At 36.9% G+C, this 144,179-nt stretch overlaps 1 protein-coding gene across 2 annotated transcripts; it reads left to right on the top strand.

Moving 5' to 3' along the window:
• Positions 1 to 66,186: 66,186 nt before the first annotated feature.
• On the top strand, positions 66,187 to 110,276 carry VGLL3 (vestigial like family member 3). Of its 2 annotated transcripts, none has more exons than XM_080818936.1 (4): positions 66,187 to 66,657; positions 80,362 to 80,479; positions 88,284 to 88,811; positions 107,030 to 110,276. In XM_080818936.1, the coding sequence occupies exons 1-4, from the start codon at positions 66,532 to 66,534 to the stop codon at positions 107,071 to 107,073; spliced, it is 816 nt and encodes a 271-aa protein (XP_080675062.1). In that variant the 5' UTR covers positions 66,187 to 66,531; the 3' UTR covers positions 107,074 to 110,276. The 2 variants fall into 2 exon arrangements, with proteins under 2 accessions (XP_080675062.1, XP_080675061.1); XM_080818935.1 differs by having other exon boundaries at positions 66,199 to 66,657; positions 80,194 to 80,479.
• Positions 110,277 to 144,179: the final 33,903 nt, after the last annotated feature.

The following is a 144,179-nucleotide window of genomic DNA, read 5'->3' as shown; positions in this document are numbered from 1 at the left end:
GATGCCTTTTACTTATTTTTCTTGTCTGATTGCTTTAGCTAGGATTTCTAGTATTATGTTAAATAACAGTGGTAAGAATGGACATACAAACTGCCAAAACTCAAACAGGAAGAAATAGAAAACCTGAACAGACTGACAACCAACAAAGAAATGAAATCAGTAATAAAAAACAAAACAAAACAAAAACAACCTTCCAACATACAAAAGTCCTGGACCAGATGGCTTCACAGGTGAATTTTACCAAACATTTAAAGAAGAGTTAATGCCTATTCTTCTCAAACTATTCAAAAAAAAGAAAAAGAAAGAAAAAGAAAAAAAGGAAAACTACCAGATTCATTCTATGAGGTCAGCATTACCGTAATCCCAATACAGACTCCCTTAAAAAAGAGAACTATAGGCCAATATCCCTGATGAACATGGTTGCAGAAATTCTCAATGAAATGCTAGCAAACTGAATCCAACAATACATTAAAAAAATAATTCACCACAATCAAGTGGCATTTATACCTGGGTTGCAAGGGTAGTTCAGTATTCACAAATCAATGTGATACACCACATTAATAAAGGAAAGATAAGAACCATGTGATTATTTCAATAGATACAGAAAAAGCTTTTGACAAGTACAACATCCATTCATGATAAAAACTGTCAACTATGGAGATTTAAAGGGAACATATCTCAACATTATAAAGGCCCTAAATGAAAAACCCACAGCTAATATCATCCTCAATGGGGAATAACCGAGAGTTTTTCTCTATGGTCAGGAATAAGACAGGGATGTCCACTTTTATCTTATTTTTTAGCCTTATTATTAAGAGACAAGAGGTTATTTTAGGTCAAACATTGGAACACTTCAGTTCTCTGCTTATAACTTGAAGAGAAAACGTAAAGGCCTAAACTCATCATTTTCATTATGTTTCCTTCCAATGTAGCCAGAAGTAACTAGCACGCAGAGCACTTGCAGTCATCATGTATATTCTTTGTCTTATACTTTATCTAAGTGATGTGTATGACCAACATCTCATTTTCTCTTAAGAAGTCATCACTACCTTCAAACCCAGTAAGACAGATAATTACTCCCAGACTTCCATCTTTGAAGAACTGGTTCTTGGAACTACTCTTGGGCAAAGAGAAATGCTACCTAAGTCAGAGCTCAATCAGGGAAATAGGCATTGATTTATGTATTTTAAGCAGAAAGATTTAATACAAGGTCAGCAGCTTTCAGTGTTGTTGGAAAGGGTAGAGGAATAAATGTAAGCATTGGGGAGGCTGTCTAGAAATCATAGAACTACAAGAAGCTAATGTTGAAACTCTTCATTTGAAGCAGGACACTGACAGTGGACTTTGGATATTAAGAAGCTTCATGAAACCACTATAATTAATCCAACAGTCCAGGCTGCCAACACCATTCTGGAGGAAGAATGAATTTTAACCCTTTCCCTTATGCTTTTTTGTGAGTGTCTATAACAGGTGGACTTTGAAACAGAAACTTATTGATGAGAGGCCTAGGAAAATTCAGTTCCCAGCATGCAGCACCCATAGTACAGGGGGAATGATAAAAGGTGGTGGAGTTTACACCGAATGTCAAAAGAAATAACCAACACACACCCTTTCCAAGTCTGCCCAAGTCCAATCGCTGTCACCTCATTCATATACTTTTCATTGTAGCTTCTCAGCAGAATGTTCTCATGACTACCCACAACTTATCTTCACAAAGCAGGCAGAGTAATACTTTTAAAATAAAAGCCAGAACCCCCATCTTTTCTCCTTACTTGGAACGCTCCAAATACCTTTTACTGCAGTTGGAATAAAATTTAAATTCTTACCTTGGTCTACAATGCCTTATTTTTCTGACCCTTGCTTGTGTCTCTCATCTTGAAAACTAACCATCTTCCTCCTCACCAACTATACTTCTCAGTCACCAGGGGTAGCTTCCTGGTCTTTTTCTAACACACTGATCTTGTTTCTGCCTATTGCTTTGCACTGCTATTCCTTCAGGTTGGAATCACCTTTTCTCAGATCTTCTTTTATTTGACTTTTGTTCATAATTTGTATTTTTGATAGAAGATTGGAGGAGAAAAAGAATGATGAGGAAGAGGAGGAAGGAGGGAAGTTGGAAAGATAAATTTTAAAACTATGAAATGAACAAAGAACATTATTAGACAATACAACAGAATATATCGTTTGCTTTCGGTGGCAAAGATGCTTAAACTCCAGAACTTGTAGATTGTTTGAGGGGTCTATAATCTAGCCCAGTGTTTCTCAAAACTGATTCCTCCATCCTTTTTCTAGAAAAATAGATTTTTGCTCCTTTATCCCTACAGTTGAGACCCTAGCATTTGGAGCTTTAATAAGCCACTGAGATGATTCTTATGTAGGTAGCTGGCTATGTATTTTTTATATTTTCCTTATTTGGGGGTTTTTATCTATTTTTGGAAGCACTGGACTAGATATTGCACCACTTTTTCTTTTTTTTTTTTTTAAAGATTTTATTTATTTATTTTTTATTGGAGAGGGTGAGACAGAGAGCACAAGCTGGGGGAATGGCAGAGGGAGAGAGAGAAGCAGGTTCCCCACTGAGCAGGGAGCCCAATTCGGGGCTTGATCCCAGGACCCCAGATCATGACCTGAGCTGAAGGCAGATGCTTAACGACTGAGCCACCCAGGTGCCCCAAGACCGCTTTTTCTAAGGAAAAGATAACGCTAAGAAAAAAAAAAAAATGTCAACCGATCACCAGGAATATCCCATGAGCATAATAAAATTGAACATTACTAAGAAATTAAGCATATCTTATTTTAAGGCCCTTAATGGGAAAAAATATCATCTAGATACAAATTCAATAAAGTATACACTAAAGACTTGGAAACTATTTAATATCCTGTAATTGCTTTAATGTTGGACAGTTTATGGCTTATTTTCATCTTTTCATAGTGTTTTCCATCTCACCTACAAAAACAACAAGAAACAACCACAACTTTAAATAAAAAGACATTGCAACTCCAACAAGACTTTTTACAAGGCTCAAAGAAGTTGTAACTATAACCCAGTAATCAAGTCTCTTCAAGATCTTAACCCTTCTGTAAAGAGTAGCTGTTAAGCTCTTATTCTCTGCTATAGGATAAAAGCTCTAATGATCTTTTCTGAATTTTGTGATATACTCAGCCCTGAAAGGATGATGAGACTGACAAAGAAGGAAAAATAATAGTCTGGGTACTAGGAATTCTATTCCCTTCCCTAAATATACCACTATATAACTCATTTTGTACCCCCTGGCCTTCAGTGGGGCAAATTTTTCTTTAATTTCTAAATGAAATAATTTAAATTCCAATCACACTTTAGACTCCAGGAGATTCATATTCCTTTCAAATATTTCTGAGAATTCCCGGAGATTGTGCTTACATGTCTTGGTGGTTATTTCTTGTCTTTTGTGCCAAATTCCTGGTTTTGGCTGGCTTCTCTCTGATCATTCTGGCCATCTCTCTCCACCTCCACATATTCCTTTATCCTTTGTGGTTGGCTTCACCTAAAATGTAAGTGTAGAGTTTATTCCCCAAATAGGGGGAAGAGACACTAAGTTAGTAGTTAACAAAGCTGTATTAAAGATTTGGGGAGGCTTGGGGTTAAGAAAATTATAGCACAGAATAGAAAACTGCTCTTTCTAAATTTATTAATCGCACATTGTCTCAGGGAGTGTTTTATTAATAGCCATGTTTTTCATTTGGGCTTGATCTATGCCTGTGTTGTTGGGACCTATTCTCTCTTTACAGTGGTTTTTTTTTTTTTTTTTCCTGTTTATTCCTCTGTACTCTCTATCCCTGACTGCTCCTTCTCTTCTCCATCTTCTATAGTTCCCATCCCCAGCAAAACTGTAAAATAAAAACAAAACAGCAAGCCCCCCCCCAACACATACAAAATTCCTGCTTGTTATCTGTTCAAAGCGATATTTTATCTTAAAATAATTTATCTACAGCAGCTATGTTTTCTCATTTAAACTCTGCCCTATGTCTTGCTTTTCACAATGAAACAAATATGTATCTTTTTTTCAAAGGGGAGAAGTCATTTTCTACCTAAGAGAATTTATGCAGGCTCCCACATATAGAAAAGTCTGCAATCTTTTTCATTTAAAATAGCAATATTTCCTTATATCCACAGATCAATGGTATATGATATAACTCATCGTGTGTCAGGAGTTAGATAGAGACTGTTAAAGAAATGTGAGCACAGCATTTTCAATGATCCAGAGTTTGGATTCCTTCAACACATTTTCAGGACTCAGAAAAATTCTCACGATTGGTTACTCATTAGAATCACCTGGGGAGCTTTTAAGAAATCACAATTTTCAGACTTCATGCCAGACTTATTAAATCAGAATCTCTGGGGGTGGGACCCAGACATTAGTAGTTTTAAAAGCTTCCCCAGATGATTTCAGAGTACAGGGCAAGTTGAGAATGACTAGTCTAGAAAAACTGGGATACTTAAAAGGATGGCTAGTTAGTGGCCAAGTGCCATTTTATCAACAATGTGTTAAAAACTGTAACAGTAATTGGGCAAGATGAGGAAGTTAGATGAGATTTGCCCATCCATATTCTTTAGAAAGAGAAGACATTATTTCTGAAAGAATATCTACTTATCTGTATATTTTATAATATAAAAGGATAAGAATGAAGCAAGGCCTTACTGTCAAAGATGGGTGCTGGAAATTTGCTGGGAGTCAGGTGGATAGCTGAACCATATCATCATTATCAAAGCATTTGAATAAATATCCTATTTATAGTATAATATAATATAATATAATATATATTATATATATAATTTATAATATAAATATCTTCCTTCCTTCCTTTTTTTTTTTGGTTGTTGTTGAAGGGTAAGTCAAAATTGTTTGATTTTGGATAATTCTGGAAAAGGCTGTCTCTATTAACTTGCCATTTCCTTTGTTTTGTAATAGCATGGAAACAGAATTTTAGCATAGAAATGAACCTCTGTGACAATATAATTCAACATTCCCACTTAATAGATGAACAAAGTAAATAATTTTGCCCATGTTAATACAAGTTAGAAATAGAGCTGGGATTAGAAAAACTTGTTGGCTTAACTATAATGTTCTATAACATGTTCCTTCACTTTAAAATAACTTTTTCCCTTTCTCAGACTTGGACAGTCAGTATAAATATCTGGTGAGTTTATATTGAAGTCCTCTAAAATTATCTCTTTCAGCCCTGGCTTAATAATTTCCTATTATGATTATTATGTAGAATTAGAAATAAGAGGCTGTATGACATGCTCTTTACCTCGGTATCTGGCTGAGCAAATACTAAGCAAATTTTTGGAAAGCAGAGTTATTTTTTGATTTTACTATGAATAAGGAATGATAAATAATGTTAAAAAGGAAAAGGATATGTTGAGTCAATTATTATTGTATGCAGTTTTCTTGTTGGTCAATGTTTATTTCACTATTAATATGGTATCCATAGAAGCTTATGCTTAATATCCACAGGTGGTAGAATCATTGATATCTAGGGGGATAGGCTTAGGACAAAAGGACAAGGTTTGTGTTGAGGGCTTTCTTACGACAGATGGAGAGTTGAATCACGAAAATTGTTTTTCAGCTGGCTTGACTGATAAGAGAAAAAAATAGGATGGTGAGAGACACTAGAGAGAAGAGTGAGGGGAAGATTGTGACAGTACAGTATAAAGATCAAAGTTCCATAATATGATTCTGGCTTAAAAGTATTTGGGTTTGAATAAAGTGTTTGCCACTTACTAGCTCTGTAACTTTGGGTAAATCGCTTACCCTCTCCATATCTTAGTTTCCTTCTCCTCTGCAAAATGGGGGTAAAATAATCCTTACTTTACAAGAGTTGATGTGATGTTTAAATGAGTTTAAATATAAAAATCCCTATCATCTATCTATCAGTCATAATCATCATACTTACAACAGTTTAATAAATTCTAAACTGACATTAACTATCTCTATAGGGCAATGGATTTATATTTGGATAGAATGATGCAGGGTAGTTAATAATAGGAGAAATGACCATGTACATCTAACTAAAATTTCATAATATAGGAAATAGAATATGATATGTATTGTATATTAAAGTTAAGATTTAGATGTGATGACGTGCTGCTGTTGATCATTTTGTGGAAGCCTGGTGTTCACGTTGTGGCTGACATTTAAAATGGTACTTGGGTTTCTAAATTCTTCCTGTGTCTTTCGTTTTCTCCATTTCAAGATCTTTAGTTTGGGAGTGAAGAATATGTATGTGGAAATAAACCTTGTTTTCTGCATATTATGTATCCAAATAATCATATAGAATTAGATGCCAGGATCACTGAGGTTTGTAGGAAATAACAGAAAAGAAAGATGACTGGTAGAACTATGTTTCTCAGTTTTGAATCACCCTAAGTTATAAATCCCCAAGGGAATGATTCCTTGGAAACCCTTATTAGCATGCTTCTTTGGGGTCACCTCTCTCTATATGATTAAAAGAAAAAGACAAAACTATCATTCCACTCAATGAATAACTGAGGGTGTGAGTACTACTGGCAAAGAATTTAGCTGTGATTCTATTACAACAGTTATCTCAAAGCTTCTTTTTCTATAACAGTGGATGTGTGGCCCAATATGAATCCTATATTATTCCTAACAGGCTTGAAAGACCACAATGTGGAAGCTGGGGATAAAGGAAAATAACTAAAAAATGCTGACTATAGTAATGATAAGAACTGAATCTATGCCGAGAAAAACACAATGAATATTATGGAAAATATTTCCCATAATTGCAAAGTAGGAAAATATTTTTCTCATTTTATGACTGTCCTCCCACTGAAAGTTAATATTTATTCTGATAAATGATGTGTGTGTGTGAGAGAGAGACAGAGATTAAAGAACAACGCAATATCTTCATGGCTTGATTTTAAATTTCATCCCAATTTCTGCTAAAATGTGAACTTAACATAAAATTCTTCCCTGTCTTTCCTCTTTAAAAGATCCTTCCTATTGCTCCCTATTCTTCCTTCTCTTCTTTACTTTTCATAATATTTTTTAGCACTACCTGAAATATATGTGCATTTATTTTTAATATCCTTAAAATTATTCCTGGAGCCATATAACTTCATAAAATTGTCAGAAAAAAATTAGTTCATTTATTTTGTAACTGAATCAACTAGCAGTTTTTTTCTAAGTTTGAAGTGGCTGAACAGATCTAGCATAATATGAATATATAGTACTTTGGAATAGTTTCATAATTTTGCATACCAGTTAAAAGTATTATAGGCCGTAGTCATGTACTGAGGATTTTCATGATGTTTATCTCAGTTCTCTTATTCCTTGGATTCATTCATTCGTTTAAAAAATAAGTAATTGTGTATTTATCATGTACTAGAAAATATGCCAAGCACTGCATTAGAACTGAAAACAAGACAATCATGGACTGCTCTCAAGTTGCTTACAACCTAGGATGGCAGAAAGAGGTTAAATGTGATTATCCAAATAAGTTTAATTGCAATTGCAATCAGTATTCAGAAGAGGTAGAGAATTTTGGTAAGTGTATGTAGGGAGATAAAATTTGTTTTGTGAGATCAGGGAGGTTTCTCTAAGAAAAATGGGGGAAGAAAAACTTGCAGTAGAGACAGGAACTGAGCAGATGTTTATCATCGAGTTTCCTAGTGTCTTAAGAATCTCTCTATCCAGTTCTCATAGAGTAAGGGCAAAGAATGAGGGGATAAATTCAGGTGACTGGGTTGGAAGCTATTTACTGTTATATCTCCATATTGCTTCCCATAAGAACATGAGAATAGAAGTGAGTAGTTTCTGGAGAAGTAGACATCAGATCTCTATACTGGGAGATACAATGTAAAGTTGCAAAGTTGGGATGGAGAGGATAGGAGTCTGTACTAAAAAAAAAAAAAAAAGAAAAGGTAATAAAATAAAAAAAAAAAAACTTAAAAAAGTAGATATTGAAACCCTCAGTTCTTCAAATTGGGTTTAAGAAATCTGTTAGCCAGACTTCTACTAGCAAAACACTGAACAAGGGAAGGTGTCCCTGAACATTCTGACATGACCCATAGGAAAGACCTAAAAATAATGACTGGGAGGTTCCCAAAGGTATGGCATGTTCAGATGTGTCTCTACTGAGCCCACATTGACAAGGTCCTATCCACACCTTCAAATACAATACCATTGAGTTTTAATTTCCCACTATTAAATATGAGCTATCAGTTAAGGATTACCAGACAGGTTACCAGAAAAGAAAAACCTCTTCACTTGAAAAAGAAACTAAAATAAACAATAATTAAAAGAATAACTTGGAGAAAAAATTATGTAGAGAAAATTAAACTAAATAAAAGCTATAATTACTCTACCAAAAAACTTCTAGAACTAATAAATGAATTTCATAAAGTCATAGGATATAAAATAAATATACAGGAATCTGTTGCATTTCTATACACTAATGATGAAGTAGCAGAAAGGGAAATTAAAAAAAATCCCATTTACATTTTCACCAAAATAATATACTAAGGTATGTTAAGGTATAAACGTAAACAAGGAGGTTAAAGACTTGTATTCTGAAAACTATAAAACACTGATGAAAGAGATTGAAGATGACACAAACAAATGGAAATATATTCCATATTTATGGATTAGAAGACAAATATTGTTAAGATGTCCATACTACCAAATCTACAGTTTTAATGCAATCCCTAATAGAATACCAAAAGCATTTTTCACAGAACTAGAACAAATGATCCTAAAATCTGTATGGAACCACAAAAGACCCCAAATAGGAAAACTGGAGGTATCACAATCCCAGATTTTGAAGGATATACATAGCTATAGTAGTCAAGACAGTATGGTAATGGCACAAAAACAGACACATTGATCAATGGAACAGAATAGAGTCCAAAAATAAATGCACAATTATATGGTCAGTTAATCTTTGACAAAGCAGGAAAGAATAGCTGGTGGGAAAAGGACAGTCTCTTCACCAAATGCTATTGAGAAAACAGACCATCAACATGTAAAAGAATGAAACTAGGCCACTTTCTTACACCATACACAAAAATAACTCAAAATGGATTAAAAACCTAAATGTGAGACCTGAAGCCATCAAAATCCTAGAGGAGAGCACAGATAGTAATTTCTCTGATATCAGCTTTGTCTCCAAAGGCAATGGAAACAACAGCAAAAATGAACTATTGGGACTACATCAAAATAAAAAGCTTCTTCAGAGTGAAGGAAACAGACAACATAACTAAAAGGCTGAATGGAAAAAAATATTTGCAAATGACATATTTTATAAAGGGTTAATATCCAAAATATATAAAGGACTGATACATATAGCTCAAGACCCAAAAAGCAAATAATCCAATTAAAAATAGGCAGAGGATCTGCCTATTTTTCCAAAGGAGACATACGGATGGCTAGCAGACATGTGAAAAGATGCTCAACATCACTCATCATCAGAGAAATGCAAATCAAAACCACAATCATTACCTCATACCTGTCAAAATAGCTAAAATAAAAAATGCAATAAACAATGTATTGGCAAAGATGTGAAGAAAAAAGAACTCTCATGCACTGTTGTTAGGAATGCAAACTGGTGTAGCCATGACAGAAAACAGTATGAAAGTTACTCAAAAAAACAGAAATAGAATTGCCATATGATCCAGTAATTCCACCATTGGGTATTTACCCAAACAATATGATAACACTAATTCAAAAGATATATGCATCCACATATTTATTGCAGCATTATTTATAGTAGCCAAGATATAAAAGCAAATTGTGTCCATCAGTAGATAAATGGATAAGGAAGATGTGGTATATATGTACCATGGAATATGACTCATCCATAAAAAAGAAAGAAATGTTGCTATTTGCAACAGCATGGATGGGTCTAGAGGATATAATGCTAAGTGAAGTAAATCATTCACGAAAAGACAAATACCGTATGATTTCACTCATAAATGGAATTTAAGAATAAAAACGAACAGAGAAAAAAGAAATAAAACAACAGACTCTTAAATATAGAGAACAAACTGGTGATTGCCAGAGGGGAGGAAGAAAGATGGGTGAAATATGTGAAGGGGATTAAGAATACACTTATGATGAGCACTGAGTAATGTATAGAATTGTTGAATCACTATATTATACACCTGAAACTATCATAACATTGTGTGTTAATTATACTGGAATGAAAATAAAAATAAAAAGAGAAGAATTATTTAAAAATAAATAAATTTGAAAAATAAAAACGAGTTCTAAAAAATAAAAAATAGAAGATAATTTAAACATTATTACTTTACATAATTTAAACTTGAGAAATGAGGAATGTACATAAACATGAAACAAGAACAGGGTATTATTAAAGAATAACACAAATATTCAGAATACAGAAAACAAAAGAACTTGTGATAGTAAAAGCGTAGCAGAAACAAAAAACTCAACATCATATTTGGAAGATGATTTAGGGTATGTATTGCAGATAGTAAAGCAAAAATACAAAATGAGTTATATTTCACAAAGTGAAGCAAAAAAAAGAATAATGTAATAAAATTAGAAGATAAATTCATGAAGGCCAGTATCTGAATTATTGGCATTCCAGACAGAAAGAAGAGGGAAAATAAAGGAAGAAAATCATAAATGGAAAAATTTAAGAGTTCCCAAAGGCAGAAGAACATAAATTTTTTACTGCAAATCCCACTAGTTGCTTCCAAAGTATCCCATCATGAAATTTCAGAAGGACAAGATGAAGAACCTACAAACTTCCACAGAGAATAGAAAACAACAACTAAACAACAAAAGAAACCAAAACAGTGAAAAAAGTTACATGTATATAATACTGGCATCAAAATAGAGTTCTCACAACAACCCTGAGTGGACAATGGTACAGTGCTTTCAATTCTGAAGGACAACCATTTTGATCTATGATACTATTGTCTGACAAATCCCTAGAGTAAAACAAAAACGTATTGAGACATGAAAGATGCAGAAACTTACTTTCTAGTCAGGATTTCTAAGGAGGCTAATACAGATGGTGCTCTACTAAAACAAGGGAATGAACCAAGACATAGAAAACCATGGAATAGAAAAAATAGAAGACACAGAAGGAAGGTGAAAGGAATCCCCAGGGGGATTTTGAAAGGAGATGAAAACCAGACATGGAAGCCCACAAATCAGTCCAGAGCAAGTCAACAGGCTGTGAGAAATGCTCCTAAAAACAGAAATGGAAAGAATATCTGATAATTGAACAACTTCTTATACAGACAACAACTGGCAAAGAGTTTAAAATAAATAGAAAAGTAAGCAAATATTGATAAAAACCCACCTAGACAATTATAAATTCCAGGAAATGTAAAATGTTATGCAAGAAATTAATGTTTCACTTTGAATCATGAAGTGACAACATATGTTTATTTTGTAAAGTTCTAGACATAAACGCCAAAAGAATTAGCTAATAGAATTAAAAATGATTGGAGATGGGAAATGAGGAGGAAGATGTGAGGATCCCATGTGTGTTTGTGTGTGTGTGTATGCTGAAAGCCTTATATGTAGAACTCTGGCTATTTGATTCATGTAGAATTTATGCATACATATATAACTTTGGGGGAAATAAAAACAGCAACAATAGTTTGTTGCTATTGAAATACCAACTGTTTGGCTTTTGAAATAACCCAAGAAGGAGATCCTGGTGGCTTGGACTAGGATAGTGATAGCGGAGATGGAAGAGAATGGATGGATTTGATAAGAAGAATGAGGAATATTGAATTGTCAAGTTTAGCTTTTATGTTTTTTCATGAGCAACAGTGTGATAAACATCACCAGGAGAAAAAGAGCTAAAGAAGCATACATTTTTTCCTAAAACTCTAGCTGGAGGTGACATGAACATCTTGAGTAATAACTCAGTATAAGGTTCAGAAACTCAAAGGAAAAATCTAGGCTGGAGATAACCAGGAGTCCTGGGCACCGATGTAACTCATTAATTATGCCTTTAACATCTGGAATGGTGCACATGTAGTCAATTACCAGGAAAAAACAGCAAATAAAGAACAGCCTTTCCATTAGCTATTCATGAACACATATGGTCTCTCTCCATTTTCTCCTCTCCCTCACATTTCACCTGGTCTTTCTAAATCTCTGGCCTCTTCTCCAGGGTCCAGTTGTCTGTGGTCCTTGAAGTAAAAAAAAATAAAAAATAAAAAATAAAGAATGAATCCTGGCAACAATATCATAATGGCATAATCTTTCTGTCTATCTATAAGAGAACATTTAGATCTTTATGTTTCTTCAGCCCCATGCCATTATGGATCTAATAAGTTCTCTTGTCTCTTTTACTCAATTTTACTATACTCTATTCCCACCAAAGTGTTTGCAGGAAGGGATGGTAGGGACTATCCTTCCATGTTAAAATGGAACTGAAGGCTGAAAGTTAACTGGAGATAAGAATTTACAGTGAGAACAAAAGAGGGCATAAAAACGAGTCCTGGGTAACTCCAACATTTAAACGTTGCATAGAGGAGAAACAGAAAAATTGTGATACAATGGCCAAAGGAAGAAAAGGGAAAAGCCAGGAGGATTTAGTGTCACTTAAGCCAAGGTAAGAGAGTTTCAAGGAAGGAGAACCAACTATATGGGTAGTTCATGGATGTTACTTTTAAAGTGAGTCACTAGGAAGGTCCATTAGAATTGCCAAATTGTAGTTAACTGGTGATTTTTTAGCATAAATTCAGTGGAGTGATAGAAGCATTGGTGAAACTGAAAAGTTGTTTAGAAGGGAACTGTGACTTCAATTCCTCTTTAGACATTTTAAAGTCTTGAAAAATATTTAGTCGAAACTTAGTATATCCAGGGGTCATGGTGAAGATTTGGTTTAAAATAAGAAGTGATAATACTTTCATCTGAATTTTTTCCCTTTTGAAATTAAAGATATCTAGTTTTTACTGTGCCTTCATTTTAAATATACAAATATTCACATATGGAAATATGATGGCTAATAACCCAAAAGATTTGCTTATAAAAACAAACAAAAAGCTGTATTTAAAAAGTATCTAACAAAAAAGTTTGCTTCATTTGCATTTTGCTAGTGAAATGTCTGCCTTGCTGGATGCCACTGAATGTACCACAGTAAATACAAATTTAACCTAATACAAATTTAACCTAAAAGTATATAATAAAAAAAAATATATATATAAAGTATATAATATAGTAGAAAATATTACTATTAATTAATTAACTATTTATGCAAGACTCTTTGCCTTTAATTATCTAACTTTATATAATAATCCAATAAATGGAAAATTATATGTATTTACAAGTGGAATTAGAAGAAAAATAAGTGAAATTGTTTTTGCATCTGGAAAGACCATTGCATAACACTTTGATTTGTAAGCCAACAATGGCAGAACCCATCCCTATTAGGGTCTGGAAGCATTCAGGTCACGTTGCTTTCAGGATCATTTGAGATCCTTCTATTTGAATAGTCTTGGCTTGTGTTAAAAGTCTTTATTCTTGCTTTGTGTACATTAGAGGGATGCTTAGCAACCTTGTGGTTGTAATATTTCTGAAACTCTTGGGTCACTTTCAGTGAATATCAATTCAAACAACATTGGTCTTGAAAAGGTTGATTTACAGCTTTGCATTTAGAACAAGAACAACACATGTCTTCCTGGGCTCAGGGAAGTCAGCTTAATCTCTTCTGTTTCTGTTTTTCCTACCATATCTCCTCCTGCACTACCTACCTAGAAACCTGGAGCAAAGGTAAGCAGTCCTAGAGTCCTTGAATATTGTACCCTTCTCAATGGTGGGAAAGAGCTCTGCACCCTATTCTATTTGGAGCATCCCTGGAGACATTTTATCTAGTCCTTTCAGCTGACTCAGAGAGGTCAAAGAGCCAATCTTTTATTCAGGGTCCTCACTTCACCACTGCCAACTCAGGCTTTACTGCGACAGCATATGCATATAACAATCAGAAAGACTTGGAAAAAAGAGAGAGATACTGCCAAAATTATGTTTGACTCACTCAGAAACTGGAGTGTAAGTAATTTCAGCATGGTTGGAAAAAAAAAAAAAGTGCTAACAGTATTAGACCAGCTAAAACCATCATCCAGAAACCTCTAGATCTCTATTTAAACCCAGGCTAAGGGGAAGGAATGGGGTGGTAGAGTAGAAGAAGCAGCAATGAGATAATGAAAGACCAGATTTGTCATGACTTTTGTGTGATCTTGGACAAATCACCTCTCTGTTACAAGGTTCCCTAATCAATAAAATGAGAATTTTCTATTAAATGACTCCAAAAGATCCATTTAACTCTTACATTCAGATATTCATTTCTACTCTCTGGACAAGCCTTAAGAGTTGAACTCTGAATATCTACTTGGTGAGAATATTACTCATAGTAATTTTAATGACTCATTGATACAGGCCTAAAGAATAGATTTTCAAAAACAGCTCTCCATGGTATTTCAATACAGCACCATGCTCATGACTCAATATTTCTTTATTGAATATTTGCACAGATAGGCAGAAAGATAGAATAATTTGTTTTACCCTCTGGAATGTAGTAGTTTCAATTACTTACCTCATATCTCATGCTTTTAAGAGATGAATGACATTTACTTCCCTTCCCCAAATGCCATTTACTTTTCTGTCAAATATCATTGAATTTTAATAGTAGAAAGTAAAGAAAGATCCCTCCTTTTTTTTTTTAATGTTAAGGTTTTAGGATTAAACAACAAATAAATGATTAAGTAAAAAATGTTTTAAAAATCTTTTTAAAGTACCTATATGAAACAAAAGAAAATTTTTTATAAAACACAAGATGGTTGGATTTCTTATTTGCAGTATGCTGCTGTGTAAAACAGAGTAACTTCTACGAGTCTTCTCAATGGGGCTATAGTAAAAATGTGTACAATGTGATTTTTTTAAAAGAAAAGTCTAAATGCATGTAATTAGTTCATGAAATTTACTCAGATATGTATTTGTACAGCCTACACATTAGTGAAATATTCTTATTTTAGACATTTTAAAAGACGATAGGCTGATAATTTCCCACTTGCAGCAACATGGATGAACCTTGAGCACATCATGCTGAAAGATAAGTTAGAGGAAAACAGGCACTGTATGACAGCACATATATGTGGAATCTAAAAGAATTAAAACTGTGAAAAGCACAGTAAAGCTGTGGCTACCAGGGGTTGTGAGAGGGGCATAAGAGTGATGGTGTTTAAGGGTACAAACTTGTAACAAGTAGTAAATAAGCCATAGAAAGCTAACACACAGTATAATAAATATAGACAAGAATATTGTCCTATAATTATATGTTATAGACATTGCCACATCAGCAATCATATTACAATATATAAATGCATCAAATCAACATGTACATCTTAAATTCACCCAATGTTAAATGTCAGATCTGTTCAATGAAAAACAATGATGGGCTGTAGCTATTGAAATATGTTAGTTTCTTCATTACATTCTCTGGTGAAAAGCTGTTGTCTTGAGCTCTCCTGCTGTGTTGTTAATAATAGTAGGATCCTAAATGAAACTATTACCTCTACTCTATAAATCACAGTTGTTTTTAATCAAAGAACACTAAAATGAGCTAGTTGCCACTGAGGGATTATTCAGGTTAAAAGGATCTACTTCAAGCAGTCAGATTTAGGTAGACACACACACTTTTTTTTTTTTTTTTTTAGGCAAAGATTTGATTCGTAAATCATATTGGCGAAAAGTAGTTCCATTAGCAAAGATAAAAGAGAATGGTTCTGCTTGTATAGAAGGAGAAGACAATCTTGAGTGAAATATAGGTCCTATCACTGGACTTGTACTAAGGGCATCTCTTTTATGAAGTTCAATTCTGTTGCCCAGAGCCCTGGGAACATGCAAAAGGAAAAGAGTTCTGGGGAGGGAGATATTATGGCCTAATTATCAATTCTACCTTTGAAGATTTCCAGTACTTTCAACTACTTGGCTTTTTTTTTTTTATCATAAAATATTTCACAAACTTTTGTGGCTAGTAATTGTGTATTTAGTAAACACATAAGGCCAAAAATCTATCATGACTTCAGAAACCTTGAAGAAGCCGTCTTAAATCAAAACATTATTTACATATTGAGATATTATAAATATTTGTGAGATATATATGTGAGACATAGTTTATTTCATCTGTAAGCAATTCCTGGTACATTTATGGATTTGTACATATTAGTGAGGCATAGGCCTCAGATTTCCAAAGCCTATAGTTCTCATACTTTCTGCAGTATAATAGACATAATGGATAAGATTCCTATTTGATATATGGCATGGAGTATTGGACATATGAAATTGTGCCAGAGTTGTTTTAGGTGAGTCATTCTAAGAGCAGTTACTGATTATGTCAATAATTAACACAGCTATTTAAAATTTCACCAATACTGTGGGTTATGTTTCTGGCTTAGTAACTATAACACCACCTCTTTCCTCTGGCTAAAGAAAGCCTTTAATAATGCAGCCTATGAAACTGATGCATTTTGTAGCCACTCTTGAATTTGCTATAATTTTTAAGTTTAATCATAAATTTTGTAATTTTCTATTTTGAGTAGTGACTCAAAATCTATCTCACAACTGTAGCTATGTCACACTTGACAACCACTAATAGCTAATAGCTTTGCTTTTGAATCATACATTTGCATGCATGGGGCCTGGGTTGGGCTGAACCAAAAATTTCCTATGACTTCTGTGAATCTCATGAAATTCTGTTAAGCAAAATATAAATCTCTTCTCTATATGACTACGTAGATAAAATTACAGTATTCAGCCAAAGACTTAAAAGATAGAGTTACATCTGAGTGACCTAACTAAAAAATGCTGGCTTGAACTGCAAAGATATGCTCATCGATCAGCTCTTGCTTTAGGAAAAGACATATGCTTATGTAGCAGCAGGTCAATTCTCAGCATGCTGCTATAATTACATGCTTTGGTGTGTGTGCTTAATGACAAGTGGCGTGAAACCCAGACTGCCTTACAGAACTCAAGGCTACTGGGTTAAAGATCTACACTTTCCTAGGTTCTAAAGCCTCAATCATTTTTAGAAGATGATATCTTTCTACAAGATGTTCTCATGAACCAAATCACTATTTCCTCTCTTAAAATAGTCTTTATTTATTGAAAATCTACGTTCATTTTCAAGACCTATTTCATTGGGTTATTTTTTGCCTGCTTAGTTGTTGGGACTAGAGATGCTAAGTTGACACGCAACTGGGTAACACCATTTTCTTCATGGCACCAAGAATGAAAAGGCCCTAAAAGGAAGGGGGTAAATATAAACTCTGAGTTAGGTGAAGTTTGTCATTGATAACACTGCTCCCTCCTCAGTTGCCAGTGTTTTCTGCTTAGTGTCTTATGCCAAAAATCTCATTACTCACAGAAACTCAATTGTTCTGAACCTTGGAGTCTTCTGTCTTTTGTTTCAGAAATGCTCTTTATAAAGAATCTGAGACTCATCCTTTTTTTATTACTGAGGTGAATTTACTTATTAAGCTCAGGAAGTTTAAGCTTCAGGTCCTTTCTGTTGCACAGCAACCCCAAATCTTGTACGTAATTTTTATTCATAATTGTGCATTATTTTTTTAAGAAGAGAATTTTAGGTCTCAGAAAACCTGAGTCAGCCCCTACTCACGCAGTTTATTCTGGAGACCCTTCCAAAGGCTGGGCATTTATACAGAGCCCGAAACCTCCAAACAGAGCCAAAGTTGTCACCAGTGAATTTCAGGTATATGCCAATGAGGAGAAAAAACCTTCCTAGAATTAAAAATCAAGTATTTCTGCATTGATAAAATGATACCTCCGTAGAGTGAATTTACATGGGTGTCCTCTGAATTGTCCTCTCTTTTTCCCTGTGGCATGGCAAGGTGTTCTTTTTTTGTGAAAAAATTGAAAATAATAATAACAATAACAGCAATAATAGTTACCTGTTATTGAACACTTAGCAAATCCTTTGCAAAACTGTGGCTTCCACTATTAAATTTAAGTAAATTTACTAAAGAAGTTTCCAGAATATTAGATATGAATCAGAAAGTAAAGATAATTCAGGCTTTGGAGGTAGCTTTTGGGTTAGGAAATGTAAGAGCAATGTATTTGTTTGTTTAAACTCCTGGAAAATAGTCAATATTTTGTGCTAAATTAAAAAAATATATATCCTTTTAAATATGTAATATTTATCACCTTGAATTACCTACCATATTTCAGGATACAACAAGACAAAAAATCACAGGCTCTTCCAACTGGAAGTCATCTTGGATTACAAATTTCAATCTTGCATCTATTTTGTAAAGATTCTCTCTGTTAACTGAGAGCATTTAGCTTCAGTTCTGTTGTTTATACACATCTCCAGTTTTCAGCCATATCTGTTTCTCTATAGCAAGAGTCAGCAAACTATAGTCTTTGGGCCAAATTCTGCTCTGTGGCTTGTTTTCCTGTAACACACAAGCTAAGAATAGATACTAGTTTTAACTAATTATTTTTTTTTTAATTTTAAGCTTTTTATTGGTAATGGCAGTGAGTTTTGTATTTAATGATTTTTAATTTAGGATAACTGTCTTTCTAGGTTTTTTTCTCTTTTTTTCAGAGTAACTAGATTAGAATTGAATAAAGATTTTTAAAACTTTACTCTTAAACGTAGAAAGGATTATTTCATTTAAATAGAATTTACCACATATAATTTTGTTTTCAATGAATGTGATTATTTCTTTGATGTTGATGAATTATATTTACATACTAAGCACTCATTTCCCACCTTCAACCTCACCTTCCTTCTAGCATAATTTAAAAATTTTTTTAGATTAAAAGTATAGTTGACACTCAGCATTATATTAGTTTCAGGTGTACAACATAGTGATTCAGCAATTATAAATATTTCAAAATGCTTACCATGGTAAATGTAATTACCCTCTGTCACCATACAATGGCATTATAGTTTTATTAACTATAGTCTATACATTTTCATCTCCGTGACTTATTTATTTTATAGCTGGAAGTTTGTATCTCTCAGTTCCCTTCACCTGTTTTGCCAACCCTGTCTGCACCCTCCTCACCCCTTCCATCTGACAACAACCGGTTTCTTCTTTGTATTTATGACTCTGTTTCTGTTTTGTTGTTGTTATTTATTTATTTATTTATTATTTATTTATTTTTGATTCCACACGTAAATGAAATTATATGTTATTTGTTTTTCTCTGACCTATTTCACTTGGCATGATACTTTCTACTTCATCCATGTTGTCACAAAAGGCAAGATTTTATTCTTTTTTATGGCTGAGTAATATTCCGTTGTTTATATATACCATGTAATCTTTATCCGTTTATCTACTGATGGACACAATTTGCTTTTATATCTTGGCTATTGTAAATAATGCTGCAATAAACATAGGGGAACATATGTCTCTCCAAATTAGTGTTTTCGATTTCTCTTTGTAAATACTTAGAAGTGGAATTGCTAGGTCATATGGTATTTCTATTTTTAATTTTTGAGGAATCTACATACTGTTTTCTATAATGACTATACCAATTTACATTCCCATCAACAATGCATAAGAGTTCTCTTCTCCACATTCTTGCTAATAATTGTTATTTTTTATCTCTTTTCTTTTTGATACTAGCCATTCTGATTGTTGTGAAGTGGTTTTGATTTGCATTTCCCTTATGATTAGTGATGTGAACATCTTTTCATGTGCCTGTTAGCCTTCTGTATATCTTCTTTAGAAAAATGTCTATTCAGGTCCTCTGCCCATTTTTAAATCAAATTATTTGTGTTTTTGGTGTTAAGTTGTATGAGTTACTTTTCTTGTTTAGATAGTTAGCCCTTTATTGAATATGTCATTTGCAAATATCTTTTACCATTCAGTAGGTTTTCTTTTTATTTTGTTGATGGTTCCTTTCTTTATGCAGAAAGCATTTTATTTTGATGTAGTCCCAATTGTTTATTTTTGCTTTTGTTTTCCTTACCTGAGGAGACATATCCGGAAAAAATGTTGCAATGGCTATTGATGTCCATGAGTTTATTGCTTATGTTTTCTTTTAAGAATTTCATGGCTTAAGGGCATGCTTTTAGGTTTTTAACACATTGTCAGTTCATCTATCTATTTATTTACTTATTTGTATGGTGTAAGAATGTGGGGTAGTTTTGTTCCTTTGCAAGTAGGTGTCCAGTGTTCCTAGCACCATTTATTGAAGATACTGTCTCTTCCCCATTGTATATTCTTGCCTCCTTTGTTGTAGATTACTTGACCTTGTAAGTGTGGCTTTATTTCTGAACTTTCTTTTTTGGTTCCAGTAATTAGGTCTATTTTTGTGCCAGTGCCATATTGTTTTGATTGCTATAGCTTTTTAGTGTAGTTTGAAATTATGGTACTGTGATACCTCTGCTTTGTTATTCTTTCTCAAGATTGCTTTGGCTATATAGGGTCTTTGGTGGTCCCACACAAATTCTGGGATTTTTTTGTTCTGGCTCTATGAAAAAATACTATCAATATTTTGATAGGGCTTGTGCTGAATCTGTAGATTGTGTTGGGTAATATGAACAATTTAATAATATTCATTCTTACAATCCATGAACATGATATATCTTTCTGTTTTTTTATGTCATCTTTAATTTCTTTCATCACCTTCTTATATTTTTAAGAGTACCAATTATCTTTTTAAATGATTGAGAAAAATCAAAGGACGTGGCAATTAGACAAAATTCAGATTTATGTGTCTATAAATAAAGTTTTATTGGGACACAGCCATGTTCATTATATTTATTTACTATGGCTGCTTTCATGAAACAAGGCAGGGATGAGTAGTTGCAACAGATAACTTATGGATCACAAAGCCTAAAATATTTATATATTAAAAAAAAGCCCTGATTTTTTAGGAACCACAAAAAATAAACTTATTTTCTTTTAATTTCAGACTCTTTGCCCTGGCTCTCTCTTTCTTTAAAAATTGGGGGATATCTTTCTTTTGCTTTCACATTTTTTAAAGTGAGGTAATTATAGATTCACATGAAATTATATGAAATATTATTATATCCTTTTTACATTTTTCCCAATGGTAATGTTTTGCAAAACTATAGTATAATATTACAGTCAAAATATTGGCAGTTGTAACCATCTCTTGATTTTATTTAGATTTCCTCAATTTTATTTGTACTCATTATGCATGTGTAAGTTCTACACAGTTTTTCTCACCCATGTATGTTGCAACGTAGGATACTGAAGAGATTCTTATCTTTTATTCTTAATCTTTCATATTTTTATTCATTTTTCTGTGGCATAGTGTGAAACTTCTGTCTATCTTTGCTAATTTCTGGTAGCTTTGGAGTTTATCAATATCTCCTTTAAAGTATCATAAAGTTACATACAAAGAGTTGCAATTTTCAAAAGAATTGAAAAAATATTACCGATGAAGATGAAATTTAAAGCAAGATAGGAAATACATACGTTTGACAGAAACTATTATGATATTCCTTAGGGAAAACCAATTGTGATGTGCCCAACCACAGCTGAAAAGTAACACAGTAGTCAAAATGTAATAGCCAAATTTAAATACACATTGAATGCAGTCAAAGAATCTAAACAATCCAAAGCAACAATAAGGAGAGAAAAATTATGAAAGTATCCAAAATTTAGAAAGAATAGCAAATGGGGGAGGGAGGGAGGGAGAGAAGGAAGTAAGGAAGGAAGGGAGGGAGGGAAGAAAAGGAAAAAAGGAAAGGGTCATGTATTAACTAGATATGAAGGATAGAGAACATGGTCCAACATATAATTGTTCTTAAGGAATAAGCCAGGGCAAATAAAACATAAGCAACCAAATATTATATGGAATGAAACTTCTCTATGATGAATAAAAGCACATATCTGGAGGGGCACCTGGGTGGCTCAGTCGTAAGCGCCCAACTTTTGGTTTCCGCTTAGGTCATGATCTTATGCATAGTGGGACAGAACCCTGTGTTGGGCCCCGTATTCAGTGGGGGGGTCTGCATGAAGATTCTCTCCCTCTGCCTCTCCTTCCACTCTTGCGTGAGCATGTGCATGTGCTCATTCTGTGTCTCTCTTTCAAATAAATAAATAAATAAATAAATAAATTTTTAAAAAACATATATCTAGAGATTAAAAGTATCAATTATTAATATGTCTCAAGTAATGTTAGTAATAACAGTAATGAAAATAGTAAGAAGAGTCCTATACTTAGGTATATACTAGTAACACTTTAAATCTCCATGGCATACGAAGAATTCCAAAAGTTTCTTGGCACCAAAAATAAAACAACTAACTAAAAAGGAACCTCAGAAATTTGAGGGAAATGTGGTTTTACTTGAAAATTATAAATTGATATAGCCATTTACTTACAAATGCAAGAATAACTAAATCTTCAGATAATCACAAATTCAGATTATTTCATGTATTCATTCACATGTATTTTCTTTTTTTTTTTTTTAAGATTTTATTTATTTATTTGACAGACAGAGATCACAAGTAGGCAGAGAGGCAGCCAGAGAGAGAGGAAGGGAAGCAGGCTCCCTGCTGAGCAGAGAGCCCAATGTGGGGCTGGATCCCAGGACCCTGGGATCATGACCTGAGCCGAAGGCAGAGGCTCTAATCCACTGAGCCACCCAGGCACCCCTCACATGTATTTTCTGATAGAAAAAATTATGTATCTGCACTAACTGAGCAATAATTCAAAATATAGAGAAAAACTACAGTACTATAAAATTATGTGATGAAAGGGCTGTGTGAAGCAAACCCATGTAACTTTGGTGTCCTTGTTTAATTATTTTTGTTTCAGTGGACCAAACCAACAGTTGTTATGTTTACTAGAGCTACATCTTAAATTAATAAACAAATGATCATGCTCTACAGGATTTAAAAAATATACCCTAAACATTTTCTAACATCTCATTTCTTGAGCCTTTTTTTACTTGATATATATTTTTTCTAATTTATCATTCACTTCAACTCTATAACATTGATTCTTCAAAACTTTTTAAGTAGTTGTAGTTGTACAAAAACTTGCAAAAATAGTAGAGTTCCTTCATATTCCTCATCTCCCTTCCATTTATAATCACACCTCACATAACCATGGTACAATGATCAAATTCAGGAAATTGGTATCCCTATGATACTATTAACTGAAGTACAGACATTTAGTTTCAGTAGTTGTTCCACTGTCTTTTTGTCTTTTCTAAGATTGGATCCAGGCTTTCACATTGTATTTAATTGTTATTTAATTTATTCTTAGTTACAGTTAGTACAGTTCCTCAGGTTTTTTTTTTTTTCTTTTTCTTTTCTTTCTTTTTTTTTTAATCATTCAGGATCTTGGCACTTTTGAAGAGTACTGGTTAGGTATTGTTTTTAATTCCAACAGGCAGTTCTCTGAGGGGTCAACTGGAATGAATACAGAAAAATAGGTGTCTTATTTTGAAAAATATGAAAGTGAGACCCATCTAGTGGACAAAATTTTGTATCACACAAAAACCAAATGCTCCTTTATCTTTCTGTATGGATATAGGCATAGACACATATATAGATACAGATATAGATATAGGTCTAGGTGTAAAGGCATATACATATGTAATGTAAAGTGTAAGCCAATTGAATATTTTCTTCTTGAATTATTTGCCAAAATAAAAATTGCAATAACCAATTTTATAATCCAATATTAGCTATCTTATGAAACCAAGAACACATGTAGAAAACTCTAAATTGTTTTGAAAAAACTAATCTCAACCCCTAAGAAAATTTGGATCTAGTATTTACTTATCTATGTGTATTCCTAATGTTTTCCAGATAATGGACTTTCACAATTTTGGAAATTACACTGAGTAAGAGCCTAGTACTTACGTGTATTTTGGTAACTTTGCATCACTCTGTGGCAATTATAATCTCTGCCTGCTGGTCATTGTCAAACAATGAAGGGAGACTACCAAGAATAAATCAAACTTTTTATTTCAGGTAACTAGACTTTTGAATGAATAGAACTTACTTGTAATTTATTTGGTAAAAGGATTTGAATTTCTCTTAAAGGTAGCAAACAGAGCAATTTAATACTTTTCTTAAGTGTGGAAGCTCCGTGAGAGCTATAATATGTTTCTTTCTTTTGGATTGAGAATATCTTGGTAGACAAGTGATGGGTTGAAGGAAGAGAATATTTAATTGTCTTAAGCCGTGGAGTTCTGAAAATTTTCAGTAGACATACTACCTTAACCATAAGTTAAGTTAAGGGAAGGAAATCATAAAGCCTAGACAAAGTAAGCAAATGGAATTGGGAGCCATTCAAGTCAAAATCAGATAAGAGTAAAAAAGAATTTTATAACTAGATAAAATATCCCCTTTAGCTAAACACTGAAGTGTACCTTCTGCTGGTTTCCTTTCCTTTTATATTTACCAAAAGTAGTTTTCTGTCATGAAAAACAGTTTTTTCCCTTTCAGTGAAATCTGTAAAATGTAAACTGTTAGTTATCTGTAGACTCCTTTAGAATGCACAGCTGGAAAAACAAGGATATTTAAACCCTCAAAAGGTTTGGGTCTATTTCAAGGTTTTGTTCTTGGCCTTATGCAGAAACCAAAAAGTTGCCCTTGGCTTCTAAATTTGGGAATGACAATTTAAAACTTTCAAATATGTGTTTCATTGGTGCATATTATGTATAGAAATTGTCCATTTAAAAATATTTAATATTTACAGACTTTAATAAAAGACTAGAAATATATTTATACATATATATTTAATAATAATATTTGGTTTCTTTTCTGTGAAAGTGACAGTTTTCCCCTAAACACTATTTTTATGAAAGTTGGTAATTTTTTTGTTTAATATTCCCAATATAGTTAAAAATTAATGTTTTGATGTATTTAACATGAAGTTAATAAGATAATATTAAAAACCCCTTATGCATAAACACTCATATAGGGATAATAATAAAAGAAGATATTATCCTTTGTAACCATGTAAATCAAACCAGGCAGCTGGTGCTTGGCAGTTAGAAAAGACCTACAAAATTATTCTTCCAAATTATGATGAGTAAGTGAACCCAAAGTGACCCCTGGCACAACTAGATAACAAGTTAGTCAAAGAAAGAATTGCTAGCAATTATGTTTTCTGGTTGCCTACAAGCAGACAACAAAATTTGTGGTTGTTGTAATCTGATGTATGTCTGTTTTCTTCCTGGTCTGGCCTCTTGAGCATCATGGACAAAATAAATGTGTTCTATTTTTTCCTTCAGGATCAGAGTATATATTCACTAACTATCTCCCTTGCCATGTTAGCTTCTGGATGTAACTTTTGTAATGTGTATGAGATTAACATGCAAAAATCAACTGTTGTGAATTTCCTATTACAGCGTTTATACTTAGTAGTAAATAACTGCTGATGAGCCACTCCTGGGAGCATATTTTGGTGGATTTGGGAGGAAACAAGCAAACCAAAATGAGAGAAGATTTGATGGGATGGTGGAGGAGATGTGATGTCCTGAGACCAACTTCTACTCCACAATTTGGCCTGAAACAGCCTTGATAGAAATAAGTGGATTTGGACACTGTCACTTGTCATTGCTTCGTATTTTTTTTCTTTTTTTTTATTGTGTTATATTAGTCACCATACAATACATCATTAGATTTTGATGTAGTGTTCCAAGATGCTTCATATTTTAGTTGTGATGTGAGGTAGAACAATATTTTAAAGGCATTAATTATATTTCCTTTTGTGGTTCCCACCTGCTATTCTCTCCCTTCCCGTGATTGTCAACAGAAAGACTTCTCTGTCTTCATCATTTCCATGAGGGGAGTGTCAGAGTAGAAACACAGTGATCAGAACAGGCATATCAACCAAAACAATAACAATTTTAAAAAGAGAAAGTATTTGAGCTGCTTCCCAGATTTGGTGTTCAGATGCTTAAGGCCTTGAGGGCATGGAGAAGATTTGAAATATAGATAAAGATATTTGAAGGGAAAATTATTCCCTTTTCCATGATTTCTCCCAATGGGAGAGAAGAGAGATAGAAAAGATGTTATAAGAACAAGATTGGAAGGGATGTGGAAATGGAGAAAAAGATTGATCATGTACCTCTTGTCTATGGTTAGAGTCTTGAGAAGTTGCCCTCTAGCCCAGAAACCATAGAAGTTGTAGGGGCAATTTCTATGATCCTAACATGTCATGGAAGCATGATACTAATAGAAAATAACAGACTTACTTGCAGGGGCCACAGGAGTAGGAATTTCAGTGCTGAGCTGAATGGTCTGATGACTAAGGATTATACACAGCAATGCATGAATGGGAGAATTAAAAATGTGACTCGCTGCCCCCCAAGTACTTGGAATTACTTGAGTCTTTCAAAACTTGCCCTAGCCCCAGGGAAAGAGACAGGAGCCTAAACTGACTAAAAAAAAAATTTCTCCTGCATTGATAAAATGAGTGCTGAAAATAAAATTAATTTGTGTTAACAAAAAGTAAGATATGTTTCTAGCACACTGATTTCTTGCATACTTACTAAGATTTATACCAAGTATTAACACACATACACATGTAGCAAACATCTTGTAATAAGGGAAGACTTCATACTATTTGCAAAGGTGGCAACATTTAGCCAAGTTTGAAAGATGAATAAGAATGTGTCAGATATATAATGGATGAGGAGCATTTAGGTAAGGGGAGAGTAAATACAATCCTGTAAAAGGATGAGAGAGAATTGTATGTTTGAGTAAGACCAAGAGATAACTTAGAATATAGTCACCTAGGAATTATCAGACAGAGAGCCATGAGGATGCAAAAGTAGACACAGCTGGAATATTAAAGTCCTTGCTAAGAAGTGTTGGTTTAGTCCTACAGTTGTAAAGATCTATTAAAATATTTTAAGCAGAAAGGCAATATGAATAAATTTGATTTTTATGAAGATAACTCAGGTAGAGTGTGTAGGATTCTTTGAAAGGTGTTGAGAATATAGGTAGAGAGACCAGTGGGAAGCTGATGAGAAACTGTGGTTTAAACTATGGGAGTGGAGATAGAAGGCAGTTGAGATTTACTTGGCATGTGGATTGATGAGACTTGGCAGGTTAGGCATTTGTTATGAGGGAGAGGTTGATGATATCTCCCAGGTTCTGAATGGAATGTTAGTGTAATTAATCAAGCAAGATAAGGAATACAGGGAGGAGATATGTAAAGATGACCAGTTGACTATTGGAAAGAGAGTCTTGGATTACTGGAAGATTTCTGGACTAAAAGCAGATTAGGGAAATTCCATAACCACAAAACATGGTTTGGATAAATTTGTATAGATTTTCCAATATTTGCAGTCTTTACTGTGCCTTCCCTACTTCTCTGTCACTTTCCTTCTTCAACCTTAGTTCAAGCAACAAAAATCTATTTTCTTTTCTTTTCTTTTTTTTTAATATATAAGCATTTTCCTTTATTTTTTAAAGATTTTTTGATCCCATTTCTATTTTTCTTTTTTTTATTACTATGTTCAATTAGCCATCATATAGTACATCATTAGTTTTTGATGTGTAGTGTTCAGTGATTCATTAGGTGCATATAACACCCAGTCCTCATCACCACACATGCCCTCCGTAATACCCATCACCCAGTTATCCCATCTCCCTTCCCCATCCCTTCTTTAAACCCTCAGTTTGGTTCCCGGGGTCCAGAGTCTCTCATGGTTTGTCTCCCTCTCTGATTTCTTCCCATTCAGTTTTCCCAACTGAAAGAGAAAATCTGATATTTTCAATGCTGCTCAAATTTGACATCTCCTGTGTCTCTGACTTTATATTTGATTTCAGTTTGCCTTTTATTGCACTTTTTCTCTATTGATTTAATTTTCAAGTCTTGAATATACTACTCTTGCCTCAGGACGATTTGAAAAACTTTGCCCTGCTTTGTGGCAGGAAATAGGTCATGAACCATTCCAACAAAACAGAAAGATAGTATACTGGGAGACAATGCATTTCCATACACTATAAACAGGAAATCACCTTGCTGATGGACCAAGTTGGAATTCATTCACCAACTGAACAGGTGGCAGCTACATATTACCAGTTTGCTGCCAGATATACCAATTGCTCCAATTCTTATAATAGTTTATATGCATTTACAGTGATTTTCTCATTCTAGGCTCATATTTTAAGTGTTTTACATGTATTAGTTCATTTAGTCCCTGCCTTAACCCTATGAAGTAGTTACTATCATCATTCCCATTCCACAAAGAAACTGAGACACAGAACAGTTAAAGTTAAATTAATCAATGTCACACAGTTATGTGGGTTCAAATCAGTATAACTCCAGAAACTGCTGTTATTCAATATTCAATGCTCATAGTTTCCTATGATGCTGTAACAAATTAACTACAAACCTAATAGCTTAAAAAAAAAACACAAATTTACTCTCTTCCAGTTCTGGAGTCCAGAAGTTCAAAAAGGTCTTAGTGGATTAAAATCAAGGACTGTGCTCCTTCTGGAGGCTCTAGGGAAGAATCTATTTCTTACCTTTTCCAGCTTCTAGAGACAACCTGAATTCCTTGACTTGTAGATCTTTCTTTCATCTTTGAAGTCAGCAGTATAGCATATTCAAATCTCTTTCTAACTCTGCTATCATTGTCACTTCTCCTTCTTTGACACTGACCCTCCTGAATCCTCCTTACAAGACTTGTGATCAAACTGGGCTCACCCAATAATCCAGAATAATCTTTCTTCCTTGAATTCTTATCTCAGTCATGTCTGCACAAAGTTCCCTTTTGCCACATGAAGTGACCTATTCACAGGTTTCAGGGATTAGAGTGTGGATATCTTTGGAGGAACACTATTCGCTCTATCACACTATTCTATCACACGATTCTTCATAGAAAGAGGATATCTTCTCCCTGGTAGACCTCAGTATTAGCCTTCTATGTTTCTAAATTTCTGTAATTATTTTAAATGAAATCAACAGAGTGCACACACACATACACGGGTGCATGTGCACGCACACGCGTGCACACACGCGCACACACTTCACCACGCCTGATTTTCCAATACGGAAAAGGAAGGTTGCATTAAACACATGAAATGACATGGATGAGATCTGGTACTATGATGGTTCAGATCTATACTCTTGCCTAGACACTCAAGGAGCACCAACTTCTTCAGCTGTGTATCTGCATATATTCCTTGCACATGTTTTGGCTTATTTATTGATTTTTCACCACTCTGCTTCCCAAAGATTTTAAAATAATGAAACCCCATGGAATCTGGGTCAGGATTTTAATTTTCAGTTATTTTGATGGCAATGTATTCTCACCAAACATGCAGGAAGATACCAAATGTGTAATGTTTTGGAGTGGTCTATGCTTCATTCCAGAATTCCTACACTTGAGTCAAGAGTAGGTTTAAAAAAAAAAAAAGTCAGAAATTACTCCATGATCCTTTAAGGTGGCATCAGATTATATTCTCTGGAGGGAGAATTGTTGACAAGAGATCAAGGTCAAGGATTCCTTGGCTGTTGTTTTATAATAGATTAGGCATTTAGCTGCCATTCGCTTTAATAAATCTTTCATAGTTTAATTACATTCCCAGATGAACCACAACATAGAATTATATATTTAAATAACATGAGTAAAACAAAGATGTTTCAGTAGCATTGTTTTAAACTTTGTCTCTATTTTGGGAATATTTATAGAAGATTCACATGCTAAATCTTTTTATCTTTTTCACATAAAGTGGATGAATCTACCTTTGAGACCTTGTTCTATTTGGAGACACTCTGGGGTTATGACTGGCTTTCAATGGCCTTTAGTCCTGAGCTTTCTATTTATCAGTCTGTAGGATTTTTATTCCTCCCAAATACATATTACCTGTAGTCTACAGAAACAAGTAGAAACCATCTCTTTCCTTTCTTTTTATTCCTTGTGTTGTTAGAATAATAATAGCAAGTTTTTGTAAATGAGTTGTGTCTTGTTATGTCTATTAAACTGGCAAACTGGTACAATTCCACATTATTTTTAACCTCTCTTCCTAGAATCTACTTATCTAGTTTGAAATATTTAGAAAATTATTCTTTTTATGGATTGATAATTCTCATACATATTCATTTGCTAAAAACAAAAGGTCAGATTTGAAACTTTTGTATTTTTATGGTGCAGCCAGTTTTCCATGTTCATGAGAATAACAGGTAACACATGTAAAATGAAAGACCAACTTCCCAAACTTCCATTTGATATAAAACAGTTGGTAAATAAGCAAAACATCTTTCCTCTTTTTTCCCAAACTGCTTAAATTTAAAGGTATATCTTAGATACTGCTAAAAATAATCATTTATGTTATTTTCTTTTAGTAGAAGAATGTACTGTATTGATGTTTGAAGTCTGGATTTACAGCATAAGGCAAATTGACTATTAAGATTGGCAGAAATGACTCTCAAATTCTTGCTCCTCTTCCAAGAGGTAACAAAACCTAATCCTAGAAATACAACATATTTGTTTTAGTTGAAAGCATGGCTTAGAGTTTCCTGGCCTTTTATAAACTTCCTCATTCAGTTTGCCCAAACTCAAATGTGTGAACAGGAAGGGTTGTGAGCACTGCAAATTAGTGCACATGTGACCAGATGCTCATTAAATGTTTGTTGACTGAGTTGCTAGCTGGAGTAAGAACTGGCACTGAAAATGTGGCCTGGGAAAGGACCGGGGTGGGGGGAGGGTGGCTAAGGGGGAAACACAGAGAACTATTGGAAAGTATGCTGCTTAGAGCAGAAGGAAACCTCAGATTGGTTCTGGATTTGTGGTCTAAGTTCAAAGATCAGGAGAGAATTGTGAGATATGATAGTCCCCCCTTATCCATGGTTTCCATGATTTCAGTTACTCAAGGTCAACCACAGTCTAGAAGCAGATGATTCTCCTTCTGACTTATTGTTGGAATGTCAGTAGTAGCCTAATGCTATGTCACAACGCTTATGTCATTCACCTTGTTTCACGTCATCATGCAGGCATTTTATCGTCACATATCACTGCAAGAAAAAAGGTGAATGTAGTATAATAAGGTATTCTGGGAGAGAGAGAGAGAGAAACCACATTTTTATAACTTGTATTAGTTAGTGTTTAATTACTCTGTTTCATTATTGGTTATTGTTGTTAATCTTTCACTGTGCCTAATTTATAAATTAAATTTTATCATAGATATGTATTTATAGGAAAGAACATAGATATACAGTGTAGTCCTATCTACTGTCTCAGGTATTCACTGGGAGTCTTAGAATGTGTCCCCCACAGATAAGGGGGGAATACTGGGTGTTTTTTTGTTTTGTTTTGTTTTTTTTTACATGAAGTACTTCTTTTTGCAAAACTGGACCACAGTTGGCAATAAAAGAATAACTGGACCTGAGTATCAAGAGAACTGAATTTTAACAACTCAAACTTATGATGTGGGCTGGAGTAAAATTCCTCACCAGTGTTTTGTCTTGCTCTTACTTTGTACAATTCTGCATGTAGGTCAGTTTCTCTGGAAGAACATCCCCAAATCCCTCGGGACCATGTCGATGCCAGGCCCTTTGAGGATAGGTAGCTGACACTGCAATTCTCTGCACATCATATTCTCCATAATTAAAATAAAAAGGGTAAAGCTGATGTGTTCTAAACTTGTTCACAAACTGTTTGTTAGAAAATTGAATAACTATAAATTAATCCTAATATCCTGTTTCATCAACTTACCAGATAATAATTTACTTCATAAATATTCATGAAGCAACTCTTATGCACCAGACAGTTCAGCAGGCAGTGGAAAATATCTATGGGCCAAAAACAAAGAGATTTTCTCATTTGTTATAAAAATCAAAATGTTACATGAACATGTTTTGGTACGACTCTGAGAGAATTTTAGCAAACATGTGTGTAACATCTCTGCTTTCCCGCTTCAGGCAGCCAGACTCCAGACACTGTCCTATCCTGAAGAGCAGCTTTATTACTTTTGGGCCAGGTAACCAAGAACAATAAAGTTTGTAATAATTTGGAAGTATGGACCTGTTAAAACAATTTATACACTTTTCCCTAAAGAAAATTCTGGACTAGAATGAACTGAGATCCTTTATTCTTCTTACCTGTAATTCTTCAGTATGTTGCTGTGGATTTTTGCTAATTAATTTACAAGGGGTGAATGTGTTTCTTCACAGAACTTGTAAAAATCCTTTATAGGTCTAATTTCAAAGTAACTGTTGCATCCCAGCTGGGCCTTAGCTCTATTTTAAAAGAAGATGAGAGTTTCTCTCTTTAGTAGTGAAACAAAGATACCTAGGTACTGCCACACTGGCAAATACTCTTGGAATAGCATAAAATGACAAAATAATAGTGTACAAATGTAGACTATTTGAGGAAATATCTATGTGACAATATGTATGTTGTCTGATTCCTTTCTCCTTTCCTTCAAGATCTATGAGCATAGTTTTAGTAATCATTTGGATTTAGGAGGGATTTTACCATAGCCATGGGTTTCTGGATCTGCCTTGCATCCCAAAGAGTTGCCTTTACTCTGCTAGCCTCATTTAGCATGATCCAGGAGGGGTGTCGAGGTTCTGCTCCTTACTTGTTTGGCCCATCACAGAGCTCCATAGGGATAGCAAAATTCCTGAGCCAGGAAGCCCAGCCTACTGAAGAGCTCAGCTCCAGGAAGAGTGTGGTGTTCAGTAGTGTTAAGTCTTTACAGTCCACAAGTGAAATGGTCAACACCGTGAGGCAAAGTACTATGTGGTTATATGCTGATGCATTTTCCATAGTGCAATCTTGTCAAACTCTTCCCTAGTCTCTAGAAAGATGGTTTTAAGAAGAGAAAGAGAGACTATGTGTGTGTTCATGTGCTGAGTGTTTGGAGATGTATTTGGGGAGCATTTAGTAAAGTGTTAGGAAAGTGAAAGAAGAAAAGAAATCTGGATAATATGTGTCTTAAAACATCTTACACAATATAAATTCTGATTACCAGACTTTATGTTTTCATTAAAGACAGTAGAATGGAGAAGACACTTCCCCAAAGAAGACATACAAATGGCTAATGGACACGTGAAAAAATGTTTAACATCACTAACCATCAGGGAAATACAGATCATCAGTATTTACATCAGTTAGAATGGCAAAAATTAACAAGACAGGAAACAACAATTGTTGGTGAGGATAAGGAGAAAGGGGAACCCTCTTACACTGCTGATGGGAATACAAGCTGGTACAACCACTCTGGAAAACAATATGGAAGTTCCTTAAGACATTAAAAATAGAGCTACCCTACAAGCCAGCAATTGCATTACTAGGTATTTGCCCCAAAGATACAGATGTAGTGAAAAGAAGGGGCACACGCAGCACCCCAGTGTTCATACCAGCAATGCTCACAGACGAGATTGGGCACGTTCAGGGTGGTATGGCCGTAGACATACCAGCAATGCTCACAATAGCCAAACTATGGAGGGAGACAAGATGTCCTTTAATGGATGAGTGGATAAAGAAGATGTGGTTCATATATACAATGGAATATTATTCAGCCATCAGAAAGGATGAATACCTGCCATTTGCATTGAGATGGACTTAACTGGAAGGGATTATGCTAAGTGGAATACGTCAAGCAGAGAAAAACAATTATCATATAGTTTCACTCCTATGTGAAACATAAGGAATAGTATGGAGAACCACAGTGGAAGGGAGGGAAAACTGAATGGGAAGAAAGCAGAGAGGGAGAAAAACCATGAGAGACTCTGGACTCCAGAAAACAAACTGAGGGTTATAGAAGGGAGGGAAACGTGGGGATGGGGTAACCAGGTGATGGGTATTAAGGAGGGCACATGTTGTGATGAGGACTGGGTGTTATATGCACTAATGAATCATTGAACACTACATCAAAAACTAATGGTGTACTATATGTTGGCTAATTGAAAGAAAAAAAAAAGCCAAGGGTATTGGAAAAAGAAAAAAGGCAATAGAAAGAACATATCTTAAGTGAATTAAATCCTGAGAGTAAAAATGATTATAATCTTTGTGGACTAACATCAGATATTGAAAAGGAAAAAATGAATGACTATTCAGCAGAACTATGTAAGGATTTTCTTTATACTGGTCCAGGATCTTAGGCCATAACATTTGGTTTATCAAAATTATGAAAATTGGTAAAAATATTTTCATAAGAGAACCAAACCACAAAATCTTGGGTGAGTATAAAGGTAAAAGTAGATAGCATTTCATGCAATAGTAATAATCTATAAGTGGTAGGTATCACTTATTGAACTTATCCAGTATACTGTGTATTATGTAGAGTTCTATATTCAGTCATTGATCCATCATATTCATGAAGTATTTATTCAGCCATGGACTCCACAAACATTATACAAGCCTCCTCTGTGTAAGACATGGTGGGCACTGGAACTACAGAATGAGCAACACAAAATGGCTTTATGAAAATTGTAGTTCTGGAATTAAATGTCACATCCCATTTACCTTTCCTAACAAATGTGTGAAGGAAATAATCATCAGTACCCACATTTGTAAATATGGAATCAGAGGCTTCTAGGAGGTAAGAAATTCTTCAAGGATATCAGTTGGTAGGCTGATCACTAGGAGTTTGAATTCAGTTTGTCAAATCACAAATCTGTTCTTAATTGTCTCATGGTCTTTAAAATCCAGGTGTATCATTAAGGAATATGATTCAGATTTCAGTATGAAAATAGGACTGCTTCATTATTAGTTAGCATGAAGAAAAGTGGAGATCTGAAGTGTTTTGGATAAGTATTATAAATCAAAAACTAATAGTCACTTCCTTCTCGGCCAACACAGAATCTAGTTAGAAAAAGCAAAAGCTTTACAACCAATGGTGAGTGAAGATGTGACTTACTGATAAACAACTAAAGGATTTTCCCATAGAAAAATGTATTTTTTCAAATAAAATTTGAAATAAATTTTAAATCAGTTTGTTATTTTTTTTTTTTTTTTTTTTTTAAAGATTTTATTTCTTTATTTGACAGACATAGATCACAAGTAGGCAGAGAGGCAGGCAGAGAGAGAGAGGGGAGGAAGCAGGCTCCCTGCTGAGCAGAGAGCCCGATGCGGGGCTCGATCCCAGGACCCTGGGATCATGACCTGAGCCGAAGGCAGAGGCTTTAACCCACCGAGCCACCCAGGCGCCCCATAAATCAGTTTGTTATTTTAAAACTTTCTGAATAAAATTGAAAAATATCAGCCATCTTTTGATTGTTCGGTCTATTCAAATGACTGGTCTCTCTAATTAGAAACATATGGTTGCTTGAAGTTTTAAAATATTTATTTGCATTGTTTTGACATTGGTCTAACTTTCTGGTGATAACTTTAATGTTAGAAAAATATATTTAAAATTTTTCTCTAATATTAAAAAACTTTACCATGTAACTCATGAAATTGTGAAAATGTATTATAGCAGAAAGGGAGAAATTAGCCACATTTCATGGAAAGAGGAATGACTTGGAAAATGATATATACAAACACTGCATTTTTAGTAAAATTAAGTCCATGTGCAACACTGTTTTCCAAAATATAGAAACTAGACCATCTTTTCTGAATATAAATTAAATGCAGAAGAGGAAAATAGTTCCAATTTTATCCCATTTCTCTTTATGGTTTATATAAAACTAATTTTGAAGTCTTTTTATTTTATTGTAATTGCTTACTGACATGAAATAGAAGCACATTTTAATGCTTCAAGTATTGTTGATAGTTTTAAAATAACCCTTATTTAGTACATATTAATGTAATAGATTTTTGGAAAACATAACTTTTATGACCTGAGATTAAACTTGTATTCAAAGTGTGTACCATCTCTTAAATAAAATAGAATCGTGAAATGTAAGGGTTGAACTTAGGAAGGTCTATATTATACTGTGGTACAACTCTGAAATCTGAGAAGGAAGTTTTTCTCACTCATGTTATTTATCCAACACAGGCCATCATAGTGCACAGTCTTATTTCAAGCCCTGCTTCCAGTTATTATAAGGAAGGGAGGGAGAAGAAAGAAGTGGGCGGCACAGTGTCTCACATTGGCAAGGAGCATGTGTCATTTCCACTAAAGTCACCCAACCATGCTATACTTCAGCCTAACACAGGCCTGATGAGTGAAGGATGAGAATATTCATGAACATCCCTAATGACTCTAATGACTACTGTAGAAGGAATCTTTGAGATCATCTAGGTTTTACCCATTTTACAGATGTAGAAACTTACTCCTAGCAAAAGAATGAAATGTGTTCAAAACCACAACCTAATTAATTAAAAACAGTAGTTATAATCAAAGATCTCTTATATTCATTCCAAAGATAATTATGAAATAGTTTCTGTGTGCAGCTCTGAGCAAGAATATTGGAATTAAAAGAGAATAAGGATGAGTTACTGAAACAATTTTCTCAGAAGAAATTTCAGAAGAACATCTTGGAGAAAAAGTGAAGATTCAGAAGATAAACAGGAGATAAAAAGACCCTTTAGGTGGACAGAAGAGAAGCATGAAATAGTATTGTGTTTTCATTGATCCACAGATAGGTTAGTATGGATAGATTGTAAGGCACAAATGAAGATCTGGTCCACTAGAAAATAAGAATGAACCTGACAAGAGAGAAATACAGAGTTTGAATGTATTCAGTAATCTACTAGGAGGGAGGATGGTCTTTTGACTTCCAATCCAACATTTTTTCAAAAAGAAAATATGATATACTGAGTATATCATATAAGTTAATGACCCCATTCTTCCCAGAGGAGAAGTCTGTCTCAGGGGCTGTGTTCTGGGGTCATCCGCATCTGTTTGAGACAAGAGAGGTGGAGCTAAATCACCATCTTCCACAATTATATTTTCTGATGTTTCACAGCCTCGAAGAATTAATAAGTGATTCAGGTCAACAAGGATAAACCCAAATACCCAGTCCCCAAGTAGGATTTAACAACATAGGAATAAACATCCGTGAGATTATTCTACAGGCTTTGCAGGCTCTACTGCATTCCAGAGCCAGAGGAATCCATGCATGCACTTAATGTGTGCTTAGGAGGTTTCTACCTCCCAATGGCAGCCAGTGCTTGATGACAGAAGAATGGGTCTTGATTTTCCTCAGCTGGGACTGACCCAGCTATATGAAAGAATTTGGTAGCACACTAAATGGAGACCCTCTTCATTTTACCTTGTATTCCACCCAACTTCCATGCCTGGAAAGATTATCATTGATTTACTTGACAAACAAGGGAAATTAGCACACAGAAAAATGTTAAAGTCAGAGAAGCAGGAAAATTGGTTCAAAGGATAGCATGAGTGAAAAAGTCCTTGCTCATGTCTTTGTTTTCTTTCAGACCTGTACCTTTTTCTTATGGTAGGCAATTTTATGCATTTGATGTTAAAATATCAATAGGCGTGATTGAAAACTTAAAAAAAAAAAAAAAAAAAAGAAGCCTTTCTGCAGCAGCCAAAACACCCTGGACTACAACAAACTTTAACTCTGACCACATGCAGAGTATGTTGCTTAGAAACCCAAAGCAGAGAGTTTGCCCAGCAACTGTTGATTCCACCAGCTGCCCCTCTGAAGAAACTGACATTGGTGACTACAGCTTAAAGAAATATGGAAATACAAGTCATCTGTAAAGGATAAGAACAGGAATATAAATAGGCCTACACATTCTAGCTTTCGTTTGATGTCTGAGAAACTATGTAAAATCTAAAGCCTGATTTACTTTGTGGATGTCAGATCAAAATTCATACTGGTTATGAGGGTTGTGTCCCATGAGCTAGGGTTCCCTGTTTCTCTGGTCAGAAACTGTTCACCCATGATGTTAACCTATAGTAATCAGGTTGGTACTATGCTTAGTATTATTGGTATGAAACAATCTGACAATCCTATATGTAATAAACTTCCCTGTTATTTCCCATTAGGAATAACTATCACAGATATAATAATTCCAGATTATGGATAGTGTCTAGTATCATCTCTCAGCTAGATTATTGCTCTGGTCATCTGTCTGTTTCACTGTGGTCTGCCCATTCTTCATATCGTAGGTCACACTGACAACAAAGAAGACTTTCTGAAAAGTAAATCTGATCTTGTCATTCTGTTGCTTGAAAAGCACTGCTGGTTCACCACTGAAAACAATAAAATCCAAACTCTTTAGTATGGTGTACAAAAATGCAACTATTGTTTCCTAATAATCTATTCTATTTTTTCCTATACTCTGAACATGCAATGCCCTTTAAAACCTCTATGGGTTTATCCCATTTGTTCCATAGTCCTGGAACATTCATTTTCCTCCTCTTAATCTGATGAATATCTATTCACACTTAAAAAGCCAGTAAAGAAACATTATTTTGGGGAAGTCTTCCCTATTTCCGCCAGGCGAAGATAGTTACTATTATGACAAACCCAAAGTCCTAGATCTGGACAAAATGAAGAACTTAAAAACAATTTGTTGAGTTATGAATTAGAGTTATTTTCCATATATCATTTGGCTTTCTGATACAACTAGTCTTCTGGTCATAATTTCAACTTCATTACACCTGAATTATAGTCCTAAAACAGTGGTATTCAAAGAAACGATATGGTATCACTATATAAAAATTATATCTGTTCACTAATGCACATTTAAATTTTGGAGCTCTGAACCTTCTAAAGTTATATCCTACCCCTCAATTGATGAAAAGAGTAGATTTCAGAATACAGACTTTTCCTTCAAGGAGAATTCTGGTTTAATCCAGGCACAATATAGATGACTACAAACCTCCATAATTATATATGAAAGGTTAATCTAGTAAACATACATGGGAAATCCACTTTAAGTTAAAAAAAATAGCAGACCAAATGATTATTAGTAATTTTTACTTTATTTGAAGTGATCATTCTAGGTCTTCAGATTTTTTAAAAAATTTATCCTCATTTCCCATTCAGTCTAATGAACACTTTCACAGAACCAGCTAAATCTTCACAGAATTGTATAAATGAAAGTATTAGTTATTTTCTTGATGTGTGTCTTCTTTAGAATGCAAACTACATGAAAGTAAGAATCTGGATATGACATCTTGTTCACCCCTCTATCCTTAGTGTTTTGACCAAAGTTTGAAATAGAGTAGTTTCTTAATGAATATTTATCAAGGGAATGAAATTAAGAATTGAATGCTTAATGTACACATTAATCTTTTCCATTTTTTCAAGTACTCAACACAGAGTTTTTGCATAAGAGGACATATGGATATTTATTTTAATGAAAAAAAGATTTAACAGTAACCTGTGCCAACCTCTCAAGCACTATTTTCCTAAAAAAGAGGGTTCAAACACTTATTTTTTAAAATATATTTTTAAATTCTTTTATTATTTTGTTCAATTAGCCAACATATAGTACATCATTAGTTTTTGATGTAGTGTTCAACAATTCATTAGTTGTGTATAACACTTATTATTTGTTAAGAACAGCACTTAGTAAGGAATGTACTAACATGGAGATGTTATTGCAGTCACCATAAGCCCCTACTTGTGGATCTATAATCAGTTTTTTGCAGACCATAAAGATTCCCAAAGTTTATTTTGTGGCAAAATATCTGCTACTCTAAGCACTGACAAATTTTTAAGATACAGATATATGAAACTCTACCTAATGAGTATGCAGATATGAACTTTTGCAAGTCTCCTTGGTATGGAGGAACATGAATATCTACCATGTCTACACACACACACACACACACACACACGCACATACACACTACTAGGAATGGAAAGTTAGGTTTTTGTGTCCTAAGAGAATGACACATTACATAAAATGAAGTCTGAAGATAGACTAAGAGAGAAAAAGAGAGAGGGATTCTTTTGATTTGAATAAGTAATTATACCCCTGATTTGATGGAATTTCTTTCTTTCTTTCTTTTTTTTTTTTTGATAGAATATCTACTGAGGTATGAATGAATGGACAATATTTCCAACAGGTTGAAAAAAATATGGCTGGAATAGTAAGAGTGGCATTCAACATGGAAGAAAGAGAATTAATATATTTCTTACTGCAGGGTACTGAAGTCCTACCATATTTTGCAAAACCCAAGGAAAATGTTTTGAACAAAATGAGAAATATTTGCTCCAAAGCTCTCTTCTACATCAGGAGGGAATTTCATTCTGGAAGAATATACTTCTGATAATTTATGCAAATGAATCCATGTATTTTAATTTTTGGAGGCTGTGCTCAAGTTACAAGTCCAGTCTAGTGGTTAAGAGTACTTATATGTGGGGAATGGGTAGAAGTGAGCAAAGTCAGCAATATGTCCTGCTCTGTATTTTTCACGGATATTATCAAATTTAATAGCTTTCCTGTGGTGCATTTTGAAATCCAAAATAAAAAGTACCTGCATTAGAGGCAGCTTATTAATAGGAAAATTGAGAGGAGAGATTAGAGTATAGTCTAACAGACAAGTAAAAACTGGGACTTTTTTCTTGTTTACAAAGGTATGTTATTCACATTTTGCTGCCATGAAATGACAATAATAATGATTGGTTAACATTCTGACTGCTTACTCTTTATCTGTGATTTGCATGCATTATCCACTTAATATTTATAACAACCCTAAGAAGTTGGTGCTACTATTATTGTGATTTTTCAAGTGAATAAATTGAGGGAGAGAATGATTAAATACTTAGCTCTAGTCACACAGCTAATAAGTAGATCCTGGGAATTAAACTCAAGTCTGTCTGACTCAAGAGCCTGTACTGTTGTCTTTGTATTATTGTTACCACCTCAGAGAAGGGGGCAGTTTATCCCTGGGTGTGCTGAGTGACAAGATCTCATGTAAGCAGTGTGAAGAGGGTGAGAAATAATGAGGCAGCGATGTTAAATGAACCAGGGAGAGAACATGTATGGGCTCAGTGTGGGACATAACCATTTTAAATCTGTGTCTAAGACCCACCGCTTAGTGAAAGTTACCTTGTGATGAAGGAGCAGAAGTTTACTTGGTATGAAACCTAAGAAGTCTCATTTTCCTTGAAAGAAGATTGTAAAAGGATGATTGAATGCACAACACCTTGAGAGCCAACATTCTTGATATATGATATACCTTAAAATTTCTTCCTTACCATCTTTGAACCTGATATTTAAACTCTGCACAAGAATCACTTAATCCATCAATTTGCTCAGGCTGCCTTTTGGATGGAACTCAGGAGTTCCTGTCTATTTTAAGTCACCCAACAATTCAATTTAAAGAGAGGGAAATTGGAACTAATACTTACAAAAGAGATACAAAAGTAATAAGATTCAAAAAAAACCTGGCCCGTTCACATAGTATTTACACAATTATACTGGAAAGTACTGAGTGGTGGTCTGTTAATATTGAAAGTTACCACCAAAAAAAAAAAAAAAGGCAAGTATAGTGCACATCTTTATAATGGCTCAGAGAAGACTTGATCTTGGAGATGCTTTTGTTACCAGGAGAGGTATACATTATATTGACCTTAGGACATGAAAACTATATCTAGGTTTTTCTCTATGTCATAGAAAGCTCTTTAACAGTTAACTCATGGGCAGTAATAGACCTAACATAATAAGTTACAGAGACAGTGATACTGTAGCACATTCATGCAATTCATAAACTATGTAGTGGCTAAAGACCTGAAATTCCTTTCGGGACTGTCAGAAATTCATTTGCTGTTTCACAAATCCAATGCTGTGTCTTACGTTGGGATCTTTGGATTACCATAGTTACCAAATACTCTGAGCACTCAATGGCAAAAGTCTCTCTGTTGGCCCTGAAGCTGCCTGGTGTGTGTTCAGTGGTTTAGATAGTGTAAGATGAGGTGGTATATTCCAGTGGTTTTAAGTGTTGGCTTTGAGATTTTAAATACCTCGAAACATACATAAAACTTGCCACTTAATAGTTGTGTAAGTCTGAGCAAGTTCTTTATTCGGTACCTTAGTTTCTCCATGTGGTCAAAGTAGCTGCTCATAGGACCTACTCATTTGGTTGTTAAGATGACATAAAATCATCAATAGATAGCAATTGATGCTCTCTGTGATTAATGATCAGCACTCAGGGAGAGCAGCCATTATCATTTCAAGGAATATCATTATTAGAGTTGCCATACTAAGCAAATAAAAATAAGGGATTCCTCACCAAAATTGAGTTTCAGATAAACCACAGGCAAATTTTAAAATAATTCTGCTGTATGCAATATTGGGAACATACATACACTAAAAAAAATTATTCATGGTTGAAATTTTATCTGGCAACCTTAATCGTAGTGCTGATGATATTAGGCATTCAGTGGTTTTATATAAACAGTTTTGTTTGAATATGTAAATGAAACTCTAGACTATAATTTTTGGAAATGGCTAGATATTGATGTCAATTTTGTTCCATCGACTGACCTTCAGTCTAATAGTATTCATATTTGAGAATAAGTAGAAATTATTCATTTATTCAACTAATAACATACTTATTACGTCCCTGTGTTTATTGGTACAGTGATGAGACATGCAAACAAGAAAAAGATGCCAGTACAGAGTGATGCAGATCTAAATTACAAATCAGTGTAAGACTACAAATCAGTAGGGTACAGATAAGGACTGAGTGGAGGCTCCACATATCATGTGCTTTCAGTCTTTGAGAAACATCCAGCAAATAATGTCCCAGATATTGTTCCATGGATGATATGGGTCTACAATGCTGAAGCCCAAACAGGTAGATGATATAATAATCCCACAAATAAATGTACAGTTATAACTGTGGTAAGTACCTTGAGAAGGGGTAGGTAAATGGTACTATAATTAAAGCATATATTAGGAAGTTCGGACCTCTTGGAGAAGTCAGGGAAAGCTTCTCTGAAAAAGTAACAACAGAGTTGAGATCCAAAGGACAGGAAGGAGTTAACTAGAGGAGAGAGAGAGAGAGAGAGAGAGAGAGAGAGAGAAAAGAGTAACATTCTAGGCAGAGAGAATAGTAAGCACAAAGATCCCACAGTGAGAGGGAGCAGGATGTTCAATGGAACAAAAAGAGAACCAGTGCAGTCAGAATGCTAGAGAGGGAAGGGAAGAGACTAAAAAAGTAGGGAGGGGCCAACCCATCTAGTCCTCAAGATTTCAGTATTTAATGAAACAGTGAAACAATTTAAGTAGGATAGAGAGAAAGGATTGATGATGTTTTTCATTTTTTTTTTAGAGATTTTATTTATTTATTTGACAGACGGAGATCACAAGCAGACAGAGAGAGGAGGAAGCAGACTTCCCGCTGAGCAGAGAGTCTGATATGGGGCTCAATCCCAGGACCCTGAGATCATGACCTGAGCCAAAGGCAGAGGCTTTAACCCACTGAGCCACCCAGGCACCCCAGATGATGTGTTTTTATTTTTTTATTTTATTTATTTATTTATTTATTTATTTTAAAGATTTTATTCATTTATTTGACAGACAGAGGTCACAAGTAGGCAGAGAGGCAGGCACAGGGTGGGGGGAGGAAGCAGGCTCCCTGCTGAGCAGAGAACCCAATGCGGGGCTTGATCCCAGGACCCTGGGATCATGATCTGAGCTAAATGCAGAGGCTTTAACCCACTGAGCCACCCAGGCGCCCCGATGATGTGTTTTTAAAGATCATTTTGGCTGCTTTGTGGAGCATGGCTTGGAGGACCTAATGGTAACTCTGAGTGGAATCAGTAGAAAGTTTTCCCTACAGTAATGGAATTAAAGACATCTTGGAGAATTTTAAATGCTAAGAAAGAATACGACACAAAGGGGATAGAAATACCTGCTGCAAATCCTGAACCAAGGGGTATACCTGTGTGATTGGAAGAGAGGTTCATTCAATGGAGTATCAGAAGATGTTTGTAATGGTGGAAGTGACAGAGGAGGGAATTCAAGAACCAACAAAAAGTACCTTGTAAATAAAGGTGAGATGGTCAGATTAACTCTGTAATTAATGAGTTGTTACTGAAGATTGTTAGTAGAAACAGAATATTAGGAGAGTCCTGGGTTTTGTTTTTTTTTTTCAGGGTTCATATAATACCATGAATATATCATCTAGGCTAGGAGATTACAGATTCAAAGCTGTGAGACCAGTTAAACATCTATAGCACATTAGTATGAAGATGTAAAGGTGTGATTTTTTTTTAAAGATTTTATTTATTTATTTGACAGAAGTAGACAGAGAGGCAGGCAGAGAGAGAGGGGGAAGCAGGCTCCCTGCTGAGCAGAGAGCCCGATGTGGGGCTCAATGTGGGGCTCGATCCCAGGACCCTGGGATCATGACCTGAGCCGAAGGCAGAGGCTTTAACCCACTGAGCCACCCAGGCACCCCGTAAAGGTGTGATTTAAAGACAGTTTTGGAGAGACTGGCAGCAGAAAGACAACCCAGTGAAAATAATAATGAAGTAAAGAGGGAAGTTGGAAATGAAAGGCATATCAAGCTCAAGGGAATGAAGAAAGAAGTTCAAGGAAGTGGACTTCAAATACTATAGGAAGTTAAAGGTAGAAAGAAGCAATTTCTAAGGTTTGTGAATTAGTTTCTCTCAGGTTATGCTGAGGTAACAAACTCAAAGCCTCTGTTGCATACAATAGCAAATGTTCATCTCTCAGATTACAGGTAGGCGATGGGTTGACTGTGGTCCTCTACTGCATGTGTCTTCTCTCTAGGCCTGGGCCAAAGAGCAGCCCTGTTCAGGACATGCAGTTTACATGGCAGAGGGAGAAACATGAAGAAGAATCGTGAATTGATCCTTAAAGCTTTAACTCAGAAACTGACAAGCGTGTTTGCTTATATTTTGGAGAACCCTGGTATCAAAAGGAGAAGAATATAATCATCTTATAGGGAAGAGCAGTAAATAAATATTTATTCACAATGATTGTTAAGTATGGAAACAATCCAAATGAGTATCAACTAGTGAATGGAAAAACATATTGTGGTACATCCCTACTATAGAATAAAAATACTCAGGAATAAAAGAAGATCAGCAAACTACTTACTAATGATACATGCAGCAACATGGATGAATATCAAAGACATTACACTAGGTGAAAGAAACCAGACTTAATGGTTACAGACCACATTATTTCACTTATATGACATTTGGAAAAAGACAAATCTTAGTAAGCAGAGACTGGGGGAGGAAACGTTAACTACAAGTAGAAACAAGGGAATTTTGGAAGGAAAACAGGAATATTCTGTATTTTAACTGTGATGGTGGTTACACAACTGTACATGTTTGTCAAATATATCCCTAAAAAGAAAATTTTGTTTTACATTAATTAGGCCTTAATATACATGAGTTAATAGGGAACCATAAATTATAACTTATAAATTATAACTTCATACTTAAATTGCTTAATACACACTTAAAAAACTAATCCATACCTAAAAATATGTGACCAAATTAATAGAGACTAAGCAACTTAACTATTCATTTGTACATAGTCTTTGGGAGGGCAGTAATTCATAAATTTAGATACAGCTTCTGAGAGTTACAACTAAATATTAACTTTTACAAATAACAAACATAATTTTTATTGTTATTTTGAGGGAATAACCCTCAATATATAATGCCTGTCTTGGAATTTATGGCTCATATGTTTTACAAGAGAAGTAGGCCTCAATAAAGAATTATAAAATGCTTTTGAGTCATTCTCATTCCCTAAGAAATACTGCATAATCTAAATAAGGAACATAGTTTTAATGGGGATAATATTTTAATTTGTTAGTTGCACAAAACTGTGTTCTGGCAGTTTATAAATTATGTAAACATGTGCAAATTCAACTGAAATGCATTATTCAAGAATGAATAAGTGTCCAGAAAGATGAGTGGAGAAAAGAGAATGAACTATTGTCTCTCTCTCCTCTCTTTCTCTCTTTGCTTCTCACTTCAATATAGCATAGTAAATACAGAAAAAGAAGGAAAATATTATTTTGTTATTTCCACTAATGACCCAGTACATAGTAAAAAACAAACTATAATATCATGGGGGGAAATAATTCAAATTTTTGTTTCTGTTCAGAATAGTTTTGCATGACTAAAGTAATTCAGTTGAAGAACTAGTGAATTAAGATAAATAGCCAGATTAATTTTTGACTAAATATTTTAAAACAAAACCAAATCACATTGTTTGCTTATGGGTATTTTCCTGGAGGGTGATGACAGGTTAAATTTATCAAGGACTGTTATGTGTTAGACACTTGTACTGTGAAGTATTAGACATTCTCATGCGGTCTGATCTACTAAGGATCTTTTTACATAAAGAGCTTATTGCTAATCACATTTCTTTTCTTTTTTTTTTTTTTAAGATTTTATTTATTTATTTGAGAGAGAATGAGTGAGAGAGAGCATGAGAGAGGAGAAGGTCAGAGGGAGAAGCAGACTCCCCAAGGAGCTGGGAGCCCGATGCGGGACTTGATTCTGGAAGTCCAGGATCATGACCTGAGCCGAAGGCAGTTGTTCAACCAACTGAACCACCCAGGCGCCCGCTAATCACATTTCTTAATCTCTCCTTGTGAACCCCAAGATAGCAGAGTATCATTTCTCTACTATCATTGAGAGCAATGATGCACACATCACTCCCATCTTCCCAGGTAACCCTATTTGATTGCTCTGTGAGGTTGACATCATCGGCTCTACTCTCTTGATTGCTAAAGACAGTAGACAGTCAGAGGGGATACATTTTATGCTCTGGCTTTCTTATCTTGTGTAAGATTTTGGTGGGAAGAATCTTGTTCTGTTTGAGAACTGAACTAAACTGGATTTGATATTGCTGCAGCATCATGACACTTCTGCCTATTAAGCATTACCGAGGCAGCTTTAATAAAAAACATTGCCAGCCACTTCTTACCTAATATTGTGTACATTACGAAGGCACTGTAACCTTTTATTTCTCACTTCCTAAATCACAAACCCTTTGAGGACCAAAGGAGTTGGTAAGAAAGACATATAGAGTCATCAAAAATATACTTTTATCCAAGTATTCATCTATCCTCTCAGAAAAATCAATAGCAAAAAAAAAAAAATCAACTTTCACAAAAAGTGAGTAATGAGTTATATTTAAGAGCCTCTAGTTCTGTTTGGTATGTTCCATTCTGTCCCCAAATACAGACTCACATTTCTTCTCAGTAATAAGTGATTTATAATCCATCAGCATACAGATATCCTGGGAATTTGTGGGTAGTCAACCTCATGGAGTAATCAAATAAGGTTACCTAGGAAGACTGGAGTGATGTGTGCATCATTGCTCTCAATCACTCCAAGCTTAAGTTGACAGCAGGCAAGGGAGGAATTTCCATCATGTAATGATGACAGATGGCTGAAGATGGGGTTCTTGTCTAGCACAGCTCCTGAGTATTAGACTAGCCTTCTTGTCAGGTCTTTGTGTCCCTACCTCCTTGCCCCAGGAATTTCTGAAAGCAGATCCTTTTAGAGGACCAGCCTTAGAGGCATTTGACCTCTGGTTTCTGCACTCCTCTAAGGAGTCGTCCCAACTTCCCAGTATCTCCAAGAATTTTTACCCACACTCTTTCACTCCCTCATAAATAAATACACAAATTTTTTTTTCTGCTCCTTTTTCTCTCATAATAAGACTATCAGACTCTTGGAGAAGGACATAATCATCTGTTAGAACAGATACTAAATCCATTACATTAAAAACAATTATTTAGCTTGCCTTAAGAACAGAGCTTTGCCTGAAGAAACCCAAAGTTCATCCCTGGCCTAATTCCTAACCAGGAAAGGGAGATGCTCCACTTTTCCAGGGACGCAGGACCCCCAGATGAGAGATTAAATGGCTTCTGTCAATGTAATGCAATGTTCTCAATTTTCATATCAAAAACTGCAAGTTGAAGATTTATATAGTGTTACAAACTAGAGAAGAACAACTCAATTCACATTCCTTTAAAATTTGTTTCATTCTGCTATTTTCCTTTATTCTTCCTCTTTTCCCATCTTGTTGCATATTTATATGTTCATGAAGCAGTTTAGGAAAAGATATTAAAATCCCTGGTCAAAGGGAAAAAAATAAAATTAAAGAAAAGCACTTACTGGTTTCTTCTTTCCTCCAAAAAAGATGGAAGACTGTATAATTTTTGAACAACCACTATGAAATGTCCAAATGCTCACTCTGGTACGAAGGCAGCAAGCTAGAGCTGAAGGGATACTAGATCAGAAATATTGTACTATTTTTATGACTTGACTGAGGTTCTCAGTTTCTTTGTCTTCAGCTCCTTCATCTGAAGATGAAAATGAAATAGCTATACTAATGTTACGGTTATAATAATCTATGAACCCACCCCTTCCCCAGCTTTTTTTTCCCCCTTAAGCATTATAACAGTCTGACAATATTTAAAAATCACTCCTATTTATTGACTTCAGACAACAAAAATGTTGTGCTAATGAGAGTCACACCTGTTCCCTTTACCCAGCCAACTATTCATGTGCTTACATTTGGACAGAATTCTCTAATGTCAGATAATCCCATGCTAGGTACTTCACAGTAATGATGAAATAAGCAGTAACACACACACACACACACACACACACACACACAGAAAGAAATTTACTTGCCTGCCTTTTATGCATAGGGTATACGGTTTGCCATTGGCCTCCTGCATCTTCTTCTACCTATCAAGGCTACCTTCTTCTTATCTGTTCTTAAAAAGGTGTGGATGATATGCAAGATATTAGTATTATAGTGGTATGTGTATTTTAAAAGAGAACAAAGATGGAACCTTAACCTTGAAATGTCAGCTATCAGCTATGGATGAAGGAGATTTCAGAAGCATCACTCTTTGCTACCTCTGAAGTCATTCAATGACAATTCTGTTGGTAGAAATGTCAATGTGTTAAATATGACTCTTGCACAAAATGAGAACAGAACAGCGTCCAAAGGCAGCATGCACAAGTTGGGGGGAAATATGTGCTGAAAGAATATATATCCTTTTACAAATATAGAGGAAACATTGATCTGTCAAGATGTTAATTATGGAGTTATTTGCTAAAAAAAAAAATAACGGAAACCAGGAAAATATAACAACTTCATAAAAATAGTTTTTCATTAGCTATTCAGGGAAGATAATTCAGTCCTTAAAGATTATGGTTATAAAAACCAGAGAGGAACATTTAAACATTTGCTCATATGTTTAAAAAGTAATTTTCAAAATTTGATGTATACCATCTAAAAAATCCCTCATTCTAGAGACTGTACAGAAGGAATATTTGTTCCATTTTGTGTACCCATATATCCCTGGCATCTTAAACTGTGTATGGCACATAGTGGGTGCTCAATAAATATTGTTTGAATTTACTGATGAATTACTTAAAACAAATAATGGAAGAAAAATATACAAATTAATGTGACAATGATTCTATGTTGTGGTGTTGAATTATGAGTACATTTTCCCCAACTTTCTGAACTTTTCCCTCTCTTCTCCCGTCTTGCTGTCCACATATATATCCTATTGATATGAAGGAATACATATTTTCCATCTCCTTCTACCCAGGACATGTCAGTTTATGTTTACAACTGGACAAAAGAAAGAATTCTATAAAGAAGGAGATTAGAAATAAACAGATTGTATTTTTTGAAAAACAAAAATCAAGATATAGTGTGGTATGTACTTTGTGTAGCTACAGTCTTGTCTACATCCAGGGATAGCGACAGAGCACAAAAATGACTTTTCTGTGTTTCAGTCATGAGCTAGTTTTTCCATTGTACATTTATTCCACAGCTAATAAAACAGAGCAATTCTACTTGTTTTTAATGTTCTGCCAATGAACATACTGCTAAGAACAATAAGTATGAAATAAATTCTCTTTTTTTTTTTCAGAGAGAATTAGTCTTTTACCATGAAGTTTGGCCAAGTCAGGCAAATGAAGCCTAGACCATAAAGCTTCAATTAGACATGCTGCAGTACAGACTTATATGTAGAGTTTCTGAGCAGACTGCTGTTACATAAATCAGCAGATACTGTAACAATATGCATTAACCCCTGATTTTTGTCTGGTTTTAGTAGTATGTGAGGTCTGGAATGGAACTGCCTTGGGTTCAAACTCAAAAATGGAACCTGGTGCATAGTTTGATGCATATACTTGCAGACGCTTTTCTGTTCCAGACTTCTTTATCCATCCATTCATTCAATCCACTGCTTTAAGACATGCTTATTTAAGTTCCATCTCTTATCAGTTGAGCTGCTTATTAGGTGAGTTTATTATTATTATTAGAATATCTTAAAAATGAGTTGCTAAATATTTTTGGCATCAGCTTCCTCATATGTAAAGTACAGATACTATTCGTAACTATTGTATGGTGGTTGCTGGGATTAAGTTAACACATGCAATATTTGAAAAGTCCTGGCATATGATAAGACTTCAGTAAGACATAGCTCCTTTTACTGAGTCCCATGCGCTGTGTTAGAAATTGAAGGTGTGGTAATGAAAAATTATGTTTAGTTCTAGTTCATGGCAGCTTATAATCCAGTGGGTATCATTACAAGACAATTCGATATGGACCTCTAATATTTCTGCATGTCTTGTGAGCTAAAGCACTGACAGCCTTTTGTTCTGATTATATTTTCAAAGATGTTTATGTACAGAACAACCTTGGAAGACAGAGATATGTCCCCATCCAGAGCAGAGGGAGACATTGTTGTCCATTATAAAAGAATTAATGCCTCTCTCTGGGACAAAGTGTGGGCAGGCTTGCTAGCAGCCAATTCTGAAAGACTGACATTTTCTAAATTTGGGATTCCTTTTCTGTAATGTAACCCACTGCATGCGCATATGTCACCTGGACCTCATCATTCCTCCTTGTAGGAATTGAAACTCAGGCAAATGCTGATATTTTGGCTGCAACTATTGCTGTGAATAATAAACTGTCCTTTGTTTCTGATCCAGGAGTCTTTTGCCTTCTGCTGGCATCCAGGCTAACTTGTTAACTTGCAAGTTGGATAAAATCTCAAATTCTTCACAATTCCTGACAGTCATTAGATGAATTATCAGAAATGTAAAGTGTATCTGTCTAAACACAAAAATGGTCATATACATATACAAACATATTCTTCTCATGTATATAGAAAAAAATGAGGATAGCTAGATATTATAACAAAAGGAACATTATACCATAGGATGTGGTGGTAGCTATATTCTATTAATTTATTAAATTGACATTAAAAACCTTTGAATGGGAAGCAAACATGAGAATCACCTAATCAAAACTACTAGCCAATACTGAAAGGTCATGCTGATCTTGCCTACCAATTTTTCTCCAGTGCATGATAGAAGAAATGGGGCAGTGTATGCCCTCACAGACTATAAAGCTTAATAAATGCATAAATAATTTATGAATACATTTGTTAATATATGTATACTCTTTACTGCTTGTAAAGAAGTATTTCAATACTGTATTTCCATATACATATACTACCGTATTTCCAAAATATGGTAGTACTTCTGCATTGGAAATTCAGAAGTTCTTTGGAAGTTCGTCCTTTCTTTGGAAGTTCTTCCTTACTGTATTAATCAAGCTAGGTAGGAGAGAGTAGGCTGTGATAACATAAAAACTACAAGATACTAGTGAATGACATTACTTAATAAAAAGTTTATTTCTTTCTCATGTTATCATTCAATATGAGTCAGGAAGCTTGTCTTCCTGGTGGCTTTCTCTTCTAAGTAATATCTCAGGAATTGGGGCTCTTCTATACTGTTACTCTATGTAAGAGTAAAATGAAAATGGCAGAATTGCCTCTGGTGTACTTAATTTTAACTAAAATTTAATTTTTTAAACTTAATTCATTGATTCTAAGTCTTCCCTTAGAGCAAAACACAGCAATAAGTGTGTACTCTATTCCATATGATATGATAGACATTCAAATGTTTATTTCCCTTTAGTCTTTAATTTTCCTAGGCTAAATGGCCATAATTCCTATAATTACGACACACATGAAATCATTCTCAGATACCTTACCGCGCTGATTATTTTCCCATGGTCATCCCTTACATTGTCAATAAAATTTAAGGAGAACCACTAAGAACTGAATATAGTACCTTAGATGTTGTCAGACAAACATAGATGGAGTGAACCTAATTTCATGTGATTTAAATTCTAGATATCTGGCCTTACATAATCTCTCATGAGAATTATAGAACACCAGGAAGAACAATAATTTTAAGTATTAACTGATGCTCGGGGCCCCTGGGTGGCTTAGCCGGTTAACTGTCTGCCTTGAGCTCTGGTCATGATCCCTGGGTCCTGAGATTGAGTTCCACATTGAGCTCCCTGCTCCTCGGGGAGCTTGCTTCTCCCTCTTCCTCTACGTGCCGCTCCCCCTGCTTGTGCTCTCTCTCTCTCTCTCTCTCTCTCTGTGTCAAATAAATAAATAGATACAATCTTAAAAAAGAAAAAGTATTAACTGATGCTCACCATACCTCATTCCATTTTAACCTGTGACCTCTCCTCCATTTAGGCCACTAGACTTTACGCAGGTATTGCCTCAAGGGGGAGTGGCAACTATGGAAACTAGAGAACAAATTCCTGGCTTTTAAGCTTTAAAAAAAAAAAAAAAGGCCACACAAGAATACCTGAAGATCTAGTTTTTCCTGCCTTTGAGGAGATAATAATTCTCTGGGCTGAAAGAAATAGGGAAGAGTTACAGAGGAAGCTAGAGAGTTAGACACTGGGGAAGGCATAGGAGAGCAGGTTCCCGTGCCCTGTCCTCTCCCCTTCCACCTTCATCTTTCCAGTTGGTCCTGAAAAGGGAGGAGGAACAATAAAAGTCAGTCATAAATGAAATTTGAAAGGATACAATACCTGAGTCTCTGCCCTTTGACATGCTGAGGGGCAGCAGCCTCCCAAGAATGTCACCATATCATGGGAAGTGAGGAGAGACATCTTTGTGGAAGGAAGATCAAGACTAAGAACTGAAGCAACCATGGGCTCCCCTTCACAACAGAGCCACCCCCCACCCCAAATAACCAAATACTATTTCAGGAGAAGGGGAAAATCTGAAATGTCCACTTTAACCTGAAATCATGAGTGTGCCCAGAAAAAGTTGAGAAAACCTGTCAGTGTCTGAATTTGCTGTATTTGACTGAGATTACTTTTTCTGCCTTTAGGAGGACTGAATGCTGTAACAGGGAATAAGTGGTGTCTTAGAAAAACACTACCAACTTTTTAGCATTTCCAAGGACAGAACCTAAAAATATTCTAACAACTGCAGATGGTTTGCTTGTGAATGGGAAAGGTACTGGATTTGGATTTAGAAGATCTAAATCACCTCTATGTGTTTGGCCCCTTTATATAAAGCTTTTCTCTTAACAACAGTTTCATCATGAAAAACATATATTCTGATTTTCTCATAACAGAATGGGATATTAAGTGAGCTAAACACCTGCAAAATGGTTTTGTAATATTTAAATTTTCAAAAATATATCACCATTAGTCTATTTCTACCAGCTGGTTGTGGGTCTTAAAATTATGCTAAGTTAAATATAAGTGGTTTGACATTACATGTTGCTATTCATTATAGAGAGATACTGTAGTTCAGTGCTTCTCAAATTTTAATGTGCGTGGGAATCACCTGGCAGATCTTATCAAAAATGCAGACTCAGGTTCAGACCCAGGTTTGGGCTGGGGCCTGAGATTTTCTACTTCTAACAAGCTTGTAGACATTATTCTGCTGAACTATAGACCACACTTCGAGGAACAATGCTTTAGTTAACGACCAGTTTTTGCACATTTCCTGAGCTCAAAGCAACAATTAATACTCAATAGTATACCTCACATTGCCTCAGAATAGCTCCCAGATTTCTTTATCTCTCCCATCTGTTCATATCAAGTTCCTCATATTCTCAGCATATCTGAAATTGATGATGTCATGACCTGATTATCAAATACTCTGAAATTTCTTTTAGGGTTTTTTTTTTAATATTTGTTATTATCCATAAAGAACATGATGTGCTTCCAGGGGATGTCTAAACAAATAGTTCAGTCCTTGAGAATTTACGATATTTAATCTCACAAAGTTGGCAGCAAACATACCATTATTTCAGTTATTCACTTTTAAGAAATGAACAAAATTTATGTTTGAATATTGTAAGTAAGAAAATGAAACAAGTGTTAAGGCAATAGAGATACTATTTTATTTTGTTTGGTTTTACTGTCTCTATCTTTTTGAGATTCCAGGAAGGTGTTATGTGTGGGGACAGGTTGTTTTCACCTATGTTTCTGTCCCTCTGGTGAACACCACTGCCGTCTAGAGTACAGAACATCATTGTAAACATTAGGAATGATGTCATTTGTTCAACTACAAAGAAAAAGTTGGAGACAAGAGACTGTGGCTTCCTAGGATAGAATTGGTAAAATCAACCAGAACTGCCAAAATTCCACTTTTTTTCAACATCCCTTTTGAGATACGGTATGCACACTTGTGAAGAGCTGGACTGTAGAACCAGATTACCTGGGTGAATAATGTTGAGCAAATCACGTAACCACCTGATGCCTTGATTTCCTAATCTGTATAATGGAGATAATTATTGTATTTACCTCGTGAAGTTTTTATGAGACTTAAATGAGTTGATATATATGAAGTGCCAGGCACATAGCAGGTACTGTATAAAGGTTAACTATTATTGTTATTATTATTACCATCGCTATTATTACTGTTACTTTATTTCCTTATCCTGATCAAATTTCTGTTATGGTTAGATAACTTTAGGGAATCTGTCTCTACCTACTACCAGGGTAGACTTTTTTTGTAATCTTTTTGGACACTAACATATGAAGGATAAATGGCTATAATATATTGTCATTGGAGATGAAGTGAATCTCCTGAAATCTCAATGGGTTTTGTATTTTTCAGTTGTACTACAGTTATACTGTATTAAAGAAACTGCTCACATTAAAATCCTTAGAAAATGAAAAAAAAGTGTTTTTAAAAGTGTTGAAAATATTCATCGCATCCAACAATTTGTATTCTATTGACAATACAAAAAGAGACATGCATTTAAAGATATTATTGTCAAAGAAGGGACTGAAAATTAGGGTAAATGGTAATTAAAGGTATATTTTCTGGGTAGAGTTCACATAAAATATTCTTAGTGTCCGTGTTCTTCCTCTTTGGCATTGAAAGAGATGAAAACATTGTAGATTAACAATTCCACAACATTCATAGATCACAGAGTGAGTCGTTCAATTCAAATCAACTACAGCAGGCTTACGCTGTACTTACTTTTGGTGCTGTGTGAGTCAACAAAGAAACATCTAACTCTGCCATTTCCCCCATGGAATTTATTATTTTATCTTTTCATAAGGGAGGCAATTATGGTAATTGAAATGATCAGGGTGAAATAAAGAATAACAATAATAATAATTGCATAAAATCAAACCACAAAATATAAGGTGCAGGCAGTACAAATTATAATGTCAATTTTAAAATGTTAAGATATGCTTCCTAGAATAGGTGCTACTTATAATGGGCATTGGAAGTAAGTGGGATTTTGAATATACCCCAGGAATCTAAAGCCACTGGAATAATAATGTTGAGATATCTTCTCCAGTGGTTTATTTATATAATAAGAATGAAATACGCAGTTGAGAGCCAAATAAATCACTTTCAGGATTTGAGGTACCATGCGTACCTCATTTTTGGATCAAACACCATGCAGGAAAATTTGGCAAAACCAAACAAACAATGAACAGTGGAGTAATTTTGTTTGTTTGTTTCCCAAAAGTTATGGGCCTTCAAAATGATCCAAAAAGGTTTCCTTAAATGCAAAACCTCTTTTGTTTATTAAATATAAATTACTTATAAAACTTGTGATTTACTCTCAATGTGGCAGGTTGACACCTGTTGTATAAAGTGACAATACAGCCCTTAGTGCCAGTTTGTGCCTGGTGATCATGGGAAGTTGTATGGTATAGCATTTCCTCTCTGCTTTCTCTCTTCTGAATGACAGCAACATGGGACTTTGACTTCATTAATCCTAAAATATTTAAATCAAATTATAAAACCAGTGTATTAAAAATGAGAAATAAATTCAAACCACATTGTTCTGGCTGCTGTGACTTATTAGTCCAATTGGTCTTTGTCTGTGGCTAGTTCGTCCAAGGGGTTAGAACAGAGTGTTAATGATGCCAAGATCAAGGGTTTAATCCTCCCTTGCTTGCTTGCTTCCATTCCATGGATAGAACCATACCCACACCCAGGCCAGACGCCATGTGGTTGTATTCTACTTGTCAGAGGCTGACAGAGACAATGTAGTTAAATTAACCCAGATCTACCATGACTACCAGGAAAACCAGCAAAGAAATAGACAAGGAACTCAAGGTACACAATGAACTAATGGTCTGTCATTATCTTCCATGAGGACAAATGATTCTATTTTATGATGAAGTATGTACTCTTTGCTGATTTTTTTTAATACAGGCTAAAAAGTGTCTTGATATCTCTTCATCTATTCTGTTTCCTGACTTAGATTTCTCTATTATTAAATCTCTGTAAAACACACTAGATCTGGAGTACCATTTAATACCACAATTCCAGCCAAAATTAATTAAAAACAAAACAAAAAAACTTAGCAAAGAGAACATGTTGACTGTTTACAGAATACATTCTAGGTGGTATGTGGAGGTACTAAGAGAGGGTCATGGCAAACCTCCCATGTCGGAACTTGGGAAGCAGGTGATGCCATTTGCTATGTGTCTCTGCCGGATCAACCAGAGATATTTAAAATACCACTTTTTGTTAAGCAAACCAAACTATAAAGATTAGAAATAGCCTCATTATTAATTGCAAATACATGGAACTTTATCCTCAGAATCCTTAGGTGAGGTCTTCAACCTGTAACTAGCACTGCATGCTCTAACCTAAAGACATTATAAGACAAGTAAATATGTCAGAGAAGGGACCACTTTACTAGATGTTGAAAACCATCAGGAAAAAAAAGTGCCACCTTGACTCAGATACAAATAATATCTGTAAGAAGCACTAAGAAATTCTTACATGGATGTTTTTAAAATACTCAACAGAGAGAACATGCTATTACAAGCTCACCAGGCAAATCTTACCAGGCTGAAAGTGAATAAAGTAGTGCAAAACATAAAAGGTATGTGCTGTGCGTAACTCTCATGTGTCTTCCACTCTAGATTGTCCTTGAATTTACAGGACTGAATTGTTGGCTTGTGCGTGTTTAGATCAGAACTCTCAAAAAGACCACCACATTATGTTTTTTTTTTTTAAGTTTTTAATTGTTCTATGATAGGTCTTGTTCTTGATTTTTGTCTGTTCTACTACTTGCCAAGGTAGGTTTGTGACAGGGAAAGTCATTAATATTTTGAAGTTCAGCATGGGTCAGGTTGTACCTTACGAGCTCTATTTTTTTTTATGATTTTATTTGTTTACTTGTGTGTGCTCAAGCAGGCGGAGCAGCACAGGGAGAGGAAGAAGCAGGCTTTTTGCCCAGGGATAGGGAGTCAGCCAGACACGGGACTTGATCCTAAGACCGTGGGATCATGGCCTGAGCCAAAGGCAGATGCTTAAACCGACTGAGCCACACAGATGCCCCCCTTATGAACCTTATATACATTATTTACTCATCCTCAGAGAAGTCCTATGAATGTGGCTGTCTTTGCTTGACATGAGAAAACTGAAGTTCAGCGTTTTTTCTGAAGGCGACATTTACGCTCTTTTCAGTCTTCATGGAGGTATCTGAGGGCCCAGTTGTGATCCTGAATTTTCTAGTCATTTCACAGCACGGCCAGCCTCTTCCCTCCTGATAAGGAGGTCCTCTGCCTGTGACTTCTCTAATCACCCTCTCCTGCACAGCTTCTTGTCTTGTCCACCTGCCTACTCTGGTCAGTCTTCTTTGCTCCATTGAAAGTCCTTGCCATGTTTCTGGTAATATCAAAAGCTATTCAATTTTTAATACATTATGAAGGAACCAAAAAGAAGAAAAACAGCAGAAAAGTACTTTTGAGATAAAAGTTATCAATTTGGAAATTGCTCCTATAAGAGAAAATTTGGAAGTTGCTCCTATAAGCCCTTAACAATTAATTCTTCCATTGAACTTGGGAATTTTCTGGAGCTCCTTATACACTTCTTTCCAAACCAGTTCTTAAAGCTGGAAACCCAGGATCAGCAGAAATTTTAATTAAACTGACCCATTAGACAAATAATTGATCTAGAGAGTCTACTCTGAGGCTTGTTAATTCTTTGGTGAATCTATCTTCTTACCTCCTTCACACACATATGTGGAATTTGATTAGTGCCCATTCATTATTAGGCAGTGCGTTTTTGTTTGTTTGTTTGTTTGTTTGTTTTGTTTTTGTTTATTTGTTTTTGGAGTGTTCTGGAATCAAACACTGCAGTCAAATCCTGGCTCAGCAACTCACGAACTAGGTGATATTTAAAATATTTAATTTTTCTTCTTTTCAGCTCTTCCATATCTAAAATGATAACAACTACTGCATAGGATCATTGTGAGAATTAAACGAGTGAGTTAAAAACAATTTTAACATAAATGCCCGACCAACTGCAGAGCCTCATAAGTGTGAGTTCCTTCTGTCACTGTTTTCTCCATGGAAGTCCTAAATACCTGATCTATATAAACTGCTTCCATTATCGTTCACCCTCTTGTAAAAGCACATGCTTTAAATCATCTAACTAGTCTATAACCTACATCTCAAGTGATGAAAATTGACTTTAAAGCTAAGCCTAGGGCGCCTGCGTGGCTCAGTGGGTTAAGCCTCTGCCTTTGGCTCAGGTCATGATCTCAGGGTCCTGGGATCAAGTCCCGCATTGGGCTCTCTGCTCAGTAGGGAGCCTGCCTCCCCCTCTCTCTCTGCCTGCCTCTCTGCCTACTTGTGATCTCTCTCTGTGTGTCATATAAATAAATAAAATCTTTAAAAAAAAAAAAAAAAGCTAAGCCTATCCCTACAACTGTGACTATGTTGAACCCTAAAGGAAACTATCCCTTACTAAAGCATAACATCATTACCTCATCCAATAAATATTTAATGAATATCTATTATGTACTGTGATATAATAGTGAATAAAACATATGTGTTTTATGCCTGTATGAATCATAATGGAGAGGTAAGGAAAAAAACCCATATTTCAAAAGGAGGGTGATAAGCAAGCAGGTATTGGAGAGAATGGTGGGGATGGGATGGGGTGTACGTTAAATTGGGAGGTATCTTTGGCAAAACAAGTTTAAGCTAAGACCTAGATGGCAACTAGACCAAGTGTGGAGGGAGAGAATTTTCCAAGTAAATAGTGCACGCAAAGACAAAGGGAGAGAGTTCATTGTACTGAAGCAAATGAATGGATGGCATGTGTTACAATGAAGTCTCAAAGTGGACAGGAGGAAATGAGTAGGAGGTTATGGAGATAAGTTGGCAGAGGAAAAGAGACAGGAGAAATGAGAGAGAGAGAGAGACAGAAAGAGAAAGAGAGAGAGGAAGAGAGATGGAGAGACAATTTATAATAAGGAAGCACTATATCCATGATTCAACTCAGTGGACATTGATCTAGCCCAGAGTAAGAGTAGATGGGGCACAGGAATCTATTATGCCTTGAGTTGAACTAAATTCTCATATACCTCTCTCACATTATGTGTTTATCTTATGAATTTGAGTATGATTTTAGCTTTTAAAAATTAGCATAATTCTTAAGAAACATTATTCCTTAAACATGGGCCATACTTCATCTGGTGTTCAACCCAAGGAAAGCATTTTCAATGCTGACGCTCAAATGATCTGTGTTGAACTTACTGAGACTCAGTACATGTGTATCCAGTTTATTGTGGGATATTGAAGAAATTTTCAGTTAGAATTTGGGCTGCATATGGTTTCATTTGCTTTATTTATTGCCTTTAGAACTCCATATAAGATACATCTCCACTCCATAAGTCTTGGGTTTTGAGAAATGCCCTGGGTTGGAGGCTAATTTTTGTGAGTTATTTGCATATATATAGGTGATTTGAAGATGGATGAGATCTCTTAAGATGAAAGGATAGAGTAAGATAAGAAAAAGGCCTAGGACAAAGCAATCAAGAAACTCAATATTTAGAGTATAAATGGAGGAAAACTTGACAGAGGATACTTAGAAGGAATAACCAAAGTTTAAGTAGACAGATTAAGACAGGGGGATGTCATGGAAGGATGTCAAGAGAAGAGAGAATTTTAAGGAGCGATTAATCCTTGATGTCAAAATTTATGAAGCATCAGTTAGGATACAGTTTAGAAATGAACTTTGAGCTTGGTAATATGATCATTACTGGACTTTAATACATTTTTGTGGGATTATGAGACAGAAATCTTATTGCAGGTAGACTCAATAAGGGAATGGAAAGGGAGAACATGGAGAAAGTGAATTTGAGGGATTTGAGATTGCTGGAGAGGATAGCAGGCAAGAATTACAAGAGGACATGGTAAGCATGTTAGAGAAACATGTAAAGCTGCTGAGCATTGAGGAAGGCCCATTTAAGGCAGGTGATCCTAAAGGACAACCGAATGAAGTGGCTTATTGCTTTACATGTGAGTTTTGACCTTCTGTTTTTAAAACCATTCCATTGGTATTACTGGAACCACTCCTAGATCTATGCAACCAGAGCCCCTCTCTGGCCTGTGAGTTTTAGAGGACTCCCCACTGGCCCTCTTCCTAATTGTGCCTCTCCTCATAGGAATCTGTAGGGTAAAGGGGGTGCCCTTTCTTCTAGTCCCTCCTTCCCCATTAAACTATTGTATTAGTTTCCTATTGCTGCTGTAACAGATTGCCACAAACTCAGTGACTTAAAACTATTCAAATTTATTATCCTACAGCTCTGGAGGTCAGAAGTCCAAAAATGATGTTAATGGGGCTGTGTTCCTTCTGGCAGCCTTAGGGCCCCCGTCTTGCCTTTTGCAGCTTCTAGAGGCTGCCTGTGTTCCTTGGCTCGTTGGTCTCTTTCATTTTCACTGTTATCAATGGCCCATAGGATCTTTCTCACTGAAGACCAATGTGACACTGACTCTTGTGCCTTCTGACTCCCTCTTAAAAAGACCCTTGTGATTATATTGGGCCCACTCACATAATCCAGGATAATTTTCCTGTCTTAAAATCTGCTTATTAGTAGCCTTCATTCCATCAGCAATCTTAGCTCCCTTTTGCCATGTAAAATAAGCATGTTCATAAATTCTAGGGATTAAAGTATAACCTCTTTGGGAGCTGGAGAAGCATTATTCTGCCTAGAACCACCATGTTTCCTACTAAAGACCTGCGAAATCCCTGTGCAGATGACCCAAGCCTACTTCCTATGAGGCATAATTTCTAGGATGGGCTACATTATTAGGGGGCTCCTATCTATCTCCTATTCTAACCTATCAGGTTAGGCCAGAGGGTGAGCAAAGGATCAGCTGTTTGGGGAACTGAGAAGAGGGTTTGGATACACAGGTTGAGAAAGCCAGGTGTGTGTATTGCAGATTCCATATGTTTTCTTACACTGATACCCCAAGTTAAAGACCACGCTGGCTGTCATCATTCAAAAAAAATAAAAGCTGCTTTCCTTTTTGCCTTATCTTATCCCAAGAGATATTGGGAAAACCCACTTCATGTTACCCCTCTAAATAAAACTGGTTTGGGGAGTTCACATCACCAAATTCCAGCTGAAAATGGGGAACATTCTGGGAAATTTGGTGAGTGGGGCCAAAAATACAGTGAGTGTAAACCCCTGACTCAGAAGAACTGGGAACATTTAAGGTAATTTTGGTATTCTCTTGGAACTGCAGTGGCTGGAACAGAAAGCAGTGAGAGGTTAAACACCAATGGGTAATGTAAGATCTAGTTCCACATCAGAACTGAACCCAAAGGGAGGTGGGACAATTTGAAAGAAGGAAGAGAGAAGATAAAAGGGTAAAATTTCAGGAACTTTAACTCAAAAGTATCTAAAACTTTAACTCCAAATTATCGAGTTCCATCTCATTATTACTTTATTCCAAGTAATTGTGACACCTGCACATACTAGACATGACAATGAGTACACCAGTGATCAGATCACATTCTCTGATCTGAGTGACTCACTACTGTTAAATGCAATTGGCCTACATTTTTTCTTCCCCACCCCTTTTCTGAAACTCCAAGATGACCAAAGAATGATCTAATCTAAAACCTCTTCTTCCACATATATATGCATAAATGGATATATATGAATATGCATGCATACATACGTGTGTGTATGTGTGTTTGTATATATATATATAGAGAGAGGCATAAATAAATGTGGCATGTATGCACATAAAATACATATGTGCTTGTTCACATAGCCTTAGCATGGGGAGATAGGGAGAGAACTGAATTGATTTTGGTTTTAGTGTGCCTTCTGTAGGAGACATGAATCAGACCACGTGTTTGTGTATCATTGAAAGATGTTGTAGACTAGATGATATTTTTTATTCTTTTCCACTCTAAAACCCTAAACATCTACCAGGGAAGTCAGGTACTTTCCTGACAGGAATTATCCTACATTCTGTTAATGAGCAAATAAAGCCTCCAGGCCTTGACAAGTTGTCTTCCCTCTCTGTCCAGTCCATGCTTCTTCTAGATTCTAATTCTGGGCAGAATTTTTCATTAGTCTCTCATTTTCCCCCTATCAGTAGAATTTAGAAATGAAGGAGGGTATCAAAACAAAGATACCTCATATAGAAAGATTTTGCCAAATACCTCCAGACTTTTGGGTCTGTGACTTATTAGTATCCAAGTACTACATCTTCGTCATATAATAAATATTTGCAACATACTAAAGGCCATATGGGGAACAAGGAAGATACAGAAATTGTGGGTATGGCATTTTGGATTTAGTTTTGCTTTATTTTCTGAGTTAACAGATATATACTGAACATCTTCTTAATGTTAAATATATAAGATATAAATTCTCTCTGCAAGTCTAGTAGAGGAAATATATTGAACACATGATTATATTAAAAACAATAAGCTATAGTTAATTAAAGTTATTTGAAGATACAGTTGGAACTCTTTAGTGTTTTAAACAGAAGGCTTTCCATAGAGGAAAGGGTGCTCTTGCAAACTAGTTTTGTGGCCTAATTTAGTCACTTTCCACTCCAGGTCTAAAAGTTTCTCATATTACAAGGATCTTCTCATTCTAACATACAGTAGAAATCCTGATACAGGATCTGAAACCATGTTCCATGTTCTAACCTTCACTGATGTGTTTGGATCCTCCATGAATTTGTAAGCTCCTTGAAGAATTTTTTCTCCTTTTTAAAATACTTTATTCAATGAATGCTTATTAAGCCAGGCATTACATGATTGAGATTCACAGATAAAAAATCACAGTCCTGGGCGCCTGGGTGGCTCAGTGGGTTAAAGCCTCTGCCTTCAGCTGGGGTCATGGTCCCAGGGTCCTGGGATCGAGCCCCGCATCGGGCTCTCTGCTCAGCAGGGAGACTGCTTCCTCCTCTCTCTCTCTCTCTGCCTGCCTCTCTGCCTACTTGTGATCTCTGTCTGTGAAATAAATAAATAAAATCTTTAAAAAAAAATCACAGTCCCTGCTCTCTCGTGGCCATGGTCATGTTGGGGAAAAAAGCAAACAGACCATTTCAAATCATGTAATCAGTATGGTGAGAGCAGGATTCATAGGGTGCTGGAGTTGCTGAGAGTAGAGGCGTCATAGCTGGTCTTCAGTGGATGTTTTGAAAGATAATCCCCTAAAGAACAAAAAGGAGTTTGCAAGTGAAGAAAGTTGAGTGTGTTGGTACAGAAGTTCGGGTCATGCATAAAAAGGGAAGGTCATAGGAGATACCACGTTCTTTCCTGGAAAGGGAGGTCTCAGTTCACGTGGCTGAATGGATAGTTTACAGAAGATGATGACAAAGGAAGGGACCAGAATTTGAAGGTTAAAGAGTTGAGGTTGTGGGGGGCTATTATAAATGTTTTTTAAAGTTAAACAAAACATTATTACTCTGTTGGATTTGCAGTGGCTGGGACAGAAAACAGTAAGAAGACAAATTGTGTGAAGAATGGATCAGAAGACAAGACTATTAGGGCCTGGAAATCAGGTAGAAGCCGCCTTCAGGAGTCTGCGTGAAAGGTGCTGCATGAACTAAGGGTTATAGCAGGAGAGATAAATGTTGAGGGAAGAGAGTCAGTAGAAGTGTAAAGTTGGGATCAAGTGGACTCAGACTGGGACTGTGGGAAAATATCAGTACTATCATGACTGAGGTTCCTATGGAACTTCTATGTGGAACCATCTAGACAGAAGTCAAATAGATGAACCTGAAACACAGGAAAGGATGACCAGAGGGTGTCAATTTTGAAAAGGCAGGGACAACATTTCAAATAAGTTCGTATATGTCTTATTGATAGGAATACCGCTTCATCACAAAAAGCACAAAATCCAAACTGTGAATGCCCTTAATAAATCTATTTTTAATATTCAGTAGATGAAAGAGTGAATGAGAGAATAGGAGCTGTTATGAGTAGCAGAGTTCCTGTCAAATACTGTAGTTATGTATTTGAGTGTGTAAGTGTGTATATGTGTGAATATATATGTATTTATGTATGTGTGAATGTATAGTTATGTATACACACATACATATTCATATCAAGATTAGCAATATATTAATACTGTACATCTCTGATATAGTATATGAGTCTGCTAGGGCTGCCATAAAAAAAAAAAAAAAAACACAAGACTGGGTGCCCTGAACAACAGATATTTACTTTCTGACGTCTTTGGAGGCTAAAATTCCAATATGGGGCTCCTGGGTGGCTCAGTTGGTCTGCCTTAGGCTTTGCTCATGATCCTGGGGTCCTGGGATTGAGCCCCACATGGGACTCCCTGCTCAGTGGGAAGCCTGCCTCTCCCTCTCCCCCTACTTGTGTGCTCTCTCTCTCTCTCTCTTATGTGTACTCTCTCTCTCTGTCAAGGGAATGAATAAAATCTTAAAAAAAAAAAAAATCCAATATCAAGTTGCCCTCAAGGTTAGTTTCTAGTGAGAAGTCTCTTGCTGGCTTGTAGACTGCACCTTCTCACCAGCTGTCCCAAAGCCTTTCCTCTGTGCCAGGGCAGACAGGGATTGCTAGTGTGACTTCCTCTTCTATAAGGATACCAGTCCTAGATTAGGACCCCACTCTTAGGACCTCACTTAATCTGAACTCCCTCCTGATATGCCTTGTCTCCAAATACCGTCACATTGGGGGTCAGACTGCAACATATGTATCTGGGGGGGAGGGAAACACAATTCAATCCATGACAACATCGGTACATATGACATTCAGCTTGCCTTTTTCTCAAAGGATAGTCCCTGTGAAAACAAAGAAACTGTTCTGTGTCATAAAAGAGGATGTGTAAATAGAAGGGGAGATATATACTTGTTGAAGTTCAAAGAGTTTGCTTATTTATAAAATAATTACAGTTCTTTTCTACTTCACCTGATTTTATCAAAACAGTTATATTCCCACAAAGAGATTTTTGTTTTGTTTTGTTTTTTAAATTTTGGAGAGGATTATAAGCCACTTGCAAGTAGATAAACCTTTAATAGCTGAATGAGTTTAATCAGTTGTTATTGTCTATTACTCTATGGAAACCAGGCAGGAAGAGCCAGAAAAGGTTGACGTCCCACAAAAATTTCATACCATGAAGGTGTAAACTTAAAGCGAGATCGCTTGTAGAAAACTGTGTTGCATTCTTGGCGTGTGCGCGTTTGTAATAAAGTTAACTTTCACGTACGGTTATATTTAACGCAGGGGCTAATCCCAGTTTATTTTGCGCCTGTTCTGTTTAACCTCTTTGCACACTTGGCCTTGGTTTAGCGCTGGCCTCTGCGTTGGTGTTCCCCCCTAAAAGCTCCCTGGGGTTGGGAAGCCTTCGCCCTGACAGCCAGGTGAAACAGGGTGGAAAGCCTGAGCTCTGAGGGCGCGGAGCCTCTCGCATACCGTTCCCCTCCCACCATCATCCCACCGCCGGGAGGCGGAGAGGGCTTCAAACTTCGCTCCAATCCGCAGCCGGCCCTCCCAGGGGTCCCCCGCTGGGCGACCCGCCCGCCCCGGACAGAGTTGGAGGAACTTTGCACAGCTCCGCGCCAGAGCCTGGAGCGGCGAAGTGCTCCCCCTCCTCCCCAGCGCCCCCCTCCCTCTGCCCCCGCCTCCCGGTCCTCGCCCAGCCGCGAGCTCTGGTGATAGGACGAGCCCCGGGCGTGCATTGTGTATATGCAAACCAGAGCCCCGGCTCCCCAGGGCTGCCCAACCCGGCCGGGGCTGCGGCGGCGGCTGGCGCTGCAGTGGGCGCAGCTGTCCTCGCCGGAGCCGGGCACTATCATGCCCCCGCCGCGCGGCGGGCTACTGCGTCCCGGAGCCGCTATATAAGCGCAGGCAAGGGGACACTCGGAGGGGCTGAAGATGAAGGTGCCCGCGCATGGGCCCCCACTGATTGCCAACCCCTCCCGAGCCCGCGCCCCGCGCGGAGCCCGCGGCCGCCGAGGACCCGCCTTCGCCGCAGTAGCAGCTGGAGCAGCGACAGAGGAGGCAGCTGCGGCGGTGGCGGCGGCGCCCGTCGCCCGAGCGCGCAGAGCGGCGGCGGCAGCTCGGGGGCCGCCGCTGCCCCGGCTGCCATGAGTTGTGCGGAGGTGATGTATCACCCCCAGCCGTATGGAGCGCCCCAGTATCTGCCCAACCCTGTGGCAGCTGCAACCTGCCCCACAGCTTACTACCACCCGGCGCCCCAACCTGGCCAGCAGGTGAGTCACCGACCGGGCAGCCCGCCGGGGGCGGGGGCGGGGGCGAGGGGCACCGAGAGTATCTGTCTGGGACTCGGGCGACGTCCCGCCGGGACGGGTGGCGCGGAGGATGCTCTGGGACCTGGGGGAGCGCCGTTGAGCTGAGCTTCGGGAAGGGACAAGCAGCCTGGTGGACGGGTGGGGATTCGATGTGAGGCACTACCTGGCTTCATTGAGCTGGTGTCACCGGAGCTCAGAGGCTGCTCCTCATAGCCACCTTAGCTCTTTGGGCTCAGTTCTCTGAAACCCACCAAGGGCATCTGTCTTAGGAGTATGTGAGTAAACTTACTTTAAATCAAATATTTTCTTTTCTTTGGAAAGGTGAAGTGTTTTCAGGGTTTTCTTGATTAAGAGGATAAAATTGTGTCACCGACATAGGGGAGGCTACCTGGACAGTGAGCTCATGGAATGACCTTTCTGGAACTTTCATGGAACAGAGGTCTAGTGTAATGTCTGTCAAATGTGACTAGAACTTCTCTGTAGAGTCCGTCTTCTTATGACTGTGACTGAGAGGGCAGGAATTGATCCCAAACTTACTCATTCATTTTTAATTCCATCAAAGCACAGAGATGTTACAGTTCAGCCTAGTAGAAGTGTGTCCCCACTCAAGAGGTAACCTTGGATCAGTGGATGTTGGGTCTTCACCATGCTGAGAGTGACAGAGAATGCTGTGGATTAAAAGGGTTCTGTAACCAGGGAGATGATATAGTTCTTTTAGAAGAGAGAATAGGGTGTGGGGAATTTGGCAGTAGGTATCCCTGGACATTCCTCTCTGGACACCAACAGAATGTGTTTCAAGCCTCAGTGCTACAGAGAACACATATGTGAGTATGTGGCACTAGCTTGTACCGAAGTAGGGTCTTCAGACTCTGGGAATTCGGGAATTAGGGTTGATTTGGTGAAATTTTAAAAAATACAATTTATGCACTCCGAGGTAGAGACGCTTATCAGGGAACCAGATGTGGTTAGAAAATTACCATTCACAGAATTTATTGATTGGGTTTAAAAAATTTCTTAGGAAACATATTTTTTTTATGGTTTTAAGGGTTTGGCTCTTTATTAAAATTTATATAATTAATTTTGATTTCTGTATTCCCTTTACTTGTTTATTTGCTAGATTTGTAGGGCTACTCTTTGGAAAGAAATCATAACTTCAGTTTAGAACTTAAGGACTGTAAAATTCAGCTGATTCTGGAGCAGGGTACATGCCCCAGAGTTATCTGCTAAACAATATAAGCTTAACCGGACCAAGTAGGGCAAAAGAGGAAGGAGCCCCATTTTATTGCTACCATTGTTTTTTTTTTTTAAATATTCAGCAGCCTTAGCATTTGAAAACAAGATTACTTTTAGGAAAGAGAATGGGAAAACATTTTATAATTTGTGGTCGAAGGTGATAGATTTAAACATTTTGGTTATGCTGTTTGCTTTTCTTTGATTTTAAACATAAAAGATGTTAAGTAATAGAGAAAACCATTTAGGTACAAATTAGGCAAGTGAGGCAAAGAGATGCTAGATATCATTTTTATGTGTTTTATAAACAGTCAGTCCCAGATGAACCATCCTATTTCCTCCCTTCCCTTCCTTCATCTCAGGGGCTGTAGAGGCTCTCAGTTGTCAATTGGAATGTAGACAAGCAACAGACTCAAAATTACTAAGCATACAGAAAAGTATTTTTCCCCTTAAAAGATAACTTGAACTATGTAAGTTATGAATAGGGTTTTGTTCTATAGAATTGTGAAAATAATTCCATTAATATATGAATCTGTGGTGGAGGTTAGGGGTTATAATACTCTTGAACTAGAAAATAAAATTCATATCGGAAAAATTATAAACTACTATTCATAAAATTCAGTTTTCAGTGAGAAAAATTCCAGTACGCCAACTTTTTTAACAGTGCTACAACTCGATCCCCAAATATCAGCCTTTTGCTGAGACCATCAACTAACTGAAGAATGAACTTTCTTTTTCACCTGAATCGTCCACATTGATAAGTTGCGCATATTAGTAAATGTCAACTTTACTACACTTTAGGGTTCTGTAGGTATCCTTCAAGTAGATAATTGGCTGAGTTGACTTTGAGAACTTAGCTGAGAGGTGTGCTTGGAAATTTTCACGTTACTTTTACAAAAATGGCTTGCTAGAGGTTACTTTTTCTGTTGTTGTTAAGTAAGGAAATGGACTGTAACTGGCTAGTCAAATAAAGAGACTTGATAGTGTAACTACTGTTCTTTTACTGTCAGGAGTTTATTTTGATGACCTATATTTTCTATTGGAAAAAAGAGTAAATCAGGAAATTCTTATCAGGCTGACAACATTTTTAGACTATGCGGTGCGTGGGTGAAGCGGGACTAATATTGACTTGGCCCTAATGCAGTCATCCGAGAATACATATTTTGGTTGTTTTTGCATTCCATAAGGTTTTATCATTATTATCCTTGAAGATTGTTTTCTCCATCCATGGGAAGTGACCCCTAATAGCATCTTGCCTGGGAGACAAAAATAAAGGCTACCACTCCTACTGCATTTGAAAACTTGATTTGCTGAGCAGAAAAAAGAAAAGCAGAAAAAGTGATAGAGTTATAAAGAAAGTTTCATGGTCACTGATAAAATGTTAGAAAAGAAAGCATTTCAGGTTTGTGTTCCTTCTGTAATCCGTTGTAGTGGTGTATCTCTGAGCTTATTTTTTTCCCTTGAATCCATATAGATCAGAAGTCCTTGTAAGTTAGTATAGCATAATGGTTTATTTTTTTTCAAATATTTTATTTATTCATTTGAGACAGAGAGAGAGAGACTAGGAACAGTGGGGAGAGGCAGTGGGAGAAGCAGACTCCCTGCTGAGCAGAGAGCCCGATGCAGGGCTTGATCCCAGAACCTGGAGATCATGACCTGAGCTGAAGGCAGACACTTAACCATCTGAGCCACCCAGCCTCCCTATAATGGTTTATTATGATGGATTTTATCCACAGGTGTGTTTTTCCTCTTCATGTATGATCGTATAGCTGATAATTATTTTTGAAATAATAGAATATCATTCTCCAGGCCTGTGTACTCTGCTTTACCCTTAAAAGCACAGATATGCACTTGAAATTTTAAGTTCAGATTTTTTTTCATCAAGTATATTATGCATTGTAGGTAGTAATAGGTTGGTGTCTTAAAAACCTAGTGAACTGCATATATCTCAGGTGGCACTGTAATGCGTTACTTAGGCATACAGTAGACTACATGAATCAAAATAATTTGTAAATATGTCTGCAGAGTAAGTTTTATAGCCCCTGACATTAATTCCTAGAAGTTGCATGACTATGAGTAAATCTTACAGTGTGCTTTATCCAGACAGGGTTTGCTAAGGGATGCTAAGCTCTGTGGTCCTCACGCCCACCGTCTCTTTAACATCTCCTCAAGAGAGCTCTTGACTCAGTCTCTCAGCCCCTGCTCCCGAGGCATGATGACACTGCAGAACGTGTCCAGAAAGGAATGTGCTTGCATTCTAACAGTGACAGTAGGAACTAAGAGAAACACATTTCCAAATATGTGTCAGGAAAAATTGAGGGAAATGATATGAAATCATAAATTCCCTTCATACCCGGGGGACTTCTCATCTTAAATGTAGACAGCCTGTTATTGTCTAAATCTGCCCCCCCCCATTTACTCGTAAGGTCAACATTAGAAAGATACATAAAGCTTTCAGAATCCTGTAGTTTGTTCATGAGGTGGTGAAAGCAGAAAAAAAGATGGCCAGTTTTCTAATTGTGCATAGGGGTTTTTAACAATTATGCTCCGGGCTTCATATAAGTTAGAGCATATTTACTCTGTCCACAGCTGTGTGAATCCGCTTGCATGCTTTCACTTAAAAGAATTAAATGCTCCTAGGAGGCATAACTCCAGTTATAAGTTTGTAAGGAGTCCCCCCCCTCCCCCGCCCAAACTATTTCTCTGGACTTTGCTACCTTGGTTAGGTCATAAACACACACACACACACACACACACGCGCGCGCGCGCACACTTATGTAGTCAGAAGAAGACACCCTGAAAAAACATACTACACCCCTCCTTTTGCAAATGGGAAACATGGATGCTCACATGGCTGAACCAGCTAGCCAAAGATTTCAGAGTTAATTGGTGACAAAATTAAGACCGCCAGATGCCATGCTCCCCAATGTAGCATCTTTCTACCATGCCATACAGTCTTCCAAGCTTTCGTATTTTTTATTTTTTGCAATTGCACAATAGGCTTATTTTTGTCTTTAGTGCTCCAAATCAACTTTTTGATAAAGAAGATTAATATGCAGTAGATTCTTTGGCCTTGGAGCTTGAAATTCTTTCCAAGTCCTTGGTAGTGTACTTTTTTAGTTTAGGCATTCCAAAGTCCTTTTGGAAGCATTTATATTATGCTAATGACTTTTGCTATCCATTCTGCATCCTTTGTTGATGAGGCAGAATATCCACTTAGCAAATGAATATTTATTTATTTTAACATAATCTTCAGGAAGTGGTATTAACAGTCAGTTTTAAGTGCCTCGTATATTACTGTTATTTCAACGTAACTTTAGAGTCATTAAATGGAAAGAATACAATTATATCCTAAATAGTCTCAATATACAGCCAACTTATTTAAGGTGGAGGATCCAATTTTCTTGCAATTGTAAGCAAGGACTTAAGTGGACTTATAAGAATTCATACAGGACTTCATTGAGAAAGAACAACCCCCATAATTCCACACTACACAAATTAACTTGACTGCAGAAACTTAGAAGCTTAAAGTACCCAGAGTTTTATGCTCCCAATAACATTGCAGCCAGAAAATTCAAAGCTGGAAAGAAAAAAATTAAACTTTAAAATGACTAAACTAACTGTTGTCTCTGGCAGTCAACCAGAAGAGAGATTACAATAACGATAGAAAGGAAAGGCTTGGAATCCATACAATCATGCATAGTGAAGATATGTTTAGCACAAAACCAAATGCCAGGACAAGGTGACACTCTTTGGAAAGGAAGGGGTATTTTGGACGAATGCAAGGAAGCCCTAATTCACCTTGCACTTCATAAAGTCTCCCATCTCATGAAACTGGGGATGGCAGGGACATGCGCCACGGCAAAGGAAATGAGGGTGTTCAGAGGGAAGAAGCTTGCCATTGTGCACAGTGACTCTTGGGGCTGTTGCAGCAAAGATGCTGAGCTGATCCCTTTGGATAGTGTATATATTTCTGTCTTGTATCCTTCTGTGCAAAGGGACTAACTTCAACGAGACTAAAAATATTATGCTCAGGATACTCAGGGCAGATCCTAAAGCAAACTTGTGTATTAGACTTTCTGTCTATCATTCTAAAACTTGGGTGCTGAAGTTGGATCCCATTCCCATAGGCCCTACTTCCAGCTAGCATTAAAAAAAAAAACAAAACAACCTAAAAAAAACCCCCACAAAGAATCCCAAACTAATTAATCCAGTAATAGATAATAATTTAAGGTATTATCTCCAGAAAAAAATATTTTCATTCTTCATTCGAGAAACAAACGCTTTCTGATACTTGAATTTCAGGTTCTGGCAGACACAGTGAAGGAAATAATTTTGGGCAAAACTCTGCCCCGAATCTTTCAAAAAGCACCTCTTTAAGCAGCTGGTTTTCTGCCTTAACTATTCATTTAGGAAGACCCAACACTGTCCTGAACCAATAGACCCAAACATCTGCTGCTAAAAACAAGTAGTCGTATATGCCATATTTATAGATATTTCAGTGGATACCAGATTTATGCCAATAATTTAAAAAGCGTGGTCTGAACTGGGGTAAACAAACTATTTTTCATTTGTCTTGTGTTTTAGTAGAGAGGAGACAAAGAAAAGAAAGGAAGAATGACCTAAAGTAAACAGGTGTCCTTTTCTCTTAGAACTCTAATGTGGTAGTATGCCAAAACACTTGTCCTTGGCCGATGGAGCGAGGGGCGGGGCGGTTGGAGGATGTATCCTTTTTTCTTACTGTGAAGATAGATAAAGGAGATACCAAAGCTAATTCTTGGGAATTGGGCTAGATGACCCATGTCTAGGAATGAATTAGTCTTCAGTGGTCTGTACGGTATTTTTGGCTGGTGTCCTGCAAAATCAGAAGAGGCAGCCAACGTAAGAAACAAAATTAAGTGTGAATTTGTCTAGAGCTCTAGCATGTTGCTTATTAGGATAGAGAGTTGGACGAGACCTCTGAGATAATCGAGTCTCAAAACTCCTCATTTTCAGAGGAGGAAGCTGAAGGCCAGACGGTTTGGTGACTGACCCAGACTCACGGACTCATTTTGGTCAAATCCTCCTTTCTGTTCCTGCTCTCTTTCTACTGTGGTTCCTTCCCATCTGGACTTCTTTGGAAACAAGGAAACAATAATTGACCTAATGTTACCTTCTTACTTTCCCTATTTAAAAATTTTAAAATATTAGCTACTTGGAGAAATTGGACACTTAGCCGTATGGATAAACTGTGAGGTTCTCTTTATTTACCATTGCCCTTACAATGCTCTTCCGACTAACTATGAGCAGCTTGAGTTTAGTGATAGGCTATGACTTTCATCTTTGTGATGAATCCATGTCTTTGCACAATTACTGATAGAGAAGAGGAATTAATTGGTGATTCAATGAATAGCAGATGAATTTTTAAAGATGAAGTCATACCCTATATCTAGTAATAGGATTAGGATTATAAAGGCATATCAGAAATTCACATATTGGAAACTCGTTTCATTCAAAGTAGTCAGTTTGAGAGAGAACACATACCCTTGTGATGTGATCATAGCTTAAAGTATTTTGGGAATGCAAATTTTGAAATTCTGTCTAAGTATGTGGCACATTTTTTTGGAACATCCTCGAAACTGGAAACTTTTCATCCTTGGAAGGGATGAGTTTGATTTTTGATAATGACCAGAATCATTGAGACTTAAGTGTGCTCAAAAATAGCTGGTCGAGTTAATAGTATTTTTGGTTTGTTACTCCCAACTCTTAAGAAAAATGAAGACAAAACAGAATAAACAAACAAACACAGAATCTCGAGTTATGACTGTGTCTCACAAAATTGGCTCTGCTCACATTTCCAAAATAGGATTTCCAGAAAAATGGTGGGCAATAACATTATGTATCTGAGTTCCCAAGGGTACAATACCTTTTTTGGATAGGGACTTCAGTTTTATGTGGATGTATATCTATTTTGAAGAGCACTGCATGATTTAATAGCTGTAACTGTTATATGTTTACATCTCTATTTTTTTTTTTAATGTTATAAGTAACTTCGACTCTCCTTAGTTATGGGATGCATCTGATGCCCTGCTGATTGTGGGCTTCTGTTTGTTTATTCGACTAACCTAAATATATAGAGACTCATTTCCTTTAGTCTATTTTCTTGGCTCATGTTTTGTAGTCAGACAGAAATAGGTTCTAATCCTGTCTCTGCCATTTATTAGTTCGATAATCCCAGCCAAGCAAATCAGTTTTTGCATTTGTAAATTGGAAACAATTATTTGGACAAAATATTTGTGTGCCTGTGTTTGAGAGAGGGAAGCAAAATATGATACGTGAAAGGTCTGTGGCATAGCTCTTCATCCCGACCCACCCTCCCTGAACCTGATTCCTCTTCCTTTTCCAAACAGGCTAAGGATCAAAATTTCAAGTCTCTCTGATATATTTTTAAAAATCTGTTACTGAGTAAATTCAGAAAAATATAATCAAGGAGCAGTCAGTTGCTTTTATGGACTTTACAATTTGAAGCATAGGGAATTTGAAACATTTATTTCAGCCTAGTGGTCCTTTCTTAGAGGCATCAACCATGTTTTTTGAACATAGAAGAATCATTGCATTTAGAGGAGAAAGCCAGTAGAAATTGGGAAAAGAAAGAAAAAGAAAAAAGAACAAAAAAAGACAAAGCTGTTTCCAAATACCCAATGATTCATTAAAATACTTTTGTTTTTTTAGGAAAAGAAGTTTCCACACATGCACAGTAATCATTTGGCATTTTGTAAGCTTAAGCCTTGGGGAGTTAGTGGTATTTGGCTCCTGACATGGAAGTCTCTCTTGTCAGACAAAATCCTTTCCCCTGCACATTCCTGTGAGAGTTTGTTCCTGTCCTGCCTTGTGGTAGGCTGTGAGGTGGCTGGGTATGGTCTGCATTGCCCAGGCCTACTCCTTCCTACACTGCTTTAACCTCTTCTCCTGAGTTAGTTTTCACTTTGTGGCTGCTAACTCAGTCATTGTTTCACCTAAGACAGGGTCATTTTGCCTGGAGGAAAATTGTCATTACTCTGAAATGGGGATGAGCTAGTTCATGTGCACTAAATAAACCAATTTGTAGGTGTTGAAGTCCCTTTTGATGACGTCTTTGTTTTGGTTAACAATTCTTCAGAGTCTCGTAAGAAAAGCATGAACATTTCTGAGACTTGGATATTTTTAGGAAGTATTGTGCATCTTGAGGAAAAAAAAACCAACATTAACTAGATTGCCTTTTGACCTCAATTCAGGAAATCTAGAGTCTGATGATTTGAGATTTATCCTCAACATTTTGAATGTTATATATTATTCTCAAGAAAGAATGTAACACCAGGCAAGTTTCATGCTAAGAAGCAAATACCAAGTGAATATAGAATATGGCAAAAGTGCACATGAATAATTTACTTAGTTCAAAATAGGCAAAGAATTGATTTACTGTCACCAAAGCACAGATATCGGAAAGTAGCTAAGGCTTAAGGGTCTATGGAGGAGAATATTAAGACAGTATGATTGTCAGCATATGAGTCAGTTGCTGTTTAAATTCTGTTCCTGTTTTCTTTGTGCTCACACTTAATATTTTTTAAATGTATGCAAATTGTTCAACATCATTAGTCATCAGGGAAATGTAAATCAAAACCACAGTGAAGTACCACTTCATACCCACTAGGGTGGCTATAGCTGTAATAATAATTTTTTCAAAATCCAAAAAATAGCAAGTGTTATTTTTCTACCAAGGGATGTGGACAGATTGGACCCCAAGTACATTGCTGGTGAAAATCTAAAGTGGTTCAGCTGCTGTGGATACAGTTTGGCAGGTCCCTAATAAGTTAAGTGTAGTGTTACCATATGACCCAACTATCATACATACTTAACCAAGAGAATTGGAAAGAGGTGTGCAACCAAAAACGTGTATACTCATAATAGCACTATCTGCAGTAGACAGTAGGTAGATATGACTCAGATATCCATCCGTGGATACAGGGATAAACAGATTATGCTATATACATGCCATGGAATACTACTCAGCTATAAAAAGAATGAAGTACTGGTTCAGTGTGAATGAACCTTGGAGACATTATGCTAAGAGAAAGAACCTAGAAGCAAAAAAGTCATATATGTATGATTCAGTTTATATGAAATAGCCAAGATAGATTAATTCCTAGAGACAGAATGCAGATCGGTGGTTATAATGGACTGGTCGGGGGGAGTCAGAAAATAGGGAGTTAATATAACATAGGTACAGAATTCCCCTTTGGGTTGATGAAATGTTTTGGAGTAGAGAGAGTTGGTGGTTACACAGCATTCTCAATGTGCTAAATGCCACAGAATCATTGACTTTCAAAAAGTTAATTTTATGAATTACACCTCAAAGAAAAAAAATTAAAAAAAATTGGGATATCTATCAGGAGAGCAAAGCTGAAAAAAGAAATACAGTATCAAGGGTGGAGAGGGATATGGCACAACAGGAACTCTCATAAACGGGCTGTCCGTGTGTAGGTTGGTGAAAATTACTTGAGAAAACCAGCAATATCTGTTAGGGCTGAACCACATCCGTACATTCCCTTTGACCCAGCAATCTTCCCTTCAGTATATACCCCAAAGAAATGCAGACGTATGTTCATTAAAAGACATACTCAGATGTTCATAGGGGTACTATTTGTAATAGCCCAAATCTAGAAACTAGCCAAATGCCTGTGAGTGGTAGAACAGATAAATGGATTACTACACAACAATGAGAGTGAGCAGTCTATGACGACATGCGACAGTATGCAGGAATCTCATGAACACAATATAGAGTGAAAGAAGCCAGACACAAAGGGTACATGCTGTATGAGTCCATTTATATAAAGTACAAAAGACAGTTTTGGCAAATCACATTGATAGAAGTCTGGATAGTGGTGGCAGTTCAGGAGGTAGTGTCTTGAAGGAAGCAGTGCCTTCTGGGGGTACTGATGATGTTCTAGTTCTTGATCTGTTGCTAGTTTCATTGATGCACTCAGTTTACGAAGTTTATGAACTATACATTTATGATATGTAGCCTTTTCTGTTTATATTGTTCTTCAATAAAAACATTAAAAAGTATGCAGATTCATTGCATTTTAGGAAGGTTTCAGGCCTTTTGGGTACTTTAGAATTCTTATTTTAACCAGTGATATCGATGGTGAAGCTAATCGTGTGTTCACATGTGCGCATGTGCTTATGTGTGAGTGCATGTGTGTGTGTGTGTGTGTGTGTTAAATGTAAATATTTAAGTTGGTTCACTATAATTTGTGAAAATTGACTCACCTTTATCAGAAAAAAGTACTAGAGAATGATAGATAATGCCTTATGTCCGGCCTATTGGTAGGTGTATCATAGGCTGTATTTTGAGAGTCTCCAAGCAAATGTATTTACTTAGTAGAAGACCTGTCTTAAAAGAGCTGGGAGAGGAAAAATATATATATATATATCTTATATCCATTCAAAAAATTGTATTTAAATAGAGTCAATACATATATTTTTATAAAATCACCGGTGTTTGCCTATCAAAAGAAATAAGGTATCATTATATATTTATGTAAATGTGTATGTATATATACAGACATATATTACATATATATGAAATGTAAAGGATATAGGGAATAAATACAACCATAAACAGAAGAATAACTTTTAGAAAATAGACTCATAAAAGATATTTTGATACCATGGCAGTTCACTTTTTGTTCACTCTTTCCCCATTTCATATTGAATTTTTCATATGTAAATTTTAGATTAATTTATTTGTATCCAACCATTCAAAACTTGGTCAAAAAAGTGTAACATGAAATTTTACAACACTTAGAAAATTGTGTAATCTTAAATAAATTGAAAATCTATACATTAAATTCAACTGCCATTAATTAATAAATTAAGATATTTTATTACTGCTATTATTGGTCATAATACTATGCTATCTTTATATCAGGATTTGTAGCTGTAAATCTTTTCCATATTTATAAAACTTTAATTAGTTTTATTTCATCTAAGAATTATTTGCTAATTGGGATAAAATAAAACATTGCCTTTCTTTGCATGATTAGCACAGCCCAGGCTTTTTCCTTTAAAGAATAAATGTTAAAATTGAACAAATGAAACAATTAGATTCAAAACCTGACTCTCACAAACCGATGCTGAACTAGACATTAACAGGGAATAAAAAGATCAGTTTCAGGGATAGTAATGAACACCAGTGGACAGTGAAGTCACTCCCTCTAGATCAGTTTTAACTCCTTTCCTATATAAAGACAGTGCTTCTTTTTCATATACCAGAGTACTTGACAGAGAGTATGTGTATATGCTTAACGGCATAACTTCAGATAAATACACAGGCACACAGAGAAATTGTAGTGTGATTTGACTAATAAATTGTAATATTTGTTTATTTTTAATGGAATTTAAAGTCAGAAGTAATTTTAGAGGCCATTGGTTCAACCCCCTTATTTTATACATAATCTTTGTTACCGTGGTGTTTTTGCTCTTGAAGTTAAACATAAACATGTTCAAGCCTGTGCGACACAGATTGTAGGAAATATAACCGCACCGTCGTTACAACCGGCTATTCATCAGCAAGGCATGTTCCCTCACAGGAATGAATTATCTATTCATCAACAAACGATAACCACATTGACACAGATTTTAAATATAAAGTAATGCATGTATTTATAAATAACAGCTCCTACATAATAACCAACAGCTCATAATATGCCTGAACATTTCAGGGCCCACCTCCCTCAAGAACAACATATTCATTACTAGGGGGAAAGGGCCCAATTTATTGAATGATGCATTTATAATTTGGGGCTATAGATTTTTGAAGCTAGTAATTCCATTAGAAACACGAATCTGGGTTACATGTTTTGATAACATTTGCAGAACTATGTGCTTACAGAGTATTCTAGAATGATTTATTTTTTCGACTCACATTCATTTTCCAGCATGCATTTTTTTTCTGGAATAAAAATAGTATAACAAAGAAACAGGTTTTGCAGGTATACAAATGATAGATAGAGAACTCATTTCATCATTAGGATAGTAAGTTTTATAATGTTTAGCATTATCTTATGTATATAATTCACATTGAAGTTGTTGCTTATAAAAATCATATGTACTCAATGAAAAACATTTGGAAATACTGAAAAGCAGGAATAACAACTAGATACCTTACCAGCCAGAAAATGATAACATACCATTTTGGTGACTCTTTTTTCCCTACACTAGATCCCCCTCTCCTGTCCTTATAAACACACATAAGTATACCTGCGTATTTTTATTACGCATTCTGGCTCCACCACTCTCATCCTCTGTGACCTTTGGCAAGTGACTTCACTTCTCTGTGCTTTTGTTTCTTCACCTTTAAAATATAGATGGTAATAATAACCATGATGTAGAATTATAAAAATTAACTGAGGTAATAAGTTCAAAGTTTTATAAGTAAGAGTGCTTGGTGTAATATACACTGATTATTATTACAGCTGTGATCATGTGTTTTAAGAATATTTTAAAACTATCAAAATTATGTCATTTTTATTTGAAAGCCACCCTAGACATTGGTAACACCTTGTATTATTTTCAGTAAGCCATAATATCATCTTTTTTCCCCTCCATGATAATGGTGGCAAGTGGAACATCTGCAAAATATGTTCCGTGCAAAATGGATCTTCACACAGACTTAGCTTTGTCATTTTAGTTTGATTTTTGAGAAATGAGTTTGGCACATCTGCCAAATCCTTTTATAAGACGCTACATTCCTGTTTTTATTTTAGTTTATTTCATTTATGGAAAGCTCTTTTCTTCCCCACCCCTATCCCCCCAGGCACCCCCGCCTGTCCCCCATTCCTCTCTGTCCCAAACTATAACGTCGATGTATGTATATTCAAATTTTAAAATAGAAAATTGATGAAAAACTGGAAAAAAAAACTTTTTTAAAGCCATTCTACTTTGGTATTTTAGATTATGAAAAAGAGAAACCAAGCAAACCTGTCTTTTACACTCTGAAAATATATTGTCTGATAATGATAATTTACTTTTTTTTTTTTTTTGCCAAATTTGAAATAACAGACTTATTTTTTCAGGGTGGGAAGGAGAAGATTGGTTTGGGGAGGGAAAAGATGGAGTAAAGCAGACTAAGAAGAATCAGTTTGCAAACATATGTTAATATTTAGATTTTTTTTAAGTGAAAAGTTAAGTAGTTAATGCTTTTTTACAAACTGTCTTTGATACCGTGTTTTGTTTATTCCATCCCAGAAGAAGTTAGCGGTATACAGCAAGATGCAGGACTCTCTGGAAGTCACCCTTCCCAGCAAACAAGAGGAGGAGGAGGATGAGGAGGAGGAGGAGGAGGAGGAGGAGAAAGACCAGCCTGCCGAGATGGAGTACCTTAACTCTCGCTGTGTCCTTTTCACTTATTTCCAGGGAGACATTGGGTCAGTAGTGGATGAACACTTCTCAAGAGCTTTGGGCCAAGCCAGCACCCTCCATCCAGAATCTGCCATTTCAAAAAGCAAGATGGGGCTAACCCCCCTATGGCGAGGTAAGAATTCAAAAGCAGATGCTCTCCAGGGCTCTGTCTCTGTTTCGCAACTGCCTGTACCAGGTTCCAGCTGGAGATTTGCCCCTGGAGGACGGATATCCACTTGCTTTTTAATTTTTAAGGACAGCAAGGAATTTCTTTCAGACAAACAGCTGGATCAGCTTTGTCACATGTGGAATGCAGGGTTGGAAAGGATGCAGTCACACCCCTTAAATTCCTCATGGAAAGTAGTGATGCAACTGGCCTGAGTTTATAGTGGCAGGACTGAGCTGTGAAGCACCATTCCTTAAAGCCCCAATGGCCCAGTTTGGATCTCCAAATGATAGGCGTGCCTGGATCAGCTTTTAAAAATTATCTCTTGCTCATTCCACTAGGTGCTACGTGGTGACATAGCAGAAATCTGAATCTGACCCAGGAGTCCAAGCTTTGAAAGCCTTCTGTGTTCTCTTGACAGTGTTCTCTGTCTTGCTTTGTTGTGGGATGAACTCTTGCAGTTTACAATCCAGACATTATCGACCGTGTCTCTGTGGTTTAGACTGTTGTTTTTACCTTAGTAAAAGTAAAGCAGTGGTCTGTTTGATAGCATGTGGTAAATACTTTTAATATGTGTTTAAGGTGAAAAGTAGGAAAGCTTCAGTAAATTAGCTGGCTTTAATAAATTAGTCTGATATGTCAATAATGAATCATATCAGGATAATCTATCCTAGGAGAGAATTAAATACAATGCCTACTTTTTCTTTCTTTCTTTCTTTCTTTTTTTTTTTTTGGCATGGTGGCATATGCAACCTACTAATCATTTAATCTGTAATATGGAAACAAGAGCCCCAAATTGTAGTTAGAAGTGAGTGATTTTCTATAGCACTATAACCAGGATAGTTTCAAGTGAGGCGTTGTGCATACGCAAAAGCTCTACAGTCCAGTGTTTTTCCCATTATCTGTGCCACTGCATAGTGACCTTTGGACTGATGTCCAATGTTCGAGTAGAAAGGGCGTATAATAGTAATGTTTCTGTAACTATTATTATAATTTCTTGGGATTATTTGAAATCTGGACTTCAAGTTTACCTCCTGTTTCATTCATTGACATAAGCAGCAAATATTAAGGTCCTACTGTGTTCTAGATAATGGGAATATATCCTCAAACTTGAGAGTCAAAGCCTCTACATTCATGAAACTTTTTGGTGGAAGAGACAGGTAGTAAGTAAATAATGAAATGCCTAGGTGTTGTTTTACTTAGGGTGATGATAGTTACTCTCTGAGTCTGTTACATGTGGGCACAGACCTGAAGGAAATAAGAATGTTCCTCACCATATGCACATCTAGGGGGAAGTTATTTGAGGCAGTGGAGACACCAAGTACCAAGGCCCCGTGGAAGGACTGGACTTAGAGTGCTCAGTGAGAAGCAAGAGTGCTGCCGTGAGCACAATGAAAAGCAGAGCGCTAGCTAGAGACTAGGATTTTTATGACTTTGTCAGTTTAGTGTATCTGGGTAGTACAGCCAAACATGGCAGCCTCTTCAATTTTCATCCCTCCCTCGGAGACTAAGACGACATATATCGTATCTAGTTTTCTCCCATCATTTTCCCTAATTCTCAAGATAATGCATTTCTGTCTGGAAAATCAAGGATGCATATGAATTGAATGATTGAATGCATATGAATCAATCATATGAATGCATATGATTGAATGATTGTGACTGAATTATGTGACTGAATGGTATGAATCAAGTTCATACCATTTATCCCAGATGAGAAAACAAAGTTCTCAATGTAGAATTGATGAGCGTTAACTATGTAATCTTTGCTTAGAGTTTCGTTATTTATAAAATAAGGGGGTTGAATTAAGTGACTGTTAACATCTCTTCTCCGTAGAGTTCTGTGATTTCAAGCGTATTATTAGAAAGTATTATTTGCTTTCCATTATTGATAGAACTTTGCCATAACTGTTTCTAGCTGCGAAATAGTCGGTTTTTGATAAATAACATTACTTAGATGTGATTGAAAGGAGATTTACCAAAATGTAATTAAAGATTTAGAAAATAATATCCTTAAGAGAGGTCTAATAAATTGAGATTCCCATGTCTGCTGAAGAGAGTTACTGGTAATTTTGTATCAGTTGCTGAAGTAACACGGGTTTGGATAATGCAGTCTTTGGATTCTGTTCATTTTGGGGTTGCAATATAGGCCTCTTACTATGTCTGACTACAACATGATTTTGGATTGAATACTTAAATCTCTCCAAGCTCAACTTCAACTATAGTATGTGTTTATTGATATATGTTTCCCAGGGTTATTGTAAAGATTCTTTGATATTGTGTATGAATGATTTGTGGTCCAGGGCTTTATGCAAGGTGCTAAATGATCAGAGAGACGCCTTTTCTCTCTTCCTTAAGTAAGTTTCCACTCATTTGGCACATAGAAAACCAACCTTGGGTTTTTTGATCCAGAAACACTGTTTTCTGGAGGTTTCTCTTTCTGGCAAAAACACAGTGTCTTGCACAAAGTAGCTACTCAATGCTATTGACAATGTTGATGGCCATGGCGGTGATGCTTTATGCAGGAGCTGCTAACCAGCTGTATTAAATTAAGGGGTCTAATTTATGGCATGAAGTTTTTACTATGCTGCACAAGTGCTACAGTGCTACAAAGGAATTTAAAACTGAGTTATGTCTGATTGCAGAATGTATTGCCACAGTAAATCTTTAGACAAAGATAGAGTGTCAGCTAATAATGGAATAATGGTCATACTTTAAGTGTGTGTCTTGACGGAGTTAAGAAAGTCCTCTTTTAGGTGTTTGTAGCTTTTAGGCAAATAATTGATAGGAAGTATTTGTACTTTACTTGGCACAATGTCACATCAATTAACCTCTTATCCCAGTATATATTCTTACAGGGATTGACTATGGCTTCTCAGTTGAGAAAACGTAATGAATCTGATTGCCCTTTTATCCCCATCTAAATAGAAATATTGGCTCCAAATATGTCTATGTATTGATCTCAGTGCTCAAGTGTTATTACAAAAAGGTGTGTGATTGTGTGTGTGTGTGTGTGTGTGTGTGTGTAGGAAAGTGGAGCAGTTGAGTTAGCAAAATAAAAGTATCACTCAGGGAAAAACCTTGCTGAGTGGTGAACTTGGTATTTTGTTGTTGTTACAAAATAAATAGTTATTACTTGGTTTATTTATATAGTGTCTGCTTAGAGCAACTCATTCTCATTGCAAAGACCTCTCAAAATGAGCACTAACCTGAAACAGTAAAAGAGGAGAAAGGGAAGGAGGGCGCATCTCTCGAGCTGCGTGGGACTGGGAAAGATGGCTGAGCGGCATCTCCAGGAAGCCCTGGAGGTCATTGCTGCCGGCAAGTTTAGGACAAACACATGGAAGGAAAACGAGGCCTGACTTAATGTCATCATCCTGCCTCCTTGAAACTGCCATTTTAGTCACAGTGTCCATTGTGAGCAACTCCAGAACAAAGTTAACTGGAGGACAAACTTTGAACATAATGGTAATGCCTAATCCCTGAGTGACAGAAAACATCGGAAAACGTAGCCTTTCACCTCTGACTCAACAATTTGTTCTCATGGGAACCAGAATAAGAAGGTGGGGATTAAATTACAGTAAGGACCCTTTGGGTTAAGAGTTGAGTCACATTTCTTTCACTTAAGTTAATAAAAAGGTAAATGTTATCTTTTAATGTTAATGTTTTATATCATTATTCTAAGTATGTTTCCTGGGGATTTTAAACGTGACTTAAGACAGAGGTTTTACAGCATTCTATTGTACTATTTTCCTTTTAATATAGCTTTCATTTTTTTTTTCAAAATTAAGTGGTAAAGTGTTTAATTTATGAAATTAAATGTTAAATTTTCTCTGGTTTAAATTGTTTACCCTTAGGGTTTTCTTTTTTTTCAGAAATATTTAGAGCTGATACAAAAGTATCCCATCTATTATGAAATTGAAAGAATAACTTGATGTTCCACGTTAAACTCTTCTGTGTCTTTAAAGTATATTTCTGTATGATTCACACAGTGAGGTTACTGGGTATGCCTTGGGTGGGTTGTATTCGGCAGCATAACAATTTTGTCATTTTTGTTTTTTGGAAATAAGGATGTGTGTGTGTGTGTGTGTGTGTGTATGTAATATTTTTTAATTCCCAAATGCAAATTGAACCAAAGTGTATTTAGACTTTTTGTATGTGTCATAATGTCAGTGTTGGCTGACATCATCCAAATACCGAGTACCACTGAGTCCAAAGTCACCACGGCGTATTAACATCTGACAGTTCTGAATTGCCTCCACTAACCTGAAAAGTAATATTGCATGGAAATAGCTTGTGCACAAATTTTTCATATGCTTTTTCATCAAACAAATGTGGCTGTGATTAAGTACTCGTAAGCAAAGAGTCATGTAATGAAAAAAATTTACATACATATGAAATAAGCACACTGATTCCCAGGCATGAACCAAAGTATATCATCTGTTTCTTTGTATTAAGATTTTTTTTTAACATCCAAGATACTAAATAGTGGTTTTGAAGTGTAGACGTCCATAAATATGTTTTCTCTTCAATATTGTTTCATTTACTTGAAAAATGTAACACTGTCTTTGAAAAGGGCTGCAAAGATCTCTGTAGACTTTATATTAATCTCAGGAGATGTACAGACTGGGAAAATATTAAGTTGCTTCTAATTTTATTTTTCCCTGGGGCATTTTAAAGCTTTGTTCAGCCTTTACGGAGCACGTTTTTAAAAACAGATTTCCACTTCCATTGACAGTGTGTTCACTAATTATAATACAATTATTCATAAATAGGATAATATTTTGGGTAAGGAATTTGTTCATTATTCACATTGGTGCATGCATATCCAAATGCCTAAGCATCTATAAAATAAAATTGGGTCTAAGTATATATAAATGAAAGGAAGTAAAAGGAAAGTATCCAGGAAAATGACATAGACTCTGTAGTTTTGACATTTTAATGGGGGATTTTAATAAGGGGAACTCGATGTCTCTGGCTCGCACCTGTGGGTTGGGCTTAACCATTTTCATAATGGGATTCTGGCCCCATCGGGAGATGAAAGTTAAGAGCAGAATGAAGGGTTTGCTACCAAGGATTGAATCTGTGACAACAAAGTGGCACAGATTCAGGTTGGCAAAGCTGCACTATATAATCTAAGGAACCTCTATAAACTTTTGCATGGGCTTTAATTTTAACATTGATAGCTCTCATTGTGGGTGTGACAGAATAGTCTACAAATGGCCACCATTTAAGGCAAATATGAATTTTCTTCTCAAGGCTTACACAACTTTCTTTGCAGGTCATTAGCAGCCACTTTTCATATGTCAAAGGGAGACAATTCTGAAATAAAACAGACTGGCCCCAATGCCAGTTAGTTTGACCTTAAGTGTTATTTTTTGGTAGATGTGATGGTGACAAAGCGAAGTCATTTGATTAACAGTTTGCCTGGACTGTTGGAAGACTTGAAGAACAATGTGCACTTCCACCCTTTGCCTCTTGGAGAATATCATTATCATTATTTTGTTTAATTTCCCCAAGGGATTTGAGAACCTTGGAGATTCTGTGGGGGTGGGGTGGGGAGATGGGGCGGGTTGGGGAGGGGGAGACTTGAATGTGAGACACCAAATGGCTGTCTGTCCAAAGAATGAATGGGGTGAATGATGGTAGCCTTGGTGTAGGGCTGACAGGGAGAGAGGGGGAGGGTCTGCAGGGCTAGTGCAACAGCCACCTGGGAAGCTGGAGAAAGGAAACATTTGAACACTGTGGTGATATCCTAATTAGTTAGTCAAATTATATATACAGTGGCTGGTTCAGGTTATGGAAGCTTTCCTCTGTGGTCAGAAAACTACGACCTGAAAATTTATGAAGTGAGAACATGGCTATGTCAGACTTCTGAATACTTCTGTTTCAGAGTACTTCTTGGGATTTTCTTCACTCAATGAAAAGATGTAGCTAGATTCTCTTCTGTGAAACTTTGTATGAAAATAGCATCTTATTATCCACGCATGACTCATGGGCTAAGCAACCTTATCTTCATCTATAGATAGACATCATAGGCCACTTCACAGAATGATAGAAACATAGAGCCAGAAAATATTTGGAATTTTAATTGAGATACCTCATATGGAAGAAACTGAGCCATGGAGAGATCAACAGATCCATTTGAGGTCATGAAATCAGATAAGGTAATTGGTAGGTGCTAGCTCTCTGGCTGAGCTCTCCAGACTCCCAGTCCTGAGCTTGCTCTTTTATAACCCCACCGTAGACAGCTGGCCGTAGCTGGAGTTGTGGATCTTTCCAGTCATAGACCTGACTGTATTAGTCCCTCGGTTAAAACCCTTCAAAGCTCACTGGCACTTCCTCAGGACAGTGCCCACATTCATTACATGGCTGGCAAAGCCCATCTCAGTCTGTCTTGGACCCAGTCTGACTTGTTAGTCTAATTTTTTGCCACCTTCTGCCCACACAATTCTTTTTTTTCCTCATATGCTACTTTGTATGTGCATGTGTGTGTGTGTGTGTGTGTGTGATGTTTGGCCTTTTACACATACTTTTTTATTTGCCTAAATCACTCTTCCCAACCTCTTCACAAAGCTAGCCCTACCCACCCTTGTAATTTATTTTTTCTTAGGCTGCCTCTGTTCCCACTCTCTGTTCTCCCCGTTATGGGAGCCCCTACCAGGTCACATTGACATGTTTACTTATCTGTCCCCTGCTAGATTGTGATCTTTTTGGCCATCCCTGACCTCCCTATGCTTGGCACATAGTAGGTCATCTACAAATACGATGATTGAGTGGAGAAATTTAACTGAATACTTGTGGGGTGGTTTCCCTCTTTATTTATCTCTAAGTGTTTTTTGTTTTTTTTTTTAACCCCTCTGCCTAACCCCTTCTACTTGTTCACCCTACTTGAATCTACCCCACTCGTGGTCTCCATTGAATGCTAGATGTTCATGTCACGGTTGCAGTTGTGCCCTCTTAGGGCACAATTATGAAGAGTGCCAGCCACTGAGGCAGGCACCTGCCTTCAGAGCCCCGTCTCTTACTTGCCAGCTGTGAAATCTTGGTCTTCTTCCCTGCCTCGGTTTCCATCTCTCTAGACTGAGGGTAATAACAATAACTACCTTATTGGTGTGACGATCTAATAGCATCATCCATGAAAAGCCCCAGGACTAGGATTGGGCATTTGGTCACTGTTACTAAATATCAACAACTATTATTCTCAATCCGGAGACTCCCAGACCTCTACAGAAAAAATAAGCTTGGACTACACTCTTCTTGATGGGAAATGAGTGTCGGTGAGCGTAATTCAGTGTGATCATATTTCCATTTAAAACTTTCAGCATTAAAATGTGGTTTGAATGAAAATTGCATTTGCATTTATAAGAAGTTTGATAAATATCAGCATTTCCAACCTACTTGACTCACATACGAGGGCATAAGTTTCTTTACCTGTGATGTTTGTACCTGTGACCTCTGCCCAGACCCAATCGCAGCAAGCCACCCAGCAGGAAATGAAGCTTTTCAATCTCAGACTTGGCAAACCACAGCCCAGACTGTGACTGCATAAGCTAAGTGAACAAGGGGTGGGGGTGGGGCACTCACTCAGCACCTTGCACCGTGTGCATTGACTTGGTATGGGATCTCAGAGACTTGCCTAATATCGGTTTACCTCTGTGTGGGGAGAAAAGAGTGAATACGAATGAGCCGGCTTGTAAAATATGGGACAAGTAGAGGCAAGTCTATCCTGGAACTGAATCTTATGTAAATAATTTTTCTGTCTTCTCAGACAGCTCAGCTCTCTCAAGCCAGCGGAGTAGTTTCCCGACTTCCTTTTGGACCAGCTCTTACCAGCCCCCATCTGCACCCTGCTTGGCGGGTGTTCATCCTGACTTCCAGGTCACTGCACCCCCTGGCACCTTTACCGCAGCTGACCCCAGCCCCTGGCCAGGACACGGGCTGCATCAGACTGGCCCAGCCCCGCCCCCTCCCGTGTCCGAGCCCTGGCACTATCCTTTGGCATCTCAGGTGAGCCCGTCCTACAGCCACATGCATGATGTATACATGCGACACCACCACCCCAGTGCCCACATGCACCACCGCCATCCCCATCACCACCACCACCCTTCTGCTGGCTCTGCCCTGGATCCGTCCTACGGGCCCCTGCTGATGCCCTCAGTGCGCGCGGCCAGGATTCCTGCTCCCCAGTGTGACATCACAAAGACAGATCCGACTACAGTCACCACTGCTACCTCAGCGTGGGCCGGAGCCTTTCATGGAACCGTGGACTTAGTGCCAAGTGTGGGGTTTGAAACAGGTGAGCTGGGGAATGTCCTCCTTTCCATAAAAAGAAGCCAAAGTAAAGACCTAAATATAGAAATGGGGAGGATGTTTTTAAATATTTTGAAATATTTGTTCTCTTCTATGTAAAACTGAGCGTTGACAATACATTTACAGAACTAACCACTTTGCAGTAATTCCTGCACTCCTGCAGAAGCAGGGTGACTAGCTTGAGGGAGGTGGCAGAACTTTTTTCCCATTCCTTAAACTAGTAATCCATGTCTTTGAAGTGGAATCTCTACTACTTTATGCTTGCAAATAATTGAACACATTCTTAAAATCTCCGCTGTCTCTGTGCTCTGTACCATGTATAATGCCGAATAGAATTCAGAAGCAGTATGCTTCGGTAATTTTACCTTCTCTCCTCTTTGTCAGGTCTTACTTAGGGTTTATAAAACCGCTTCCTGGAATATAAGCCATGGAATATAATCGTGGTCTTTTGCAAAGAATTAGGGAACATATTCTAAAGGAATGGAATTCCCTTGTCTTCCCTCCCTTCCCTTCCTTTACTTCTCCTCCTTCCTCTCTTTCTCTAGCTCTATTTTAAATAGCACAAGACTTAAAAGACTACTATAAAGTTTGTATTCAACAGATTTCGATAAAATTGGTAAGGCAAATGTTTCTTCACAGCGCCTTCAGCTCCTCTCTGGAATTCATTAGTTCTGAAAGTCATGGTGTTAAATGTTTGATCTTGGTTTTTAGATCAGACTACTCATCTTAATAGTATTAATGGTTTTGAGTTCACAAAAATCAGAGGCATCAGAGGCTAAAACACAAATCAAGTCATTGATTACATCCCCGGAGTTTACATTCCGCAGTCACCCACCTCCACCTCCAATTGCAGGTTCTTTTCCTGGAATACTTTGTGATATATTAGGACTTTTTTTTTTTTAAGATTTTATTTATGTATTTGACACAGAGAGATCACAAGTAGGCAGAGAGGCAGGCAGAGAGAGAGGAGGAAGCAGGCTCCCTGCTGAGCAGAGAGCCCCATGCCGATGCCGGCGCGATCCCAGGTTGCTGGGATCATGACCTGAGCCGAAAGCAGAAGCTTTAACCCACTGAGCCACCCAGGCGCCCCATATTAGGACTTTCTTTCCAGAAGTTTAAAGAAGCTCATTCTTTTCTTTGTTTTTCTAGTTTTCTTAGTTTTATTCTTAGCGTGCAAGGTCTTTCACCTGAATGCTTGTTCACAGCAGAGGACTCCCTGGAGTAATCATTGCTTAGCATTAAGTTGAATGTGCCCTGACGTATGTGAACATTCTTATTTTGGTAAACTGGTTCTCTGCTGAGCTTTCCAGTGTTGCTTGTTGTTTAAACTGACCCGTTTCAGCTTCTTACTAAGTCCCTGAGTTTAAGCTGCTTCTCTAAACAATCAGGGCACTTGATTCTCTGCGTAGGAGAAGAGAGCGAGATGGGCCTGATCACCACACACTTCTTTCTTTGCCACATACTACGCAGAATGAAGGCATTTCTTATGTGGTTTAATGCCTGGGATGGGATCAGATTAGAGTCCCAGTTTGGTAACTGCCATCATGGGCAGCCAGTCTCTGGAGGCTCTTCCCTATCTCACTTCTGGGGTATCTGTGTGGCCAGAGCTAACAGCGCTCTTAGCAGGAATAGGAAATGTTTTCTCCTTTCGTAGTCAGTCCAGGCCGCTATAACAGAATACCGTACACTGGGGGGCTTAAACAACAAACATTTCGTTTTAACAGTGCTGGAAGCTGGAAAGTCCGAGACCAAGGTGCCAGCACATTCAGTGTCTGGTAAGGGTCCACTTCCTTCTTCTTGGCACTGTGTCCTTAGCTGGTAGAAGAGACAAGGGAATTCTCGGGGCTTTCTTTTTTAAGGGCACTAATCCCATTAAAGAAGGCTCTGCTTTCCTGACCTAATCACTTCCCTAATCACGTGCCGCCTCCTTAATACCATCACTTTGGGGGTAAACATTTAACATATGAACTCTGGGAGGGTCACAGACCCTTGGTGTATATACTGTGCATTGTGTTATGTAAAGGGGAAAAGGGACATGATTGCCTTTGCTCTCTGTTTCTCCTTCTCTGTCATCTGCTACCTACCTCTGCACTCCTTATTTTGGGTGTGAGCTTTATTCACCTACTCATAGTTCAGAATTTTGACTTGAAATAGTCTTTTCAGGATGAAAAGTTATGCTGCCTTTTGCAAGTGGAGAAGGGAGGATTTTTGTTCTTTTTGAAAAATCTACAGTGGACCCATTTGGGTCTAATATAAGTAGTTTTTAATACTTACTGAGTTGTGAATTAACATTTATTGAGTACCTACATATAATTTTGCCAGAGGTATTTTATTTATATTATTGCTTTTAATTCTTAAACTAAATCTGAGCTAGATGTATCTAGATTCATTAGCAATAAGGAAACAAGTTTCAGTTTTCCTATTCGAAAACTGCTTCTTAAATCTAAATCTCCAAGCTGGATTTGAACTAAAACCTACCCCAAATCTAAAAAATTGCTAGGGTACCATCTCCCCATAAATATAGGTACATTTGACTATTAAGCCTATTACACTGTTAATAATAAGGAATGCAGTTTTGTCTATTGGAAGTATGTAGTGTTACTCTTTGCCAGTGTGGTTTAGGATGATGATAGATTCACCCCTGTCCCATAGTTTTGATCCAACTGAGAAAACAAAGATGAAGAAATAAAGCAGATAAAGATCACATTATTGGCATAATCATTGATCAGGCTGAATTGGAGGTCCTTGATTGGTTTTACTCCCACAATTGGACTTCTAGTGTCTTCCCCTAAGATTAGATTCTGGGAGATTCAATCCTAGAAAATATCTAAACTTCAGAAAAGATTCCCTTAGCCCTCTTCCTTGTTATGTAGTTTAAAGCCTCATTGCTGTGAAAAGAGGCTGATGGTTGCCCAGATTTGCCTCGAAAAGCATGGTCTGAGGCATGAACTTGGTGTGCCTACCCTACAAGGGACAGAAGCAGGAGAAGGGTGTGCCTTTCAGGTGCTGGCCTGAAAGAGAGACTGGGGGAGGGGCTGAGCCATATGTACTCATTTTCTTCTCCTAGGGTCAGACGTCCTATCAAATATCGCATCTCTCTTTCTCTGGGAAGAGTTATAGAGGAGTGTTTTAGGTCAGTTTCCCCAGGAAAACAGACTCGAAGATGCAGATTTGATTATAGACAATTTATGGGATAGAGTTCTCAGGAAAACATCTTTGTGCAATGAGAGAATTGGGCAAGAGAAGTCTCACTACGGTTACATTCAACTGAGACTCAGTGGATTCTGTAAGAAGCTCTGGAGTTGGGAGTGTACTTTTTAATTGTCCTATTTTAAGTCAAGGTGGATGGGCTTTTATACGTCTGCATTGACCAGTTACTGGATGTGTTTCTCTGGAAAGGGGACATGACATAAGGCAAAGTGACTTTATTCTGCTGAAGGCAGTTCCCAAGTCTCAACGGGGGTTAGGGAGGTATCTGACGGGGCTCACCGCAATCTCCACGGCAGGGGAGCAACTGAAGAATGGTCGCTACCTTTCCACTTTTCCAACTATGTAAAAAGAACAGAAGTTTCTGTGTCATATTCCCAAGCCAAGAAGGTAGGATAGTTGAAAAGAATGCGAGGTGGGTTCCTCTATACAGGTTATGCAGAGTTGACTAGACCAGGTAGTCCCAAACAGTGGCTTAGCTCAGGACTCAGCAGCAACACTGTGTGGCTCCTGAGCCGTCAAGGCAAGAGCTTGTATTCAGGTGATACAAGTTTGAAACTCCTCAACGTGCAGATACCAAGGCCACCAAAATATAGGCCATTTTCACATTCCATTAGGAGGCAAATAAATTAATCCGACTATGTTGAGAGCAATTTGGTAAAGGATACGACGTTTTCATCAGTAGGGGAAAGGTTTAATAAGTTTAGGTACATTTTTATTTTGCAACCATTTAAAGAAATTAAGGAAATCTGGAAGATTCAAATGATATAGTGTTTAGTGACAAAGGCAGTTTTGGAGTATCATGTATGGTATAATCCAAGAGTCAGCAGAAGTTTTCTATAAGGGGCCTGATAGAAATAGTCAGTGCTTTGCAGGGTCACACTATCTCTGGTTGTTGCCACTACTCAACTCTGTGTTTATAGTGTAGTGTTTATAGCCACAGGCAGAACTTAGAGAAATGAAGATGTCTATGTCCCATTAAAACTTCAGTGATGGACACTGATATTTGAATTTTATTTGTCGTGAAATGCTACTCTTCTTTTTGTATTTCCTTCTTTCTCAGTCATGTAAAAACATAAATCCCATTCTTCCACTCTTAGCTCATGGGCTGTGTATAAACAGAAGTGAGCCTGATTTGGCCTGTGGGCTGGAGTTTGCTGGCCTCTGGTATAGTTCCATATGTATCACTCTTATCTGTCTACACCCACACATATGCATGTGTGTGCCTGTGTTCCCTCAATAAAAATTATCTGGAAGCATATATCACAACTTTTAATGGTCATTGCTCCTGGCAATTAGTGTGTGGCCTGAGCTTTGAAGCCAGACTGCCTGGTTTTAGAAGCCCCACTCTGTCACTTAGTAGCTGCAGGACTTGGTGCAAATTACTTAACCCCCTTGGTGCCTCAAATTCCTGATCTTTAAAAGATAATTCATAGGGTTGTATTGAGGATTCAATGAATTGAAGTAGTAAAACATTTACAAATGTGCTCTGAGGATAATAGGTACTCTTTAAATTTAGCTCTCAAGGGAAGGTGATCAGACGCCTACTTTTTGTAGCTTTAAAAAATACGTTCTTGATGGGGCTCCTGGCTGACTTAGTCAAGTTAAGCCTCTGACTTTTGATTTTGGATTGTAATCTCAGGGTCATGGGATTGAGCCCCCCATTGGGCTCTGCTCCGGGCATGGAGTCTGCTTGGAATTCTCTCCCTCTCTCTCTGCCCCTGCCCACCGTGCTCTTTCTCTCTCTCAAATAAATAGATTTTTAAATATATGTTATTGAACTATATTTTACATATCAGATGCTTTACCATTTTAAAGTGAACCATTCGGTAGTTTTAGTATGTTCATGATGTTGTGCAAGCATCCCCACTATCTAATTCCAGAACATTTTCATCACCTCAACAAGAAATCCCTCTATCTTAGGGATATAAAACATATCCCCATACATATTCCTTCTTCCTTCTGTGCCCTGGCAACCACTAATCTACTTTCTGCCTCCATGGATTTTTCTACTTTGGACATTTCTTATGAATGTAGTCATACAGTATGTGGCCTTTTATATCTTACTCCTTTCACTTAGCCTGTGTTTTCTAGATTCATCCACGTAGCATGTATCAGAACTTCATTCCTTTTTAGGAGTAAGTACTATTCTATTGTATAGACACAGCACATTTTGCTTATCCATTCATTCATTGATTCGTTCCTGCTTTTTCACTAATATGAATGACGCTGTTATGAACACCCATGCACTGATTTTCTGTGAAGCGATGCTCTCGGTTCTTCTGGGTATGTACGTAGGGGTGAAATTTTGGGGTCGAGAGAGAACTTTACTTTTTCTTTTGCATACTTCTATATTTCTTGATTTTATCTTATTATGATACAATATATTATTAGCTATGCACATATACATAAGATCTATCTCTATCATGCTCAGAAATTTTACAATGACATTAAGTAAATTCTGTTGCAGTATTCACCGTTCAGCGACCATAATCATACAATTTATTTCACTGAAATGCTGTCATTCTTCTTTCCTGTTATTGCCAATAATTTACTTAACATAAAATATACAATGTAATTCATCCCAACCAGTTTGAATTAATTTTTGTAAGCAACGGTTTGTTCATGAAGACTTTTTACTGAAATACAAAGTTAATTTTATTTTTAAGTTCCACTTTATCCACTATATTTAAATTTACTAAGAGGAAAAAGGGTCTTGCTTTGTAGTATGACTTCTTCTCTATAAACACAAGCTGCTCATGGCTTGAGATTGTTTTTATCTGCACAGCCACAGATTTATTATTCTTAGGATTCCTAATGTTTTTTTAGTTACAATTTTGTTACAAATTTATCATTTTTTACCTCGAGGAATGCCACAATAACTCAATATAAAATATACATAAAGTTTCTTTTTGCTAAAATACATTTAAATAGCCTAACGTTAGAAAACAAAACAAAACAACATTCTCTACTATAACACGGGTTTGGGAAATCTGGGTCTAAAAGGGAATTAATATATGTTAATGTATCTTCTGGCTTCTTAAAAAATTTTTCATATAAGCATATACCATACATTTGCATAAGTAGTAGATTTTTTAAGGAGATCATTAAATGATTCTGCCCCAAACTATGATTACAGCCAGATATTAAACAGTATCTGGTTTATCTCTCACTAATGAGCATATCTTCAATTATTGAGTGAAATCAAGATTATGTATTACAGCATGGGACATTGACCCTTGTTAGACAGAAAAACAGTAGCTACTAGATCTTAAAATAACTTGCTGGATACAGGCTATGAAATTCTCCATAGGTACAAGAAGCTATGTTTCTAGTATTCCCTCAGATGTTAAGGCATAAACATATTATTTCTGAAGAAACTTTCACAATAGTGGCCTTGATTTACCTGTGAATAGAATTACTCTGTTAAAAGGCCTGGAAAACATTCTTTGAGAACTTAAATTTTGATAATGGGTAGGGAGCACTGGGCACCAATGGGGAAGTTAGGAGTAACCAAATGTCCTTTTTATCTATTTTTGTCCTCTCCATGGATACTTGGTGTCTGATAATATTATGAAAGAATCAACCTTACATGTTTCTTGGAAAATTTTTTTATGATGTAAGTCCTGTATACTACATTTCACAAAATGCATTTAATTTTAATCCTCTTATCTGAAGATTTTACAAAAGGGACCTCATTCACAAAAGGCAAAATTGTATTTTGAAGCAATGTAAACTATTATTGCTCAAAATTGTTATATACTGTTCCCTTTGAAATAGCTGATCAAATGACTTTAGCTGTTAAGACCACAGTGGTCAGTCTTGTTCAATACTATGTGGATGCTTTACGTTGCAATCCATGAGGAGAAACATCCGTCTTTATTTTATTAAATACAGGAACTAGAAGGCAGGATGGAAAGTAGCTAGTGAACTAGAGCAGCAAATAGGCAGTTTCCCTCCCTGAAAGAGAGGTGGACATCAAGTTACCACTTGCTTTTCCTTTCAACCTGTAACTTTGCCATCTCTCTAGATCACATCTCAAGACCTGCACTTTCTTGTAGGTGGTCTGGTGCTGACAAGCCTGGGCAACAAAGATTGTGATTGCATGAAAGTTCTCAAAAATAACCATGCTAAACTATTTTAACATCTCCTTGTAAAATGTTACTAATTTTTGAATTTCATTGGGGATATCAAAGGGATTCAAATCCCTTTACACCCACTGATCTCTTGGAAATCATTTCTCTCTCTAAACATACACATTTGCAAAAACAAACAAACAAACAAACAAACAAAAAAACCCTATAGGAAACCAATAGTTATCAACCCAGTACACTTGGATATTTGTTTGATATCTTAATGCTCCAGTTCCAGGCTTTACAATGAGTGAGAAATATGGTAAGTTTGACAGAAATTGTCAGAAAGCTACAGTAATAGTTGACAGGATAGTATGATCTATATAAAATATTAAAGCACTAAGGTGGTTTTTATTCTAGAGAAGAGAGGACACCAAAGTAATATATATGGTTGGTGCTCAACTAAAAGTGGTTTCTTTCCTTTCCTCTTCACGTCTTCTCATGGAGCATATATATTAGTTGTCTGAATTCTGGAGGCTATAGGGTTAGAGATTTATTGAAGCCTTCCCTGACATTTTTAGTAATTTTTGTAAGTGATGAGGAAATTAGGAAATTGGCCGTACTCATGTTTGGACATAGGATAGACACAGAAGCTTACTTCTTAGAATTTGATTTCAGCAGGTAGACATATTAAATGGCATATTATATAGAAGCCTGCCCTGAGACTATGTGATTTTTCAGTGGCAATTATGCTATTCAATAAAAATTTATAGATTTCTGGATACTTACCTTGAGGACATCATCTAAATTAGGATAGTGAAGATGTCACAAAGCAATAGTTGCAGCTGAAAAAGAAGGTCTATGTTGGGATGTTTTTTCAACTATACTTTCTCTGGACTTTTTTAGAGTTTATTATGATTTGGTAACAATACTCTAGTAATTAACAACTAATTGTTTAACCCTTTCTGCAGACCTTTTTCTTTTTCTTTGACTTATGTCATAATCCTCTTTTCCACTGAGAGAAAAAAAAAATCAAAGATATGTTAAAATATTTACCCACTCCTAAATGGTGTTAGTTGTATAGGGCTCATGTTCAGAATGACAGTTTCGTGACCAGAAGGGTAATGGAAACCATCTCTGAGATGCATGCAAAATGCCAGGAGATCCCAGCCAGAGAGTGAGATCTGCATGAAAAGTAACTGGATGGTGAATCAGAGGGAGAAATGCATTCCAGAGCACTGCTGTCAGTTTCAAGTATCCATGGCTGGATTCTGTAGAGCCTTAATGAATTTCCCCTGCTCTCCCAATTCCATGTAGATCTTGCCCATGCTCTCTTCTGGGCCTTCCTCTACTGAATGGTGCTGTAATGTCACAGTGCCCATGGCATGGGGATTTTGTCTCATAGAGCCTCCTCCTACTTTACAGAGCAAGTGCAGGAGCCTTCTGAGAGGATTCCAGATGTTCTGAGATTATTTGCATAATAATACAAATAATGGTGTGTGTGTGTGTGTGTGTGTGTGTGTGTAAAAGAGAAAGAGGCAAGGAGAGATGAGATTTACTATCCCCCTCCCCCCCAATCATTTAGGGGCTCATAAAAATGGTGGTCAGTACAGAGAACTTTAATCTTTGCAGACATGTAGAAATTTGTGTCTAGAGATGTGTATGGGAAAAGCAGAGGACCAAAAAAGTAAATTCCAAGACCCACATCACCACTTAGCTGCATAATGTTGAGCAAGTCTTATAACCTGTATGTTCCTCCCCTTCCTTTGGTGCAGAATGGAGATGATACTTCTTACTCTGTCGTAGCTGGGAGATTCCAATGAACGATTGCACATGGTTGTGTTTCCTAGATGGTGCACATGAGGGAAAACTAAAGCTCTCATTATTCTTACTAAATATATTGCATTTCAAACAGAAAAAGAAATCCATACTGGAGATGTGAGACATCATGAATAACTGAGATGCAAGCCTTGAATGCCTGTCACTCCCTGACTCTGTCTACCTTAATTTGCTTCTATTCTTGAAGAATAGCTGTGATATGGGGCACCTGGATGGCACACTCCACTGAGCATCTGGCTCTTGGTTTTGGCTCAGGTCTGATCTTGGGATCGTGTGATTGAGCCTTGCATCTGGCTGCACGCTCAGCATAGGATCTGCTTGGGTTTCTGTCTCACCTCTTTCTCTGCCCCTTTCCCCTGATCGATCGATCGATCGATCGATCTTTCTCTCTCGCTCTCAAATAAATAAATAAATAAAATCTGAAAGAAAAGAATAATTTTGATGTTTACTAGAGCTAAATTTCCTAATACTGCTGTTTGCTGGAATTGGCCATCCAATGAAAACTGGATACTTTTGTATTGGTTGGGCAGACAATGGGAGAGGTATAATAAAGAATCAAGAGGAAAAGAATTTGAAAGAATATCAGGATGTGCATCTTTAAGACATTTTTCAACAAGTTTTTTGTTTGTTTGTTTTCCTGTCTATAGCACTCTGCTTTGTGGACTGATAAGGTACTAGAAAATTGATCCAATCCCCTTGGAATTAAGTACTGTTGAGATATTTGTCCTCATCACTCAGATAGATCAAAAGGAAATTTTATGTGCAGAATGAGGCAGTTAAAGTATAGATAGACTCACCAAACTCCATTAATACATGCTAATCTTTGAAAGTTGTGAACTAAAAACTGATTCATTTTTCCATTGCAGTATTAATTTTGTAAACAAGTTTCTATTTATTGTTCTGTAAATGGGGTAGCATCTTTTGGTCTCTGAAATATTTTCCCAAAAACTGCAAGCAAAACTAGGCAATGCCATCAGCTTTTGACTGTTTTCTTAATGGAGACCTCGCCAACTAGTTATGGTTGGGAGTTGGGTATTTTTTCAAACTACACTGTGTCTTCCTGAGAGAACCATATGTGCTCTTCTGAGAGGAGAGGTGTAGAGGTTGAAAAAACAAAACAAAACAAAACAAAAAAACCCTCCCAGGATATTCTAGTGTGACTCTTAATGGAGAACCGCTCAAAGAATTAAAAGTCTTATTTCAGGGTCAGGGTATTTTGTGTTCACAAATTATCTTTTCAGTAACACTTTGCTCATATCATATCACATCTAAGGGTACCTCTAAAAGAAACAGCTCAAATGAAGAAATCCATTTCAGAACTTGTTCCCAGACAGTTTCACATCAGTTTTCAAATAGGCTGCAAAGATTATATACAAAAATTCTATACAGCTTGCGGAATTTACAGATTCTTTTTATTCCCTTCCAGGCTGTCTAATTCTTATTGTTCTATTTATCAACAATATAAGGTTTCACAAACAGTTGTCTGTGGCCAACATGTTGTGAATTCCTTGGCAAAAAGACGACCAAAAAAAGTCTTATGAGAGACTGTTAGGGGCAAACCATACCATTCTTTGTTTGGATACAGCCTGATATACTATGTATTTACTTTCATAATTTTTGTCAACTCTAAGCATGTGTTATAAGGCTTATTTTCATGGTTGCTTTGCCTGAACTGTATCAGGTGATGCTGGGCATCTTCAGAATCTTTGAAGCCCCATTTCTGTTTGCTTGGATTGGACAATCCCTTCTGGAAAATGTCAGAATGAGCTTGTGTTTATATCACATCTAAGTAAGATGAGAAATTACTGATGTCAGTGTAGATGATTGATATGCAACATACCTCATTCTTACCGACATATTTTCCAATATGTTTTGCTTTAATGGAGAGATTGATTACTTAAATCAAATGGGTAGAAAAAGACACTTATATTTCTGCAGTTCTGAAGTAATTTTTAAAAAAATTGGAATCCTTTTAAATAACTCATCCTCCTAGGTATGGTGTTTCCTGTGTTGGTGTTGTGTCCCTAATTATGTTTTTATGAGTAAGGAATGAATCCAGATTAGCTCTTCCTCTGGTTGGATTATCTATTTTCTGGATCATAAAGCTGTCACTGCATAACCTAGAAACCTCTTTAAAGATGCATGTTTGGCTGCATTTGTTATCCAACAGATGTCTGGATAGTTAGAATCTCTTGAGAGTATTGTAACTTGTGGTTTCAGTTACAATAAGTGATCCAAGCATTTTTGGTCTTGCTCCTCTCTAGTTCTGGGAGAAAGTCTGTAGAAGAAATTACAGAGGGTATTTCATTTCGCTCTTCCCCACTCCCTCTTTCCTTTCGTCTTTGTCTCTGTCTTCGAGGTTTTGTTTTGTTTTGTTGTATATATCTGCTTTTGGAATTGGTGAGCAGTGTCTATATTACATATCCTCCCTCCTGGTGCCCAGTGTGTCTCACCTAAGAGGTTATCCAATTGATATTCAAGTTTTGAGTGCAGTAAATTGCCACAATGATCCCAAACTACCCAACTCTGTAATTGATATTTTGTATTTGTCCATGAGATTGATTTTAAAATCGTTCAGAGTTGTAATTCCATATCCTGAGGGTTTGAGTACTTGCCAGTGTCCCTGCCAGCTGGCCATTTTAACCTGCACAAGTCTTTGGACATGGCCAAAGGCAATGGCTGGCGATTGTACGAGTAGGAGAGTTTGTGGCTTTGGAGGGAGGAAGGTGGTGAGAGGGCAGGCAGCAGGCAGGCTGCAGGGGCGGGCGTAGGGGGGCTGTCTGGGAAAACAGGAGCAGCGGAAGCACCTGGGCACTGACCTGCTTACCACCTGCAATGGTTGCCTCGGGTGTGCAGGTGCTGTGCTTCTGACAAAAACGTAGTAAATTATGGTCTATGAGGTTCAGCGGGTTTTCCATTTCTACTCGTCTTTTGAATCTGAACTTAAATGTATTTTGGCAAGTATTTAGACAGTTTTTACCTCATTGTTTCTGACAGTACGACTACATGGAAATTTTTAAGTCACTTCTAAATGTGCCTGGAGAAAACATCTTTATATACAGAAAGACATCCCTCTGCTAATAAATTATTTCACTGCCATAGTTAAGTATCTCTTACCATTGTTTTAGTGTGCAAAGGTTGTAATGATAAGAAGGTAATTGTAATTCAAGTGTCATAATAAATTTATTCTTCAGTCTGGTTCAAGAGTACATTTTGTTTGTGATGACTTTAAAAAGAATTATTGTCCAACATTGAAGTGCTAACTGTGAAAATGCTTAATGCTCATCGAACTGGCTAAAATATTTGTAAAATATGAGAAAAATAACCCTTATGTACCTACTATACAAAAAGCACTTAGAAATAAATGAGAAAATTACTTTCTTAAATGCATAGGAAATTGGCCAAAGATAAAACACTGTTGAAGAAATGTCATAGTCACAGAATGTTTACCTTCACTAAGGTGAAAAGAAATGCAAATAGATACTTTTAATCTGTAAAAAATAAGATGAATATTGGTACAAACTTGCTGAAACATGTAGCACCCACAATGAAATATGGAAATGTGCAAATTTAAGTGAACATACATGCTGAGGTTCAGCAATTATGCAAACATATTTTCAGGAATTCATCTTATCTATCAAAATGTTCACATTAGTAACAAGTATGTTTGTACACGTGTGTGTATCCAAATGATATACATCTATAGAGAATGGGGTAATTTACACTATAGGGTAGAATAAATATTCTACATCCCTCAAAGGGTTCATGTACACGTACCGATGTGGAGTAAAACATTTTCTAAGATAATATTGCAGGTGAAATAAGCATGTTATAGCATAGTATAAATAGTGGTATGAGTATGTGTGTACATCTAAAGTATACTTCGTGAGTTCTATGGTGACAGGGGCTGTTAGGTAGAACTTACGCTTTCTAAATCCCCTGTAACTGGATATTAAGCAAGAAATCTATGATGTTTTGAATTTTGAAAAAAAGATATTTTTAAACAGAATGAAGGGAGGTGTCCACGGTGGTTAAACATTTTTTAAGTATTTACGTGAAATGAAATCATAGTTTCTGAATTGGATAACTCTCACTCTTATTTTTTCCTCCACTTTGTGTTTTCTCTACTTTGTGTTCCTCCTACTTAGTGTTAAGGTGCTATCCCCACGTAGATTTTATTTAGAAATTCTTAACTAGCATTTAAACTGATTGCCCTGGGGCTCAGACAAACAAATGCAGTTGTATGATCATTACCAATGATAATTATATGAAGTAGTAGAAGATAATACAACTGTCTCTTGCATCACTTTGTGATCATTTGTCAGTGTTTCACTGTTAGATGTCAAATTGTTGGTAAAGGTTAGATATTTTGATACAGTAGCCAATAGTGTTGTGTATACTTATAATATGTAATAAGTATGATTTAACCTTTATTAAAGCAGGGAAGAAGCAGGAGATTCTTTTTTTTTTTTTTTTAATGTAGGACTAAGCTATCAGCTTCTTTTAGTCTAATGGCAAGCATTTTGATCCTAAAAAGTTTCTAGACTCTTAGTATCTATGAAATGAAAAATTTATATTTATGCATCTAAGTATTTCTTGGCTTTCAGGTCATAAAATATTCTACCCACACTTCAAGGTTTTATGTTCTTATGTTTTCTTCTTTTTTATCAGCAGCATGTTCCCTGGTGTACAGTTACCGCATTACTTCTTTTATCTACAGCAATAAACTTAATTGGAAGCATGTTCAACTTACTGAAGAGCTATAGGCAGTGGTGTTGTCAAGTGATTATGCTGACTTAGAAGCAGGACATGCTTTCCTAATGGGTATAACTCTGACAATCAAACTTTCCCTAAAGCTCAGATGTGCTGGGGTGTAGTTTTTCAGAAACCTGAATTATTATGTATTTCTATCCAATAGCAGAGAACTTAACCTCATTAATGATGAGTATACTTAGTCCAACTTAGTGATATCTCCATTGCTCTTGGTTTAGTACAATGTCCAATTTAGAGTTGGAACCTCTTCTTCTCAGATTCCATCCTCACCCTCTCCTTGGGTTTGCCTCTGTATTCCTAGAATCGTTGTATCATAAAAACTGTTAACTAAAAGGTTGCTGGTTCATGATTTTGTCATTTCCTTCCTATCCTGGCCTTTGTTTCCATACCTATCCCCTCTCCCTCACTCTGTTTCCCAGTGCATTCTCTGTACAGTGCTCTTCCAGGTGATGACCCATTTAAGTCAGGTTCAACTTCTAGCTATTGTGATCCCTCCAACATTCTCAGTTGGGGTGGCTGGTGCCATTTCTTCTGCTGTGGGGTACCCACATCATAGACATCGGACACACTAGCAGGGTCACCAACATTTTCTCTGAGCTCACTCTTGTATCTTTTTGGGGGTCCCATGAAAACTTTAGGATCTTCTCACAAGACACCTAAGAGTGGAGGGAAATGAGAGCGGGAAGTGTCCAGATCTTTCATCCTTAGACACACCCCGTTGCCATCTTTACTTCCTTATTCCCAGAGCCTTTTGTAAGAGGTGAACCTCTGGGGCACCTGGGTGGCCCAGTTGGTTGAGCATCTAACTCTTGATTTGGGCTCAGGTCCTGATCTCAGCGTTGTGGGATGGATCCCTAACCTCACTGAGTTTCTCTCTCTCTCTGTCCCTCCCTGCTTTGAATTGAGGAACTGGTCTGTGGGCTTGCATCTCCATTCAAGCTTTTCTCCTAACTGAATCCCAGACTCTCAGATTCTGAAGCTAACAATCTGATGTTTTTGTTCTCTGGTCTCATTTCTGAAAACACCTCATGATCCGGATGGCCACCCTGCGCCTTCAGTGTTCACACTGGGGAAGGGTTCTTTTTGTGGCTTGGGGAGGGTTATATATCAAAAACATATCAGTCAACGTGGAATATCCTATTACACAACTGAAGTAGTCTTCATCTGAAGTATAATAAACTACTGTGTAATCAATTACTGCACCTTAAAAAGCTAAAAAACATTACAGATGTATAGTTTAAAAAGATTACTAAAAGATCTCTATTTTTAACTCTGACATTGGTTCTGTTGTCAGGTGATTTCTAAACAGTGTGAAAAGGAATATTAAAAAAATGTATTTTTTCCTCAGATTGATTTAATGAAAGGATTTTTGACTTGGGGAATTGTGGGTAGTAGAGGTTAGTGACATAGTCTCTGGCAAATATAGTCCATATGGGGGCTGCCATATACATTGTGGTTGAGACCTTTGACTCCGACATCAGACCACCTTGTTTTCAATCCTAGCTCTGCCACTTAATAGTTTCATAATTTCTCTTAGTCTTCATTTTCTCATTTGTAAAATAAATGTTATTGTAGATGGTTGGGAGCATTACATGAAATATTTCATGAAAAGCACTTCACACAATGCCTGTCATATTCAGCCATAAGAAAATATTCACTGACATTTTTATGATGTTTATTTTCTTTTCTCCTAAAAATCTCACAGACTAAACAATAAAATTAAAACTGAGTTATTGATATCAAGAAGATAAACATGGGTGATTTCAGACAGCCTGTGGGGAGATTTCAGTATATGTTACGAACCAATTTCCTATCAGTTTGAGTTAGGAAAGTGAGAGGCAGAACAAGCCCGAATAGGAGAACATAGCAGAGTAGATTTTGTGTTTTGGTGAGAAGAGCTAGGGAAACCCCAAATGTATGTAGACCACATACAGTCAATGATTTTGTCGTCTTCAGCCCTTGCTGAGAAAACTAAACATGCCAGCTGACTCTTAAATATCTTGATCTATCCTTATCAATTGTCTAATAAGAAAAATCCTAGCTGCTTCTCTCCTGCAACTTATTAGTAGTAGGGTGTTTTGTTTGTGGTTGTTCATTTTCTTGTGTTTTACCTATGCCTAACTGTTGAATTTTATGCATATTTTTGAAATACTTGGTAATTAAAGCAAAGGTTTGATACACTGTACCATCACCAAGAAGCAGCTAAACCACAAGGACCACATTAGCTATTTAATACATTTGAGGCCTTAGACGAATTGATTTTTTTTTTAAGGTTTGCATTAGAGTAATGCAAAGAGTTGGAAACAAAAACAATGAGATGAAGTTATAAGGAGAGAATGCCCTCTGTTATTTCTGGTTGGAAAATGTAGAGTTATGATAAGTAATGCAATAGTTGTCTGCAGAAAAAGGCTAACATGATTTTGAAGGAGTCATATGTCTTTGCAAAGCAAACTAGGGATTGCCTTTATCTAAGAGGAAAAAAAAAGACACTCAAACCACTTGATGATTCCAACACTATTCATGACTTGCCGTGCTGACATTCTATAGATTGATGGGGTCTTCAAGTGTTGGAAATACTGAGTCATACAGAAGATGAGACGTTTCAATAATGAAAAAAATATTTATGCAGTCAGCAAATTGTCAGTTAAGGTGGTTTAGATTATAAGAGTCACCAAACAGAGACTGTGTCAGGTTACAAATTATTCTAACCACAAAATCATTTGAAAACGAGTAGAGCAAATTTAGAGTGAATGGGTATACCCCAAATCTTTATTTGTTCCCTCCCTTCTTCCTCCTGTTTCTCCTCCTCCTCCTCCTCTTTTTTTGAAAGGAAAACTGTTGACTCTGTATCTAAACATAATACTAGTCTCAAGAGAAAACAAGAATTAAGACGAAACTAATCTTTTTTTCAGAAAGTGTTGCTTTTTCCCCCAGTATGCAAGTGCTGTAGGATATAGATGGTGACTTGTGGTTCTATGAGGTGCTTTGTCTTTTTCTCTTTGTTCTCTCTCCCTTTATGTAGTCTTTTTGTAGATTGTCTTAATGTCTCCCATCAATGACTGACTAATTGTGTCTGTTTTGTAATGATACCCATTGTTTTGTAAAATTCTTTGACAAGTTGGAGGGACAAGAAATGAAATCATTGCAGCTGTTTTAGTAACAATTTTAATTTAAAACGCTACTGGCTCATTTAACCATTCCATTTCTGACATCCAGCCCAGACTTACAACAGTTTTAGATCAAGGATCAAGAAAACACCCTGTGATCTGAGCACCCGCACAGCAGCAGACATGCTGCCTTTCTACCTACTCCTTCATGTTTTGGTATTTGGTTTTAATCATTGCTTTGTCTGTCCTCTTCTAAATGATTATGCCAAAAATAAAGGAACCTGAGGTAAGTGACTTCAAGTAGGTATAAGCTGAAGGTGCTATGCTAATTGTCCACCTCAGAAATCAGTCAACTGACTATACTGGAACCAAATCAGAATCACAATTTCCATTTTCTGTTTGATAAACTTCTTAATCACTTTAGCTTTGAGTTGGAATTCATACATGTTCACTCATTTTCCTTTGGTTATTACTTTTAAAACCTTATCTGTAAATTTTATTTTCTTGCTATGAAGTATAGATTTTTATAAGCCATCTTAAATATTTTCTGGAGGACGATGTGAAAAAATAAGTACATTTATAAAAATAATATTTTGTGCTCTTAGCTATGAACCAACTGTGTCTATTTTACTGAACACTATTAGATCCAGTTTTTGACCATGTCTCATTGCTCACCATATTGGATGGTGACTACATTTCCATGGACTACATTTCCAAAACAGCACCAGAATTGACTCACTCTTTTAGTCCGAAAGTATCATTTTTATTGCTGAAAGGTATTAACCGAAGTGCCCCAAAGATTGGTTAACTTGTTTTCTCCAAATATCAGCTCCTTTTGGAATTAGAAATAAAAAGGTTTTGTTTATATTATTTTATTGTACTTATTATCACTCATACTCTAAGAAAATAAAAAACTACAGTAAGGAATTTCTACTATACCAAAAGAAAAAAAGAAGAAGAACTTCTACTACCCAAATAGCACTGCGCTGGTCTAGAGTTTTTGTCCACTGCTGTGTTGGTTGGCTTTGTGAAAATTGTGAACTCAAGCATGGAATTTTTTTGAGATCAGGTCATCCTTAGTCCATACCCCACAGTGGCCTAGATTGACTTTTTGGCTTCTATATCCAATGCCTTGTAGATGATGCCCACTTTTGAGTACTTCCTGTATTAAAGCTTTTCATTTATCTCACTCTCACCTTTTCCAGGTCTACAGCATCAAGACAAGAGCAAGGAATCACCATGGTACTGAAACGCAGTGTTAGCAAGTCAGGTTGGAGTGTGACTCCGTGGGCCCACTGGGAAAGATGCTGCCAGGATTTCCCATTCTGCAGTGGGACACGATAGACATGGAAGAAGAGGAAGTATCAGCCAGCTAACTTTGGTTGGGAGCCTTTTCTTGAGAAAGTAGAGTGGGTTCTAGACATTGAAGAAAAGCATTTTTGTTTGTTTTTTCCCCTCATCTGAGCCTTTGCCAACTGTGCAACTCTCTTTTTTAAGTCTTGCTTTTATGGATACATGGTTTAATTTTTGTTTCCTTTGGATTTTTTTTTTTTTCCTTTTGAACCAACCACCTTGTCAGGAAAAGAAGAACCACAAATGAAAATGCTCATTCTTTCAGGAATACAATTTTGTAGCTCTATGTGTATCTATTTTTGTAGAAATACGGAAAGTTTGATTTAGCATTGATGGGCTATTTTTGAGGGATGTATTTTTTTTAATATTGTAAAAATTGTTAAGTTCTGTTTAAAGAACTTGCTCTCAGAGAAGCACTGGCAAAAATGTTGAAAAGGCTTGTCTTTAAGATGTCTGTAATATGCTCTGTGCTTTCTAGGTTACCTCAAGTGTTTGACAGTTTCTCCTTTTTTACAAAAGTAGCACCATAACCAAGCCAATATAGTATTGTTCTACACTAAATCTCAGTGAAGATTTAATTCCATGCTAGCTCACTTAGCTTTGAGTTATATGCATAGCTTGAAAAGGAAGTGTTTTAATGACGACACTTAAGAAAGGATATTTCATTACTTCAATTTGTCCCAAAGAGTACTTGGAAGTTGACTAAGTTTTGCAGAAACTTTAAATCAGAGGGAGAGTTTGCCTAGAGTATATAAATGTCTTTTTAGCCCATCCAACTTTGATAAATGGAACCAGTTTATATCCAACTACTGGAAAAAAAAATGCATTTACCCATGGTAACTTTGATTGCCAGTGGCTTGGTTTCCTTGTTTCTATTTATGCAATCATGGCAATTTTTAAGGTCATATTTTAAGTGGACTTTTTTTTTTTTTTTTCCTAGAGATGTTCAAGGGACAATATTTGGGAAGGTACTAGACGTGTCACAAAGCCTTTAATTCAATGACTATTTCTGATAATGTTACTCGTCATTGTAAATTAAAAAATAATATATGTAATACTTTAAACATCTTTTTTTCAAGACTTTCTTGTTTGTTTAAATCTGGTCTTAGTTGATTGAACTCTTTTAAGAAAACGTTTTAGAGCAAAATGAAATTTAAATTGGAATTTATGCCACAGTTACTGAAATTGGGGTTATAAATTGACTATTCTTTGAAATTTATCCTTGAAAACTCAGGATTCAACTTGGGATGACCCTCAGGATCAAAATAAGGTGAAGCTGGAATTACCATTAAGACCTTGTTAGGAAAAGATTAGGGTTATAAAAGTAGCAGTTATGAAGAATTTTTGATGCAAAATCCATTCTTGTCTAGCTGCCTCCAGAGATGGGTCACATTAAAAAGTTAGTGTTATATACAAGTTTTAGTTTGGTAAAAGTTTGTCAAATGTGCCCCATCCTGGTCTTCACCCATATGAAATACAGTGTTTAATGAAATACCATTTTCCACTTTAAATTGTGTATATCTTGTGCATAAACATTTTAGCTATAAGAACAGCACAACCTCTGCTCAGGTAGGCAGGGTTCTTACAGATAATTTAAAGTAGTTCCCTTATCTCTGTTTTTTGCATTGATTTTCTTTCCTGGTGCTTCTGGTGAGTTATAAATCTATACACTCTCTTATATTGTTATCATAAGTTGCTTCTTCTTAACCAAACTCTCCTTAACACAATGTGCATATTTTTACCTAATGTGAGGTCAAAACTTACGGAATTTTCGACTTACGAATCATATTACAAATGATATGAACTTAGATCTCTAGGGAGTGGCTTGGTTAAATTATCTATATTTTGATCTATAGTTTGATTCGTTATGGTTATATGTACTTTGCCCAATATGTGGAGCATGAAGTTAAATGAATCTATAAAATTGGTTTCCTCTTGTGTCCTCCTGAGTTTTCAAAGTCAAGTATTCACGCAGTTCCCACGGGATGACTCACTGGGAATTATTTATTTTCCTCCCCTTCCCTTGGAACCTATTAATTTCCTTTGCAGTTTCTCTTAGAACAGCATTGTACTCCAGCTCCTTCAGGTCATTCAATTGGATTTTCCCAATTAAGGGAGAAGAAAAGTATTAACTCTCTGCTCCTTTCCTTACTCGCCATTGAACTGAACTCAAGGAGAGAGAGACAGTTGTATAGCTACACCCTGAATTTGGACTGTGTTCTGTGCTACTCCTGATAGCTACAGTATAAAAGGTTCCTTGGCTCTGGTGTCCAAGAAAAGTTGGAGATCTGAATTCTGCTGTATCCAGGAAAGATTTGTAAGTGAGGTCTCCTGTTAAGAAAAGGCATTGTTGACATACTGCAAGGATTAGATCCTTAAACAGGCAAGGAATGGATCAAAGTCTAAGTAAAAAGAGAGTGCATGTCTCTATAATTGTCTGGCACCCCTTGGTGTTCTGTTTTGTTTTGTTTTTTTGACTGGTACCCCCTTGTTATGATCATTTTACCTACACCACCTTAAGTAAAAGAGGATGAGTTGTAATTTAGCATGATATTCTGAATTTAAGTTTAAAATGCTATCACTCTCTGGGTCTGCTCTTCTCACATCAAAATGATGCTGTTGACCTTAGAGGCTTCTAACCTGCTTCACTGAGGGCTACCAACTTTCTTCCCCATTCATTTGGAACCACTCCACCTTCGACTACTTTAAAAATTAGACTTCTTTCAAGGTTTTTTAAGGTCTGTAAGCTAGACCCTATTAAATCATCTCATTTATTTGACATCGAGTCAAGGCTTCGACCGCTATAAACTAACATGAGTTAAGGAACAACATAATAGTGTTAAGTTAGATCTCAACAGGCTATTTTGTCCCTCACTGTTTATTTGAAAAGAGCATCTAAATATTTTAAAAACCAGTGTTTCTTCTTAAGAAGGTTAACCATCCCCTCTGAACTTTCATCTGCATTTTTTCTTCTTTCTCTGTCCTCTTAAAATTATTTACATTATTAGTTTAAGCAAAAATGGCCAGGGTTGCTCTACATTTTGCAAATGAGAACCAGTGGGTTGCAAATAATTTAAGGAATTAATTCTTTAACTTTATAAAAAAACTTAAAAAAAGACAAATTTTAGTCACTGGCATAAAACATGCCCTTGAGGAGCTCATTATTCATTTTGGAAATCATACTGCCTATTCCTATGCTAAGACCTGCAGAACAGGCGGGATCTATCCAGTTTTTGCATTGGCTATCTGGTTTAAGGTTACATTTGTCATTTGAAGTTGCAATCAGAAACAGTATTTCAAGAAACTAAATTCTATTTCTTAACAAGTGTCCTTTTGTTATATAATATTGCCAAATTAAGTCAATGGGGCAATGGCATTAGTGGTGGAAAAGGAAAGTTTTTATATTGGAGTTTTGACTGAGGAATGAATAGAGAAGCAGAATGAATTCATGGAAAAGAGCATTGACTTGTGCATTAGGTCATTGTCTGAATTCTGGCTTGGCCACAATTAGGTATGTGTGATTTGGGTTTTATTTATCTTATGAGCAAAGTGAGATAACAGTACCTAAGTGGCAGGCTGTGAAGTCTGGAAATCATATCTATCTATCATCTATCTATCTATCTATCTATCTATCTATGTACCCATCTATCTATCAACAGTCATCTCTGTCTCATAGTAAATGTTCAGTAAGCACCACAGTGTACCACAAATGTCTGTCAATTAAGTAAGTCATAAAATTGAGCTCCCAGATGTCCCTTCTTTATACTTCGCATATCCACTTCTGCAGCAATCAAATAGATATATGACTGCTTTTTCATCACAAATTGTTGCAAGAGAATCTTGTCCACTACTATTTGTTGAAGATAAAATGTAAATTTCCTGATTATTTCTGTTACTTTAGTGTGTCACTTATGAAGGAAAATAAATTAACCTTTTAGTGGTATGTAGATCCAGCTGTGAGTTTTCTTACGTTTCCAAAATCCTATTCATCCAGGATCCTATGTATTATTTTCTCTCATATTAAGGCAACATCTTTACTAAATCACCAAAATTTATATATTTTTTTCAGTTCTATTTTGGCTTCTTTAGCACCTGGAATAAAAACCTCTCTTTTGAAGTTATTCTTTTTTTTTTTTTTTTTTACTTGCCTTGGAGGAAAAATTGCAAAATATGATGGAAAAAAATCGTTTGCATGAAAAGGGGAGGGAAAAAATCCCTTTACAATCTCAGCAGATTTACTCTGCTTGAGAAAAAAGAAACAATTTTATTGGAAGCAGATGTTGACACTGTGTCAGTTATTGAAGATGGAAAGAGTTCACTTGAACCATTGCAGTTACAAAGGAGTATTGATGGCAGTTAGAATCCCTGTGATTGATCACCTTCACAGCAGACATAAGGACAGCAGAAAAGCAGAAACTGTATGAGACCAAGACTGAAATCAGCCTGCTGATTTTCATGTACAGGATCTTAAGAACCCAGTTTCGTTTCGTTTTGTGTTTTCTTTCCTCCAGGATAAAAGACATGTCTTTCAGAAAATGTAAAGCTTCTTTGAGAAATTAAAATTTATTCTCTGAAAACATGGCCTAAGAGCTCTTTAAATCTCTTATTGAAGTATTAAAACTCTTACTAAAGTCATTTTCAAAAAATCGGGTTATAGTTTTAGTTAAAAAATGTGTGTGGAGGACAAATAGATAAGCTGCACAAAAGTGGATGACAAATAGATAAGCTCCACAAAAGTGGATGATTGAAGATTGGGGTATGGGTGGGCCCTCTAGAAAGACCTCAGTTTCAAGAGCTTCAAAATGTTAATTACCTTGGTAACTTGGTCATGGACATTGGGCACAGAACAGACTTTCAGAATTTTTCAGCGGGCTTTTTTCTTTTAGTGCGCTCTGGGAATTTCACCCTATACACTTTTCCAAAATATAGAAATAGCCATTATTACTAAAATATCCTAATCTTCTTATTTCCTTTATTGTCCATTATGCTTTATTTGTTTGTTTGAAAAATATTTGTATAGTTTCAAATAATTGATCAAACAAGTATTCACTTGAAATTGCAAATTAATTAGATCCAATAAATTTATCTGAATCTCCTTCTGAAGTTCCAGGAAATACTAATTGGATTAAGTGTAATTTACCAATTCCATTATATAAGTAAACTATGATACCTTCTAGAAAGGGCAGGTTACTGTCAATTAGCTTCTTTTTTAACAATTTCTGGACTACTAAATTTTGACGTAAGAATAGCTCTTTTAGAATATAAGATTCTTTAGGAGATTTTTGTTTGGTGTATGCATAAGATGTGAACTTTTCTAATGATATCTCTTTATACTAATAGAGATGTACATTTTTTTATGCTTTGGCTAGGGCAGAAATTAATAATGATTATTTACACACATGATTTAATTTCTTAGGATATTTACAATCTTGGATATTATATATGATTTAAAAAGACTATTCCATACATTTTTCTGGATATACAGTATAGGGAAGAGTTTCCATGTGAATTCTTTGTATCATTTTAAAATGCATATGTTGAAAGGGAAAATGGATTAATTTTTATCATATAAATCTAGGAAGGTGAAATACTTTTATAAGAAATAATGTGGAAGACTTTATATTTGTCACTTGATTAAGTAAACTGAAAACTATTAATAGAAATATTATCCTGCACCATTGAAGTACAATAAAATTCCAGACTTGATAGTTTCTTGAGCAATTTTATGCTATCTTAATTCTACATTTCCAGAAAGACAAATTAAATAATCTTGCCTATGTTGTCAGTCTTAATTTACAAAATTCATAAAACTTTTGGCTTTACAAACTAATTAAAAAATCTTAAATTTTTTTTCTGTTCTTTTTCCGGGGTTCGGGAAAGAGACATTTTCATATTTCTGTTCATTCTTCAAATGCAGGTCGCATAATATGTCAGTGATAAAAGATGGTGGAGGACTTTGTAAGTAAAAACAATGTTATCTTCAATATGTTCAATAAATAATTTAATGTGAATTTAATGTTTGTATTTTAAGGTAGCATTTTGGTTTGGTCTGCATTTCTTGACAATTAACTAAAGCTCTGTTTTCTTCTTATCCGATTAAGCAATTTATAAATATCTTCGGAAATTAAAACGTTTTAGTGTTTTGCTTGTTTGTTTTTATGAGGTTAATTTCTAAGGCCAGGGAATCTAATTGTTACAGTGAGGAGTGGGTTAGAAGCAAAGTGTTTATAATGGAAGGGCAAGTGAAATGGGGTATGTTAATTATATAACAGTAGGAAGCTTGCGAATGAATTTAGTACAATGCTTCTAAAATTATCATTGACTATGAGAAGTGCATTTTGTTGCTTTGTTTTCACACTTGTTGGTTACAGAACTTGATATCAGTATTATGAAAAATTCCAAAAAACAAACAGCAAAAAAAGAAACTTTCCTAACAATTCATTGGCACTGAACAACTGCACCTGGAAAGGAAAATTCTAAGAATTTTTGAAGGAAGCTGAAGTTTTCCTACATTGGACTCTACTTTCTCCTTAAATGGATCTTTCATTTAGAAGTGCAAAAGTCTAGAAATAAGTATTTAAATCAGTAGGCTCTCCAACTTATTAGGTGAAATAATTTGGCATTCTTAAATGTTTGCCATATTTAAACGAGATTAGTGTTATGAGTTTTCTATGGCCACTGTGAAAAATTACCACAAACTTAATGGCTTCAAACAACACATTTATTATTTTAACCACCCTGTAGGTCAGACATTCGGCACTGCTCTCAGGCTAAAATCAAAGTGTCCACTGCATTCCTTCTGGAAGCTCTAAGGGAGAGTCTCTTTCCTTGTTGCAAGCTTCTAGAGTCCTTGACTAATGGCCCCCTTCCTCCATCTTCTAAGCCATCAGCTACTGGTCAAGTCCTTCTCACGTGGCATCACTCTGACCCTCTCTTTTGTGCCTCTCTCACATGTTTAAAGACCTTTGTAATTATATTGAGTCTGCCTGCATAGCCTCCTCATCTCAAGGTTCTTAATTTAATTACATCTGCAAAGTTCTTAAATGTGAGGTGACATTCACAGGTCCTAAAGATTAGGATGTGAGTATTTTTTTGAAAGGGGCATGATTCTACCACCACAATTAGTAGTAGATTTTGATATATTTTTTCATCAGCCCTGTAACCTGAGAGTATTTAATGTATCACTGAAACTAGCAAGGCTTATTCCATGTTTACAATGGTCATTTGTGGAGGATTCATCTTCCTTCACTTAAATAATGGCATATGAAGGGAATTTCTGTTGTTATTTCAAATATTTCACGTGATTATTATAGTGCCTTGGAATCTAAAGGGCTATGCTGTATTTATGTCAGACAAGCATTCAGGGGGGTGGAGAGCAGGACATCTGGTGCAGATTCTTCCTAGCTGAAGTGTGTTTTCTCTGGGGATAATCAACTACCATTTAATTGTTTTGCTTCCTTTTTTGGGAACGTGTGATCATCCTGTGATGCCCTAAGTCTCCAACCATCTCATTTGACCTGCTTATACACATGTGACAATAATATCTATATATGACCACATTGACACATTAAAGCTTTTACATTTTTGTCCAGATTGAATCATTACATCTGTTATCAGTTAAGCAGTGGAACAACTGTGGTGGAAAGCAAACATGTTTTGATGCATTTAATGTGTAAAGTAGGTACCTGTACTCTGGAATGTTGTTGATCAGTAAATGAGCTAGACTGTCTTTGAAACAACGCTCAAGTACAACTGTTTTACTTTCCACACCAAGTTTGGCTGTGGCTGAATGAAGAACACCCTCATTGATCTTTGCTTTGCACTTGTAAAAGAGACTATTTGGAGAGAGCCAAATATAGCAACAGAGGATTTATTATCTTGCCAAAAAATACAAAATCTGTTCCCCTTTAAACACGACACTCTATCCTTTTCTTGTGGATCTTGCTAAAAGGAAAATAAAGCTTTAAACAACCCCATTCCTTCTGCTGGAAGTTTCTTAATTTTTTTCAAATGGGCTCTGTGTGGTTTTGTGTTTTTATATTTCCTAAAGAAAATGGCTATATGATCCAGCCACTATTAAGCATTTTTCTTACAAAACAAAAAACAAAAAACACACAAAAAAAGCACCAAGCAAAAAAAACCCTAAAAACAAAATATTTCTAAATCAAAGATTAGAATCAATAGTAATTAAGAATATCACACTTTGGTGGCTTCAAGACAGAGTATCACTGGGTGATGTTCTGTGTTTCATTTTGTATTGAACCAAAAAATAATTTTTAAAAAATTGTCTTCAACCAACCAGGTGTTTTCTTTGCCTTAGAACATGGGTGTTTTGCTCTGAGTGTTGTCGGATGTGTAGATGGATTAGTCTAGATTATAAAGTTGGTAACGACAGTTAACTCTTCTGCTTGGTCTATGATGTATACACAGAATTTTGAAAACAGTTTTGTAAACATCACCAAGAAAATAAGCTTTCAAGTGACAGCTTTGCCAGACATCCTCGTGTGGGATTTTAAAACAAACACAAGGCTGTTTGGAAATACTTGGTATATGTAAATATGCAGGATATGCTGAACAGTGCTAACAGCTGTAGGGTGTACTCCCTCATCCTTGAGCAGAATATTTTGGTGGCAGTGGTGGTTGTTTTTTCCATCTTTGTTTCTCATCTCCCTCACCAACCCCCCACCGGTCTCCACCCACTCACCCATCCACATACAAAAGGACACACTTAACACACACACACCCCTTCCACACTGTTTCCAAGAGAATCACTTCAGCAGATTCCCCCTGGAAAAGGTGGGTGGCGCCTTGAAGGACTGTTTGAGTTACACGATGTCATAAAGACTGCGCTTCCCGAACTTGCTTGCACTTGCTCTGACACCAGCCTTGCACACAGCCCAGACACTCTGCAGGCCAGATTCCAGTAAGGCTTGTCATTGCAAGGCGAGGGAATGTCTGGTTGAGCGTGGCCTTCCTGCTCTGATGTTCCCAAAGAACAGAGAGTAATCACTTTAAATGTGTGCTATCAGGTTCTGTAACATCAAGGCACTCATTCATTTATTAAAAAAAAAAAAAAAATTCCTTTCTGCCTACAGCTTAAAAAAAGGAGGGAGGACCCAAGAGGAATTAAAAATGAGTCTCTTCTTAAGACATTTGGACTGGTTTGGAGACGAGAAGGTGGAAAATGTGAAGTGAGAAACCCTGGGACCTAGGATCAGATCCAGTCATAATTTGTTGATATCATTTAGCCAGTTTCCTTTGATAAGGAAAGTAGCATAACGATCAAATAAAATAAATGTGAATTGCCTTGAGAAAATTAATAGTACTGTATAGAAACAAAGAGAAGGAACTGATATTTATTAAAACTCCTCTGTATATCATGAGCATTGCATGAATTTATATTGAAGAATTCTCACAAATAGCAATACGTAGACAGCATTATTTGGGAGGCAGTCAGCAGTATAAAAACCATGCAGATTTCATTTTTAATGATGCTACTTAGAAGCTGGATGTCCTTGGACAATTTCCTCAGCCTCTTTAAGTCTCAGTGTGTCCACCTGTCAAATGAAGATATTAAAAGTAACTACTCCAAACAATTGTTACAGCAATTAAATAACATATATAAATCATTTATCACTAAGTAAATAGCATGCTTTTCTTCTTATTAACCTTATTTCTTAGTAATTTAGGGAATTTAGGAAATCAGTTAAGTCCATGCCCAAGGGAACTTGACTACAAGTGGCAGAGCCAGATTCAAACCCAGATTTAACCAAGAAAAGAATCTTAGACCACCACACTACCCTTTAAAATGAAGGTATTTGCAGTGAGAATATTTTAATAATTTCTTAGCCAACTGGAATAATTCCCATTTTCTTCTTCTTCCAAACCCTATGAAAATGGAGCGGTAGAAATCTCTTGGCTCCTGGAACCTCAGAACTTAATGTGTGTGTATGTGTATGTAACCTATTTTTTTCTTCTCCCGTCTACTTTTTCTACAGAGTACCTATATACGCTAATAACATTCATACAAGCAAAATGAAGTAATGATTCCAATCCCTTGGGGCTATGGTCTTGAAGTCATACGGATTTTAAATTCTTTAGCCTGAATGGTTAACAGTGGGTATAGTGTCCATGTTGACTATTTGAGATAAACCAACTACCTTTCTATTAGGCAGTTCCTATTCATAAAAACAAGTCTTTAAAAAACCAGCTTTTTTAAGGAAATATTCTTAGATGCAACCACTGCTTCTTGCTCTCTGCCATATGTTTGGGCCTGCGAAGCTTCTGAACTTAGGTCTGTTTCCTGGCCCCATGATAATGCCCTTACACTTATCAGTAGAATTCAACCACTTTGATGTTGAACTTTTTATTGTGCTTCCCAAAGAAGTTTGTACCTGTTTTGACTTCTTTGGTTCCTCATAATAGGGTCTTTCCTGCCCCAGCCCCGCTGATTCTAGCTCCTGGAGTGAGCCAGGATCCGGCTGTCCTGAAGGCAGAAATGATTAACTTTGGCAAGCTGATCGCCCAAGGGCTGATCTAGGATCTGAATCCTATAAAAGTAGTGCAGAGGGGAGTTTTTAAAGAAGATTCAAAATCATACTAAATTATGAGAGTGAGTATTTAGAGTACGTATGAGAAATCCGAACAAATTTTGAAAAGGTGATGAACATAAACACAAAATTCAGAAAAATCATGCAAATTTGTATTCACGACCGGCTCAAGCCATATGTATAACATAGCATACTACTCTTCCAACAACTAGCACATTTATCTTTGTTTTAACTTTAGTACATTTCAAACATGTTTCTTTCCTTTCTCATATTTGGTGGTAGAACAAGAGGTTCTGTTCATAGAGAAATATGTTCTCAGCCCCTCTTGACACAACATAGTGAGGGGTTGCAGTATTCCTAGACACCATTTGTTCCCTAGGACATGAATACTTAATTATATATGGAAGTATGAATATATCCCGCTAAATGTAAATCCAAACTATATGTATCTGGTAAATAGCTTGATTCTTACTACCCCACAAAGGAAAGTGTGGTGGAGGGGATATTTGAGTGAAGGTGAGTGTTTTTATATGCTTGTCATTAAAATAGCTTATCTTTTAAAATTTGCAAAAACTTCTGTCAAGATGAATGTTAGGATTCATCTCAGAGCTTTGGAAGGTGGTCTGTGCAAAAAAGGTGCCCAGAAGCTTTATTCTCATTAGCTTAGGACAAATCATGCCTCTTAAATGTGTCTTCCATGGTTTTGTTTTGTTTTGTTTTTCTTCAAAAGGTCCTACTTATAAGAGCATTGATATGTGGCTTCACAGTTTTCATTTTCTGGTTCCTGTATGTTATAGTACATTAAACTACAAATCCAAAGATGGTAAGAGTTCCATACTGAATAACCAAGATTTAAAAAGGCTTCCATTTGAGAGAGAAAGACAGAAGAAAAAGCTGAAATTTTTTGGAAGGAATTTAATATAGACAAGGAGAAAATAGTATATGAGATGACTGAACTGAAGAATTTATGTGCAAATAACCTGAAGCTGAGGACAGTAAGGAATGAGTTACCTCCTGGAAAAAACAGTCTTGTTTTTCTTTTTCTCTTTTTTATTTTTTATTAACATATAATGTATTATTAGCCCCAGGGGTACAGGTCTGTGAGTGGCCAGGTTTACACACTTGACAGCACAGCCTTATTTTTCTTAAGGATTAAAAAAAGACTATATGGGGCATCTAGGTGGCTCAGTGGGTTAAGCCTCTGCCTTCGGCCCAGGTCATGATCTTGGGGTCCTGGGATTGAGTCCCACATTGGGCTCTCTGCTCAGCGGGGAGCCTGCTTCCCTCTCTCTCTCTGCCTGCTGCTCTGCCTGCTTGTGATCTCTCTTCCTCTGTCAAATAAATAAAAAATCTTAAAAAGAAAAGACTATTTGATGTTTGCAGCTATTCATAATCATGAACCAGAATTATATAACATGTTCAAAAAATGAAGTCTTACTGTATAGTGAAACAAAGAATGCTTCCTTAGATTATCTGAAAAGAAATGGATTTCTGACCTAAATCTGTCATTAACAACACATGTGCTTCTAGAAAAATCACTAAATGTCCTTGGTGTGTGTTCTCATCTGTAAAATAATGACATTAAAATGACAGAATCTTTTAAGACTTCTTCTAATTCTAAAAGGGCTGTGATTCTACATATATTTTTGTAAAATAAAACACATTAACCTATTTAGACATCAGAATTAAAATTTTCCTGGAACTAAAATACTTTGGAAAGAATAACCTAATTGGAAAAGATTATTTAACAACTTGTTAAGATGTCAATGTAAGTCTGAGCTATAAAAAAAAAAAAAAAATCAATCATGACAATGTTGTACAGAGTGTAACAAAGAAAAATTCCGAAGAATCTCTTTGTAACAAATGCCATTGGTGTTTATATAATCTGAAATTAAAAAAAAAAAAAAAAAGTAAGGGAGAGACAATTCCCTTAGAAATTAGGCATTCTGGAATTTGTATTTCTAACACAGTTTATCCCTCAAGGAGCCAATATTCAAACCTGTGTATAATTTAGACTTTTTTGCTCATCCCATGTGTCTCACGTGCTGGTTTGAATTAGTCAGTTGTGGAAAATAGAAGTGTACAAATCAAAAAAAATTCGCTTACAGCATTCTTATTACTAATTATGTCCAACACAAGAGACAAAGTTACAGGCATATACCATTAAAGACATAATAAGTTATCTAGCCTTACCCCCTACTCACTTAGCTCTGATTGGTTTAAAAAACAAACTTGTGATGTGTCCAGCTTAATTTTAACAAACCATGTTGGCTTCTATGATTTCAACTGGAAAACTAATCATTAAGTACATTTCAGTATCAATAAACGTTTGTTGACAAAATCTCCTTGTGTCCAAATTTCATGTAATTACCTACAGCCATTCACTCTTCATCAGGAAGAACAATTTACCAACATAATCTGAAATCATTCACCATCTCCTCATGATGCCATGTCTCATGTCAGGCAAAATGAGTTAAATGGACACAGTCTCTGTGCCCTAAGAATATTTTCTTTTTTTTTTTTTTTTTTTTTTTTTAATTTATTTATTTGTTAGAGAGCGAGCGAAGACAGAGTGGCAGGCAGAGGCAGAGGGAGAAGCAGGCTCCCCGCCAAGCAAGGAGCCCGATGTGGGACTCGATCCCAGGACGCTGGGATCATGACCTGAGCCGAAGGCAGCTGCTTAACCAACTGAGCCACCCAGGCGTCCCCCTAAGAATATTTTCAACCTCCTTGGTCTGGAAGTACCATTTGTTTGGATCTCAATCACATTGTGTTCTATCAATAATTTAATGATTTGCCAAATTAATCCTATTTTATTTCCTTCATTTCTATACATAAATGTCTGTTTATCCTCAATTTCTTTGCCCTAGTAAGTATCCTAATGCATCGTTGGTCAGTTTTCACCCTCCTCATAGCTTTATCATCAGTAGACTGCCCACGTGGAGCCTGAGGCACTTCTCACTGGGCAGGGGCTTTTGTTCTGCGTGGACAGAGCAGTGAGTCTATTCTGAGGTGGAAAGAAAAATAGTTTCTCCTCCGGAGCAAACGACTCAGTTCTAGAAAGGGCAACCATATTTGGGTTTTTTTGCATGTCTTTTTGCCCTCAGATCGCTTCCTAAATCTTCTGATGTTCCACTCAGGATCACAGGAGTATTGACCTCTGGCACTGGCTGGAGATTAAAGCATGGAGCCAGGAGGTGGGGATAAGCCAAGATATTTTACTGCCTCCTGCCGTATGTGCCATTTGGGCAGCATCTCTGGCAGCAGCTATGTCTCCAGCAATGACTATGGCTCCTCTGTGGCTTCAGCTCCTGCCACCCTCCCAGCTCCTGCCAGGTTCCCTGGCCCCAGGTTCCTTTAATACTGCTTCTCCTTTTTGCCTCTACACGTGGGAGTGACTTCCTGATATTGGTGTTCTGTGGTTTGCTTCTCCATCCCCTTAGCATTTCTATTACCCTGTAACCATGCTCCTCAGTTGGATTTGCTATTTTAAGTACTCAGAGTGGTTTTTATTTACTAGTTGGAATGTGACAAGAATACTTTTGCCTGTAAGGAATGGTCCCAGGAAACATTTTCAAGAAAGGTTGGTGGCATAGAGTTTACATGTTAGAGCATGAGTGTAGCAATAACCCCCAGGCAGGCAGAAAGAGGGATTTTAGTAATCCATGGTGTCCAGTGGCATCACGACCACCTGAAGTATCAGGAGTCTAAGAAATTAAGTCTGCTGAACTTGGCTGCTAAGGCAGTGACAATGGTTGAAGTATTGCAGAGGTTAGAAAAGTGTTTGAGACTACACTGGACGGCTTCCAAAGGAACGAAAGAAAGGAAAGGAAAAGGAAAGAAAAAAAAGAAGAAGGGAGGAAGGAAGGAAGCAAGGAAGAAAGAAGAAAAAAAAGAAAAAGAAAGACAACTCAAAGTTTTGAGCTGTTATATCAAAACACAAGTAGAGGGGCCCCTGGGTGGCTCAGTGAGTTAAAGCCTCTGCCTTTGGCTCAGGTCATGATCTCAGGGTCCCGGGATCGAGCCCCGCATGGGGCGCTCTGCTCAGCGGAGAGTCTGCTTCCTCCTCTCTCTCTGCCTGCTTCTCTGTCTACTTGTGATCTCTCTCTCTCTGCGTGTCAAATAAATAAATAAAAATCTTTAAAGAAAACACATACAAGTAGAAAACCAGAAAACTTCATGACTACTTTAAATGCACGTTTTTATTCAATATAGACACAAAGGGAAGCATGGTTAATGATCAGGACTAAAATCTTATGGTACAGTTTGGAGAATTATGAAGCAAAATGGTCAGACAACTTTGACAAGAATGTTCCATTAACCATAGGAGATTTAGTGAGGAAGGAATAATTCCTTTAGATGTCAGCAGGAAGATTTAGGTGTTCTCAGATGAAGCTGGAAATTTTGGTCTCCCATAAGTAAATAAATTCCATAACTGAATTCCTAAATTCATTTGTTACTTGAAACAGCTTCCTTCTTCTTTCTGAGGATACTAGCCTTCTTGCATGATATACCTGTATCACACCTCATTGCCTCTAGCCAATATTCCAATAAGACCCAGGGGAGAATCACTAGTTATCTTGGGAGAAGAGAGTCTACACATCACAAGGATTGAAAGAATTTGCCCATGTTTACCATTTGGAAACTGAGAAACATGCACATGAGTGGATCCTGAGCATGTTAAACCAAGAAGATGGAACAAAAAGTTTGGTTGGCTTGATCTGTTGGTTCCCGGATTGAATATACTAATTTGACTGGTGGGAAATGGCTCTAATAATTTGCTTGGTTGACTGACTAAGTCATGGATGCCACAAGGGGCTAGGTTTATGACATCAAGATGCCAGAACTTCTCTGCAAGTATTTAAAGGAAGGAATCCAACAGAATTGCAAATTTGATAATGTTAGAATAAAATTATTACATGCAACTTAATTTCTCTCCTCCTGACAATGTTGCCTAAAAGTTACAGAAAACACTTTTATCCCTGGGGCATTGAGAAATGTGTTATGAGAGAAATAGCAGAATCCTTGAAAATTTGGTGCTGGCTGTCATCTGTAGATTGGGAATGATGGTGGGAGTTGCCACCCTTGACGTAGTCTCCATGATTTTAATGGGAATTGTAGGATCCCAGAGCAGCAGAGGCCGGGTGGCAGTACTTAACCACCAGAGATAAGGACAGCTCAATTACCATAACTGGCTGTAGGGATGGACTGCCATTCAGAGTGTTTTAACCACTAGGGATCTGGGGCATGGCTAATAAATTACAGAGTCCCAGCAACAAAATAAATAATCATAAAATACAACTTGATCTATATTACGGGAAATTTGTGGAGCAGAAATCTCATGTGAGTCACTGCCTCAAGTCATGACCTCTTACCCAATTCTTCCACCCCAGCTAGTCTATAAACCTGAACCCCCGGTTGAAGGAAAGACCAGGACCCTCTTGAGAATGGCCTTGTAACACTGTCACATGAACTGATTTTAAATGTATCTCTAAGCATCCCCTGATATGGTATATAGCTATTTTATCTGCCACTCTGTGCTAGAGAAAGAAAAAAAGGCCCAGATACTGACCCTGAGTTCACCTTAATCCCTGTGGACCTGAAAGGTCAATGGCTCACTGAAACTTATGGAAATTGGCTGGTGAATGGTTTTGGCCCCAGTCTATCTCCAAGTGGGCCTATAGAATCCGTGGGTCCATCCTTTGGTTTTTGTCCCAGGTCCTGATCACATAGTTGGGTAAAGTAAGATGAAGAAAATGACAGAATCCCCTCAGTGGCCATTATGACAAGGAGGACCGCATGTTAGTCCCTGGAATTGTCCATCCGTACCTAAAGAGTAAACCAGAAGCAAAACTCTAACTCTGCAGGAACTAAATCTATCAGCTTCCTCTACACAGAATTAAACGATGGAGGAATAGCAATTTCCAGGATCTCCACATTTAACTCATCCACAAAAAGCAGAAGGGGCCTTGGAGCACTGCTATAGACTGTCATAAACTTAATCAGGTGATGGCTCCAATTATAACTACTCTCCCAGGTGTGTATCCTGAGTACAAGAAAGCAGAGAGTCTTTGGAACTCAGTACACAATTATTGATCTGGCTGGCAAAGAGCCTTTATTCTTTTTCCTCTCCATAATAATCTGCAAGGATTAAGAGAATTCCACCCATCAGGGACATCAGAATACTGAATCTATAAATATATGATATAAGGTATAGAAACTGCTTTATCTTAGGGCTTTTTAATTTTCCTGGCTTCTGTGTATGATAAAGTCCTCAAGACCTTGATCAGGATGTTCCTCAGCACATTCCTCTAGTCCATGACAGTGATGCCGATTGAGTCTGGTAAGGAAGAAGCAGCGAGAATAACTTAAAAACCTAGGAAGTTCTCTGTGCGAAGGGAGCAGGAAATAAAATAAATGAAAATCCCATCTTCTGCCTTGTCAGCCACGTTTCTAAAAGCATGTGGGAAAATTCATGCACAGTGCATCTCTCAGAAGAAAAAAAATGACTTTTAGGGAGCGAAACTTATTTTCATAAATATAGATACACAAGTGGACTTACCCTAGTTGTGCACCTTGCTTCTTCCTCCAGCACCAGCATCCTTACAATGACAGAGCGTCTCACAGTCACGATATCCCACAACTCACAGCTTCTAACTGAGAGACCCATTTCACAGCCAGAGAAGAGGGTAATCCACATCCATCAAATGCACTTAACTCGGGTACTGACTCTTCCGGTAGGATAGTGGAACAGCTACGGCTTCCATCTGGGGGTCACCTGGGCAACGTGCTCCAAGGTTGGTTTTGCTGTCTTACAAAGTTTGCTGAACCTGCTTTGAAACTGTAACTAATGCGCCGTGTGACCTTTTCCACAATCCCAAGACACTAGTGTGGGGACTGAGGGAAGTAGGAGTAATTCTCTCACTGGTACATTTATAAACCTGTTAAGAGACAAATCTAGATGGACCCCTGGCTCCTTTTCCCCTCCTTTTCGGTACCTTAGCAGAGAGCTGGTTCAGTCGGGTAAGAGCCCACAGAGAAACAAGAGAGGCTTCAATTTATGTCTGCATTCTGGGCACGCAAGCCCTTCTCAGGGCATTCAGTATGCAGCCCTGAGTCATTTTAATGCTTCCTCTGTAACATCGTACTTGGGCCCAGAGATAACTTGTTACATTTCTCCTTTCTTAGCCTAGCTAGGTTTTTTCTATCTCTTCTTAGGCTCACCTATGAATGTGCAATGCAGGGTGGGCTTGGGACTCACTTGCTGTCTTGGCATGATCTCGCTTGCTCTTCCAGCCTTTTATCCTGACAGGCCTCCTTTGGGAGAACAGTAATCAGGGTGCATCCAGGCCATCTCTGCCCAGGGTGTGGAGTTCAGGGGACTATATATGCTTCTCACACACATATATGCACACACACACATACAAATGCTTCTCTAATAAACTATACACACTCTAAGCACATGTGCTCCTCATGGTGCATATTTGTGCCTCCTTTGCAACAAACAATCCACTTGGCAAGTTTTTGCTTTACCATCTTGCAGATTTGAGAGCTGCTTTGCTATGATCTCAGTCCCTAATGAAGGAATAGTTTTACCAGAGGATACAACAGTTGTTTTATTAAACTGGGAGTGGAGACGAACACCTGGCTATTTTGGGCTCCTCATGGTTCTGAACCAATGGGTATGGAGGACGGTTATAAAACCAAGGGGGAAAATAGATTGCTAGTAATTTGTGGTAAGAAGAAATATGTGTGGAATTCAGGGGATTCTTAGGATAGTTCTTATTACTTCCATATTTCAAAAAAAAGATCAGGGAAGATAACGTAAAACCTATAAAGGCAAGTCCCAGAAACTCAGATCCTTCAGAAATGTAGGTTTGATTACCCTCGTAGGTGATAAACCTGACCATCTGTGAGAGGCTGAGGGCACGAGTAGCATAGTTATACGTGTTAGACAAAATAGCCCTCAAGCACCAAAGACACGGTACCTTTAGCGCTTGTTATGTGGGGAGTTTGTGGAGTTACAACTACTCCTGCTCTTTTTTTGGTCCCTGAGGTCAGTTCCCAGGAGAGAAAAATGATTCAGACATAAGTTCATCTCACAGGAGCTCAGGATCTGTAAAATAGGAAAAACTATTTAATTTTCTGCTTCCTTATCTGTCAGACTTGAGAGGGTCAGGGTGGTCACTTTGGCTCAGTCCTTGAAGCAGCTGCGTTTTTTTGTACACCATGTAAGAGGTTTTAAGATCTTAGTGCTTTTATTACTACCATCCTGCATGAATTGGCCCTGCACGGAAAGCTCATTTCTTCTCCTGATTTTCAGGATACCAAATAATTAACTGTATAGATCTGACTCCATTTCATGATTTTGATTCAGCACATGTTATTTTTCGCTATTACAACTTGATTTTTTTTTTTTTTTTAATTAGGATTTGCCCTCCTCATTTAGGCAAAATCTTTTTTGTCTCTCTGGACCAGATTCCCCGACCAACGCTTGTCCCATACGCAGGACTTGAGCATAAATGAAATTCTCATTTTATTCCCTTGAATAATTTCACATCACGTTTAAAGCAAACAGACATCTTGAATCCAGGTAAGATAGAGCTCTTTAATATATAAGTACGCAGTTTGAAGTAGACATTCTTATTTTCACATATGTCTTATCTTACTATCTCGTTGTTATTTTTCAAGGACAGAGACATATTAATTGCATTTTAAGATGTTTGTGCATTAAACACTTTGCCTTCATGACTTACTAGTTGTGCATGCTTAATACATCTCTCCTAGTTAATAAGGAATTTATGGCCCACATTTTGGAGACACTAAGATGTTATGCACATGCAAACTATTATTTTTTCTGCAGGAAGCATCTTCAAATTGTCCCCAGTTAATGAAGACACCCTGCCTAGAGCTAACCACCTACATTGCTTACAGAAATCATCCTAGCTTTGGATTTCTGAATTTAAAATATGACTTCTTGCTGGTTTTCTTCCTTACAGTCACAGATATCTTATATATGGAAACTCTTTATAGGTCTTTTTTTTTTTAAGATTTTATTCATTTATTTGAGAGAGAGAGAGAACAAGCAGAAGGAGGGCAGAGGGAGAGGGCCAAGCAAACTCCTCACCTAGTGGGGAGTCTGATGTGGGCTGGGCTTGATCGCAGGAACTTGAGATCATGACCCAAGTCAAAGTCAGATGTTTAACCAACTGAGCCACCGAGGTGCCCCACAGATCTCTGAAAATGATTTTTATACTGTTATCTCAAAGGATTTTTTTTCACATGTCTTTGTTTGACTTAGCTTTGCATGCACAATCAGAGTTTAAACTGTATTTGTGTGGGAAATTTTATAAAAGGAACATTTCACCTTTTTAAATTGAACATTTCTTGACTGCAAATGACCTTTCCAGTGTCATTATTAACATAGGTAATTTTTTTTTTAAACAACAAGCTGTGACCAGCTGCATTATCACAAAGCAAGGTTACATTTCTTGAAATGCTTTAAAAGAATTAATCTAGAATGACTATTGTTGGAAATATAGATAAGCTTTACAATTTCTAGAAAGTATAAGGGATTCATGTAATTCTGGATTTTTTTCCTCTTAGGTCTAATATACTTGAAACTTTTAAAGAAATCTACTTTTTGGAGTTTAAAATGGTTTATACATTTGATGAGAGCATACAAGTCTCCCATGGTTGGAGAGTTATGAAACATTATAAAGATTTTGCCAATGATCCAGCATTCTAATATGCCCCAATCATAGTTCTTGATATCACTAGTATTAGAGTTATAGAAATTATCCTACTGGTACTAGAATATCTCTTCTAAGTTTCATCAGGGATGACTGATACCATTTGTTTCAAATTCTAGAACCATTGCAATATCTCAACATACTAATAATTAAAGGATACTATTCTTCAGCTTCTGACACAATCTCAACTCTGCAATCATAGTCCAATGACACCAGAAATGGTATTTCAACTTTTGAAACTAAATTTATGAATTTGTACAGATAAAGGAGTTTATCTTAAATATTAAAACGTGCTTATAATTAAAAATGCCAAACCCATTTAATGGATGTTGGTTTCCTAAAATTAATTGAACCTTCTGTAAAGAGTTTCAGAATAAGTTTTATTTGAAGTAAAGAGTATACAGATTCCTTGAACATCAAACTTTATACAAATGTATAAATGAACAAAATGTTAAAAAGTAAAAACTCTTTTCAATCTGAGTCATCTCATTGTTTTGTCTTCTCAGCACATATTATGTAGATAATTCATTATATTTTACTTAATGTAATGTTTGTTTGGAGTCTCCAGTTATTTGGGAATGTGTCCGATTATTCTTATTGAAGGGTAAGCATGGCACATCACTGTTTTAGACAGGATAGGAACGGTAGGCTGAAAATATAATTATAGGACCTCAAAGGCTTAATGTAAGAAACATTTACTCTACACTCAGTATAGAAATTGACAGGGACCTCTATCCACTCTAGAACCCAGAATAAGGAAGGTTTTGCATCTCGAAGTTCCTACACTTGGAACCTTTAGTCTTTTCTGTTTCTACTTTTTATTTTTTATTATTTTTATTATTTTTATCCATTTTGGAAGTTAAACATGTTCTTCCTTCTGTTCATATTTAGTTGACTCAAACTATTCCCATGGTCCTATCCAGCTACATGAACATGGGAAAAGCTGGGCAGGAAATGCTTGGTGAACATTTTCTCCACTGTGGCCACCATGGTAACAAATAGGTATTGAGTACCTATAAATAGGTAAATCACTGAACAAAATCTTGAGCACAGAACAAGATATTAATCCCCAACTGTCCTCTGGAAACCTATAAGGTAACCATGGAAGTATTTCTTCAATAATATAGTCATCCGGGGTGCCTGGGTGGCTCAGTGGGTTAAGCCTCTGCCTTTGGCTCAGGTCATGATCTTAGGGTCCTGGGATCGAGTCCCGCCTCAGGCTCTCTGCTCAGCAGAGAGCCTGCTTCCCCCTCTCTCTCTGCCTGCCTCTCTGCCTACTTGTGACTTCTCTGTTTGTATGTCAAATAAATAAAGAAAATCTTTAAAAAAAAATAATAATAATATAGTCATCCAACTGAAATCATATAGCTTTTCCAAAGGATTCCAAAAATCAAGTATTCATTCACATTTGGAAGGAAAAGAATAACCAGTAAAAATAATGAAATATTGTAGAGTATTTTTCCTATGGATAGGAACATAGTTATATATTACTATTATATGCATTTATATGTACAATTATTACAATATGCAATTTTAAAATTAATTACAGTTTAAAAATAATGATTCAGAGAACTTAAATGCCTTACTCAAGAGATACAGCCAATAAGTATGGATACAAGGTATAATTCATCTGAGTCTAGACCACAAATTACACTGCCTTAAGGGTACAACTTAGTAGTTCTCTACCTGCAAAAGAATATTCCAACTGCCGAAATCCAAGGCAATAGTCAGATGGTCACGCGCAATGATAGATCTCTCATGATGTCTGTGTTACTTTTGTTTTTCTGTTGAACCACTGAGATGAATCTTGCTTTGAGCAGCTCATTTTTATGACACTTCATTAAATTTTTACGTTGATGGTGTATAAGTTTCAGGGTTCACCAGGGAAACAGAAGCAATAGGATGTGTGTGTCTGTGTGTGTGAATTTTATTTACTCATTTATCCATTTGTTTGCTTGTTCATTCATTCATTTGTTCATTCATTGAGCAAATTCCAAATTGGCAGGGTAGGTTTGTAAGCAGGAACCCTACCTGAGGGAAAGGTTGATGTTACAGTTAGAATTCTAACTGGATGTTACAGTTAGAATCAGAAGACAGACTGTGGTCAGAATTCCCTCTTCCTTTGGGGATGTCAGTTTTTGTTTTTGTTTTTGTTTTGTTTTGTTTTCCTCTTCAGATGTATTTTAGTCAGAATAGGAAAGTCATGCTGAGATTACAATTACCACACTTCAGGAGCTTAATGCAAGAAACATTTATTTCAACTGGTTGCATAAGATCCGCTAACATTATGGAGGGTAATTTGTTTTACTCAGTCTACTGATTTGAATGTTAATCTCATCTGAAAAATACCTTCACAGCAAAATATAGACTTGCGTTTGACCAAATATCTGGGTTCTGTAGCCTAACAAAGTTGACATATAAAATTCACCATCATAGTTCAGAAAGCTACTGGTAAAATCCTTAGAAAATTATTTCAAGAAATATTTTTTTCTCACATATTAATATAATCCTTATTTTTATCATCAAGTTTATAGAATGAATGCGTGACACCCAAATGTCTTTCCAGACTTACTTTACATTTAAATATGCTTAAAAAGCACACAATTGGGATATGTGGGTAATGCAGTCAGTTGAGCAACTGACTCTTGGTTTTGGCTCAGGTCATGATCTCAGAGTCCTGAGATTGAGCTCCATGTTGAACTCTGGGCTCAGCAGAGAGTTTTCTTGACATTCTCTCTCCCTCTCCCCCTTCTGCTTGTGCTCTCTCTTTAGCTCTCTCCCTCTAAAAGAAATAAATACATCTTTTTAAAAAAATAAAATACACAAAAGCACACAATTAAACCCAAGTCTATAGGATTTTTACTGAAAATGAGTAGGTGACATTGTTGATTTCATCCTTCCTCTTCTCAAAGAGAAGATCTTCTCCAAGTAAATATAGCTCAATGACTTAATAAGTATTCACACCGCACCTGTTGAAAGCCAGTAAGAAGCCCTATTGTCTCCTGTATCTACTGTGTCATTCATTTTCTATTGTATACATCCTTGCAGTCTTTTTTTTTTTTAAGATTTTATTTATTTATTTGACAGACAGATAGGCAGAGAGGCAGGCAGAGAGAGAGAGGAGGAAGCAGGCTCCCTGCTGAGCAGAGAGCCTGATGCGGGGCTCTATCCCAGGATCCCGGGATCACAACCCGAGCGGAAGGCAGAGGCTTCAACCCACTGAGCCACCCAGGTGCCCCATCCTTACAGTCTAAATTATATTTTCACATACTTTGGCCTTGATTCCCCAAGATTATTTCCCTAGAGAATAATATGCTTCTTTACATAAGGGATTGTGTCTCTTATTGGTAAGCTCTACAGTACTGTACACAAAGCAAGTGTTTTAAAATATTGCTTTGATATGTTGTAAGTGAAATCTCTCCTATTTCAGAGATTTTTATTTAGAGAAATATGATCATTACAGAAACTTGACTTATTCAAGAAGAATGACTTACGTGTGACTTAGGTGTCAAAAGGACATCTTTGGAAAAATTCAGTGTGAGAAGTATTGAATCAAGCCTCAGGAGGACTGGCACCTCCTTATGGCTCAGTGACCAACTAAAGGACTGACTCCAGGCAGGTCAACCTTTCTTGTACCTGAGACCCCCACCTGGCAAAAGAAAGACTTGGACCAGAAAGCATTAGGGCCCTAAAGATTCTAAGGTTCTATAATTCTTTGAAATATTCTAGGATTTTATTCACATCTTTATTTCTCCTAAATTATCTTGGTTACATTATTCATACCAAGATAATCCCCTTAAAGTATGATGAACATTGAAATAATACCTTGAAATTGTTTTTTGCAATTCTCAGAAGAAAAATTTTGTAGAAATAATTATATAATTAATAAAGGAAATCCAGATGGCCCATGATAAACAGAAACATTCTGGTGTTGTACCATCCTGTTGTAGTTGAAAGATATTTTGAAAAAGAAAAATAAAAGCAATGAATAATTTTGAAAGGATTGACTTCCTTCAGCATGATGGCTGACATTTCTGATTATTTTCTATGTCGTTATGATTGACAGTTTGAATAAATCTAAATGAAATATTAGCAATCCAGCCCCAAATAGTGTAAAAAATCTCCATGTCCAGAATGAGTGTCAAACTCCCAACATAATCCACAATTACAAGACTCCTGCAAATCACAGTCCTGTCATTTTTTTAAATGGGAAATATACAAGCATAGTAATTGCTTCTTGGTAAGATACTTTTTTTTTTTTTTTTTTTTTTTGAGGGGTCAAATTTAAAACATCTGCAGACAGATGGAAGGGAAACTAGAGTCAGGGCTGTTACCAAAATCTCCTGCAGCTGTCAGGGTGTATTTGAGGCCATCATAAGGGTTCATTAGCAACAGGCGATACTACATCCTGGGAGAAAGAAACAGGACCTGGTGGGAGAGGGATGTCCTTCTCCTGGCTAATTGTTTTGGCTAACGTGAGTGAGGGATGATTAGATTCATCCTTGCAGAATACTGTTCCCCTGGGCCTGGACTGAAGCTTCTACTTGAAATTTTTGGTATACTTTCTGGTCATCAGACCACATGGTAACTTCCAGTCATTTTAGGGAGAACCAACTCAAGCCTCAGGCATTGATTCCTCACACCTCCCACACCCACATTCTTCCTGTTATGATCATCACCCAATTTCTCTTGCTTTTTTTAACCTTTGAAGAGAAGGAGAAAAAGAACAAGGAGTTCAGCACACCACAGAAATCGACCATATTGTGAAATACAACAAAACTAGCCTGTACAGTAGAAGCAGGGGCTTTCTGGAGATATTGGGCCCATTTCATACTGGATCCACCATCTGGGCCCTTCTTAGTTTCCATATTCTTCAGGTGATAATCATTCCAGATGTTTTTGTTTGTTTATTTGTTTGTTTAAATTTTCTATTTCTTTGTCTCATGAAAACAAATTCAAGATGCTCTTGCTTGGTGTCATAACTTGACAAAATCAAGTGGATTCTTGGAACACTAGGTTACCATCAGAAAGGAAGGGAAAGGAGAAAAGACATGCAAAAGAAATATTTGCACACAGCAAAAAGAATATTCACCTAATGGATGCCTGGGTGGCTCAGTGGGTTAAAGCCTCTGCCTTCGGCTCAGGTAATGATCCCAGGGTCCTGGGATTGAGCCCTGCATCGGGCTCTCTGCTCAGCGGGGAGCCTGCTTCCCCCACCCTGCCCCACCTGCCTCTTTGCCTACTTGTGATCCCTGTCTCTCAAATAAATAAACAAAATCTTAAAAAAAAAAAAAAAGAATATTCACCTAACAGCTATAACGCATATTGTGTTTTATTGATGTTTGGGGGTTCTTTTCCTCTTCTCTTATGAACTCTGTAGTTTTTACTAAATAGAAAGATGATTCCATATTGAAATTCTTCACAGTGGTCAAACAGTTCTACTATTGTTTCTCAGGCATGTCACATGACTTTCATAATGTGTGCTCACTACGTCTCTTCTGTCAAGAGTGCTCTGATATACTTATTTCCCTTGTCTCAATATTACTCATCTTTTAAGACCCTTCCAAGCCATTTTATACTTTGTATATCACATGTATAACCTGCCACATTTATTAGCCACATAGTAAATCCTGTCTGGGACCATTATCTTTCTGTGCTTGTACAATTTCCCCAAACAGACTCTAAACCCTTAGTGGCCAAGGTCTGTGGTACATTTCTTTGTGTTCGCTATATCCTTAAAACATCTTACACAGAGTAGGAGTTCACGGGATGATGATAATGGTAATAATCTGAGGTCCCATTTGGAATGGAAAGTGGTTTAAACAAATACTTGTGGAGATATAATTGCATCATGTAATATTTTTAAGATGTCATAACAAAAATATGTTCAAAGATAAATATTCTGTGGGCTGAAGTTTCACCATTTATCATGACTCAGTAGTATTCAAATTCGCCTTTCATTTAAGGACAAGCCCCTTTCCAATAAGAGGGTGGAGTGCAATGCAGTTCTCATAGCGAGAGTGAGAAAGTAGTTTAACCCTTACAACCTTGAGAATTAAACAAGGAATGTTACTGGAAATGCAGGCAGAAAGACAATAGAAGTCCAAACATGAAATGAAGAGCCTGCAAGTAGAAAATATGTGGTTGGCCTCAAATCAACTCTTGGGCCATTGGGTCCAGACCTATTTCTGTACTAAGGAAGCTATAGCAGAAGGAGATAAGTAGGATCTTTTCCACGGGGTCAGTTGTGTTGGGAGTAAGTTGTCAATGTTGTTGGCTATCCAAGAACATCATGGATATACTTCAAGCATCAGTCGACCTCATGACTACTAAAACAAAAAGCAGACTAACTACTGATGGATATACTGATTGGTTTGCCCTTCCTTTATTCCTGGAAGCAAAATAGACAAGAAACCGAGGTAACAATACTTACATTCTTTCTGTGCCTAGTTATCTTGGCACTTTTTTGATAGCTTTGCATATATGACCCTCTTAATTCTCACAATAACCTTAAGAAGTATGTGCTGTCACTATCTTGACCGTTCCAAAGGAAAAACGGAGGCATAGGTGGTTAAGCAACATGTTCAAGCTTACATATGGCTAGTGAATGGAGGGAATGGAATTCAAACACATATAGTCTGGATGCAAGGGGCAGGTCCACACTAAACCATGTCATTAGGTATTTCAGGTTGTTGTCTGTCAAGGTTTGGGCAAATAGAGTCCTTGCTTGGCAATATGTGAAGTCGTTGGCCATCAGCATGCTGAGTACTGGAAATCATGCTTATTCAGGAACAATCCAGAGGGTCACAGTGTCCTCCATATCCCTGGCTTTAGCTATGCTTCAATGTTGTCATGAGGTCTTGTTCTGTAATGGTTCCCTCTTCAAAGCTGGAGTTGCTACATGTTGTCAGTAAAGATGACCTGGAGTTTGTCTTCAGTTAGTGTCACCTGGTTGGCTCTTATAGAGTAGATAGAACACTGAGCGCAGGTCAAGTCGCATCCCCAGTCTAACAAATTCCATATCTACAATGTTAATAAACACCACACTAATATTTATTTGATGGTAAAAATACTCATGATATTCATGCAACACGTTTCAGTACTTTGTTGAATGTTTAGCACAGAACATGAACTATTATATAACTCAAACCAATTTATCTGGACTAAAATTTATATCCTTAAATACTCTTCAGCACTTCAAAACACTAAAAGCATTAATATTAACCATTGTAGCTCCTGTCTAAGCCAGTGCTTGACATTTATTTCCTCATTTAGCACTTAGATCAAAGGGGTCTCTATTCCTTCATGCACTGCCTTACGCTTATTTCTCCTACCATCCTTTTGTGAAGAGGTCAGTTTAACTTTCATCTCAAGTATAATTACTTTCTTTCAAATATTAAAGATTTCTGTCTACTCACTACTAGGATGCCTCTCTGCAACTTTTTCCCTTTCTTTTGCTTCTCTTCTTCCTCCTCTTCCTCCTCTTCCTCCTCCTTCTCCTCCTCCTCCTCCTCCTCCTTCTTCTTCTTCTTCTTCCCATCACTGCTGTTCATCTGCCTTTCCAGTTGCCCCTATTTCTTTAATGATGATTTTCTTTAGGTTTTCCTATTTCGTCCATCTGTTGTGAAACTAAATTTCAGGTTTATAGAGCTTCCAGTTCAAGCTGTTACACAGGCCACATGTTTTTATTTCACTTCCTGAGAATTCAGTGAAATGAAAATACAGAAGTAGAGATAACAAAGATTGCTGAGTGATGTGAGGTTAGCATTAGAACAAACATTTAATTTCTAAATAATGAAATTCAGTTGGAATTATTCAAAATATACATCAGGTGAAGGGCAGTCAAGTTTAAACCCATTACAAAAGGAAACATCACAAAATAAAAATGAGCTGCTGTATGTAAAAAAAAAAAATCATCACTAACATAAAATGTTAGAAATAGACTTGAAAAAAATGTCTTGGAAATTACCAAAATATATACAGAAAGAGAAAGAGATGAAAATGTAAGAAAACAGTATTACAGATAAATAGTCATTCTAGGAGGGTCAGCATCGGAGTTCTTTAAAGGCAGAATGAAGAAAACAGAGGGTGTGGTAGAGAAAATGGTGGCTCCCAAAGATGTCTCTGTCTTCATTGCCAGAAGTTGTGCATAGATTACATGGCTAAGGAGCATCTGCAGATGTGATGAAGTTAAGGATCTTAAGATGGGTAGAGTACCCTGAATTATCCAATTGAACCCAATGTAAGCACAAGGGTCTCTATAAGAGAAAGGTAGGGAGGGTAGAGTCAGAGAATGGGATGAGGGAAGCATAAATCTGGATGAATCAAGGGAGGGCCATGAGCCATGGCTGACAGGCAGGCAGGCAGGCAGGCTGACAGGCTCTAGAAGCTGGTAAAGACAAGACAATGATGCTCCTTTAGAACATCCAGAACTAACGCAGCTGGGCTGACACCTTGATTTCGGGACCTCTGATCTCCAGAACTGTAAGATAATGACTACTGTTTTAAGCTATCAAGGCTGTGGCAATTTGTTACAGTAGGAGTGAGAAATTAATAATGAGAGGATGAAACAATCAGGGGTAAGTAGGATGGGTTTTCCGAAAAGAAGAACAAAACAAAACAAAACAAATCAGTGTTTTTGAGATTGAATGAATCTCCCTAAGTACAAAACAACATTCAGTCGCGGGGGTGGGGAGGGGAACGCAGCTAGATACATCACGAAACTTAGAACAAGAGAAGATTTTTAAACTCTGTTGGAGAAGGATTCAAAACGAAACTAGAAGCTAAACTAAATGGCTACCTACAAAAGATCAATTTTAAGAGGGGCGTCATAGTTCTCATAAGCATCATTGGACGCTAGGTGATAGAATATGCCTTCAAATGTTTAGGATAAATGATTTCAAAAATTGATATCTATCCTCAGGCGAAATATTAAGGTGAGAAGCAAAGGCATTCTGGCAAAGTAAAAATTCAGTTTTCTTCCTTAAATATGTAACATGTACTCTGGCAGTATGAAGCATGGATCTGAAAAAAAGAAAAACAGGAAATCCAAGAACACATGTACGAGATTCAGAGAACTAAAGAATAGAAATTTCTGAATAATTGCCAAGTGGCAATGTAGAAACTAAGCATTTCAACTTAAAAAAAGGAAGTCAGTGAGTTTTGAGAACTTGTTCAAGAAGAAGGTGAACACCTTGGGGCCAACGATATAAGGAGGAAACTGGATGGTTTGGAGATATGGTAAATGCCTACTAACTCATAAAATCTTATTAAAAAGTACATTGTGACTTCACAATTCTACCAGTCTTCACTATTTCTTTGCTATTTGACATTTTCTCTCTCATGCATTTGAAGAACTCATAAAAAATTCTGGTTTGGACACAACCGGAAGCATCAATTAATTGAAAAAATTTTATTTTTTATGTATTAAAAAAAAGGTGGACGTGGGTTTGAATCCGGGCTCTAATTTTTAGTGAGTATTGAATCTGATACTGTCCTTACTGGGCTTAGTTTTGATCCTCTCTAAGCTGGACAAAGACTTCCAATTTATATATAGGTGAAAGAATTTAAATGAGGTAACCTGTAAAAGCCTCCATCATCGTGTAAGCATTTATTATGTTTTTTGCCTTCTTATTTACCCTTGGAAGCATAAATTTGAGCTCTTTTACTATTCACTCTCCTTAATAAGATCTTGAGTCCTCACAGTTTACAAGTTTCTACTCCCTTCAATTAGGGTTAAAATTCTCTTCGAAGTCTCTTCAGAAGTTGCTCTTTTGGGGCACCTGGCTAGCTCAGTCAGTGGAATGGGCAACTCTTGACCATGGCAGTTGTGAGTTCAAGCCCTGTGATAGGTGTGGAGATTACTTAAAAATAAAATCTTAGAAAAAGAGTGTTTTGTTTGTTTGTTTAAGGAGCCTACCTATAGCCAAAGTCTAAATTTCAAAAGGAAGCATGGATGAGAGGATTTTTTGTTTTCAAGTAAGAGTATTTCTTTCCCTTATGGCAGTTAAATAAATACCTGTTTAGGGAATGGGGAAGAGAATTTTAAATTCTTTCACAGGCTTGTTCTTTTTTACACCTACTCCTACTACTTATTGCCCAGGGAGTTTAAAAGAACATGCCTGATAGCATAGTTGCAAAATCTGTAGCAGTCCAAATGATCCAACCATTTTTATAAACTTTTGGTTTTCTGTTCAGACTTCTGGAAATTTCAACATTATTTGCAGTTCTTGGAAATATTTTTTCAGAACAAAACAAAGGAACTGAATTCCTACCAACCAATGATTCTTCAGCCTGCTCTTGTTTAGCTGTTGGGAGGCTTTGTAGTCTCCCATTATCTGACCCCTGAGCAATACACTTTTTTTTTTTTTTTGTACTTACTCCATCTTAAGTGCCCAATATAGATTTTTGCAACATGTTTCCTCCGTAGGAGGTGTATCTAATGTGATGCCTCGAGTCCTCACAATATCAAAGAGATTTTTGTGATCATGGTTCTATCAGATTTTATTAGTGTATGTATTTCAAATAGACATTTATTTCCAAACAAACCCTGGGAGATATATATATATATATATATATAAAATACTTTCAGCACTTTGATCTGGTATTCTGTCTGTGAGAGCTTATGAATAGGCAATGAGGTCAGCATCAACTCTACTGCAATTTTCTGGTGGTCCTGCCCCAAAGTTTCTTCCTCTTTACATTGCTAGATGACCAGGAATACGCAACAAGGGAGAGGGAGTGTCCTCTCTTGCTTCCTTTGCTAGTTCCCAGCCCGAGAGCCCTCTTGAATGCAATAATATTCAAATTATCTTCTAATTTTGAAGAGCCTGAAGAAGGCTTTGCTGCTGGGATTTTTTTTTTTTTCTTTCATCCTAAAGCATGCATGCACATATATACAGAGTCTTCTCTCCTGAGGCAGATAGCACGCTGGAAGAGAGTGCGGATGGACTTCATTTCCAGCTGGGCGTGTAAGAGGATTAGAAGTCACTACTCCATCCTAAGGACAAGTAAAAAGCTTGCATCTCTAAGAGCAAAGAACCCAAGGCAAACCGCTCATTCCAAGATTGGAGGAACAGGTGAATAAAGGAAATCAGGGGTGAGGGAGCAGAGACCCACAAGCTGAAACAGCTACGGGAAGCAGTGCTGGGGTAAGACAATGTGGACTGCAACTGATAGATTTCTGGAGGCTTTGTGTGGTGGGAAAGACTGAGAGTTCAAAACTCTAGGAGTATTCGGTGGGAGAGGGGCCCTCAAGAGATTGTGAAATTTACCTCCAGGAGCTTGACCAGATTCCCACAGTAACTATTTAGAAAAATCCCCTCAGGCTTCCTATAGTGGGAGAGGGGGAAAAGGAGGCTTTTGAGATAAACCAGAACACTCTGTTTTTCTTAACAAGTCCTCAGGGTGAATGCATTAACCAGGTCCTAACCACTGGGGTATTATCAAAGCCTAACTGACCTGGGGAAGGGGAATATCCAGCTCCAGCCCCTCCAGTCTTTCATCGGGAGAAGGGCAGTACTTAACTCCAGCCCAGTCTAGTTACCCTGTTCCACCCAGCTGGGGAGGGAAAGCCCGAGAAACTCTTATGAAGTTCACAGCCCAGAGGCATTCCCTCACTACAAGATTAAGATCCACTCCTAGGAATGCAGAGTTCCCCTTCCCCTACACTTCACCAGCACATTACTGAAGGCTTACTTGCAGCACTTCCTCTTCCTTGTACCTCGTGTCCAGCTCTCAAGAAAAATCACAATCCTACCAAAGGCAGAAAACCCAATGTGAAGAGGCAGAGTAAGCATCAAGACCAGACATAGCAGGACGTTGGAACGGTCAGACCAGAAATGTAAAACAGCTGTGATTAATATGCTTGGAGCTCGAGTGGGTAAGGTAGACAGCAGCAAGACTAGATGGGCAGTGTAAGCAAAGAAATGGAAATCCTAAAAAAGAACCAAAAAGAAATGCTAGAGATCAAAAACACTGGAATAGGAACGAAAAAAAGCCTTTGATGAACTTAGCAGCAGGCTGGATACAGCTGAGGAAAGAATCTCTGACCTAAAGGATTTACCAATAGTATTCTCAAAAACAGTTAAGAGAGCAAAAACTAAGAAAAACACAACAAAATGTCGGAGGACCATGGGAAAAAAAAACTGAAAAAGATGTACATGTACTGGGAGTGTCAGAAAGAGGAAAAAGAGCAAAGAACAGAAGAAATACTTGAAACAATAATGACTGAGAATTTCCCCAAATTAATGTCAGATGTCCAACACCAAACCACAGATCTAGGAAGCTGAGAAAGCACAAAGCAAGATAAAAAAAAAAAAAAAAGATAATTACACCTTGGCATATCAATTTCTAATAGGACTCTTTCTTTATCTTTGATTTTCTTTTTTTTTTTTTTTAAGATTTTATTTATTTATTTGACAGAGATCACAAGTAGGCAGAGAGGCAGGCAGAGAGAGGGGGTTAGCAGGCTCCCTGCTGAGCAGAGAGCCTGATGCAGGGCTCAATGTGGGGCTCAATCCCAGGACCCTGGGATCATGACCTGAGGCAAGGCAGAGACTTAACCCTCTGAGCCACCCAGGGGCCCCTATCTTTGATTTTCTAAAATGGGCAGGGGAGTGGGGAACAGAGGAGGGAAGGGAGATTTGCAGGTTGGGGGATGGGAAACACCTTTAACTATAGAGAAACAGATAAGAATTACATCACATTTCTTCCCAGAAACCATGCAAACAAGAAGAGAATTGTTGAGAGGGAGCAGAAAACACACCGAAGTAGAATTCTGTACCCTATGAAAATATCCTTCAAAAGTGACTAAGAAAGATTGACTTTCTCAACTGGCCAAAAATTGAGGAAATTTGTTGCTAATAGACTTTCTTCACAAGAAATGTAAAACCAAAATTGAGAAAAGGAAAATCCTCAGGTCAGAAACTCAGACCTATATAAAGAAGAACATTGAGGAGGGAATAAATGAAGGTAAAAGCTTTCATTTTTCTTATTCTTTTTTGTTCTACAGATAGCAGTTTTTTTTTCTCAAATTAATAGCAACAATTTTCAGTTACATATGTTTATATATGTATCATACACATATTATGCATGTTTATATGTAAGTGAAATGAATGACATTAATAATACAAGGAATGAGAAGAAGGAATTAGGGTTATTTTATTTTAAGGTACACTCCTCATAAAGTGATAGTGTTATTTTAAAAAAGACTTGAATTACTTGTAAATGTATATTGTAAACTTCAGGGCAACCACTAAAAAAATGTTTAAAAATATGGATATGCTAAGAAAATGGAATAATATAAAATGTTCAATTAAAACTACAAAAGGCAGAAAGAGTAAAAGACAAAATAAGAACAAAGAACAATGACAACAAATAGAAAGTAGGTCCAACTAATCTCCTACTTCACTTGCTAGGAAATTGGGTTTTCAAAATAAAAGACTGAAGGTGTCAGGATGGCACAGTGACCACTCATAGGTCACTCAAAGGTGCCAGACTCCAAGTGGTCAAAACAGAAGAAGGACATGTCCTTCACATACCTTCTTCATGGTGGCTCTTAATTTTGTCTTATTTTGGTTTGGCCGCCTCTGATCTCCTCTATTTATTGCATATGCCTTAGCACCTCTCTCTCTCTCTCTCTCTCTCTCTTTTTTTCTGCCTGTCAATCTTGTCTACATCATAGTTGGGCTTTCTACATTCTTCTGAAATCAAAGTTTGAGATTCTGAACTTTGGCTGTGACTCGCCTTCCAGAGCACAGCTATCTCCCCCCTGGTTAATTAAGCTTACTCTCGCTTTCAGCTGACTAAGGCATACACTTCTTGTCCATGCATCTTCCTGTCTTCGACACAACTTATTCGGCTAGAGCAAGGATGCTCATAGACTTGGTGTCTTCTGGTTGGTCACCCTGCTGTAGAACTATGGCAGGACCAAGAATGTCAGCCATGTTTCTCTCTTACCATATTCTTCCATCTTCTTTACGGGAGTGGGCTACTTATGTTAGCAAAATTTATAGACATAGTGGTTCCACTTGATCTCAACTGAAGGAGTGAGTCACAGTCCTTGAGTTTGGTACTCTTTCAATTATCTAATAGACTTTCCTCATCCTCAGGTCAAACCCAGAGAGGAAATACTGAGACACAAATCAATTTCCCTCTCTCTCTCTCCCTCCAGTCTCTGATAACCTTCAGGATCAGAGCAAAGTGTTATTTCACTTACCATGGTCCTTACTGTACTAACTTCAAGGAAAACATGGTTGCTTTCTATAATTATTGCAAAATACCTAGTTTAGCCTTATATATTTTAATGAAAACTCAAGAAATCAAACCAATCCTAATTTTCTCTGCTGTGACAAAATTTATGATCACAGTCTTATGAAATATTGCCAATAGAGTAACTATTATCATCCTCTTTCTCTTAACATCTCTTTGGAAGCACACTCCTGTTCTCCCCCCCCCCAGTGATGCCTACAGCCTTAGATCTCAGGTCAACCAGGATGATGGTTATATACGTAGAAAAGCTCAATAAAGAATCGTATATCAATACTTTTCAAATCATTACCTGCATTGCCATTCTCATCTATCTTCTCTTCTGAATTCAGATGCTAACTTCAACTACCCTTTAATTAATTAATTTATTTAAAAGATTTATTTGTTTATTTGACAGGCAGAGATCACAAGTAGGCAGAGAGAGAAAGAGGAGGAAGCAGGCTCCCTGCCAAGCAGAGAGCCAGAAGCGGGCTGGATCCCAGGACCCAGGGATCACGACCTGAGCCAAAGGCAGAGGCTTTAACCCACTGAGCCAACCAGGTACCCTCAACTACCCTTTTAAAAACTTCTACTGGGAAATCCAATAATTGATGTAAAATCTTTATGTAAACTTTAATTATTTATGTCCTCCTCTACCCCTCAAACTCCCTTGTAAATCTCATTTAATGATATCATTTCTTACTTGATGCCCCATTACAGAAACCACAGTTACTCTTGACTTTATCATTTTCTCCATCTTACCCTCCCCTCCAGTTAAGACATATCTCAGGGGCACTGGCTCCTGAGTAATCTTTGCAAATTTTTTAAGAAAGTAATTGATCTCTCTAAATATAAGCTTCCTTTTTAATTTTTTTTTGTACAAACAAGATATGATTATATGGTTCACAGATTTGGGGAGAATAGAGATAACAAATGGATGTAAATTTCTCAGTAAACAGTTGTAATTACTCTTATTTTTCCCCTCTTAAGCCTCCACAAGCTTCTTCTTTCCTATTGGGTCCTTCTGTATTATGTTCCAGCTTTTAATAAAAATATTCAAGTTTCTTCATCTCCTGCCACCATCTTTAACACCTGGAGCACTCCGTGCCAGAGTCACTCTGAATTTTTTTTTTTTTTTTAAGATTTTATTTGTTTATTTGACAGGCAGAGATCACAAGTAGGCAGAGAGGCAGGCAGAGGGAGAGGGGGAAGCAGGCTCCCCACTGAGCAGAGAGCCCGATGTGGGGCTCCATCCCAGGACCCTGAGATCATGACCTGAGCCGAAGGCAGAGGCTTAACCCTCTGAGTCACCCAGGTGCCCCTGAATTTTTTTTACTCAGGTCATGCCTTGCAATTTCATAAATAGGTGTGCTCTCCACTATTTGTCTCAATGCTTCAAATGCATTTCTGCTGTGCTCACTTTGCAGCTCTGCGATTTACTCTCCCAGTGACCTTGAGAAGGTGTCCTTATCTCTCTGGGCCTCTGTTTCCTAAATTCAGGGTTAGAGATAAAAATGAAACTGAATTCATGGGATATTTCTGATGATTAAACAAAATAATATACATTGATATTATAAATTGGCCTATTGTAAGGACCTAGTGAATGTTAGCCACTGATTAAAGATTGTATTATTAATCACCATTTATTATTACTGTCATTATCATCATCATCATCATCATCAACAGCAGCAGCAGCAACTTCCCAGAGAGCTCTGACCTAATTTTCAAGAGCTGGTTAAAATGTCCTCTCCTCTGTAGAGACCGCTCCAAGGAAATCTATTCATTCCATTCATCGCCCCATTGTCATTTGCGATCTTGTGTTCATCTCCTCCAAGCTTCTCAGCATCTTGAAAGCAAAGACTGTGATAATCATCTTTATATTTTCAGTACCTGGTCAATGACTGCCAGTAGGTACTCAATAAACAGTTGCTGAAGGACAAAAAACAAAAATAAAACTTACTGTGCTTTAGTGTGTGACACAGTCTTCTAAGATCTCTTATGTATTAAGTCAGTCAAGTTTCCAACAGCCCTGTAACTGACCACTCCTATGGTCACCCCCATTGCACAGGTGAGAATCTGGTAGATGGAGAAGTTGGGTAACTTGGTCACAGCCAGGATTGGAACCTGGAGTGTTTGCCTTCTGATTCTAGATTTAACCTTGATGTTGCATTGTTTTTCCTGAGCCAAAAGGATGACAAAGCGACAGAAAATGGGATTAGATCCACTCTATGGGACTGTCTGTTTAACATTCTATAATCCTAGGACTGCTTTTATAGTCTTTGAGTCTAATATATGCAGAAATAATATATTTAAAAATATATTATTTCTTTGGATGTTTTAGAAAAGGTTCTAACTGTTCATATTTATTCACTCAGCATATGTAGTCTGATAAAATGATTATGTTTCATATCAATTAATCACAGCATGCCTACTCATACTCTTACCTACTTAGA

Source organism: Martes martes (genome assembly GCF_963455335.1).
Source record: "Martes martes genome assembly, chromosome: 1".
Taxonomy (NCBI): Eukaryota; Metazoa; Chordata; class Mammalia; order Carnivora; family Mustelidae; genus Martes; species Martes martes.
Note: the sequence above shows the minus strand (reverse complement) of the source record. Positions and strands in the feature narration are given on the sequence as shown.

Excerpts from the sequence above, each read along its gene's own strand:
- VGLL3 (XM_080818935.1), top strand. The coding sequence starts at position 66,532 with ATGAGTTGTGCGGAGGTGATGTATCACCCCCAGCCGTATGGAGCGCCC. Across the intron at positions 66,658-80,193 it reads CGCCCCAACCTGGCCAGCAG|AAGAAGTTAGCGGTATACAG; the intron begins GTGAGTCACCGA and ends ATTCCATCCCAG. Across the intron at positions 80,480-88,283 it reads GCTAACCCCCCTATGGCGAG|ACAGCTCAGCTCTCTCAAGC; the intron begins GTAAGAATTCAA and ends CTGTCTTCTCAG.